Source organism: Mus musculus, chromosome 1 (genome assembly GCF_000001635.26).
Source record: "Mus musculus strain C57BL/6J chromosome 1, GRCm38.p6 C57BL/6J".
Lineage (NCBI taxonomy): Eukaryota > Metazoa > Chordata > Mammalia > Rodentia > Muridae > Mus > Mus musculus.
In genome coordinates, this window is record NC_000067.6 from 38,724,406 (window position 1) to 38,861,610 (window position 137,205).

Below are 137,205 nucleotides of genomic sequence, written 5' to 3' on the forward strand. Positions count from 1 at the left end.
CTGCATCAGCTCCTGCTTCCTGACCTGCTTGAGTTCCAGTTCTGACTTCTTTTGGTGATGAACAGCAATGTGGACGTGTAAGCTGAATAAACCCTTTCCTCCCCAACTTGCTTCTTGGTTGTGATGTTTGTACAGGCATAGAAACCCTGACTAAGACAGCCAGGTAGAAGAGCTGAAAAGCATCCCGAAATCAGAAAGGACAGAATTGCTTACTTAAGATGGGAGAGGAGCAGATGAAGACGCTAACCTGACCCAGCCTTTGCAAACCTTGGACTCGTGAAGCAGGGGTACTTAGGTAGAGGGACTCCTGAAACAGGAAGCAAAGAATCATGCATGGGCTTCCTCGAGCCTGCTCTGCAAACCCCAGTGAGAGAAGGCGGTAGGCGCCCTCCCAACAGGCGTTTGTTGTACTTCTTCCAGGCTCAGTGCCAAAAAGGATAAAGTGCTAAGTGAGAAAAGTTACCACATACTGTAAGCTAACAGTCTGGGAAGAGGTGTGATGACAGCCACCATGCTCCGTCACTGGAGAACATCATGGCCCGGGACAAAAGCTCACCCGTGTCTGCGTCGCCAGTAGCTTGCTGTGAATTTACCCACGAGCGCGTGTTCACATCTGCCTCATCAACCTCACTGCCGCTGGCACCAAGATGTCATGGGAGCTTTCGGCAGGCAAGCCAGAGTTGGTCCTAATCTACCAGAAATCATTCTCTCCTATTTGCCCTTAAGTTTACTGATCTCTGTTGTTGGAGAGCCTCATACACGTACAGGACCAGTGTTTCTGAGTTCCCAGTTCCCAGGCCAAGCCACCCTTCAGCATGGCTCCCAGGACCCTCATCACTTGCCTGACACCTAGGTTTACTCTTTCTGTCTACCAGATAATATCTTCTTTGATACAAAATCTGGCAGACACAGGTCCATAGGAAACAGCAGCTTGGGCACAAATAGGCTTCATGGCACTCTTACGACATGCAGTACACACTTACGTGTTGGAAGCTTTTCCCACTGCCCACCTGCCTCTGCCCTCTCAAGTTGGAGGCCAGCATCTGTGCTTACGTGGGTAAAAGCTGTGGGTATTTTCTTGATTGGCCTAAGTGCTTTGAGCAGCTCCATCTAGCTTCTCTCATTAGGGATGAATTTAGGTAGATTCAAGACGGGTGGAGGGGCGGGCGACAAACGGAAGGTAAAAGGTTTCAGCACTTAATAATGCCAATTTTATCATCACTTAGCATAACAACTTCCATTAGGGTAATAAGACATTAAGTATATGTTGATTGCAAATAAGCCGGTTATATTCGCTAATTGTAAGAAGACTGATTTTTTTCTCTTCCTATCTGAGTTGTAATTTCAAACCATCTCTACTTCCTAAAAACAGGGCACATCAAAGGAAGGTGGCATATCTGCTATAGAGACAGAAAATGAGATTTTGGAGGTATTTGGCAAGGGGCTGATTGCATGATGAAAATAAATGGAGAACTCATCTTCAGAAATGAAGGCTATAAACGGCTTGCTCTAGCTGATTCGTTCTCGCCGCCTCTCCCTCGGGGTCAAATTAATATGTTTACTACTGATAAGCTGATCTAGATCTCTGGAGGATGTCAGTGGTACATGCCACCGCGCAGTGCCAGGATCTCCCCTGAACACATGGTCTCCACCGAGATTAAGCATAAGTGGCCAGCCTCCATAGTCTAGGAATCAGCCATGGCGGTGAAGTGCTGGTTTGAGGAAAAGTGAGACTGCTACAAAATCAATGTCATACAGCTAGCCAGCTCTCAGGTGGTTGCCATCTCTCAGTGGGAGGAATGTTGCCTCTGCCACAGTGAGGCATATCTGTATTATCAGTCCATATGGACCACATTCAAATGATTTGTTTCTGATTTGATAAAAATACAACCCTGGCTGTTTTGAGGATCCTAAATTATAAACCTCTGGAGCAACTGAGAAGAAAGCAGACTTTCTGAGGTGGCCCATTTTGATTTTTTTGGAGCTAGATATCATTTCTTTTCAGCCACAGACATTTCCTCATCTTTCTCTCACCAATATATTCAGATGTGTTTGACTTGAAAAGAATAAGAGATAATAATTCAAATTCCAATCTAAAAAGTTTTCTGATAGTTTTCACAATGTAGTGTTTTCAACTACTGCAGTCCCTGCTTGTCCAGAGTTTTGCTTTCAAAGGCTCCAGTCACGCTGTGGTCAAACGAAAAATGGCCGATGGAAAAACTCAGGAAGAAATGATTCGTAAGAAACATATGCTGCTCTGAGTGGGGTGATGAAATCTTGCACCGCATTGCTTTATTCTGCTGGGGTATGAACCTGGGTCTTTTAAAAAAAATTATTCCATTTGTTTACATCTTAAATGATAGCCCCCTTCCAGGATAGCCCTCCATACACACACCTCCCATCCCACATCCAACCTCTCCCCCCTCCCTTTTGCCTCTATGAGGGTGCTTCCCCACCCACCTGCCCCACCACTCCAGCATCCCCCTATGCTGGGACATCAAACCTCTGCAGGATCAAGGACCTCCCCTCCCATTGCTGTCAGACAAGGCCATCCTCTGCTCCATATGCATCTGGAGCCTTGAATCCTTTCCTGTACACTCCTTGGCTGGTGGTCTAGTCTCTGGGAGCATTGTTCTTCCTTTGGGGTTGCAATCCCCCTCTGCTCGTCCAGTCCTTCCTCCAGCTACCCCATCAAGGTCCCCGAGCTCAGTCTGATGGTTGGCTCCAAGCATCCACATCTGCATTGGTCAGTTGCTGCTGGCAGAACCGACCAAGGAACACACACACCAGAACCTGGGTCTTTTTAAGAATGCGGCTAACAGTGTTCTATCTGGCAAGACAGGGGTGAACTGAAGGGGCAGCCTAGCTCACCCACTGTCTCTAGGCTCTGCACAACTCCCATCAGATAAATGTCCAGAAGTGCCCAGACAGCCCCAAAGTATGGGGTACACTTTAATGCCTGCAGGGATACTGCGACACTACTATTGCTGAGGACCCTAAAGCAAGGGCCACCTGCTTACTGAGTGCACTTGACAACATTTCTCCAATTTCTCTCAAGAAATGAAGTGTGAGCCTAAGTTTTGCCTCCCTGTAAGTTTCCAGAGGTCAGGAACAAACTTAGTGTATGCCAAATTCTAGCACTCCCAATGGCCCTAGGTGATACTACCCCTCACCGATGCTGTTGCTGTGTGTAGGGCTTACCTAGAACAAGGTCCAGAAAGTGGAGATCCAGAAGGTCTGAACCCAAGAAAGTCTAGAAACTTCTTCAACCAAGAGGTTTCCTTGATTTCAGTCTTTCTCATTTACATAAAATAATTGAACGTGTGTGTCACTTTTAGAGAATTCCAGAGATCTGGTAGAAGCAAGGTTTCTGCCTTTCTCGGGGAGACTGACCCTGGTTAACGGTGGTTCTTGCTGTTGTCCCCAATTCCGTCAGACTGCTAGTTGTGTTGTAAAAATCTATAATCAGGCTGGAGAGATGGCTCGGTGGTTATGAGTACTGATTGTTCTTCCAGAGGTCTGGATTTGATTCCCAGCAACCACGGGACAGTTCACAACTGTTGTAACCCCAGTTCCAGGGGATCTAACATTCTCTTTTGGCCTCTATAAACACCAGGCATTCATGTGGCACAGAGACATATATATGCAGGCAAAACACTCAGATAAGTTTAAAGAAATGTGTACTGCTCTTGGAAAGGATTAGAATACCCTCATGTGTGGCTCACAACTGCCTATAACAACAGCTGTAGAGAAGCCTGCATTCTCTTTGGTCTCCATGGGCACTGAACTCATGTGCACACTTAATTAAACATTAAAAAGTTTCCTGGATGGCAGGCAGAAGTGGTGCATGCCTTTATTATTACTCAGGAGGTAGAGGCAGGCAGATCTCTGAGTTTGAGGCCAGCCTGGTCTACAGAGTGAATTCCAGGAGAGCCAAAGCTACACGGAAAAACCCTGTCTCGAATAACCAAAAACAAAAATGTTACCTGGCGGTGGTGGTGATCGTGGTGGTGGTAATGGAGGTGGTGGAAGTGGCAGAGGTGGTGGAGGTGGCAGAGGTGATGTATGCAATCTCCCATTCGCCACCTTTTTTGGATGGTGACAGTCTTTGTAAGGTGCCATGTGGAGCAGAGCTCAAAAGCACAACTCGGGGCCCTGCAGTTGCAACACTGACAATCTTTATATTAACAAGAACAGAGTTCTAATTATTCTAAATACTGCCAAAATTAGACCCAACTGTTCAATTTTCCACGTGTTCTTCTTAATTAGAAATGAAATGAAAGAGAAAATGAAACCATCAAAATTACATAAATAAAAGCAGATGGAATCCAGTTTGGGGAGGTCTGCTCTGTAATAACATTCCCTTTAATAAAATTCATTGGCTAATTTGATTGATAAAAGCAGCGTTGAAATTAAATAAGAATTAACATACACTTGGGTAAATATTTGTAGCTTTCTTCACGTGCTGCCATGATAAAGGTAATTTAGCTTAAAAGCAGCCGTCATCTCTCTCCATAACTGAGAAGGCGTTACTAATTGTGTGTGTTAATATGGTACAATATGGGATTGAATAGAGATTTTATCTTAATAACATCTCCATTAAATTAGAGACAGTGTTGTATGACAAGAAAGATAAGTCTGTTTATTCCAAAGGAGCAGAGCAAATGAACAACTGTGGGGAGATGCTGGGATTACCATTTGGGCATTCCGACAAACAACAGCATTCATCACTACTGTTGCAAGCAAGGGTTTTGAGGGATAATCCAGTTTCATTGTCAAAAGTGATACTTTAATTACTATGTAAGAGACACTGATCGTTCCCTCTCTGTGTCTGGCGGATATTTCTGAAAAAGAAGAGAGGGAAAGACCAAGACCTGCTGCCTTGGCAGAAGCGTCCCTCTGGGTGACATTACCAGCCCTTCGGACACCAGGATGTGACTGCCCAGGCTCCTGCACAGGAGACCATAAAACAAGATTAGCTAACTACAGGAATGGCAGTGCAGGGCTTTGGTGCTGTGCCCAGCCACAGAGCATCCTGGCTGTCACTTGCATGTCCAGCTTATCCTCCTGCTCCATGGGTGCTGTCCTTAGCTGTGGTCTCACTAGGACAGAATGCCAGGATTCGCCTCCTGCCCCCCCACACCCCAAAATATTAGTGAGCAGAAGCCCAGCCCAGGAGACAGGGAAGTCAGCTGGGAAGCCCAGCTCTCCTCCCCACTTGAGCCTGATAAGTTTCACTCTGGTTAACCCGGCATGAACTCTACAGCACTTGTCCCAGAGGACCAGGAGGGCATAGTATTGAACAGCAGCTGTTTTGTCTGCTACTTTGTTTATGTGTCCTTTTGTTTTAAATAACAACCTGTCAAATTTTACCTAGCCAGAAACCGAAGCTCTGCCCTGAGCACACGGCCACAGTGAAGTGACAGGACAAGTTCTCTGCTGTCACCTTCCTCCCTTGAGGAATAAACACCCAAGCCCAACATGCATGTACAGGACTCAAACACGTTTCCTAGTTTTGCCTTTAAGCAAGCACACATGCACACATACATGTGCACAAGCACACACTTGTGCACACATACCACACATGTATATGTGCATGCACATGAGCACGCACACACACACACATGCATGCACGATCTGACAAAAGATAGCGTTAGCATCAATAACAACAGCCAATATTCAGGACAAGCTTAGCATGGAAACAGTTTGGGAGTCAGTATAAGCCTCCTCCAGAATACACTGCTGTCAAGAGAGTCAGTGTGCAGCAGTAGGTGCCAATCCTATTTTTATACTAGCCCTACTGAATTCTTGATATCCAGCAAAGAAGGGGGGAAATCACAGCTTAACATAAAACGGCAGATGTAACGAAACCTCACTAACAGCTTAGTCTCATAAGGAGACAGATGGAAAACTTCTCTCCAGAGATGGCTGCTTCTAGAATTCCAGAAGGAGCTTGGGGTGGATTGGCTGGTAGGAGGCTTCGAAGGAGCTCAGGTCTGAATTTCAATGAGGAGGGAACACTTTTTAGTTTAAATGCAAGATTTCAGTTATCTCTCTTTTAGGAAACAGGGAGATTACACCATGCATCGGTTTCATCTAGGACGGAAAAAGCAGCACTCCAAACCTTAGGCTCTCCCTCAGTGTCTGAGTCCAGCAAAGAACGGAAGATGCTGCAGGCTCTTTGTTTCCTATAGAGGCACCACAATGCCATCATCTGTTCAGGAACAGAAAGGAAGAACCTTCCAAGGTGTTATCAGGGAACCCAAGTGTTGGAAAAGAATTATTTCCATGATAAAAACACTGCTGGCTTTTGGCTCACAAATAGGTGGAGAGGCCAATACCTACTTTCCAGGGTCTCAGGGGTCCAGCATCACGAAATGCTATGCAGTCTGCACAGTGCAGAACACACAACAGACTGCTGCCGAGCTCTACGTCACAGAGACGGCCCAGACTCTGCAAGCCTCATTTTCCTCATGGGAAAACAGGCCAGACTCACACAAGGCACAGGCCATCTCATTTGTGCCAAATCTGGACCACTTGGCTGCCTGGACCTTCCCTTCCCAAGATGTCATTCAGGGAAGGACGGTAGGTCCTCTGTAAGAGCCGCAGACCTCGTCCCATCAACAAAGGGCTTCTCCTGTGGACTGTGACACCTCCGTGGTTTATCCAGTACCCATCATCCTGTCAACATGACTTCAATATTAGAATGGCTCCACAGTCCTCAAGGCAAAATTTGCATAATACCCTGGTTAAGGTTTGGGGACTGTCCAAAGCACATCTCTTAGATGACATTCTTTGGGGGATTTATGCTAATAGGTCGTCCAAATCTTCACCATAATTACAGGCCGTTGAATCCAGTGGCCTGGTTCCTCTAAAACCTAATTCACTTTTTATATGAATCATGCATTTCAAAACAATGAGCACACGCTTCTCCTGGAAAACGCTGCAGACAACGGACTGCTCCATCCTCCCCAGCACTGCTCCAGCCTCCCCAGCACGCCCACCTGACTTTTGGACCCACCACACACTAGTACAAATGACTCAGGGGCATGAACAGCCAAGTGCAAATTCCACATTTTAAAAGATAGACTAGGAAAAAGGTGAACTTCCCTCTGAATTCCAAGAAAGCATAGGAAATGGTATGTTGAAAGTACGTTGCTGGCCAGGCAATGGTGGCGTATGCCTTTAATCCCAGCACTTGGGAGGCAGAGGCAGGTGGATTTCTGAATTCGAGGCCAGCCTGGTCTACAGAGTGAGTTCCACGACAGCCAGGGTTACACAGAGAAACCCTGTCTCGAAAAACCAAAAAATAAAATAAAATAAAAGTACATTGCCCTCCCCCTTTAAATGAAGAGAGGCAGCACACATGAGAAATTAAGAACCAAACCCTGTGATCATGTTAGTTATTCTGACATCAGACTTGAGGATCATCCATGGGGAGATGCTGGAAGCGGGAGACGGATTCCTCATCTTTTGGTGTTTCTGTAACTGTGGCACATAGGTATGGGTAGTGATAGTGTTCCAGACAATAGAACATCACGTGATCTGGAAACGGGGCTTTGTTCTCAACATTTCAGAGTAATCGCTCCTACATATTCTTTATCTAGGCTCTAAAAATTTGTCACATAGACTTTCTATCTCTTTAAGTACATTATAAAGTTTTATTTTTGCTGAGTCTATTCAGGACAAAATGTAGGTATAACAATTTCCTATGAACTTCGGAATACATCTCTCACAGATAAGGACATTACCATACAAGATACATTTGAAGACAGCTCCTAGGGCGACTACAAATCCAACAGCTTAAATGATCTATCTAGTCTCCTGGAGCTTGTATGATGTAGGCCATGCCTAGCTGAGCTCTCTACTTAGGGTTGCATAAAGCTGGAGTCAAGTTATCAGCCAGGGTCAAGGTTTCATCTGAGGCTTGACTGGAGAAAAATCTGTCTTTCTGGATAGAGTTTAGTCCTATAGCTGTAAGCTATATACTGGAGTCTGCCTTCATAGCTAGAGGTCACCATAGATCCCTCCCAGTGTAAGCAACCCACACATTTATGGTAACTTGACTTTTCAAAACCAGCAAGAGAGTGAGAGACCACAGCAAGATGGTACTACAAACACATTATCCCAAAGTCGTGCCTGGTGTGTATGTAGCCATTAGTCTTCAGTTAGAGAGGAGAAGCCCTTTGTTGATGGGATGAGGTCTGCGGCTCTTACAGAGGGCCTACCGTCCTTCACTGAACGACATCGTGGGAAGGGAAGGTCCAGGCAGCTAAGTGATCCAGAGTTGGAATAAATGAGATGGCCTGTGCCTTGTGTGAATCTGGCCTTTGTTCCCATGAGGAAAATGAGGCTTGCAGAGTCTGGGCCGTCTCTGTGATATAGAGCTCGGCAGCAGTCTGTTCTGTGTTCTGCACTGTGCCGACCGCATTGCATTTCGGGATGCTGGACCCCTGGGACCCTGGATAGTAGCCTTTCTTTAAAAGGTGTCACACAAGATAAAAAACAAAAAACAAAAAGCCCAAAAACAACCCAGACTGCATCCAGGGATTGAGGCTGGCACTGTCCTCAGGGTACCGGATGACAGCTTGTCTCACGTCGGCAATATGAATTTGATCATTTGGTGAAGGTAAAGGCTGACGTGCTTTGCATACATTAAATTTACCAGTTTTTCCCATTGCTATTATCCAGTCACAGCCAGTTCCTTGAAATGAGTAACTCCTTAGCTGGCCCAATACACACACGCCATGCTGGTTGCTAAATGACGATTTTTCAAAACCCACCGTGTTACTCAGGGTTCTCCAAAGGACAAAACAGGTAAAAAAAAATACTTATATGTTAAAATGGTTTTATTAGACTGTTTTACAGGAAGCCATCTAGGTAGTCCAGTCTGGCTGTTTTACACCAAGAGGCTGAGAATCTACAGTGGTTCAGTCCACAAGGCTGGATGTCCCAGTAGCCTGTCACCTACTGGAGTCCAGGAGGCTTCCTGAGTGGCTGCCAAACTTCCATCTACATGAGAATCCTGAAGCAGCTGGCTTTGACTCCAGTAGAGGAAGACCTCAGCAACAGCATAGATGGACTTGTCAGCCAGCTTAAGGGCAAGCAGGCAAAAAGAAAAAAAAGGAAGAAAGAAAGAAAGAAAGAAAGAAAGAAAGAAAGGAAGGAAGGAAGGAAGGAAGGAAGGAAGGAAGGAAGGAAGGAAGAAAGAAAGAAAGAAAGAAAGAAAGAAAGAAAGAAAGAAAGAAAGAAAGAAAGAAAGAAAGAAAAAGCAAAGCTCCCTTCTTCCATGTCTTTTTATGCAGGCTGCCACCAGAAAGGGTATCCCAGATTAAGGGTGGGTCTTCTTGCTCCAGATAATCTGATTAGGAACATCCCTCACAGGAGTGCCTGAGGGACGCCTAGATTCACTTCACTGAGGAGAGGAGAGGTATGTCTATGTGTAGTGTACCTCGTTCTATGGTGGAAGGACATGGGCACCTTCTCCTTCTGTGATCTGAAATACAGAAAGCTGTGGAGAGGGACATGTCAGGGGGCTACTGACACATGTGTGTGAATACAGGCTGAGTCTACAGTTTAATGCTCTTCTCTCCTCAGTGACAAATCCCCCTGAGGCCGAGCAGATTTTTTTTTCTAGCAAGAAACTGGTGTCCGGGGGCTGGAGAGATGGCTCAGCGGTTAAAAGCACCAACTGCTCTTCCAGAGGTCCTGAGTTCAATTCCCAGCAACCACATGGTGGCTCACAACCATCTGTAATGAGATCTGACGCCCTTTTCTGGTGTGCATGAAGATAGAGACCGTGTACTCATATACATTAAATAAGTAAATTAAAAAAAAAGAAAGAAAGAAACTGGTGTCCATGCCATGCCTGTTCAGTCTCATGCTGGACAAGAAGCAGCAGACCACACGACTGCCTGTCTGATAGTGTCTGAATATACACAGATGTGGGTGCAGAATTCACACTAGTTTAATGTATTAAAATATGTTAATGTCGTGGTTTATTTTGGTGCTCAAATTGTTCCAGATTTGGTCAGTGGCAATCTTTACAGATGGCTTCTGTCCTCTGAGTCCGTTGACCATTCCCTGACAATTCTTCCAGTGCTTCCTTTTTGGCATTGCAAGCTGATCTGGTTCCATCTTGTCTGTCCCTGCCATTTTCTTCCAGGTGTCTCTGGTTCCTAGTTCTGGGAAGCAGTAGTCACAGACCAAGACTAGTGTGTGTCAGAAGGCTTCATGTGGCGGTATGGGTGGGATCACTGCAGTGTGTGGGACTCTGGATAACTGTTGCAAGGTTCTTGAGAGACTAAGAAGGAACCCAGGGACACAGTTTTCTCATGCAAATCGAATAATTCCTCAAACTTCACTGGGTCTACTGCAAACATCTAGCTGATCTCATTCTTTCTACGCACTAACTCTACTTATAGATTGGTAATAAAACTATAGTTAGTTTTTAAAAGATAGCCTTTATTGGTTATTATACTTGTCATAATATAGAGCATACGTGACCTTGACACCATGCAGGCCATTGTCCATTCAGCCAACGAGGCCCCTCGGACCCAGGTAAATGGAGAAGCAGTTCTGTTCACACTCGCAGGCAACCACAGAACCTGGTCTAGAAGCCGGCTTTCTGGGCTTCCTCCAGAGTTTCTGGTCAATACCACTTGAGATACACAAGACAACCCTTCTATTTTGATAGAAGGTCTCCACAATCTCTCTGTGTCTTGCCTTGCCGAGTGTAGCTAGGCACAGGAACTGAACATCCTGATCAAGCCCATGTGGGTATCCATTCCTTATTAACAGTTATCAGGGTGGAGTTTGGTGGGTGGTCTCCGTATCCTCATGGGTTTCCAATCTGTCCAACACACTTTTAAAATCACTGACCACCAGTATGAAGCTTTCTAGTGTAGCGGGGGGTGGGGGTGGGTATGTAGGTAATCAATTTTGCCCTGAGGTTTTCTGGGTCTGTCCCTGTTAGAGTCTGCAGTATCATTCATGAAAATTTTGGTTCAAAGGAGACAGGCAGCTTTGTCTGAAGACACACTATGGATGTGGCCCTCAGAGACCTGGGTGATGAGCCCTAATCTGTGACAAAGCGAAACCTTCTCTCCTGGGGAATGCTGAAAGGCCGAAGCTCGAGGGCCATCCTAGGGAACACAGAGGATGTTGGCATGCCGGAAAGGCTGAGGCGAGGGAGCTGGGAACACACTGGGTTCCTCAGCCCCTGGGATGACGTGAGTTCCCAGAACTAGAATGTTCTGTGGTGCTTCTCCTGGTCTGCTCTCCAGTCTCTTCCCAGCCTGTCTCTCTCTTCATCCATTAACCCCCAAGAGAGCTCCTCACTGGCGTCAGACCCCTCTGCTTATAGGAGTAACTTCTCCGACTCCCTGCCTCTCTAACAGGACTTATTTCTACTTTCCTGCTTCTAATTTTCAGCACATTTTTCTGGTGGAGCCAGACCTCAGTTTGGCTGGAGGCAGACAGTAAGGCACCCTGGAGGTTTCCCCTTGCATATTTTGGAAGTATGCCCAGGGACTGCTAAGGGCAGCCTTACCCTCTGGTGTGAGCGTTGTGCTCCGTAGACTTCGACTCCCATCCCAGCATCTGTCCTGGGAAATACTTAGGGGCAGTACTTAGGACTGGAAACAGACGACCACTCAGGGTTCAGCCAAGTTTAATCTGCACTGTGCGACAGACTTTCAAGTAAAAACATTTTAATGACTCATAATCGGGTTTACAGCGGGGGTTTCTAGAAAGTGATTAAGAAATGACAAAGTTAGAACCGGGTTCTAACACCAGACCTGGTCTTAATGGCCGTGGGACTCAGGTGCCTCGCCTAACTTGGGGACAAGTTAATCATTTGTGACACCTCCTCACAGGGGCCAGTTCACTCGGAAGCTAATGAATGTATTTTGTATTTCTAATTCAATTGTATTTCTAATACAATTTGTTTGAAAAGGCACCTCGAGCTACACATACATGAAAGACACAGACCCCCATTGGCCCTGTGTACCTGTTTTGTGAGGAATCAGCTTGATGGTGGATATAATAGCATCAGTGGCCACGGATCCCACACCTCGGATCCAGGATTCTTCGGAAGAAAACCATTGCTGCCGCACTTCTCCAGGCCAAAGCACAAAGTTATCATTTCACACCTGTCTGGTCCCCTGAAGCCGTGCAGGTGACAGCGCTTGGGAATGGGCAAGCGTTGTTCGTATGCTGGAGGGAACGAGCCTTGCTTTGGGGACTTGCTCCTCCAGCATGGTAGATCAAGGAAGAGAGTTCCGAAGGCAAAGCTGCCTCAACTCCAAGCCCTCTGAGTACCTGGGCGTTGGATCCAGACCTTGGCACTGAGTTTATCTCTCAGGTGATGCTCCTATGCAGGCCAGGTTAAAAATCCATGTTTTAGCAACCACCCTGCACCTCCCACACCTTGGGCTTCTGTAGCTTTAAGCCTAAGATAATTTTCTTTGCCATTCATTTTGTGCTTAATATTTGCTTCCTGGTCATTTGTGTGATTGTTCCTCCCTTCCAAATAGAGGATAAGGGCCTCAACAACGGCTTCCCTCCCGTCTCCCCAACACCAGGTACTGAAGCATCTCCAAGACTGAGATCAGGAGAAGGCAGCTGTCTGCTCCTATGAGGAGACTCTCCTGGACAGACATAACACACAAAGACACTGGCTGCGGAAAGGGAGCCCAAGACCAGAGTCAGGACACCACCAAAATCCAACTATGTGAAGCAGTAAGTTTTATTGGGGTTACTAACAGGAAAGATAGATAAGGGGTTACTTACAGGAGCAGAAGTGACTCAAAGACAGCTATATCAACCAGATCCACTCTGGCACAGGAGACAGTTCGAATAGCTTGGAATCTGGAGCACACTGCACAACCTATGGTCAGCTCATCAGTTGGCAAGAGTCCTTTCCAAGTGAGTCAGTTGGTGTGAACCTCCTCTAGGCAGCTCTGCTGGGTTCTGCTTCTTTCAGGCAGGTGGTCTGGTCTCTTGAGAGACTTCTCTGCAGCTTTGCTTGTCTGAGAATAACTCTAAGCGACCTATTGTTTATTCTTTGGAGGGAGGGATCTAATGAATTTGGTCAGCTTCAGGGACTTCCTGAAGCTATTTTGAGTTGTCTTCTGGCATAAAGAGACAGTCTTGGAGGAAACTATATAACCATGTGCCAATATCTAACTTTGTGGGGCCACTGGTGGTTCAAAGTTTATTTGTGTATTAGGAACGCCCCCTCCACCATCTTGTCTAAGACCCATAAGACGTTGGCAAAGGAAGAGGATCATTTGGCCTCTATTCCACAGGGTGAAGAGAAGAAGCTTAAAGAGGTGAAGTTTCTTGTCCAAGGAGATGGGGCTATCCAACACAAGAGCTGGGTTGTTCACCCCAAGTCGTATCTCCTAAAGTCATATGTTTGTCTCTGAAGTATGATGCTCTATGTCTTTGTCAAAGAAAGGAATTGTGTTGGGTACAAGGTTGAAGTTACAGCTCCCGTGGTGAGTACAAGGGTCAAAGTTGCCTACTGCCTCAACTGCTAAGCCTGCCTGCATTTCAAAGGTCTAGTTCGAAAGGAATCACTTTTCTTTCTCTTTTCTTTTCTTTGAATACCCGCCAAAGTCTCACAGTGCTTGCACTGACTGTCTCTCTTTCTCCAAAGACCTACTCACTTCCAAATACATTGGTTTAACATTGCTAACCTACCTGTTTTCTTAAATCTCTGACTCAAAAAGTCGGGCCCTCTCTTCTTCTGATCCATCTCTCTCTTCCTAGCAACTGCTGGGATTTATACCTTGTTTGCCTTGTGACTCGTCTCTCAAACTCAAATAAAATGCTTTTTAAGTTTCCAAACAGAAAGAAAGAAAGAAAGAAAGAAAGAAAGGAAGGAAGGAAGAAAGAGGAAGGAAAAGAGAAAGAAAGAAAGAACGAAAGAGAGAGAGAGAGAGGAAGGAAGGAAGGAAGGAAGGAAGGAAGAAAGAAAGAAAGAAAGAAAGAAAGAAAGAAAGAAAGAAAGAAAGAAATCTATAACTTCATTGCTCAGTTTCCTGACGTAATTCCTGCTCTTGTGTGACCAGACTTAGCTATGCCTTGAAGTGTGGGTGTTTTCCTGAGTTCCCACTGAAATAAACTAATATTAAAATTGTCATTGCTTTCTTAGAAGCTGATTGGATGTTGTCCTTTTTAATCATCATCATCCTTATATAATATCATTTGAAAGTTCCAGATACTCTCTCCAACCTCCACATTTTTTCCAGTACAACCTCTGTAAATTACTACTTAAAAACCATCTACCTGAAATAACAAGGCTGGACAATAAAACCATCTACAACTGGGAGGGGGGATCCTCTTCATTTTGCTGGGACAAGGACTGCAAACTTTCCCAAGAAGAAGCAGGCAGTGGTGCAAACCACCCCTTCAATGATGCTTGTATCTGTGGAAGATGTACTTCTCTATTGTTCCATGTTTTAACCTTATAGAACACAGAAATTAAAACCTGCCTCGTGCCTGTGACTAGAATCAACAATGCAAAGTTTATCTTCTAAGATGCTGTTTTTTAGTGTTTTGGGGTAATGGCATGAGGCATGTTTCATAAAAGCATGTCCTTCAGTGGATCAATGTTGAGGCCAGAGCAGGGCTCAGAAATCTGACACATTGTGCATCATGAAATATAGATTTAGTATCATAGACCAAGCTACCTCAGCACTGCCCAATCCTGCCTGCTTCCTTGAGTCTCCAGTCTTATCTCCATCTGTGGAGGATTTCTGAACTCTTTTTGGTCTCCTAGGATCAGTGTCCAGATGGGAAACAGGAAAGAGAGTAGGTAAGGCTTGAGTGGGTGGCATCTCAGCTGTGATATAATCTTGTTGAAGGCCTCAGCCCACCCCCACACTCTGGAGTGAAATGGGTTCCTGTGTTTGCACTAATCATTTACCTGTGTGCCTTGAAAGCCCAGAGCCATCTTCTGTAAGTATCCAGTGCTAAGATTTGACATGGTTTGTCCATCAGAGATTCAAGTTATATATGGTAAACTTTTGTCTCCGGTATGGCAGACTGGAGTGGTAGAACTCTTGAGAGGTAAGACATCACAGATGGCAATTAGCTCATAGCGTCTTCACCCTCAGAAGGGATTGGTCAAGACCCAAAGACTAGGCAACCTTTCAAAAGAGTATGCTCTTATAAGCAAGCCTGGCATGTCCCTTAAAGTCTTCCTCCCCATTTTCTGCTCTTCATTTTTATCTCCATTCCCTAAGACCGTGTTTACCACTCCTCCAGACATTCTCATCAGAGCCAAGGAGACTCTGGTGTAGTGCTCTTGAACTTGAGAACTAAATGAACCAATTTTCTCCTTAAAGTACTCAACTTCTTCATAGCAACATAAAATGTGGATTCAGACACTCAACATTTGAAAGGGTCAACCTGTCAATCATGAAGATGACCTGGGGGTGGTCTCTCACAGACTAGTGTGGTTCTCACTACTGCTCAGCTTTCTTGCTTCAGGATTTAATGTAACTATGCATGTTATGACAGGAAATCTAGAGCCTTTCTTTGTGATGTTTTGTTACCTCCCCCCAAGTCATACAAATGGGTTCTGCTGGTTTTCCGCACAATAGGTATGCAAATATTTGAAAGAATGATCTTCATGTAGGACCAAAGCAAAGATGTGCCAGACACATTCCTGCAGGCTCTTCTGAGATGGTTGTATAAATTAAAATTTATTGAAGAAATTTCTATATCCTATACCTTATCCTTAGAAGGTTTCCAGTTAACTTTTATAACCAGCCACTGTAGAACCTACCAAGCTATCATTCCATTTTCCAGACAAAGAGAATTAAAGGCACTCAGAAAGTCAAATAAGTTGCTAGAGGTTTTGCCTAGCCAGTGGCTGAGCCAGGACACAAACTGAGGAACCTCTGATCTCAAAGTAGCTCACGACTTCTGGAATACTCAGCCTGAAAGCAGAGGCTGGGTTACACCTGAGAGGTGTAAACTGGCTGGTATGGCCAGTGAGAAACCGCTTCCTGGGAGCCAAGGCCCTGGGCAGCTCTGCTTGGAGGCAGAGGCTTTACACATCGACTCAGCAGGAGGGGTTGGCCATTCCTATCCTGGCATCCAAACACTCCAGGGAATACTCTCCATGTTATATTAGCCAGCCTAAATCTCGTTTTACTCATGAAGAAATGGAGGCCCGGAGAAATGCAGTCATATGGCCAAGGCCACTCCATGCAATTGTTCTTATAAAGCTTGGGAAATATGGTTCCTTTATGGTGTATGTTTAAGAACCTCTCCAGCTGTCTCCATAAAAGCACAACGACACACTTCTCTTCGTTTCCCACAAAGGCTTTTCTCTAACATGGATGTTTTTACAAACACAGGCAGGAGATCCCAAGAACACAGAAAAGCTAATTAGCAGATATAGAAATGTCTTCAACCACATCTGGTATCCTCATTGCCAGAGTCCTAACTATGGTTGGAGGATCATACCCCACCTCCCCGGGGATTCTGATATATAGATGATGCGGAGACTGACTCATGTTGCTAGAACAGCTGATGGGGTGGAACATGCAGTTTACATTTCAGTGAGACCCCTGGCTCCAATCTCAGTTCACTGCTCTTGGCACCCAAAGGCTATCTTGCCAGCCAGAGAAAATGACACCTGCCACCAGGACATCTTTTCTTCTTGTCTTCCTCTCCCTGCCCCCTGCCCCCTGCTTCTAATGCAGCAGCCATTTTTTTCAGGCACTAAAACCCAGGGTACACCTGAAAGACACAATTCTGATTATTTTAGCTTTAGTATGAACCAAGCCCTTAGGTAGGCAATGACCTACATAGTGTTCAATATGGAAATGTAAGACTATTTATCTTTAAAAGCTCACTGACCTACTTCCATGGCCACTGTCACAGGTGCTCCCGGGTAAGGTAGGTTCTGCATGACTCTGAACAGGAACACATGCTAAAATCATTAGCGTTTCTCTTATGCAGTAATCCAGTCCAAGCATGCAGTGCCAGCCTCCAGCGATGCACTCCTATGACATGCCTTAATTCATTTGTCAGAAGGTGGCCTACATTAAAACAGAAAATTCTCAAGCATGGCTTCATGGCATACCAATCTCGTGTATTTTCCATCAGATGTGGCCTCTGGGGGCCAGTGACTATGCTAAGCAGCCTCATGTTGAATTTACAAAAGCAATGCTTGGTGTCCTCTTCATGTCTCAGTTGGTTGAGGAAATGCCTTAAAATAATTTTTAGATAATTATGCCATATTGGAAAGTACTAGCTATGATTTGAGGTAAGCAGATGAATTCTGCCCATACAGGTAGAGGAGTTGAGGAACACAAGGTGAAGTTCATTGATTGCGCATGGCCTTGGATAATTACGCCCTGTACTTTCCCCTCAGAATTGGGACCAGAATTCTGTTGGTTTCATTGTCCTATTTTGCTTCCTATTGTTGTGACAAAACACCATGACCAAAGGCAACTTGGGAGGGAAAGGTTTACATATCCCAATCCCAGTCCATCCTGCGGGGAAGTCAGGGGAAGAACTTGAGGCAGGAACCTGGAGGTAGGAACTGAAGTAGAGGCCATGGAGGAATGTTGCTTATTGGCTTGTTCCTCATTGTTTGCCAAGCCTACTTTTATATCCCAGGACCACTTACCAAGGGATGACATAGCCCACAGTGGGCACCAGTCAAGAAAATGCCCCAGAGACTTGCCTCCTACAGTCAGTCTGATGGAGGCATTGTTTTCAATTAAGGTTCCCTCTTTCCAGATATCCTGAACTTCTTCTGTTAGGCTGACAAACCAGCATATTCACCATCCAGAAGGACCAAATAAATCCATATTCACTCTCTATTAACTACAAATTCAATCCAAGGGTGAGGGAGTCTCCTTACAGTTTCCACTCACTATTTCAGGGATTGAAGTCAACATTGAGATCCAAGGAAACCTCCCACTCACCCATTGCCCTTTGCTTCCCAGTTTACAGGGAAGTTTTAAAAAGATACCCAATTTCTTTCTGCTTTTGTTTGTGCAGTCATATGTTGAATATGAACTGTCCCCCCACAGGCTCTTGTTTTAAACCTTCAGCCCAGCCGAGGCACTATTTTGAAGGCTGTGAAGCTTTTGGGATGTGACTACAGATGACAGAAATAGGTCACTAGGGATGGAACTCTGAAGGTTAGTGCCATGCATGGTCCCTGCCTGATTTCTATGGCTTTTCGTGGTTACACGTGAGTAGCCCCCTCTTACCCTGAACTCCAAGAGAGAAATTGATCTCTCAATCATGCCTTCTTAACCACAATGAGTGGAAATCTTTTCTGAAACCCTGGACGAAAATAAATGTTCCTCCCTTGTTTCTGTCAGAAAGTTCATCACAGGGATGGAAAAACTGCCAGAAGTAAGCGTGGAGTAAACTTGATGTCAACCATACCAATGGGTATATGTCTCTCAAATGGACATTTTCTTGTTATGGGCACAGAAAAGTGTATTTGAATTGCCAAGGTCCTTCAGGTAGGGAACTAGGGGATAGGAAGTATGCTAGATTCTGAATTCCACCAATGGGTAGTTCTTTACTTCTGGGAATCTGAGTGGTAGGTGTATGATCTGAATTGGACGTTTCCCAGTAAGAACCACGAAATAGTGACCATCAGGGGAATAGTCACCAATTTCTGGGTCTTCTGAGTGTTGGGGGTCGTTCTCTCATGACCTTGATGGGAACGCTCACACTATCACCCCGACAAAGACTCTGTACCTTAATGTTACATCAAACCAGGAGACTGAAGTGGGGTACCCTTCCAGCAGCCATTCTAAATGACATAAATAGTTTCCTCAGCTTTATTTTTAGGTTGTTAATCATAGGCAAATAGAAACAATTGTTTTTTCTATGTTGCTTTTTATCCTGTAACATTGCCGAACTTATAAACTCTAATAATTTTAGTGAATTCTATAGGATATCACACCATTAAAAATAAAGATGTTTTACTTTTGTTTCCTTCTAACCTAGATGTCTTTTTTTTCTGTTTGTTGCTTGATTGTCTTGCCCAGAGCCTTTAGCACAACGGTAAACAGCCATGGTGGAAGCAGACATCCATGTCATGTCCCAGATAGCATGGGGAGCATTTCACCTCAAAGTATGAAGTTGACCCTGAGTTTTTACGGGTGCACTTTATGAATCTGAGGGCCCTCTTTTCTGTTCTCATTTTTCTTGCATGGTTTTATAATATTAGGGTATTGAATACTGCCCAAAGCACTTCTTGCTTCTATGACCATGTGGGGTTTTAGCAATATTCTGTATGGTACAGATCTGATTTTGAATGGTAAAACAACCATGCATTCCTAGAGTAAGCCCCAACTTCTAGTGTGGTCAGGTTTATATATCAATGTGACAGGGCCATTATGTGATCAGATACTTGGCGAAACATTAGTTATGCTTCTGTCTGTGAGGGTTCCTCTGGACGAAGTTAAGGTTTGAATGTGTACACTAGCCAAAGCAGATTTCCCACTCCACTGTGGGTGGGCCTCATCCCACTCATCCAAGCCTTGAATGGGATAAAAGGTTTAGCAAGAAAGACTTTCCTTTCTCAACCTCATGAGTGGAGACATCTGCCTTTAGTTGCTGTTGGACTTGGAATTGACTCAGACTGGAACCATTCCATTGACTCTCCCCAGTTTGGCCTCCTTAAGTCTTCATGGGTGCATGAGGCAGCTGAGCTTAGACCTTCTTGGACTTCAATTACCAACGTCCTACATGGAAGATTCTTTCCCCATTCTCTCTTCTCCTAGTTTATTCCTAAGGGGACAGTTTGTCAAACTGTCTCCAGATAATTGGACTTTCCTTGTCTTGAAGTCATATAAATCTCTTCCCCAATGATCACTCTGTAGAGGAAGGGATAGCTTTCTGGCTTCCTCCCCTGATTAATCCATCACCAGCTCTTAGCTAGATGTCTGTAGTCTCTAAACTTCTTTTTGTTCTTACCCTTGCCTGCCTCATGTTCTTCCTCATTGCACGGACCAGAGGGAAGCCACACCTCTCTGCTGCTGACAGCTTCAGTCCTTTCCTTAAGCATCCTGGGGATGCTCGAGCCATTACCTTTGAAATCCCCTCCATCTGGACCATTCACTTCCCCTAGAAAGAGCGCACAGATTCACCCCTTTACTTCAAATACTTACATAAGTGTTGCATTGAAAGTGAGGACAGCCCAAAGACTCTATGGACTCCTAAAATACTGGATGTCCACCATGGCTTTTCATGGTTCAATCACTGTTGATCTCCCTAGTAGACTGCAGGCTACATGAAGGTAAGTGTCTTGCTGTTTGGCCCTCACAGGGGTTGTGCTCAAGTGTGTCCTCACAAAGCTCTGCGTGCTGCAGGCTTGTGCAAAGTTAACTGAGGTTAACAGGACACTAACTATTAATGATAGTGAATTTTCAAAGTTTCACCATCTCAAAGCATTGCTGTTATTACTACCAGAAGGCTGGGATGTGGAAGAAGCTACGTGAGGGTGGACGGTCATCAGCATTATCCTGTGTATCTCTGCCTCCTCTTTACTGGGCTTAGATTCCAGTGGGAACTGTCATCCCATGCTTATGCCCTGGCCTTTGGGTCCCACCTGGTAAAACTCTTATGATGAAATCTATCTCCTGCACACCTGCAAGTTAGCTAGGAGTGGGACCCAAGAGAAGCACACATCCTGCCAATGAGTGTGACTTCTTAGTCACCTGATCACTTCTTAGTCCAGGTGACACCTTGACAAGTTTCCACCTCCTTCACCCACCTCCACCCCTCTCGCCTGCCTGCACCCTGCTCGATCAACCATCTATAGTCCACTCACCTGCTTACATCCCACTTGATTGCTTGCCTGCATCCTGGCCATTGGTCTGCACCTGGCTCGTTCACCCGTCTATACCCTGCTCACCCATCTGTTTGTTAATAACTATTCATATTTTCTCCCCCAGAATCCTCTCTGATGATGAACTTTCTTCCTATTCCACTGAAACAAGAGCGGCAACCAAAGACGCACTTTAAATTCTCACCGGTGAGCCTCTGAACTCAGTCCAGTCTGGTCCTGGATACTCGCCTGCCACTGCTGCTCAGACAGACTTGACAGGGTTCCTGCCCTGGTCCCACACTTCTGTTTTGTGTCCAGTCACATGCCCTCTCCTCTCTCCTGAGGTCTGTACTCCAGGAATTTTCACTATCATAATTACCTCTCTCTATACACGAATGCAGTCATACTGAAATATCTCCCAATTAAATTTTAAGAAAGTTTCTCTTGTGGTACGCACTTTCCCCCTGGGAAACACGACATTCCTCTGTTGTCCCTTGTGGCCAAGCCCCTAAAGACTGGATCTCCATCTGTGCTCTCTAGCTCTTGACTGTGACCTTCACTTCTGTCATAAGCTCCGCCCTCATCTCCATACTTCCTTCTACGCCTCCAACTTATTTCACTATTTCTTTCTCACAGCTTTGTCTTGAGCTGGTTCCCAGGACACCAGCACCTCTCTGTGCTCCGTCTTTTTAAGGTTCCTTCTGTAGTGTCCCTCTTCCTCACTCTCACCTGGGATGCCCAGGGCTTGGTTCCCAACCTTGGGTTCTCTCTTCATATTCACTCCCTGGGAGGGACCACTACCGATTTCTTTCACGATGCCCAGGGCAAGCCTTTGGTGGAGGTAACAGTGTGGATTTAGGTGTTGCTGTGGACACATGTATGCTGGCCCTGTATCTATCACTGAGCTACACCCCTAGTCCTTCCTCAAAGCCTTCAAATTCAGATCAAGTTCAGGTCTCTGGCCCAGGGCACTTTGAGGGCTGACAGAGTCATAGCCAGCTGTCTGTTTTCACATGCATGCGTGTGGTGCAAACATCATCTCCAGCTTCCGAAATCCAGTACAGGATTCATTTCTATGTCTGAACGAATACCGCAGTACTTTAAACAAAGCAAAGACAAGCAAAACAAAGAAAAACAAGCAAACTATGTTTAGCTGTTCTTGACGGTTCTTCCTTTCCAATATTGAGATTAGTCAATTCCTTAAACTACATTTTAAAAAAGAAATCACTTATCCTTGCCTTAGGAGGATCATTTCTATGCCCTAACTGGCCTCCCAGCTTCCCTTACATCCCTCTGCAATCTACTAAACAGGAGGCAGAGAGCAGGGGCATTTACAAAATAAAGTTACCAAAGGCTATCTCTCTGTTGTAGTGTGGAGAGCCGTGCCGCGAGCAATCGCCATTATAAGATGGCGCTGGCTTCCACTGCGCCTAACTAGTAAACAAGCCTTATGCGCAAGTACAAGAGTGAATTCACGCCTAGTCACTGCCCATCTCGAGGCGTAGTAATGGGGTGATGGGAGAGCAACAAAATCAGGAGCTGTCACACCACATCAGGTGCTGAAACGTCACGCTGCGGGCTATATCAGCAGCGCCATTTTCCCGGTTCGGGGTCTTCCCTCCTGATAAGTAAGTAATAAAAGCTTTGCCGCAGAAGATTCCGGTTGTCCTGAGTGTGTTCTTGCCGGCGGGTACAAAAGCTCGGGATATCGTAGGTCCTACAATGGCTTCACATCTCCTTGTCTGGTCCTTGGCCAGATGTGTGATCTCCTTCTCTACTTCATCTCCCCTATGACATGTCAGACACAATGGCCTCCATGACGCCTCTCTCACGCTTATGTGAAGGCCTTTGCATCTTTTATACCCCATGCTTGGGTTCCAACCCCACCAACATCTTACTCTGGTTGTTCCCGGATTCTTTCTAGAGTCTTACCAACCAGACTGGCTCAGAACATCCTCTGTAAAATGGAGTGGACTCTGCCATCCTGACCATCTTCATTTCCTTACACCGGTTTTCTCCACAGCACACTAGTCCTATTGATTTGTTTACACTCTGCTGACGTCTTTGACGTCTCCTTCTTACAGCAGAATGTGCACACTTCAAAGGCAGTCCTTCCGTCTGACTGAATTACTACTATAGCCATGGTGACTGACATAGAACCTACCCTCCTATCATGTGCTGTGCTGACATGAAGATTCATCTACAAACTGCTGTTCGTCAAAAATCTATTGAGGGAGATGGGCAGACATCAAGGTAGGAGGAAATGCTCTCAGGTGCTACTCAAAGCATAAAGCAGTTTTTTTGGGAGGGGGGTGTTAAGAATTCTGACTGGGGAGGACTTTTACCCACCTAGCAACCCAGGAAAACTTAAATTATTTCTGGGATACTACTTTTCCGATACAAAATTAGCACATATTTTTCTCTAAACAGCACTGGGGTCTGCAGAGGCATCCATTAGTGACCCTTCCTCCATGGGATGTAATTTTATGCAGCACCTTTGGGAAGAAACAGATGGATGGATGTTGTTCACATCCGAATGTTCATTCTTTTTGCACCGGGAACTTTCCTGGGAACAGCATTTGCAGGATATCTCTACAGCGGGGGAGTAGAGGATGAGAAAGACAACCGCACACATGGCAAAGGCCTGGAAATCAGGCCTGTTAAGAAGTGGCCACGCAGCATGCAGAAGGTGCCACACACTTCCTGAAGGAGCCCCTAGGGTTTCAGCTTCTGCACAGAACCTGGGTCTTGATCTTCTCCGTCCACCTTTTCACAGGTTTAGTTAAGCTGCTCTTCTGAAAGTACTTGATTTGAGTTCTTTCCATCCCAAAGCACACACATTTCTCCATGTTTTCCTGATGGCTGTCCTCAGCACCAGTGGGACACACAGCTATCATTTAAACGTTTTAAATGTGTTTAGCTGTACACGGGAATGGGCTTATTGTGCCAATCTTGTTTTCCAATCTTATCTGTCTTGTCCCTCTCTTCTCCTTTCTCCATCCCCTCCACTGAGACTCCTCTTCCTCCTCCTCGTGTCTTTACCCAAGTGGATTTCATAAATGAAATAAAATGAACACAATATGTGTCTTTGTGAGTCTGATTTATTTTATTTAACACCATGATCTCTAGTTCAATCCATTTTCTTGTAAATGTCCCAGCTTTGTTCTTCTTTATGGCTGCCTAATACTCCATCTGTATATCTTTTCTTTACACATCCATCTGGGAATGGGCACTGAGGATGACTCCATATTGGCATATGTGACTTTATAGAATGGTAAATATCTATCCATACAATTATTTAAGTGCATCCTGTTAGAGGTCTTATGCTTAGTTTTTGATATTAATAATAAAATCTATTCAAGGGCATTAAAACCTATGGAACACTTAATTTTTACTATAATGCATCCATTTTTCACATCAGAAATAACCCATTATGGAAAAGTATGGTCAATAGGAGAAGCCTCAGGATAGACAAACTCTCTACTCTCAGGATCGGTTGGGGCTGACAGCTGGGGAGCTGTTGGATTCTGGGAGTCCAGAAGGGGACAGGACAGTGAGTCTGTCTCTTTATCTATGACCCACCATGTATCCTTTTTATCTATAACTCATAAGCACGTGAACTGACATCCACAGCCAAGTTGTCAGTAGCCACATGGTACTGTCAGGTTATAAGAACTAATGGACTGAACAGTACCTATGCGCACCTGCATTCCTAGAGCCCAGCTTCAGGTTACCAGCAGTGAGTGGCCCACAGACTTTCACTCAGGAAATTTAAAATATCTGAGATGGTCTTAGATCTAAAGTGACACAGAGCAGCGCTGTACCACAGCCCCCCCTGTAGCCACATGCTGCAATCCAACAAACAGTACAGAACCACAGCCCTGGATCAGACCCAACGATCTTGATCAGATTTGCTTAAACTCGTGCATATGTGCATATGTGCGTGCTTGTGTGCATGTGTCTATGTGTTTGCCTGTGTGTGCCTATGTGTGTGAGGATACTCACCTGTGTGTATGCCCCTGTGCATGGTTGTGTGTGAGAGCATGCACACTTGTGTATGTGCCTATATATGGGAGCCTCTATAGGAACATGAGGGTTTGTGTGTGCCTGTGTACATGGTACATGCATGCTTGTGTGTGTGTGTGTGTGTGTGTGTGTGTGTGTGTATCTATATGTTGTTTCTTTGCAGTTTTGCCACAATTGTAGATTAGTGTGTGCATCACAACAGCAATTCACAAAACAGCCCCCCCCACACCACAGTGACCCTTTTATAGGCATGCCCACCCTTTTCCTGTGGCCTTTTTCTGTCTCTAAACTCTAGCAAGCACTAATTTGTTTACCATTTCTGTAATTAGTTCAACCAAACTGTGTGAATGAAATGACATAAAATAGACTTGTTTGGAATGCACTTTCCCCTCTCAGTCTGGTTACCCTACATCCATGGAGGGATTCCCCCAGTGGTCACAGGCATCCCTGCTGTGTTCCGTTTGTTACAGAGTAGTGCTATGCAGCACGGCTACTTTGGTTTGTTTAAACCACTCGCCCGCCCACTGGAGGGCATTTGTTATTTGTTCTCAACTATTACCAAAAATAGCTCCACGAGCATTAGAACAAAGGCTTTCATATCAACTCAAACATTCATTCCTCTGGTATAACTGTCACACGATCCAGTCACGTGATCACTGTAATCTAGCTGTTTTGTTTAGATGTTTGTTGGTTTGTTTCAAGAGATTAATTTATTGTTTTAGGTTATTTGAGACAAGATTACCAGGCTGGCCTTGAACTCACTACAAAACTGAAGCTGGCCTTGACCTCTGGGTTCTCCTGCCTTCACCGCCCCAGGGCAGGGGTTACTGGTGCCCAGGTTTGGTTTTACTAAAACCTGGTAAACTGTTTGAAGAGCGCTTGTACCATTTTGTGCTCCCTCCAGTGACATATGGTATGAGTGATTCTATTTCCTCGTGTCCTTGCCAGTATTTGGTATTGGCACTATTTTTTATTTTGGCTATTTGGAGATGTTTGTAGAGACTTTAATTTGCATTTCCCCAAAAGTCAATGATGTCAAAGATCTTTAATGGCTTATCCATCTTCTGTACCCTTCTGGTGAGATGTCTCTTTATATCCTTTACCCGTTTCCAGTCAAATTGTGTGCACACATGTGCTACTTTAGCAAGTTTGTTTTTAACTTGACTATTATTTTAGAGATGTTTGGGGCTTACAGAAACAATGAATGGAAAAAACAAAACAAAACAGAGTGACCTAACATCCTCTTCTCATACAAGCATGTCCAGCCTCTCTGTTTCCAGTATCTCCCACGAGGCTGGGACTCTCGTTCCTATGGATGAATGTACACAGATGCAGTACTGTCACCTAAGCCCACAGTTTATGTGAGCTTTGATCTCAGTGCTGTACTTTGTATGGTTTTGGAAAAAGGAACAAGGACAAACACCTGCCCACTGCCATTTCAAAGAGTAGTCTCACCATTGAGAAAATCCCTTATGCTCTACCTACTTACTCTTCCCTTCTCCATAACTGCTAGCAAGCACTCATCCAGTGCATGAACACAAACATACGTGTGCGTGTACACATCTGTGTGTATGCGTGTACACTAGAGGACCAACATTCTTCCGGTACCATTCATCTTGGTTTTCTTGAGTCAGGGTCTCTCATTTGTCTGAAGCCTGCTAGTTAACCTAGGGTGGCTGCCCAGGGATTTGCCTGTCTCTGCTTCCCTGTTGCAGTCAAGCATCAGCGCATCCACATGTTCTTATAGGGCTCTGGGTGACTGTGCCCAGGCTGTTATGTTTGTAAGGCAAGCACTTTACCCATTGAATCTTTTTCTATCTTTATCACTGTATTGGCTTTTTTCCCCCCCCAGAATACAATAGAACTGGAAAGAACTGGATTTGTAGAGTCTTCAGCCTTTTTCAGTTCGGCTTCTTCCAACTGGTAATATGACTTTCTATTTCCTCTGTCTCTTCATTTTCGCACTGAGTAACAATCCAATACCTGCATAGGTCGCTGTTTACCCCTTCAACTTCTGAAGACCATCTTGATCCCTTCCAGGGTTTTGGCAATTATAGATGAAGCCACTTTACCCAATCATGTTTAGTTTTGTACAGATATTCATTTTTAGTACAACTGGGTAAAAAAAAAAAAAAGACATGTAATTAGTCTTTCTGCTGAGACAGTGTCTCTTTAGCAATGCAGTTGCCTTTGCCACTTTTGGGTCCCCAGCAACAATGAATGAGCAGCCCATTGCTCGGTGCTCGGAGCGGCTGCTGTCTGGAACTATCCTTAACTGTTGCTTTAACTTGCGATTCCTCTAACTTACAGTATTTGCTCTTGAATATCTTTACCTCTGCCTCCCGTTTCCCGTGTCTAGATATGTCTTTGCATAGTTTAAAATTGAAATCTTGTTCGTTTGTTTTGTTTTTGAAGATGGGGCGTCTCTGTATAGCTCTGGCTGTCCCAGGATTCTCTTTGTAGAGTAAACTGGCCTCAGACTCAGAGATCCACCTGGCTCTGCCTCCCGAGCAATGGAATTCAAGGTGTGCGCCACCATGTCTGGCTTGAATTATGTGCTTAGTGTTGAGTTGTGGGAGATCTTCCTGTCGGGGTGGGGGGGTTTTTTTGGTCAGGCTTGTCGTTTGCATGTGTTCTCCTGGTCTGCAGCTTGCCCCCTCAGCTCCTGATGCTATTTGGTTTAGTGGTACTATCCCTTCACAGGCTGAGAGGCTGGCTTGGCGCTACTTTCTCCGAGTTTGCAGTTAATCATTTTTATTTTTATTTTTTTCCCCTCCAGATCTTTTATAAAGAAAAAATTGTTAGTTCTTCTCATCTGAAGATATCTCTGTCTCCAGAGGTGTGAAACTCCTCTCTAGTTCTGAGGTATGGGTGGCAGGATGACCATGGGTGACCAGGGAAGGATGGCTTCCCCAGAGAGTCCTCTGTATTTCCATCGGCCACAGAGTCCTGACCCCCACATGCCTAGGGCAACTCCTCCCAGGTATCTCTCGGGATCCTGGAGCCTCATCAGTACGAGATAAACCCAGTAGAGCCTCACACCCAGAAAGGCTGAGAAAATGAAGTGGACGCTGTGAGCATGGACCCTGTACCCCGAAACCCTAAAACAAAAGTCTCCTAACTTAACAGTCAAACTGTCCAGGATATAGCAACAACACGATCACCAGTCACCCACAGAGCCAGGAGACACAACTTGAAAGAAAGGAAAAGAAACTAAGTCTTATCAGCAGTGAGATAAATCAGACATCAGGGCCATGGCTGTGATGAGGATTTTAAAGCTGTCATTACAACTGGGCTTCCACTGTCAATGACAGATTCTGTTGACTGAAATGGAAAAGTTTAAAAACCTCAGCAAGGAAACACACACACACACACACACACACACACACATACATTATAAATATATAGTTAGACACTATAAAATTGAAAATGTTCTTGTTACTGGTTTATAATTTAAAAAACAGTGTTAAATGAGTTCAGTAGGAGACTGGGATGAGCAAGCTAGAACAGAATTCATCAGGAAGAAGTGCTCATAGTTGGAGGGAGGGGAGAAGGGGGAGAGGGGAGGGGGGAGAAGGGAGGGGGGAGAGGGGAGAGTGGACCTATGCCTCAAGGACCTGAAACAGCCAAAGATCCCACTTTTGTTAGGCTAGCCCTAGAGGACCCCAGAGCTAAAGGGATTTTAAACAATAACGAATGGCTGAAAGCTCCCCAAATTTGGCAAAAGACACCAAGCTCTAAAAGCCATAAAATGGAGAAGCCAAGTAAGCCCCAAATACAGTGCGCCCAGAGATGTCCATTCCAGAACAAAACTGTAACTAAGCTTCCAGAAAATAAAGATGAACTGGAAATCCTCGAAAGCAGCCAGAGGAAAATGCAGCATCCTCCCAAGGCAGACTCTAACCTGAAGACAGAGAATCTCTCAGCCCAGGGACTCCAGGGAGGCTGGAGGCAAATGGCCCATATTTCAAATTCTGAAAGAAAAGGACTGCCAACCACAGATTCCCTATCTGGTAAAACCATCCTTCAGGAATAAATGGGAGACAGGCTGCTTGTCAGATGACAAAATGCCCAAAGAATCTACAGTTTGAATGGCCAAGCAAGCTCTCCAAATGGAAGCCTAACAATAAAAGAATCTTGGAGCATTGAGTAGGAGGAGGGGACCGGAAGAGGAGGGGGAAGGAGGAGGAGGAGGGAGGAGGGGGAAGAGAAGGGGGAGGATGTGCGGGTAGGAGGAGGAGGTGGAGGAAGGGGGAGAATGGGGTAAGGAAAAGGAGGTGGATGAGGGAAAAGAGGAGGAGCAAGATAAGAGGGAGGAGGAGGGAGAGGAGGGGGGAGGAGGAGAAGGAAACAGTAGAAATAGAATTTCTGGGAGATATTTATGAACCTGATAAATTGTGTTTGACTGTAAAAAAAAATTTGGAGCTGGACGTGGTGGCGCACACCTTTAATCCCAGCACTTGGGAGGCAGAGGCAGGTGGATTTCTGAGTTCGAGGCCAGCCTAGTCTACAAAGTGAGTTCCAGGACAGCCAGGGCTATACAGAGAAACCTATCTGGAAAAACAAACAAACAAACAAACAAACAAACATGTCATTTCATACCTAAGTCAATGTAGGAAGTGGAAGAAGTTGGCAGTAAGGTTTGCATATTCTACTTGAAGTGGTAGAATACAGACCCCAATAAACTCTAAGTCACGTGTACATGCTCCACATGACAATTAGCTGCAGCTGGAGTCTGGCATGTAGCATCTCCTTGGAAGAGGTAAGTTTAACTAAGGAATGGCTTCCACCAGGTTGGTATGTCTGTGGAGTACCCCACAGTGGGCGGTGCCATCCCTAAACAGGTAGGCCTAGACTGTATAAAAAGGTATCGGAACTTTATGAGCCTGGAAACATGATACTAAGCATGGACTCTATTTCAGTTACTGCTTCCTGGATCCTGCCTTTTAGTTCCTAACCTGGCTTTTCGTGATCATGGACTATAACTTGTAAACCAAATAATTCTTTTTTTTTTTCCTTCAAGTTGATTTGGGGCTATTACAATGTCCACAGCAACACAGAAAACACTCAGGAACACTAGAAACCAGTTAAGACAGAGCCTGGTGCAGACAATCTACAGGAAGTCAACCAATGAGAAACAGAGGAGAGTAACAGGAAACAAAAACATGGCAGATTTGAGGTCTCATGTATCATGACTACCTTAAATTAAATAGTATAGCTGCACCAATTAAAAGGCAGGGATTGGCTTCATAGATTAGAAATCACTATATACCATGTACAAGAAAATCCCTTCAGAACCAATGACATATGGAGGAGGAAATCCAATGTGCTGTCCAAGATAAAGCACACATGCCCTAATAATACAACCAGTAGTAACTATGTTTAGCTATGATAAAGTAGGCTTTGGAGCAAAGGGAGTCACTATAGACAAAAAAAAAAAAATTACCTAAATAAAAGTATCACTGGGAATGTGTAATGACCTCACCTGTACAAATACAAAATATCAGAACCTCAAAATTTGATATAAATGAATATCTAGGGACTGGGATGGAGCTTAGATGGTAGAGTCTACCATGCAGAGAGCCCTGGGTTCAGTCCCCTAAATTCCATAAATCATGTGTGGTAGGACACACCTATAGTACCAGCATTTGAGATCCTGAGATGGGAGGATCAGGTCATCCCAGGCTGTCTGAGGAGTTCAGGGCTATCAAAACTAATAAACCAAGAAAGGCAGACAGAAAATATAAACACACCCAATCTTACAGTTGGGGACTTAACTAATTCCCTCTTAGCAAGTGAATTTCTAGAAAGCAAATTAGTCAAAAAAAAAAAAAAAAAAAAAAAAAAAAGGAAGGAAGGAAGAAAGAAAAAAGAAAAATATATACACAATACACTTGACCAATAAATAGGATCTAATATTCAAAGAGGCTACTCCTCTCTTCCCAGTTTCAGGACATACACTTTTTTCCCCCAAATATTCATTGAACATCCCCTAAACACACCATCTTCTGGTCTATTCAATAAACCCCCAAATTTAAAGGAGTTGACTTTATGCAGACAATTTTATTTGAGCATCATGAAATCAAACTAAAACTCAATGAGACCAAAGAAGAAAGAAAGAAAATCAAACCAAACCAGCACCACCAGCAACAAAAATCAGCACATCTCTAAACTCTCGGAAATCAAACAACATGTGTGCACATAGCCCACTGGTGGGAAGGACCGTTCCAAAGAAGCTCATTCAACAAGAGCACATTCAATGGCGTGCAAATGTTGACCAGCTTTCAGCTACTCTTGGAAATGTGACTCCCTTCTTGTGTAGGGTTAAACTAAATTTAAATGCTTTTTATTATATTATTTAAATGCTGAACGGTGGATACCCAGCCTGTCAGCTTTCAAATCAAAATTGTCCAATATGGCTTTAATCTGCACAATTTTAAGGGGCTCAAGAACACCCCTTCACAAAATGACATAATTTGTTGATGGACGGTCGGTGCCCTCTTTCACACATGCCTCAAGCTGTCTGTTGGGAGACAGGGAGCCTGTGGTTGGGGTAGAATGTATGGGCTTCCTTTTCTCATCATTTTAAAAGGCAGAGAGTTCTCTCAAAGAGCCCTTCTCCGTTCCCACAGCCTTCTCCCGAGTCACCCTGTCCACTTCCCGTGGCTTTAAGTGCTTTCTAAGTGTTAATAACTCTCATCTAGACAAGTTGGCTCCGGATGCCATAATCTCTTTCAATTGCAAATCTGCTCTTACCTACATGCGCGTCTGATGGTCATCGTTCCACTCCTGCTCATCTACAACAGAACTCCATCTCCCCTCCAATCTGCTGCTCCCCTGGGCCCCTCACCTCTGTCTTGACACCTGCTTTCACCCAATCACAGGAGCCAGAAGCTTGACAGTCACACCACATCCCACCTCTTCCTTCAGTATCCGCAAGCTCTGAGGACCTAACCAATGAACCACCGTTGCCTTTTCCCCAGGATGATCCAAGCCGCCATCTTGCTCGACGAGTGTTGCGCTGAGCCCCATTCTCTTCCCTCACAAAAAAGTCCCTCCGGAGCTATTCTCCATATGGAAGACCATTGTTCTAAAGGCTGTGGCGGTCTTACAATATCTTGCTTACAATTACACTGGCTTTTTATCACAGTTGGTTACACATTTACCTTGCTTTCTTTACCTAGAATACAGACTGCAAGGCATAATACCTTTCCTTCACTCCAGTCAGTCAGTCCTGGCTGTTAACAGGGGATTCCATGGACCTCCACTGGACAAACTGATAGAGTCTGTGATGGTAACTGTCTCAGGGCTAAGTGTCAGAGTGGGATGAGATGCTGTTCTAGATAGGTTTCTGTTGCTGTGATAAAACAAAGATCAAAAACAATTTGTGGGAGGGAGTATATGATTCATCATGGAGAGAAACCAGGACAGAAACTGAAGCAGGAACTTGGAGGCAGGAACAGAAGCAGAGGCCGTGGAAGATCGCCACATAATGGCTTGCTCTTCAAGATATTCTCAGCCTGCTTTCTTACAGCTGCCAATACCACCTGCACATGGGTGGCTCCGCCCACAGAGGGCTGGACCTTCCTACACTAATCATGAATTCGGAAAATACCTCCAAGGTCTTTCCCACAGGTCAATCTGATGGAGGCAATTTCTAAATAGCGGCTCCCCCTTCCCAGATATGTCTAGGATTATGTCAAATTGATGAAAACTAACTGACACAGACAGCTACTATGTAATCCGATCATCTGATTACAACCACATGGATACACTGTATGCGTACAAAGGCTGAATAGAAATAAAGAAATAAATAAAAGTGCTAATAGCATTGTCTTTGGGTAGTAGGATTACGATGGCTTTTTCTCTTCTTTCCCATGAAAAAAATATTCTCTAAAATTAGTAAGAATAATTTCACAATGAAGAAGACATAGATGCATCTCATTGGAAAGCTAACCCTCAAGGTCTCACCCAGATGGGATGACTCTACTATCTTCCTTTTTATAGTAGAGCCCTTTGAACTCATGACCTTGTGCTTGCTTGAAAAGCAATCCAACATTGAACTACACTCTCATCCTGACACCCCATCTTTGAACATTATGTTTCTTTATTTCTCAGTTATCTTTCAGTCTCTTTGTACTATAATCGTTCTGGTTCATCCTATCCCTCAGCAAATTCTCATCACATTTTTTTTTTGTGGATAATATTTTACAGGTTTTACACTGAAGGGGCAGAATGTTTCCTTGTATATAAATGGTATCCCAGAGCAAATGTGTTCCATCGTGGTAATAAAGTCCTGGTTTGTGGAATGGCTCCTTGAGAGACCTGGAAAAGTTCTGGTGGGATATAAAAACTGGCAATTAATTTCTGAATGAATGTTGGAGAACTCTAATGAGCTTCACGTGTTTCCTCTTTTTGAGAAAGAGGCTGAGTGAGTTATGTTATTCACACATTTCAAGTGTGAATCTTAGTGAAAGTGGGCTCACTTATGTTTAGGCCAAGTGCTATGAAAGCCAGACACAACGAATCTACAGAAATGAAAAGAAATGCACAGAGCTTCACCAACGTGGGCATTTTCCTTTGGTTAACAACGGACAGTAAACAGATACAGTTGCTGGGTGCGTGAGTATACACACATTTACCTTCCATCAGGCAGGGACCCCAGAGGAGGTGGTGACATATTAATTCCAGGAATATGTGTCTGAGAGGAGAAACACAGAGCCTGCTTTGTGAGCGATTCCTCTCAGGGGCAGAGGTCCAAGTCTGCTCCAGGGGTGGTCTTGAGGCCACCTGGATAAATTGGATTCCTTGCCAGTTTTGGAACTGGCTCATTTCCAAGCTTCATTAGGGGAGGTTAAAATTGAGATGGGGAGGGAGAGGGAGGGAGAGAGGGAGGTCAGGCTGTCTGGAGAATCTGGACAGAGTGGATGGACACCCATGAACTTCCGAGCCCTTCAGATGCAGGGTAGAGTTAGAATCCATCCACACACACTGGTCATGTCAAAAGTCTGCTGGGATCTGCCAGCATGAGTCCTGTGCTGGCTAAGAGGTAACTAAATGGGGCAGAAGTAGGAAAAGATTGGAAGATATAGAAGGAGCAGCAGAGGGGAGACTGTGAGCCAGGGCTTTAGCAGTGTGACTTGCTGCGATGTCCCGCTGTGGGATAGACCATTGTGAGATAGCCCATGGGCATGACTCCTGGAGAAACACTCTTGATCTTCAGTCTTCTTAGTTTCTCTGCTTTCTGTTTGAACCGTCTCAAGGAACCAGAGATCAGCTTGGGTGTGAGTTTTTAATATGATTTTCATAACTGGACATAACACATAACTGGAATAATCGTGTATGTTAGTGCCTGTATCCTGAAAGACCTTCAGCTCCGCAGGCTGTAGGTGCATCTGGCTAACTGTTTGCCTTTCTGCCTTTTTGTGGGCATTTGTCGTCCATACACTAAGGGACAAGAGGAAAGAAGCAGAGGCTGCGAGGAGGAGGAAGGGGGGGTGGTATGATATGCAAACTGAGCTGCAATGACCTATGTTTCATTTCTCAGGCTGAGGGACGACTAGGAACCTGAGTGTTCTGGGCATACTCTGCTATACACAGGTACTGTGGCAGTAAATCAGACAGCCTGTTTTGGATTACAATTTAGTAACACCCGCTGAGTGCAGATCCTTGCGTGACTTGCCCCAGGGGTTTAGTCTTTGAGGTGTGAGCCTCTACAACCTCCTATAAATGCCTAGACTCTAGAATGCTCTATGTCTTCATTTAAAAAGTTGGACATGGAACATGGAGGACTGGGCCAAGCAAACCCCAGAGACAAATGTTACATGGTGTGTCTATATGACAGAATATTATACACACTGTCCTGAGAACATACCGGGATCTGTGTATTGGCATGCACAGTAAAATGTGATGTCCCAGCAGCCTTGACAGGAGAAGCTCATGTCTAGAACAATCAACAGCCACAGAAACAGAGACCTGCATTCTTTACATTATTCTCTTTGCAAGTCACATTGCATACAATTCCTGTAAGTGACCCAATTTTATAAAACTTTGTACTGTGTAATCAGAGACACATCAGGGTTATATTCATCTACTCTGAAACATGTTTTCAACCAACAGACACAAAACAACTGGGGCTGTTTTACTGCATTTGAAACCATGTGGGCCTACGAGGAGACACTTTACAGAAACTGGAAGAAACACATTTCTTTCATGAGTAAACAAGGGGCAGGTATGTGGGCCAAGCTTACTTAGGAGATGTGTGCCCTAGCCAGGCTTGGCGGTGCACACCTTTAATCCCAGCGCTCTAGAGGCAGAGGTAGATGGAGCTCTTGAGTTCAAGGCTACTCTGGTCAAAAAAGAGTTCCAGGATAGCCAGGGCTACACAAACAAACTCTGTTTTGAGAGAGAGAGAGAGAGAGAGAAGAAGAAGAAGAAGAAGAAGAAGAAGAAGAAGAAGAAGAAGAAGAAGAAGAAGAAGAAGAAGAAGAAGAAGAAGAAGAAGAAGAAGAAGAAGAAGAAGGAGAAGAAGAAGGAGAAGAAGAAGAAGGAGGAGGAGGAGGAGGAGGAGGAGGAGGAGGGAAGGGAGGGAGGGAGGAAGGAAGGAAGGAAGGAAGGAAGGAAGGAAGGAAGGAAGGGAGGAAGGGAGGAAGGAAAGGAGAGAGAAAGAAAGAAAGGAAAAGAAAACAAAGACTAGTTAGCCTCTGGCAGTTAAGCCTTCCCCATCTGCAGCAAGCATTTGTGCAGGGTATCTTCTTTGAACCCCTCTCTAGTTGAAATGGATGAAGCACATGGTCAAACAGCAGTGGAGCTGGCATGATTATGGCTCCTAGCAAGGTCAGGTGTCAGGCGCATGCTGCTAACATTCAAAAGAGGCAGGACCCCCGACTGGACAGGCCTCCTCAAAGACTTTTCTAGAACAATCTATTTGTCCTCCCCCACCCCATCCCCCAACTCTAGGACTTCCTCTCCCTCATCCCAGCCTTCTGCTTCTCCATTGCTACTTGATTTAAACAAATTTCAGGGGAAAGGTAAAGAGACACACAGGCAGGCAAACAGACAAGCAGACAGACAGACAGACAGACAGACAGACAGACAGACAGACATGTTGCTGGGAAGAAAAGATGTGTAGTGAAGGAGCTTGGTCAGTTAGAAAGGAGGGCAGTCAGAGATGGGTTCTTTTGGATGCGAGTTGTGCTAACAGAAAGTATGAAAAACAGACCCTGGCCCAATGACGTGATGACTGAAAAACAGCTACAAGCCAGCCGCCCCAGAGGGCCGCTCCACTCGACAAGGTGGCCATTGATGCAGGCCAGGTGTGCTCACTCTCCACTCCTCTCATTTTCCCGCCTGCTGGGCCTCCCTGCTGCTCAGGAAGCTGTGCAGTCAGGCCTGGCGGTGCCTGCAGAACTCCACCGCAGGTCAGAAGCAGGGGGAGCTGGGTGGGGGTGGGGGGGCTGGACTGGGTCACACTGTAAATGCAGTGACTGTAGCCAAGGCAAGTTCACGGCCTCAGAGTGCTTTGGGGACAGGGTTTGCAGAGCTCATGGCTTTCCTGACTGCTGGAGCCTGTGAGGGAAGATGAAGTCGCCTGTGCTGCTAGAGCCAGGGCTGTATGCTTGCTGGACACTCTGTGACAACCTCTCTACCTAATAATCCATAGACAGGACTCAGAGTGAGCACACTGCTCGTGTGGGAAGGTCAGGTAACTTGTCTAATGCCACCCATCCAGAGAGAACCGGAGTCTGGATTAAAACCCAAGCTGTCTGCTACACTATTGCCGCCTTTGAGGTTTGCCTTTGGCTCTCACCAGACATAAATCCACCTCCATTCACCTGCCCCTGGCCGAGCCTATGACACATCAGGCCGGAAAGTTAGATATGCCCAAAGCAGGATTTCTACATCTCTCTCTCTCTGCCATGCTCCTTGGAATACATTAAGAGGTTAATCTTAATAGATATTCAAAAGTCAATGTGAAACCTTAGTGGTAATGGGGGAGCCATCAGGACTACAATGTCCCATCACCTCTCAGTGCCTGAGGGAGCAGCTGTGGTTGCTAGACCCTCAGCTAGGAGTCACTGAGTGTGAGTGGGACCATCACTCAGAGGGCTCAGCCTGCCAATCTGGCCTCATCTTCCTGCCTCTCCCTTCTTGCTCCTTGTGGTCTGCTCAGTCCTTTTGCAGGGTTGGTGTGGGGGCAGGGTGTTGAGGAGCCCCACCTCCCTTCTGATAGTTGGTAAAGTAACAGGATCTATACGCAACTGCAACTATGGATACAAGAGCATCACAGATGGGTGGGAAGTCTGACGCCTGTGAGGGAGTTAATGTCTGCCTAGCCTGGAAAGTGAAACTACTTTAAGATGAAAAAGGTGGGGCTGGAGAGATGGCTCAGGGGTTAAGAGTGCCGACTGCTCTTCTGAAGGTCCTGAGTTCAAATCCCAGCAACCACATGGTGGCTCACAACCATCCGTAATGAGATCTGATGCTTCTTCTGGGGTGTCTGAAGATAGCACCAGTGTACTTACATATAATAAATTTTAAAAAAAGATGAAAAAGGTTACATCTCTAAGGTGTCAGGAACCTGTGGAGGAAGGTGGTGTCTTGAGAGGAGACAGAGGGCAGGAGCTGGGTTCAGGTGCTTCCTCCTTCGCTAAGGCCATGCAGTCCAAGCGTCACTGTGTTATGGCTTGAAGGTCAGCCCCTCAGCCCCATGCTGTATGCTGGTCTACTCGATCCCTGCACCCAGAATCCTTTGCATCTGGAATATCCCCGGGATTCTCATGTAGTTTAAGGCCTGATCCCTGGCCAGTGGCATTATTGCAAGGTGTGTTGGCTAGTTTTATGTCAACTTGGCACAAGCTAGAGTCATTTGGGAAGAGAGACCCTCAAGCAAGGAAATGACTCCATAGGGTTTTTGGAGGCAAGTCTGTGGGGGCATCTTCTTCTTTTTTTTTTTATTTTTTTTTTTGTAACCATTTTTTTTATTATGTATTTTCCTCAATTACATTTCCAATGCTATCCCAAAAGTCCCCCATACCCTCCCCCCCACTTCCCTACCCACTCATTCCCATTTTTTTGGCCCTGGCGTTCCCCTGTACTGGGGCATATAAAGTTTGTGTGTCCAATGGGCCTCTCTTTCCAGTGATGGCCGACTAGGCCATCTTTTGATACATATGTAGCTAGAGTCAAGAGTTCCGGGGTACTGGTTAGTTCATAATGTTGTTGCACCTACAGGGTTGCAGATCGCTTTCGCTCCTTGGATACTTTCTCTAGCTCCTCCGTTGGGGGCCCTGTGATCCATCCAATAGCTGACTGTGAGCATCCACTTATGTGTTTGCTAGGCCCCTGCCTAGTCTCACAAGAGACAGCTATATCTGGGTCCTTTCAGCAAAATCTTGCTAGTGTATGCAATGGTGTCAGCGTTTGGAAGCTAATTATGGAGTGGATCCCTAGATAAGGCAGTCTCTAGATGATCCATCCTTTCTTCTCAGCTCCAAACTTTATCTCTGTAACTCCTTCCATGGGTGTTTTGTTCCCAATTCTAAGAAGGGGCACAGTGTCCACAATTTGGTCTTCATTCTTCTAGAGTTTCATGCATTTGGCAAATTGTATCTTATAACTTGGGTATCCTAAGTTTTGGGCTAATATCCACTTATCAGTGAGTACATATTGTGTGAGTTCCTTTGTGATTGGGTTACCTCGCTCAGGATGATGCCCTCCAGGTCCATCCATTTGCCTAGGAATTTCTTAATTATTGATGTTTGAGGGCCCAGTATAGGTAGTACCACTGCTGGGCAGGTGGTCCTGGGCTGCATACTCCACAGGCACAAGCCAGCGAAGCCAGTTTCAAAGTGGCCTCTGCATCAGCTCTAACCTTCAGGCTCCTGCCCTAAGTTCCTTCCCTGCCTTCCTTCAGTGATGGATTGAAACCTGAGTGCAACAAGCTGAAATAAACTGTCTCCTTCCCAAGGTGCTTTTGGTCATCCTGTTTTATCACAGCAATAGAAGCCCTAGCTAAGACAGAAGGCAATGAAAATCTTTACAGAATGGGGCCTGGTGGCAAGTTTTAAGTGCAGGAGGAAGTTTCCTTTGAGCAGACTGTGGGACTTCAGTAGCCTTCTTGCTCTCCTTGCCTGAGGCGAGCATCTCTGCTCCACCATGCACTCTCCACCACAGTCCAAAACAATTAGATCAACTTAGCAGGAGTTGAAACACTTCAAAACTGTGAAACTAATGCCCTTTTCTTTTTTTCTAGGTTGATTGGCTGGAGAATTTGGCTACAGTAACAGTAGCAATAGGAAAAAGCCAACCAACTTTCCATATAACATTATAATGTGAGCACATTTAGAATAGGCTGAGTGTAGGTACAGTCAGCAATGCTGAGCTCTGTCCATGAAATAGGGGGCACTCGGGACTTGGAGGGCAGCTCGCATGTTACAAGCACATCCACATGAATTTGATTCAGAAACCAGATTTTAAAAAGCCAGGTGTGGTGGCATACAGTTATTATCCCAGTGCTGATGAGGTAGAGACAGGAGCCTCCCCATGGCTCGATAGCCAGCTGGCATAGCTTATTGATAAGCTCTGGGCCAATGAGAGAGCCTATCTCAGACGAGCTAGACTGTATTCCGAAGGACAGTGGCATAGCCTAGGTTATCCCTGCCTCCCACATGCAAGTACATCCATGTACATCCATACCTGCACATTCACACACACATACACCTACATGCATGCATGCATGCATACATACATACATACATACATACATACATACATACATACAAGGGGGGCATCTGAACGCTCACAGAGGTTAACACCATGTGATCATAAAGACACCAGTCTTCAAGGCACAGAGAACAGCATGGAACAGAGCCTTGATGTTCAGCCGAGTGTGAGGGAATGAACCCCCATTGCTGAGACAGTCTGTGATAATTCAACATGGCCATCCTCAGAAACCAATGTAACTGCCCATTTTCAAGTTCTGCCTGGGGAGTCCTGGACGGTTTGCCTCTGATCTCAGGGGTAAAGCTACATGAATAGACCAAGAGGTGACTTACGTGCTTCCAGCCTGAAACAGCCCTGGGTCTTTGTGCATTTATCCTCCTTTTCGAGAATCAGGCAGTTCCAGGCTTCCTGGAAGATACTTGTGTCTTAATTGACAGGCTCTAAATAAGCACAAAGCCCCAGGGATCTGATACTCTAAGCACAAAATCCCAAATACTAGATCGTAACCAGATTAAATGCGTATCGGTTACATTGAGCCGTGCCTTATTCAGCTCTGTAATTGCCAGCTGGAAAATCAACGTATCTGACAAAATGACCTAACTTTCACTTACCACTCCTGTGTTCTAAATCATATTGGAAAAACATGCATTAGTAGAATACAGGCCTCTGAACAAATAGAATCAAAGCATGATGTCCTTTGTTTAAGGAACGCGTTCAGAATTAGGGCCATGAGAACATTCCCCATTTCGTGGCAATTTACTCTGATGACTTGATTAAACTCTGCACTCTAATTTTATCTGCAGACATTCTGATTTCTCTGTAATTTGATATGTACTGTGCTGGGTGGAAGCAGAAACATGAATTCCATATCTGAAGTTTTTCTCTCGCGTCACCCCAATAGCCTAAGGCCCGTGAGGACAAAGCTCCTGAAGAAAAGAGCGGCCGTGGACTCCATTTGGTGCGGCTTGTAGGGCCTTTGCCCTTGTGTGCGAATGTCTCCTTGTGGTAAAATAGCACAAAGCTATCTTCCCAATCTGGTTTTGGTGGGCCTTTCCTGTGGGTCTATGCCCCGGGACACAGTGAAAGGCTGTAATGCAGCCCGTCTTTTCTAGTTTACTGCTTTTGACTAAAGTCATAGCATTCCCTCTGACGTAATGGACATCAATTAGACTTTGGCAAAGGAAACACTCTGATAGAATAGATTTAGTTGTGGGAATGGAAACCTCTCCAGGAGACCCTGAAGCAATGATCTGTGGCCTCTCAGAAGGTCAGGGGACAGATGTGGGGCAGACAGGAAGTCCACAGGGATTCCTGAGCTCCAGCAAGCCAAAGCCCGCTTCTCTTGCCACAGTCTTCCTATGCTGTGTCCCAGCCTGCAGGGCCCAAAGAAACCCTAGGCTGAAGCCATTGAGAATCTTAACCTGAGAAAATACCCCTGGGGGCGCAGCCTTGGCTTTTGGGGTTTCTTTGTTGTTGTTGGTGGTGGTGGTGGTGGTGTTGGTGGTTTGGTTTTGGAGACAGGAGACAGGAGACAGGAGACAGGAGACAGGAGACAGGAGACAGGAGACAGGAGACAGGAGACAGGAGACAGGAGACAGGAGACAGGAGACAGGAGACAGGAGACAGGATTTTTCTGTTTAGCCCTGGCTGTCCTGGATCTTATTTCATAGATCAGGTTGGCCTGGTACTCACAAAAATCAGCCCGACTCTGCCTCCCAAGTGCTGGGATTAAATGTGTGTGACGCCACAGCAGCAGGATAGGGACTGTTATATCTAGCTGTACAAATGCCCAGTCAGCGAAAGGATGTTCCGTCCCATTTTATGAGTATCCAAACCTCCTTTTGAATATCCCAAGACTTGGGATATCTGTGTGGGAAATGGCTTCTCTCAACGCAAGCAAGGCCGTCACACACAGACTTGGAGTGGCTACTGGGCTATTGTTACAGTTTCTTGAGGTGCTGAGTTACATGTCAGTAGACTTCAGTCATTTTTCTAGAATGAGTTTGAAAGCAAACAAAATAAAATGGAGAGTCTATCAAAAGTGATTTTGAGTAATTGTATAAGACATAAATGTTATACCACTAGCACCAACAGAATCAAGCGCTTCTTTTTTCTTTCTTCCTTCCTTCCTTTCTTTCTTCCTTTCTTTCTTTCTTTCTTTCTTTCTTTCTTTCTTTCTTTCTTTCTTTCTTCCTTCCTTCCTTCCTTCCTTCCTTCCTTCCTTCCTTCCTTCCTTTTTCTCTTCCTTCCTTCCTTTCCTTTTTTCTTTTAATGAAGCTGCCAACTAAGTTGAAAATCCTTTTCATCCTAGCTGCTGCACAGGAGGATGAATGAGGTGAGCTGAGAGCCCCAGCCGCAGACACCACAGACCCAGCAGACACTTCCCAGTAGCAGCACTCCCTGGGGATGCTATTAGTGTCCTGGGTTCTTGTACAGCGAGGGAGACAGGAGAGACTGATTACTATTCAGATCAGCCTCCAGGCCAAGACTGTCTGGAGCTGGCATCTCAGGTAAGTAAAAGGCAGACACTGTGGGCTCAGCACACCCTACACATACACACACACACACACACACACACACACACACACACACACACACTCCGGAGTTGAAAAGGCACAGCTGCTTCTCCAGTGTGTGTGGCTGATTTCTGGGAAACGCCTCTGGCCAATCCCCTCACCAACAAAATAAAAACAACAAACAAACAAACAAACAAAGCCCCGAAGGATGCATATTTGCTGTTTTGCTCTCTCAGCATCCTTTCCACAGCTACCATTCATGACCCCACCTCTATCAAGAGGTCTTCAAGACCTTTCGCTTGTCTTCTGGGAGAGGGCCTCTTACACTGTGACACTGTCCACCCAACTCATCAGGAAAGAATGGACAGCGGCAGCAAGGTCGCTGGCTCTCAAGGGTCAACACAATCCATCAAGTCATTTAAAGTGAGTCCTTGTCTCATACAAAATCCCATTTCCTTGAGTATCAACCCAGCTTTATCTAAACCTCCATCTTCAAGCTGGCTTGTAGGGAGCAGAAGGGCCGTGGTCCATGGGAGTTCAGCCCCCCTCCCCTCGGGAATGTCGGTCTGTGTAAGACTAAACCGTGCTGTATAAATCTTGTCCAGGAAAAGAAAGGAACGGTTGTGGGAGTAGAGTTACCCCAGCTGCTGGGGCCCCATGCGCATGCGCACAGCCCTGGGAGATCAGAGGGGAGCCAGACCGATTGATTCCTGGCCCACAGCGCCCTGTGTGAAGCAAACCCTCCTCAGATTTCTAAGGTTTCCAGGAGGGCAGGTTGGATGGGAGCCTTGCAGTGCTGAGGAGACTGAAGGATGCATTCTACCATGTGGCTCCAAAGATAAGTTGGGGGCGGCAGACTGGATAACAAGCTAGACTCCCTTCTACTTCTGATAAGATAGAGGGCCTCTGTCTTTGAACGTGTTATTAATACTCTGCTCAGTTCTGTGGCCAGTGGGAGAGCGGTGAGCCCGTTCCTTTCATCAGGGTAGCTAGGGCCTCCCCAGGGCTATGGGAGGGAGGTTATAGACAGAGCCCTGGGCCCACGATACCATTCAACATCTGGCTTCTTTCTTGGGCTCTTGGGAGTTTGTGCCCCCCCCCCTCCAAGCCCCAGCTTAGCCTTGAGGCTTCTGCCACAAATGTCTCCCTTGCTATGTAACCAGGTTTAATAAAACATGGATATTGTATAATAAATACTGCATTTTCATGAATCTGCCCGTGAGATCAAGTGCTGTGCTAGAAAATATTATGAAATATGTATCACAATCTCTTACAGCCTCCTCCGAGCATTTTATATAAATCGCTACCTGTCAGAAGGGTTTGTGGAGAGAATCGGGGACTCCATGGAAGGCCCACAGCTTTTCTCTGTTGCTATGAGATATTAATATATTAGCATAACGTTTTTAAAAATGCAAATCCGCCCCTGGTATTCATACACTCTGAGTGGCACCCTAAGAAACACGCCTTCCATCCACTTGAGCAATCACCGCTCCTGGCCCCAGCCCCGCTCCCTGCAAGACCCCTTGCCAAGCAGCAGCCAAAATCTGCTCGACAGTGCCCTCTACTGGCGGGGAATAAGAACTTGCTTCCTCCGCTGCGAGGCTCCTCTTTTTTAAAAGGGTCAGGATCACTTTCTCTGCATCTTCTCTCTCCTTACCTCGCCTTGTCTTCAAGTGAAAGAACTTGTTCTTTAGACCTAGTTAAGGGTGTCACGGACCCTCCTCCTCACACACGCCCGTATGCATCCCCTCTACATGCCCCCTTTTTGCTTTCTTGTGACTCGCTTGAGTTTTTCTGGGAAAACTCTTACCCATTTTCCAGCCTTTTCCCTTCCATTTAGAAGCCAAATACCAACAACAAACCCCAGGATTTTTTTTTTAATGCAAATTTTGTGTTGGTGATGTGAGAGTGCGCAGAGCATGTGCCTGTCTTTTGCCGCGGAGGGAAAAGCAGCATTGCTTCGGTGCCCTCCATATCTGAAGCTCTGGAAAGTTCCTAAAGAAGGTTTTTTTTCCTCCTCATTCTGCTTCTGAAGTGAAACCAACCCACAGCATTGGATGGAGATGCACTTTTGAATATACTGCTGTACTCAACCCGATTATTTTTCTGCTGACCTCCATAACAAAACCTGCTTTGCTGACGCTCTGGCCTAACTCACTGAGAACAGGGCATCCAGCTGTTTGCTAACTGTTCTAAAATGTTGCAAGTTACAATGTATTCCTGGTGTTCTGTCCACATGTGGCAAATTGTGATCTGAGTACTACCCAGTTCTCTGCTGAGGCCCACAGGTTTAGGGCCTCTCTGTGAACCCCCTGAGTTCTTCCTGGCTTTACTCCTAAGCCAGGACCTGACACAGAAGCCTGGTCTTTGCTCGGTGAAACCAGCATTGTGTTGAGTGTGAACCAACTGTGTTGCCCACATCACGGCTCCCTCAAACCTTTCTGTCTGGATGTTGAGTATGGATAGTCCATGAGAGCTGTCTCACAGATTTTCATCTTCATGTGCATGACAATCACACCCTGAGACTAGCAGGGGACTCAGTGAGCCGTCTCCCATTCTCAGGTGAAGGGTTCCAAAGTTCCATTCCAGACAATTCTACTAGAATCCAAGGAGTACTTCAGATTACCTGGTGATGAAGCCACTATCCCTGTCCTGTTCTTCGTCCCTCCCCCAGTTCTACAGGACACCGAATCGCTGAGGAAGTTACACCCTCCTCAGCCTTTGCCCTGCAATGGACGCGGAATGCTGCTAAACTAGGAGGGTGTCTCCTCAGAGCAGAACCTGCCAGCATGACTGTGGTGTGGGTTCATTCTGCTTTGATGGGCACCCAAACTAGACATTTGTGGGGGGGGCAAGCCTCTAGGTCTTCCATTCATACATATTTCCATGAAAACAGTGGATGAATCTTGATGGCTATTCAAGAATGAGAGTAGTTTATCATCTGGGTAACTTAAATGCAACTATACAGAAATGCGTATATATACTATATATATGGTTATATGTAAGGGTATGTATATATATATATATATATATATATACATATATATATATATGTGTATATATATATATATATATAAAACCAATAAGATATGTATACCATCTATATGGCCAGTAAGATATATATGTGTGTGTGTGTGTGTATGTGTGTGTGTGTGTGTGTGTGTGTGTGTGTGTATGGCATCTTATATATATGATGTGTGTGTGTATCTGTGATGTGATTTTTTTGGCAACTGTATTACATGATATTACATAGATAACATCCTGTCATCATGTCAGAAAGTTGGGCCCACTTGGTAGGCAATACAGAGACATTCTAACAGTAATGTTTAATTACTCACATTATCAAGCACGGGATCATCTTTAACTGCATGGGGAGAAGAAAACCCACCATCCCCTAGACCATTTTTTTCTCTCTAGATTTTCCTATCCTAAAATTTTGCATAGAGAAATCATTTCTAGAATCAAAGTTGAGCTTCAGAAATTTGTTGACCCGACGATGGAGAAAGCTTAGCTCCTTTCAAAGCTCTGGAAACTACCTTTCTCTGTTTGGAATGTGGCGCCCCCTACAGGCTGCCCAGCTCTGATCATCCCTGAGACCTGGCTCTGATTCTGAGCTTGGGGCTGACCTGCTATGGAAACTAGCTAGGAGGTTCAGTTCCAGCCTTTTGTAGAGAAAAGTATTCTGAAGAGGTCAGAGCTGAAAAGGAGACCCCCACAGGGCCGAACAGGCTGCTTGGCTCTCTCCAGGCAGTGCCCTGCGGGAAATTCACTGCCTAGCTATTTCCTGTTTCAAATGATGAGCCACAAAGGAACCACGCAGCCTTTTGGATGGCGTGGTTATGCGCTCAGCTCCCCAGGAACCAGAGCACGGTGACCCTTTGTAAAGAACAAGGTGGCAAGAGAAAGGAAGGGGAGTCCTTTGGGCATCCACTCTTGTGTCCTCTATTCTGCAGAGAGCTTTTTGGGGTGTGGGGCACACAAGTAAGCAAATGCCTTGCAAGCCTGAGTCTTTTTACAAATGTGTCCCGGTTCTTTAGGCTTGGGATAGTATAAGGCATGAGTTACTTCACCTTAAGCAGAAAACTCACTTTCCAGGCTCCATCCAGGTTCACCTGAGGGAAGCTGGGGACCTCCCTGCTTCCTCTCTCCCTTCTGGAAAAGTCCATATTGACATCCTTCATCATCACAGGGCACAATTAGCCCAGAGATGTAGGAGACCATGACCATAGAGAGCATGAAAAAAAGATGATTGGCTTTCTGGAGACAGAGGTAGCTTAGGTGTGGAGAGGCAAGCAGGCCTTTATGCTTTGGAGACAAAGCGTGCCTTTTAGCAAGGCTCGGTCTACTTGCTATAAGTAGGCCAGGGAAGGCCCGACCTCACATCTGGCAAAGCCATCTGGGCAGAAGAGACTGGTGAATGAGTGTTCTGGCAGCTCCCTCTGGAATGTAGGTTTTATTTTCTTCCCATTTAATCTTACCAGAGGTTTGTCAATCCTACCCTGAGCACTGAAGAGGGAAATGCTACCTTTATGAGCCAACATAGGATAAGTAGAAAAATCTACACTTCTTTTCTTAAATTCTATCACTTCCCCTGATTCTTTGGAAGAATCAACTCTGCCCTAAGCCAGGAGTGTGTCTTACAACCGCCTAGTGTAATTATGAGTGGCTTTGCAAACATTCTTTGAAACCACAGGTTCTTAAAGACTCCTAACACTGGGGGCCTCTTCTCAGAAGTAATACAAGGAGCCCACGCATGAGGTGATGAATCTGATCCCAAACAGTGTGTCAACCACCCTGCCCCCAGGTAATATTTGTGGGTGCATTAAAAAAATCTCTATGTCCCCCACGATGGATACATGTACAAATGCATGCATCGGAGGCTCAGAGACTGTTGAGGAAGAGGGAAGGGAGAAGAAAGTTTGTAAGAGCCAGGGGACCAGAAGATGGCTGTGAGGTTTTTGTCTCCTAAAAACATCAGGGAAGCTGATCACCCAAAATATGTCAACAGTACCACGGCTTAATTAAGACCCGAACAAGCAATGAGACCAATAGAAACTTCATGGGAGCCCACCCACCCCTGGACAAAAACAAAACAAAACAAAGCAAACAAACAAAAACCCTAAAGAGAAGCAAGGAATAACGGGGGGGGGGGGGGGGGGGGAGACGACTTCCAATTGATTATCCAATACCATGTGATCAGCTCTGAAACCATGTCCATGCAAACAAGCCTGAATGGACTCAGAAGGATATATTTATATATTTAAACAGACACACAGACACACACATATGTATGTATACACACAGATACATAAGACATACACATATGTGTGTATACACACATGTATGTACACATACATGTGTGTATGTACACATACATACATAAACATACTTATGTACATGTACACACATGTATGTATACATATGTGTGTATACTCACACATCACAATAACAACATTTAAAAAGATTTTGAGAGGGAACAAGAAGGTCAGAGGTAGCACATGGGACAGAAACTGGAGGAAGAAGGGAGAAGGAAAAATGAAGTTATATTTTAATAAAAAAATGTTAGGAATAATGAAAAAAAGAATCTCACCTCTGTCCATGCCTGAGCCAAGCTGAGTCTAAGACTGCTTTAAAAGCCATCACATGTGCACCTCCTTCTTCAGTGTCCTCTGGCTATACAAACAACCTTCCTACTCTGGTTTGGAGCAGTAGCCAGTGGTTATCCTTTCATAATCCCATGGGTCGGCCAGCCTCCCATGGGCAGCTCCTCCTCTGCAGTTACAGTAGACGGTGGTGGGGCTGGAGCATTCTAAAGCCTTCTTCACTCCCTTGCGAGGAGGATTAGCAGAAAATGGATGGTATGTCCCTGCTATGCTGTTTTCTGCCAGCTGCCTTGGCCTCCTAAGGAGCAGTGAGACTTCTCACAGGGCATCTGCTTCACGGTGTGTAAGAGTTCTGAAAATCCCAGTGAGTGTTTAGAGCCCCGCCTCTCTCTGTCTCTGTCTCTCTCTGTCTCTCTGTCTCTGTCTCTGTCTCTGTCTCTCTCTCTCTCTGTGTGTGTGTGTGTGTGCAGGTGCCCATGAAGTCTAGAAGAGGACATCAGATCCCAGGAGCTGGAGTCACGGGTGGTCATGAGCTGGGCAATCAGGATGCTTAGACTTGAACTCAGATCCTCTAAAAGAACAGCAAGCAATGTTCTGAGCTTCTCCAGACCCAGGCCATGGTGTTTGACTCAACAACACTTCCCAGACATTTATCCAGCGTCTGGTCTTCGTTCAACTTCTGCATTGAGCTGAGTCAATATTGGGGTTCAGTTCCTGGGGAAAGGAGGATCAGAACTAATTTAAGTTGTGTCTTCCTCGGATCTCTCTCGGCCTTGTTACTTGTCTTCCTCTTGACGATAACACTGCACTTTAAAACACAGATCCTTAAGAGAAAAGCTTTAACATTTTAGGAGCCTGATAGCCATGTGGGTAAACTGGGGCATCTTGGAGGACTTGGTGTTTAGTGATGGGACAGATCCTGTCCAAGGCCGCTCTGCAGTGGCTAGAAGGAACTCCTGTCTCCCAGGTATAAGACAGCAGTTGCTGTGATAGATTCAACTCACCTGTAAGGTCAGGAGACTCCTCAGTAGTCACTGACAGCCTGGAGGTTGGACGTGGAGCCCAGGCACAGGGAATACAGAGCAGACCTTCAAGAAAATGCATCCCGGGGAATGTGGTCAGAATCTGCTACTGGGAAAGGGGCATGGGAGTGTAGTAAGAATTTGTTAAAAACACAAAAATAGGAATGGGCTTTCATTTTAGTCCCAGGTGTGAGGATGTGAGGCTGCTTCTGTCTGTCTGCAGCAGCTGACTATGATTTGCCTCATGCTCTAGCAGGGGCATGACTTTGCCAGCTGCAGATAGTGATTGTGTGACATTTGGAATTCTGGAGAATGTTCAGAGCATAAATAGAGGCATACCTGAGAGGCATGGTAGGCTATTTGTGGTTTGTTGTTGGTTGTTGTTGGTTATGGTTTGTTAAGTAGTTATGATCCAAAAAAAGAAACAACGATAAGAAGAAATTAGATATTCTGACAGCAAACATCAAACTTGCCCTGAGGAACCTGGTGACCCTAATCAGCAGGAAGTAGTCTAACTATAACGTTACCCCTTCCCCCTCTATTCTTTTTTACTCTCCTGTCTAGTGTTACAGGTTTGAAAGGGTGGAAGAAAATGGGAGAGGGAACAGTGGGAGAAAGAAGACCCTACAAAGTAGCAAAAGAGCAGCTACATGGGAGGGATTCTGAGAATGGAGTTCTGATCTGGCCACTGGGACGGCCGTTTTCCATCATGAAGCTGTGGGGACAGGGCTGGAGCTCAGCTGGCACCACTCGTCTTTGTTTCTATCCTTGCTGCTGATTCCTGGCCACTGACTTCTGGGAGCTGTTAGAGCTATTGGAGGAGACTTTGTCCTTCACACTTCCTGCAGGCGGGATTAAATCTGGCCAATGAGGTATGAGAACAGAAAGAGTTCTCTCTCTGTCAGAGCCTGTCATCAGAGCCCTCCAAGATCTCCTTGCTATTCATCCTATGTCTAATGTGACCACGTGGAACACAGCAGCTGCCTCCTAGCCTGGGCCTCAGAGTCCTTTCGTGGTAATGAGAAAGGATCCTCTTGTCTGGAACAGCCAAGTAGCTGGAGAGGCCCAAGAATCTGTGCTGCCTCAGCCACGATTGTATAAGATGGTTTATGGGCTCTCTAATTTACCCTTCTCAGAAATATCTGGATCCAATTCTGTCCCCCATTCTGAGTCTTTAAAAGGTGGTCATTTGTTTTAGAATACCCATAGACTCCTGGGGAGGCTGAGAAGGTAGTGATGAGTCCCCACACCCTCCCTACTCTCTCTATCACTAATACATCACAGACCGCAGCTGCTTTGTCATAACTGATGAGCCAGCACTAATGTGTTATTATGAACGAAGGCTCATTCTTTTCTCTCATTTCCTTCATTCCTAGCAAATCATTTCTCTCTCAAACTGGGACAACTCTCAGACTTTTCAGGGGTTTGATGGTCTTTGTAATTTTTTTTTCTTTTGTCCTTGACAGTTTTGAGAGATACTGGTCAGGAGTTTTGTAGACTGTTCTCCAAAACTGGGATTTACTGGGTGTTTCCCTCATGGTTACACTGGGGTTATGAACTGGTGAAAGGGAGACGCAGAGAGGACTACCAATGACGGAGTCAGACTACCCAGATGGCATCACTGTCTATAATTTGGCCTTGTCCAATTCCTTGAGGTTAGCTTCCCCAAATTTCCACATTGGAGAGTTGTTACGTCTTCCTCTCTCTTACTTAGTCTTTGAAAGAACACTAGCTACTTTTCTGTCGCTGTGATAAGAAAGCACTTATTTAGCTTAAGTTTCCAGAGGGATACGGCTCCATCATGGTCAGGAGCTACAGCACAGCAGCAAGTAGCAGACATGATGGCAAGTGTAGAAGCAGAGACCCTCACATCTTAAACTAAAGCAGGAAGCAGAAGGAGCAAACTAGGAGTGGAAAGTGAGTTTGAAACCTCAGGGCCCACCTCAAATGACATGCTTCTTCCAGCAAGGCCCCGCCTCTTAAATCTTCCCAAACAGTGCCACCAGCTGGGGACTAAGCCCTCAAACATCTCAGTCTATGGGAGTCATCTTTATCCAAAGAACCACAGGAATTTGCTAACCACAGCCCACACATAGTGAAGCAGGAACAGCTACATGCATTATCTAGAATTCATTATCTAGGATTTTTTCCTCTTCTTACCCGTTTATTCTATTCAACCATTTGGTTGTATCAGCATGGACTCATGGATATTTATACACTGGGTTATAAAGTGTATAAACCCTATAGTAGGTTGCTACAATGTTCAACGTATCCTAGCTCTCACCACTGGGAACTCATGCAGTTGTCAACTTTGTTGCTTTGGTACATCCTTGTCTTTATGTTCTTTGGATGCATCCTTCTTCTTCACCACACAACACTCCAAGTTCATCTTGCTTACCCCTTGTCCCAACTCTAGACTCAACCATTGCTATAAGAAGCCCTGGATTCCCTTTTTTTAATTTATTTATTATTATATCTAGTACACTGTAGCTGTCTTCAGAAGCACCAGAAGAGGGTGTAAGATCCCATTACAGATGGTTGTGAGCTACCATGTGGTTGCTGGGATTTGAACTCAGGACCTTCGGAAGAGCAGTCGGTGCTCTTAACCTCTAAGCCATCTCTCCAGTCCTGGATTCCTCTTTTTAAAAGACACAAGGGATTAGAACTCAGATTTTGGTGCTTAGTTAGACACCATGACATCGCATTCTAATACACGACAAAGATTAGGAACCAGTGAGTTAAGTCACAGTCTTCCTTGGCCTTGGTGCCCATGAGAGCTAACTTGATTGACAGCTAGCTTTTTGTGGTTTGCCATGCTCAGCACAGCACAGGACTCCACCAGCTGCAGCTGCCATGAACTACTTACAGATAGGACACACACGTACATTTTCACACACATTCAATAAAAATTGACTTTTATGAAGGAATATCTATTTATTGTTCCTTACAATGCTTAGTGTAGTTTAAATATTGGCAGAAAGGATGCCGTAATGCCAACTTCTCCCAGAGCTCAGTCCTCTTAGCACCCAGAGAACATAGAAAGTAGAGAGTTCACTCTCTCAAAGTACCAAGACCAGCTGAGGATCTAACCCAATACATACATCAAAGCACTGAAGTGACCACTTCATTCTGGGACCAATGTGAGAGGCCTTACTTGTTTTGAACCGTGTATGTGTTTGTGCATATATGTGAGAAGTAGGGTGGGTGAATAAATGTGACTGTGTGTGCATGTGCATACACACATGAGTGTGCACCTCAGTTCTGAGGTATGAACAACTGTTCATGAGGATGTTGGTAGTACGTATGTGTATGAAAATCAGCATATGAACATCTGGATGTGAGTTAGTGTGTGTGGATAAGATGTATAAGTGTGTGTGTGTGAGTTACTATGTTTAGATGTGTGAGTTAGTGTGTGGGGGTATGAGTGTGTGTGGATAGGATGTGTGAGTGTGTGGTTGTGAGTTACTGTGTGTGGATAGGATGTGTGAGTGTGTGGATTTGATTTCGTGTGTGTGGATAAGATGTGGGAGTTGTGTGTGTGGATAGGATGTGTGAGTGGGTGGATGAGTGTGAGGGAGAGTGAGTTTAGAATGGAACCGACAACCACTTAAACACACACTTCCTTCCCCATTCCACACAGAACCTTGGCAAGTACCTCAACAGCCACTGTACCCCCAAAATGAGATTGCCATCTCCTGAAAAGGGGCTCCTGCTGTCACGCATTGTCAAGTCCCATTTTCCCCCATTTCCTGAAACCCTGGGTGTAGCACAAAGCAGCAAATATTTTTCCTGTCACCATCAATGATGGCCCCACAAATTCCCAGACTGCGGTTACCTCATCACAATAATTAAAATTTTCCTGATATCATACCAACCCCGGCTAATTATCCCTTGGAGACAAAGCAGATTCACAGAGTGTCACTGTCAACAGGCTTCTCCCTGCTCAGAAGCTCAGACACACACTGTGTGACAGTCACATTGCCATGGGTTCCAGACGGGCATGGTGACCTGGGATGTGGCTGGGAGACAGAGGTGAGTGTCAGTTACCACTGTGGTAGCTCCAACTGCTCTCTGTTGGGCTTGCTTCTCCTCTAGCTGAAAAACAGCAGAGCTTTGAGGACATGCTAACCATCCTGCTAGCCTTTTGCCGACACCATGACAAGCCCAAAGCAGTTCCAGCCTGGTTTGGGGTCCCAGGGGGAAGAAACAAAGTCCTTATCTCCAGGTCTTCCAGCTGCCCAGACACTGTAGCAGCACCCACTAGCTCTACTTGCACACTCTTTGAGTGGCACACTGAGCAGCTCAGGGTCACAGACACATGGTCACTATCCCACCCACGCAGGCAGGACTTCACACGGGAGGCCTTAATACAGTAGCCATAAGAGAAGGGCCTAGGCCCAGATGTGGCTCTCAAGCACCTGGGACAGACAGCCACCCCTCTTTCTTGGGGCACCTCAGCTATCTAGTGAAAACAAGAAGCCAGAAGTGAGAGCTCTGCTCACACTCTGACGTGGGAAAAGCCACAAACCCACAAAGACTCATTTGACGAGAGGAAAGAAACTGGTCCCGAGGCTATTTTTGCTGAGTGGAAGTAATGGCTGAAGTGGACTCTGGGTTTTCTTACCACCGTTACTCAAACGGCAACTCCCTGTTATGTTCTCCTTTCACAAGCGAGAAAGTCCCTTCTCAGGGGAAAGTTAAGTCAGCTCTCTACCCGATGGCTCTCTGCCATTCACACACTCTTTTTAGTAGCTGCTGCTTCTTAGAAAGGTCTCAGTTCCTGTAAAACAGAGAGGACGGTACAGAGATTCGCTGGATGCCCCACAAAGGGACAGCCTTACTACAAAAACATCCCCCACCAGAGTGACACATTCCTTACAACTGATGGACCCCAGAACAACCTTTACCACCCACCCACAGTCTGCTGTGTCTTCAGCGTTTGCTTTTGGAGTTGGACGGTCTATGTGCTTGGTCCAACATATAAGGACACAGACCTGTCCCATTATATGCATGGTGGCTTCCTGCCCTAACCCCTCTTGCTGTGCTGCTTCCTCCTGCCTTCTCTGAGCCTGACTTGGCCGCCACTCATCTTGCGACTGTCTTCATAGTTTTGAATTTCCAGAATTCAGAGCAAATGGCACCTGACCATCTCAAGACTGGATTTTTTAAAAATATATTTTATTTTTTTAATTTAAAAAATTTTTGAGGTAGAAAATTACCTAAAGTGGAGCATCTTGGCACAAATGGATTAGCACGGAAGAGTACTTTGCTCTTCCAGAACACTAGAGTTTGGTCCCCAGCACCCATGTCAGTTGGCTCACAACTGCCTTTAACTCCAGCTCCATGAAAACTGACACCCTCTTCTGGTCCCTGAGGGTACTGCACACTCAGACATATGCAGTAATAAAGTGAGCCATCCTAGCAACATGCCCAAAGTGACTCCATGTCTCCAGGCCTTAGTAATTCCTCCTTCTCCTCCTCCTCCTCCTCCTGCTCCTCCTCCTCCTCCTCCTCTTACTCCTCTTCTTGGCAATGAAGAACATTCCACTATCAGCTATAACACCATTATTTAGCCATTCACGACTACAAGACACTGTGCCTACATCTAAGGGTTGGCAACTGCAGATAAAGCCATGTGTAGTGTTGTGTGTGAACGAGACCATTCAGTTCCTTTGGAATAAGTATAATGAGCACAGTTTTGGGGTGGTGAGGTAGCGGTGTGCACGTCGCTTTCACTTGTTCTTGGAGGAGCAGACAAACAGTGCAACGGATATAGTCAAGATTAGGGACAACGGTGTTGAGATAATGGCTCAGTGAGTAAAGCACTTGCTGTTTCTGATGGTCTGAGTTTGAGCCCCCAGAGCCCACACAGCAGCAGGTCAGATGGTGAGCTTCTCTGTAACCAGTGTTCCTACTGTGAGATGGGCCATAGAGAGGATTCCCACACGCTCATGGCTTAGCTACCACAGCTTAGGTAGCATCCCAGTGGCAACGAGACACGGCAAAAGAAACCCTGCATCACAAGAGGTGGAGATGGAGGACCAACAATATCTGAGCTTATCTCCTGACCTCCATATGCACGCCTAACCCAATAAACACATGCATCACACACACACACACACACACTCATGAACACACTCATGCAACATACAAACATATGCACTCACACTATATACAATTAAGAGTGAGAATGAGCAACTAAGACTTCTTCCATTTTCAGACTCCTCAGAAGCCCATGGTCAGCAGCTTCTTGGGTCTGCCTGGAATCGGATGTCTATGCTGCAGGACACAGGAGCTGAGTGAGGCTCATCCCATTGTGCACACACATGTGCACACACATGTGAACACACACAGACAAAAGATACATCAGTCTCAGCACCTGAAAGGAATAAGCTTTTCTATTTCTCTATCACGTGTAATTTTTTATTTCATAAAAATGAATATGAAGCTAATGAGGAACATTAAGATTCGATAGCATCGGCAGAGGGGCCAATGGTATATGCTATACCCTCTGTGTTTACACAGCATTTCATCCCAAAATTTGTCCCTAGATCCTGTCACCATTCCCCTGTCATAATAAGCAGGTGACTCTGGAACCTTTGCAAACCGACTTCAAGAGTTCATTCTGGACCTTGCTTCTCTTGACCGGATTATCATGGGAGCTCCAAGACAGAGCAGTTCTTTGGATGCTTTTCTGGAGGAAGGGACGGAGACTGGCAGTCAGCATCACTCTCTGTAGCCAGACTTAGAAATGGGGAGGCACAGCAAGAGAGGGACTCTGGAGCCTCCAAGGAAAGAAGCAAGACAAGACAGACAGAGGCAGGTGGGCAGGCAGGCAGGCAGACAGACAGACAGACAGACAGACTTCTGAGTCCCAGACCATTCTGTCTCATTTGCAAACAGGTAGCCAGCCAGAAAACAAGCCACAAAGGACAGGACACATGTCCTTAGACATAGAGTAGTGATCAAAACCAGCTGTCATCCCGCTGCCCTGCCTCCCTTCACAGATATTCTTCCTTGGCCCCTTTAGGGCCACACTGCAGAAAGGTGGGGAGCTGCCAGGCCGGGATAGGCAGGTAACATGGAAATGGTGGCTGAGAACATCCTACAGAAGAGCAACCACAAGGAGGCTGTAGCTCAGAGGCCAGGCCCGTGCCTAGCCTGTGCAGAACCTCAGGGTGGGGTGGGGGGAGAGTCTGGAGGTCTGGGGGTGGGGTAGGGGTTGGGGTTGGGGCTCCTACTCCAAGCACCTACCACTTTATAAATGAAGTATGTGACTACGTCCCATCCCCCCACCACGTGATTTGCACATGTGGTTGCCTTTGTATATCAATTTTTAAAAAACCTATATATACTAGGGAATACAGGCTCCAAAAACTTTAAACTTAAAAAAAAGTGTGTGTGTGTGTTGGGGTTGGGATGGGGGGGGGAGTTAAGTTAGGGAGATGCCAGTGATCAAACCAGTTTGCCTTGATGAGGAGTATCCCAGCGGTGTGGATCCCAGTTGTGTGGCACAGCGGGAGCAGCTGGACCTCTGAGCAGGAAGAGATACATTGTATAGAGAGAACTAAGAAACAACAATAAGGCTAGCTCAAGCTTATCGGCCCGTCACCACCTCACAGGTGAACAGTGTAGGGGAAAAATGCTTCCCACAGGTGTCCACTGACACCGGGCATCTTTGCTAGGAGACCCCAGCCAGGCCTTGTGCAGGGTTGTGCCTGTGTGTGGATCGCCCTCTGTCCCTTTGTGGGTGGGGGTGGGGGAGCAAGCTTCCAAGGGACCTTGACTTTACTGAGCACTGTTTCCCGTTGGCAGCTCTTTAATGTGAAGTTTCCCACCTTTGCTTTGAGTCAATGTGCAGCCATCCTGTTGCTCGTGAATCTAAACTCTGCGGACTTGATGTCTGAGTTCAAAGGCTGGAAGATGCTGGAGGATCAGAAGAGTCAAGTTCTAGTTCAGATGAAGGCTGAAAGCTTCCCGCAGAAAGCTTTCACATCCTGGGGTGAAAGCTGCTTCCCACTACCCGGGCTCCTCTCTTTACTCTCATTGACTGGCACCCATGATAGGATAGACCTGCTTTATGTGGTCCGCTGGTCTAAATGGTAATCTCATCTCAACATACTCTCACAGAGACAGCCAGACCTGTGAGCAAGTGATACAAAGTTTCCCATCTCTGCTCCTCACAGGCAAGAAAGGAAGCCTTGGTTAAGCCTTTCCTAACCACCATCACTGGTGGCAACGCCTGTGTGTATATATATATGTGTGGGGGGGGGGAGGGCCGGAGGGGGAGCACGCGGGGGTCTGAAAAGGGGAAACAATAAAAGGAGGACAGGTTTATCCAAGGCTTGGGAAGGAGCTCCTGAGAGAAGGAAGATAGATCGCTGACACTTGGGCAGGCCATTTGTGTTCTCTCTGAGCCTGTGTTCACATCTTACATGGGGCTCTGCCAACATCTTCCCCTCAGCCAGCATATGCAAAGGGCTGTTTCCCTAACCGCCATCACTGGTGGCAGGGGTGTTACTGGGGGGAACGTTCTGATTAAGGGAAACAATCTTTGCTTTTTAAGCTTTATCACGTGGAACCTCTTAAGGGTAAATCTCTTCAGAACACACATCTTTTCCTGAACTAACTGTGCACTTGTGGGCCAGAGTCCCAGGAGGCTAGAAATTCTCCCCTATGAGACCTAGCCATCCCCTAACCTATACCTCCTGGGCCCCAGGGCTAGCCCAGTCCTTGATGTGAACCAGGATGCTGAGTTCTACTCTCATGCTCTTACTGACGCTTTCTAGCTAGGCATTCTGGCTAATGGGTTGCAGCACATGTAAATCCAAGCTACACTCAGGCATCTATTGGCACAGGGACAAACAACCCTTCGAGAACAGACTACAGGGGCCTGGAAAGATGGCTCAGTAGTTATGAGCACTGGCTTGTCTTCTAGAGGAGCCATGTTCTATCTTCAGCACCCACATGGCCTCCATAACCTCAGCTCTACGGGATCCATATTGTCTTTAGATTTTTCAGCCTGTACAGGCACCAGGCATACACACATGTGGTGCACAGACATACATGCAGACAAAATATGCCCCCATATAATAATAATGATAATAATAATAATAATAATAATAAGTGGGCTATGGGATCCATAGCCCAACAACTTTGAGTTGATGAGCAGCTTTAGTTCAATATGGATTTATTAGGCACCTACTGCATACAGGACTGGAGGTGGAGACTACAGTGTTCCTTTAGGGAGTCAGAGGGCGAGAATCTCCCAGAACTGCTCCTCCTCTAAGCGGTTAGAACTTGATATTCTCAGTAGGATACACCTGCTCCCCTCTCCTTGGGTGGGAACAATGTGGTCTCTAGACCAGGTGTCACTGTACAAGAGCCGGTGATTCCTTTTTCCAGTTGCTAGGAAACGGCTGGCACCTGTAGACAGTAGGTATGCCCTGCCTGCCACCTGTGCTGGTTGATCTCTGGCCTGAGGTGCACCTGGTTCTTGCTTCCTATGTGTTGGGGTGAGATGGCTCTCTAGGGTTTGGGGTCAAAACAGGCAGAGGCTCAGAGGGGTCTGTAAGAGCTCAGGCTTCTACTCCTGTGGGAGTATGGAGGGCTAAAATCAGTGGTGGCTCGGGGCATCGGGTATGGCTACCTATCCGAAGCGCTGGAGCCCAGAGGCTCAGGAGGCAGTGGGTGCCCATCAAGGCTCTGTTATAAGTCCTCAGGGAACACTCTCTGGATAGAGAGGCCAACCCTAGAAACTACTGGGCTTGACCTAGTGCATCGTGGGACATTTCACAGTCACCATCTTATCTAGTGAGAAGTTATGGAGGGCCACAGTTTGCCCTGCTCCTTACACTGAGCTACTGCTGGAGGGCAGGCAGCCCAGCCCAGCCCAGAGGTTCAGGGCTTTGGTCCTGTTCTCCAGCTGGGTCTGCCTGCTCAAGAGGGTGTGTCCCTGGAGTGGCTCTCAGTGCCTGCTGTGACACCAGGTGTGGGAGCTCTCAGGAAGGGAAGGTGGATGGTGGAGAGGGAGAAACAGACCTCTAGGCCTTGGTGGTACCCACAATGGTGGTCACCTACATCCTAAGTCTCAGAAAATAGAGAGGCATTATGGGTTGCCGACTATTCTCAGTTCTTGCCTCACTACTGGGAAGTGCTTGGTTTATCCCACAGATGTTAAAACAGAAACCTACTGCCGCCACCCAGAGAGGAACAATATGTTCAACCCCAAAATTGAGTGAAGATTTCCAAAGAAAAAGAAGAAGGAAGAGGGGGAGGGGGAGGGGAGAGGGAGGGGGAGGGGGAGGAGGAGGAGGAGGAGGAGGAGGAGGAGGAGGAGGAGGAGAAGAAGAAGAAGAAGAAGAAGAAGAAGAAGAAGAAGAAGAAGAAGAAGAAGAAGAAGAAGAAGGAGAAGAAGAAGAAGAAGAAGAAGAAGAAGAAGAAGAAGAAGAAGAAGAAGAAGAAGAAGAAGAAGAAGAAAAGATGAAGAGGAAGAGGAAGAAGTGGAAGCAGCAGCAGTGGAAGAGAAGGAGAAACTGTTGCCTTAGAAAAGTGTATGTGTGTATAAGTTATTTAACATATCAGGCAATATATTATATAATACATTATGAGTATAATGCATGTTGAATGTATTTTATATAAGAAGTAGTATACAATATACACTGTGGGCTCTATGTCTTCAATGTCATTTGTCTTATTCGTTTGTTCTGTGATGATCACCTGCTGGCATTTGGAGATGCTGTAAGAGCTCCTGGCAGTGCAGGGCCCATCCCCATTTCCTGTACAGCACTGGTTCTCAACCTTCCTAACACTGCAACTCTTTTATACGGTTCTTCATGCTGTGGTGACCACCCCCAACCCTACAAGTATTTTTGTTACAACTACATAACTGTAATTTGCTACTGTTACGAATCATAATGTAATATTTTTGTACATAGAGGTTTACCAAAAGGGTTGCGGCCCATAGGTTGAGAACAGGTACAAAGCCCTGGTATATCCTTGAAGAAGTGTTTTCGAATGTTCCACTTGTAAATGCTGGCCAACAAGGCTCCGCCAAACATGTGTGAAATGGGCACAGGCTTGGTTACCCACCTGTACCTGGGTACCCACAGTCGTGTGGGTACACCTGGCTGGACTCCTTCAATGCAGGGAAGGCTCCACCATGGTTCAATCTTGGTTCAGAGGCTTCTCCATGACGTGCTGTTGTAATGGCAGTTGGTTTCCTCAGAATTGAACCATTTCCTTCAGGAGGGAGCAGGGAGGCTCTAGATGCAAAGGGCAACAGGTCTGGGCAAATAAAACATGGACGTCTCAGGAGGCCCCACCAGGGCTGTATAAAAAGACATAAACAACTGCTGGGAGCGAGGTTCTGACCATGAGCTAAAGGGCAGAGCCTTCTCTGACTGTCTAGCTGCCCGAGTGGTGCAGAGCTCCAGGGGCCTAGTTCTCATGAATGGCCACCATGTTGGGGTGGTTTCTCCGTGAGGCTGCTGCTTCTCAGTTAGCTCTGCTACTTGTAGTAGCTCTGCTACTTGTTGGTAGTCACCCCCCCTCCCCAGCCCCACTCCTGGCAATGACCACTGGCGCACCAAGTTGGACGTTGGTACTATCATTCCTTTGGTCTCTTGTGGGCTCTCTTTCTGGTTTGAGTAGATGGGTGTGTGCCCTGGGAAGAGACCGTCATGCTGCAGGTGTCCCAATGAAATGACAAAGTGACCACCTGTCCAAGGCAGAGTGTGGTACAAACTCTAGCGCTGTGCTCATCACTGTTGAGGGTGTAAGAATAAGGAGGTGGCCAAAAGTCCAGAGCAGATGACCTCGAAGGGACGTGGCTTGCTCTAGTAGAGCTGGCAACCTCATTAGCCCTGCCTAAGACCAGCTGGGTACCCCATGCCGTGTCATCAAGGGTGACCATGTAGGGAGCTTCCACAGCAGAGGCTTGGAACTCAGATCTCGGAAATTTGCAAACACCACAGATTCCCACCAACTCTTTCTCAGTGAACTGAGGGAAAATGAAATGTCCTCATGGGTGGAAGGTGCCTGGGACAACTGTTCAAGGTCAGAGTCTGTCCTTCCTAGGGTGCGTGCACCAGACAGGTTTGCTGCTCCTCCGATCTGAGCCAGTGCACCACTCCCTTCAATCTGCCCTAGGCTCTGCTGCCACAGGCTCCATGACAGAAGGCTCCGATGGTGGCTGTGGCCTGGCAGAGCCCACAGGAGGTGGCAGTCAATACCCATAACCAAACTCCCTAACTTTGGGCAAGACCAGCCGTGCTGTGGGGTAGGGGTTGCTCTCAGAGGTCTGCTCCAAGCAGCCCCAGGACTAGAACTGCCCATTTTCTCCAGGAAGATAGTCTCAGACCAAGACCTCAAAGTATCAGAGGGCTGGAGGCTGGGGTGGGCCGAGGGCTGCCCAACCGCAGGCCTCTGGAGTATAGAGCCATAGAAAGACGGATGCTGTGGCTTCCTGTGATCAAAGAGGCACCCATATCATACCCAAATTCACAGCAACCCCAGAAGGAATGGGACATTTCTCCCAAGTCACAGAGAGGCAAAGATGCTCCAATGTGGCTCCCAAGTGTGGCCACTAAGCCTGTCTTTCAACTCACCTTCACAGACTGTATAAACCTCAGACTTAAGGGAGAATGCTCGCTCAGTAGACATGATAATCCAGATATCTTAAGAGGTATATATCTGCTCAGCCTTAAAGAACTAAAGGATCCTCTTCCTTTGGAGCACTGTAAAACCCTAGGAGCTGGGGTGATGTTAGCCCAGGGCAAGGTTGCCTGGGGTGGGTAAAAGGCTGGCCCCCTCTATCCCCAATGTACGAATGTAGGCAAGGCTGCCTAACTCTCCCAGACTCCATGCCACCCTTCCTCTGTGAAGTGCAACAATAATTGGAAATCCCACAGGCTTCTGAACAGGCCACACATGCCAGCTGCTGTGGCTTGTCCTGGCTGTCCCCATTATTGCTGCCCCTTTGATAATGGCTTAATCAATGGCAGCCATTATCATCAGCTATACACTCCCATCTTCATTATCTGGAGCTGTCTTGGCCTATGGTGCGCATTCTTCTGTTTTTAGCAGTTCCTAAGAAAGCTTGCACTTTAAGGGAGAAGGCTGAGAAGAGCCACATTCATTTTCTGTGGACCAGCGGGAATTATGCCTGGTTAACCTGTGGCTATCCCACAGCTAGATGATGTGATGGGAGAGCAGAGAGGATGGGAGAGGGGGGTGGGGAAGGTAGCCTCGGGGATGCTAAGGATCAAAGGGCCACTGTAAGAAGGGTGACCCTGGTAGGACCCTGGTGGACCCCTTCCTTTACGGCAGTGCGTCTCAGCCTCTGAAACACATTGTGTCAGCACTAGCTGGCTGGTCTCCATCCCTGACCTTGTGATGAAGTTGTGAAAGGGGCCCATGTGAATCCCTGGATGATGCCAGGCTGCTGGTGTGGGGCCCAGGCTTTGAGAGACTGCTTTAGTGCCAAGCCCAGTAATTCATCAAACGAAATCACTGGCGGGCAAAAATGAAGCCAATGAACGTGAGCTGTTCATGAGCTGAACAGGAAGCAATGACATCAGAGTTGGGGTAGGGGCGGCTCTGCTGGACACCCCCAAGGCACAGTTCCAAACCAAATGGAAATTCTCCTTTGGCTTTAGACCAAGCACCAAAGAACAGTAATTCCAGACCTCATGGGATGTATCCTCAAAGACTAGGTTAGCACCACCCAGCATTCAAGGCCGTGCTTCAGTGAGCTCCTGGGGTCCCCACACTGTGGAGGTGTGGGCCTCTCTGACTCTCACTGGGTTTAGTTTCTCAGAAGCTCCACTCCTATGCCCACATCTCACCTGAGAAGGAGGCTGAGATCTCCCAAGGACTTGGTGGTCCTTCTGCCCCTGCCTTCCCTAGGCTACTCTGAGCCTCTCTTCCCTGTCTTCTTCCCATAGTCTCAAAAGCAGATTGCTCACCCCATGTTTTACCTGATAGGTATCGTATGCATTGACTCCAAACCAAGGTGTATGTTATAATCTCTAGTGTGTAAATTAGGCAAGCAAGGATCTGGATTCCAGGCAGCTCATTCAAGGTTGCTCAGCTAAAAGGATGGTTCATTGACACCATCTCCAGCTGATCGAGCCAGAAACTGATTTACCACCCAGGTTTCCCTATTCCTTGGCTTTTACCTTGATTTATTGGATAATCATTTCCTTCCAGAGAGAGGCTCAGTAGCTTTCCCGGAGCTGTGAGCCAATGTGGAAGGTATGGGAATTTTAGTCATTAGACTAGATGACATTCGTCATTAGAATAGAGTAACGCTTCAGAGGGTTGCCTCCTGGTTCAAAGTCCACCATGTTGAGGCCCTCCTCTTCTAACAGCAGAGGTGGACTTGACCATAGACGCTCATCTTTGCAGGAAAGAGAAGGTCTCATCTCTTCCATAGCCAGTTAGCTGGTTCCCAGTCTGAACCAGTCCAGACAGACATCGCAGCTGACGTTCCTTCTTTCCTGAGAGTACAGTGACCCCATGTGGCTATTGCCAGGCACAGCAACTTACAGAGTGTGACAGCTATTTCTTCCCTACAAAGCTGTGTTGAGCCTGTAGGACAGTGTCTCCCTGGCATGCAACTGTGAGGCCCAGTGTGGTCTGAGCACATCCCTCCAGGCCCTGCTGAGGGGATGTAAACGTCGTGCTTGGGGATGGCTGACCTTCAATTCTTTTTTTCTGCCCTGTAGGCTCTCACTCCCAGCCCTTCACACACCCTCCCTGCATCTTAGAGACAGGTGAGATGGAGGGAACTGTTGTGTGACCTGTAGATGCAGGAGGTGGAGATGGGGGACAGAATTGGGGGGGTCTACATGTATTGTTTGAAGCTATACCCCCATTTACACATACAAGTGTAAGCACTAAGGAAGCCTCTGCTAACACCACCCAGACGAAGTGCATGGGAACAGGGAAGGATTGCATGTGGCTGCTGCGGACACTTGCTGAGCTTGGCACAGCTTAGAAAGGGTCTTTTTTCCCCCTTCCCCCACATAACGTTAAGTCCCCTGAACATAGGTAGGTGGTTTAGTGGGATCCGTTCACACCTTCTGTTTTCTGTCCCTCACTTCCCTTTCTCTGGCTATAAATAAAACCTGCCTGAGACAAGGTGTAGTGAACTCTGAACCACTTCTCCTTGGGTCTGTAGGACTCAGTTCTGAAATGGCAAATGCAATCGGTCAAGATCCCACCAGACTAGACGGCTGCGGTGTGTCCTGTAAGAGTCATATGTGTGGGTTCTTAACAGATGCTAAGACTGGCCTGTAACGTTTCTGAAACCTTCCTTGTGAGGAGGACAAGGGCTACCCCCGCCCCCCCCAAAAAAAAACCCTTTCTTTCCTTTGCTCAACTGCTGCTCTTCTCATCTCAAGGAGAAGCCCTCCTGTGGCAGATTTGTGACTGAATCTAGACAGTGTTGATTAATAATGAGCAGTCTGCCATCTTGTCTGTTTGTACAGTTGTGTCCAATATTTTAAAAATATCACTTGAGGTGGTTGAATATATATGAATCGATAGAAGATACACACACACACATGAATTGATAGAAGATATGATTTAAGGTACGTATATCATTGGCTTCCCAAGAGGACTCACCCAAGAAATCTTAAAATTTGAGATCTCCTGTAGCCCTTGTGTTAGCTGACTGACAAAGAGATTGTAGGACAGAGAACTCACAGCTAGACTCTGACATACTGTTAATTGGAGACTAAGCAGAAATAATGGCACGTTAACAATGTAGCCCACTGGGAAAATGGAGTTGTCGTTATGACCAGATCTTTCAAACTAACCTCTTCCATCAGAAGTGCAAGTCTGCCCATGTCTTCCAAGGAAGGGAATTGTCTTGGGAAGGTCTGGGCGAGCACTGTGAAGCCTTTTGTTGTGGAATCTTAGCTCAAACTTGTCATCCAAATCTTACTTGATCCAAATCTTACCTGTAGCTAGTACCCTGGTTTCTGCCCTTGCAGTGCCTCAGAATTTCCAGTAGGTGGCACAAGCTACACCTCTCTACTCATCTGTCTTCCCACTAGAACTTAATTGAAAAGATGCTCACTTCTTCCTTTTCCCCTCCTTTCTCGTCACCTGTCTCCCATCTTTCTCTTTGACCAAAAAGAAAATAACATACAAACCAACCAAACAAACAAACTCCAAAAACAAACAAACACTCAGACTTTCTGTTGATTTGGCTGTGAGGATTAATTCAAAGGGGGCCACATGCAAAAGGGAAATGCTACCTTTAAAGATCATGGGGCAGGCAAGAAATGCCACAATGAACTCTTCTGAGTGGCCACTGGCTCTTGTCAGCCATACCTGTAACTGCTTTCACTTTTCAAAATTCACCTTGTACCAGGGACACCTGGATGCTGAGCCTCCTTTGCTTTTGACTACACCAGACAACATCCAATCCCAAATCCTACCTGGTAAACAGCAGTCAAAACAGACTGGTCAGTTCCCCCTAGACACCCCTCAGACAGTCTAGAAAGGCTGACTGGCTTTTTTCTCTTGAGGACCCTGCATGAATCTCCAGCATCGATGAGCATATGTAAAGACTGGGAACCCATGTGGACTCCAGATGTTGACAAACAGTAGAGGGAGGATATATCGGTTTGCTTTTCTGTTGCTGTATTTAAATACTGACCAAAACTAACTTGAAGAGGAAAGGGTTTATTTTAGCTTACAAGTCCATACTCAAGGAAACCCTAGGCAGGAGCTCAAAGGCAGGAATCGAGAGACAGGAACAGCAGAGACAATCCGGGAGCACTGTTTACTGCTTTGCTTCCCCTCCATTTCTGATGCGGCCAGTAGGCATTGCTCAGATAGATACTAGCTTTTGTTTTCACCACAGGCTGCAGCCTGCACATTCCGCAGCTGGGAAAGATGTTACAGCTGGAGCGCACCAGATGGACTCTGGTGCGCAGAATGGTTATTAAAGCGAGCCCCTGGAACTGACACTGATGGAAGGGAAGGGGAGGCGGTGTGGGTCAAGGGAGCAGTCAAGTCACAATGCCAGGCCATCAATAAGCTCAGTCACCAGAATGATCCCTCGGTGATGGCCCGTGGCAGGCAGAGCCCAGCCTTGATAGACCCATATTGATTAGGCTCAGATGTGAGCTGTTCAGAATGCAGAATGACCACAGGCAAGGCAGCTCTCTGTGGCTCAGCCAGCTCTGCTAAAAGGAGCAGAGAGCAGGGGCTTGTATACAGGCAGCATGGGCAGCAGCCATCAAGCAGGGCTTAATCATAAGAGCCAGGAAGGTGCATTATGTGTGCTAGCTACAGTCCACCCTAAGCCCCTCTGGTTTCTCTTGCAAGATCCCTGTTGACTTATCTTCTCAGGGGAAACTTGAGGAGGATGGGGAGAGGGTACATGACTCAGCAGCAGAACAGCTTCTCAGTCACACAGGAATTCCTGTATCTGTTTTCTGGGGCCTTAGAAAAAGAAAATAGTAGAAAGGAAGTTGAATGCCAACATCTTTGGCTGTGTTGTTGTAGAGACCCAGGGCTATCATTTGTGTCTCACAGTTTGCATCTATAGGGTCTGGTCTAGCCTCGTCCTCAGCTATGCCTCAGATATCCCCAATGGCTTTCCTGAGAGGTGTGAGCCCCTCATCCTTCAGCTACACTTAGCTACAACCATCCACACTGAACAAGCGCTATCTCAGGAGTCACTTCTGTTCTGCAAGTCTTCTCTTCCTCATTGTGCTGTGTAAGGGCTGCTGGCACCCCCTTCCCCTTCCTGGCTAGACAACCACCTTTCCCATCAGGAGGACAACTGTTCCTGGTCTTCCTTAAGTGCCCATATTGAAATGGCAATGTGTGGTTCAACTGGTCTCTTGCCATGTTTTCTGACAGAAGTCTCCCTTGAGAGCCAGGCACTTTCATCTTGAAAGCATGCACCCAGGGTGACAGGAAGCAGAAATGTTCCAAGAAATTCCTGGGAGTTTGAGGCACCGCTCCTCGGTTCTCCTGAATGGGAGCAGAGTACTGTATAAAGCTGATCGACTCTAAGAGCCTCCTGCATCTCGGCGGAGAGTGGCATTCTGTCCTTGCATCTCTGAGTTGGCCCTGTGCCCTTAACAGACCTCATTGACTGTGAGCCAGGATGGTTCATGAGATGTTGTCCCCTGGTTCCAGCTGGTTCTCACACCTTTATTCTGTAAGGAAGATCTCCAGGCCTTTGACAGTGACACAGATAGCCAATGCTAGCTAGACAAGCATGCTAGGAGCACCCTGGTGGCACTTCTGAAGGGCTCTGTGGTCAGAACAGGCAAGGGAATCTATTTCTATTAGAATGAGTTACTGATCTTTATAGGGTGAAAGGGATCCAGTGCTGTCAGTTTGTTCCACACGCAGACCTGTCTCTGTTATGACAGACTGGAGATTTGTAGAGCAGGACATGTCAATTCTGGCAAATGAATGTCTGCACCGTCAGACCCACTCACAGTCCCCACCTCTCCCACTGTTGGGCTGGCCCTAGGGCAATGGCACAGGCTGGCTGAGTCATCCTATTAGGTCACGAGGCACATCTTCTGTGGCGGATGGCCTCTAGGAAACCTAACATGAAATGTGACTGCCATTATTCTCTGTCTATTGCCTTCAGATGTCCCCACATGCCTCTGCATCAGATCAAACCTTCAAAGACTTGATCTTCCAAGATCCTAACCCCAGACAAGCTGTTTGGTGTTGTCTGTGGATACATCTGTATTCTGACTTGGCTTGCTTTCCTTCCTCTACAAAGTAGACAAGCAGGTGCACTGCTCTCAACAATGTCCACTGTGAGGCTTATCTTGCACAATTCTTTCAAGATGCCCCTTGATGGAGGCTGTATGGGACTGCCATAATTTAGACACACCAAAACCTACTGAACGGACACTAAGCTTGGCCATTTTCCTCTTGTTGTCTGGTGTTACACAATCCCTAATGTAGCATGGATGTGAAGTGGTACTGGCCCAAGAAGGCCTGTGTTACTTGTTCCTGTGGTGGCTGGGTCAGCTGGTCCTATCTGTGTACAACTGTGGATGGCACTCCTCCATCTTCGGACAGATTCTCGCTGTCCTGTGCTATGTATGACTTGGTGGGTCTGTCAGGACCTGTCTCATCCTGGAGGCTGGGGCTCCATGGATACTTCAGGCAGTGATTCTGTGATGTTTGGTGTGAATCCCATCCAGCATCTTAGCCCATGGTACCAGCTTTCTAGGTACCAGCTTTGCCTTAAGAAGGCATCCTGTTATGGCTGTCTCCTGAGAGTCTCTGCCAGAGTCTGACAAATACAGAGGAGGAAGCTCACAGCCAAGCATTGGTCTAAGCTCGGGGGGGGGGGGGCAATACAGGAGTTGGAGAAGGGACTGAAAGAGCTGAGGGGGTTTGCAGCCCCATGGAGGGAGCAACAGTGTCAACAGGCCAGACCCCTCCCCCAGAGCTCCTGGGGACTGGACCACCAACCAAAGAGTACACATGGAGCGACCCATGGCTCTGGCCACATATGTGACAAAGGATGGCCTTGTTGGACATCAGTGGGAGGAGAGGCACTTAGGCCTGAGGGTGTTCAATACCATAGTGTAGGGAAATGCCAGGGTGGGAGGATAGGAGTGGGTGGGTCGGAGAGCACCCTCATAGAGGCATGGGGAGGGGGGATGGGATAGGGGGTTTCCGAAGAGGAGACCTGGAAAAGTGAAAACATTTGAAATGTAAATAAAGAAAATATCCAAGAGAAAAAAAAGAAGGCATGTGTAATGGAGGGTCCATACTAAAACAGATGGGAAACTATTTGTCCTGGCTACTGGGAGTTCTCATTTGCAAATGGCTTTTAGCTGTCATGAACCCTTTTAGGGCTACCTCACCTCAACCACTGCGTTTCTTAGAATGCTCAAATTTGGTGACTGATCTCAGTGACAGCATAAAGATCTAGCCACTTCAGACCCATCTAGGATGCTGTAGGATCCATCTAGAATCCCAGTTAGTGCTGAGCCCCGTGAGCTCAGCTAAGGCTGTAGCTGCATCTGAGAGAAACTGGACTCCCACTTGCCTAACTCCCTGATGCAAGCAGAATCATCAATTTGCTTACCCAAAGGGCATTGTGATGTAGGTGTTTTCTTAAATGAGGGTTCATCTTCTCAGATGGTTCTATCTTGTGTCAAGTTTACAATACACACACACACAAACACACACACACCACCATGGTCTTATGTGAAAATACTGTTTTTAGGTAAATCGAGTAAAAGATATATTCAGAGAAGACCATTGAGCACAAAGAGAGCAGAAGGCCATATACAAATGAACAAGAGATTTGAGACCTTCATCTAAGAGCCAACGCTAGTGAGGGTCAGCTAGAAGATGCAAGAGAAAGTCTCCCTGAAGTCACAGGAAGCAGCGCTGTGCCACCACCTGGCCTTCAGCTTCCAACTTCTAGGATTGTGGAGTGATATTGTTCTAGGTTTTCCAGCCAGAAGTCTATGGCAGTTCATTAGAACCACACCAAAAAAGCCAATTTAATATATCTTACAACTCGTCATTCACCTTGTTATCTGGGAGTGATTATTTATTTGAAAACATTTACAACACTTTACGTTTTATCTAGTCCAAATATCACATATTAGATACACAATTTCAATGAGTTGAAATGGACAGGGAAAAGAATACAATGAAGTAAACATTTGCAACATTTAAAAACCAGTCTTGTGTAAGAAACAACAAATGCCAAATGTTGCTACTCGCATCTTTGTCCCAATGAGAGCGCGAAGCTGGGTGAATATTCCACATCACTACTGACCTCTAAAGAGGCAAGACACATAATGTTAATTGATAGAGACTTAACTTGTTCAAACCTGTTCTAAATAAAGAAAAATTATTCACAATGCTCAAGTGGTACCAATCATTTCACGGGTACTAAGTCAGCTGTAAGGTAAGTCAGGTGGTAAATATCACAAGTGAACGAGGCAGGACTTAGTAAATCAGCTGTAAGGTAAGTCAGGTGGTAAGTATCACAAGTGAACGAGGCAGGACTAGGCAGCTTTGCAACCTACCGATTAGCCACTTTTTCCAAAGCTCAGTGGACAAAAGTGTGTTGCGGTATAAGCTGTATGGAAGGAATGCTGGTCAAGGAAATAGCTTTACAGGGTGGAAAGTCTACTTCGAAAACAGTGCTGTCTGCAGTGGGGACCCCAGCGGAAGCAGACAAAGCAAAGACTTACCAAGGGTTTCAACATGGTTCACAGTACTCAAGCTTTGTCCAGCTTTCCGTCATATTCCAGTTGTGAAGGTGCACTGCGTACTCTCCTGTTGGCTCTGATAAACACCATGGCTGAGAGAGAGAGAGAGAGAGAGAGAGAGAGAGAGAGAGAGAGAGAGAGAGAGAGAGAGAGAGAGAGAGAGAGAGAGAAGAGAGAGAGAGGAGAGAGAGACAGAGAGAGAGAGAAGAGAGAGTGCATGCGCCAGCCCATATGGTACGGGAGTCATGGCAACAAGGAGCCAGAGCAGGAAGCCGAGAGGTCACATCTTCAACAGCCAACGTGAAGCACAGAGAGCAACTCCAAGTGGGGCAAATCGATAAACTCTCAAAAGTCCACCCCCAGGGACATGCATACTCCAGCAAGGCTGCACCTGCTAAAGCCTCCATAATGTCAGCCAAATAGTGGCACGAAGTGCAGATCAAGTGTTCAGATACTAGAGTCTGCATGTGTGTGCATTTCTCATTTAAACATCCACACAGAGAAAGTCTTTTCTTGGAAAAGCCACCAGCACACCTGGACCATGGCACAGAGGTCTACTACAGCTCCATCTTGTCTTTTCAGGCACTGCGATGGGGCCTGGCTGCTCTGTGATTCCAGTGTGCAGCTGGTCTGTTGCTATGCTCTCCCCGTGAAGAGGAGTCTGAAAATGACTCAGACCACCACATAGTGTGATTTACAGAATGCCAATAGGTACCAAGGGGAAAAAGAAAAAAAAAAAAACACACCAATGAGGGGCTGTGTGAAGGCTGATGGAATTCCTGTCTCACCCAAGAGAATCAGAAACTATTTGAGTTTTCTCTGGCCTGTAACAAAAGGTAAGCATCCTTTTGGATTCTGCGGGATACGACAGGTTCAAGTCTGTTAACAGCCCCACTCTTGTAGGAACTCACTATGAACCTTGGCCTTGAAAGTAAGGGTGAGGAGCTTTGGGCCAGATGAAGCTGACTATGTAATCAACCCCAGCTATTCAACTTCCAAATTACACTAGGCATAACCATCAGGAAACAGAAGCTGTTAGGCAGTATGGGAGTGGAGAGCAGAGGACCACTGTGTACTGTGCACTTGGCCTTAAGGGATGTCCTCATTAGAAGCAGGAGCAGCCACTGGGGTTACTGTCAACTGATAGGGAGGGGCCTCTTCTACCTCAGCTTTAGGGAATGGGTTTTTCTTCTATGCTTTGCAGTCTGTGGAAACCCTGCCTGCTGCGTTCCAGTCAAACATAGCATCTTTGGAAATCCTTTGTCTCCTTCTAATCTCCATACAAACTACGGAAATGTACTAAACCCTGCTACTCCTAACCGTGGTTGGGGAAGGTGGGGGAGTTACTGCTTAAGCCCAGCATGGGCTCCGCTGACCTGGTCTGCTGACTTACAGAGTTTCTTTCTTCCTAGAGTGCATACTTGCTCAGAACGAGCTGCTGCAACCCAGTTAGAGCCATGAAGAAAGAAACTCTAAATTCTTAGTTGGCTCAGACCAAAGAGCTTGCTCCAGTTTGTTCTAGGAATAACAATGGATTGGGAGGCATTTTACACAGCCACACAGCTAGCACAGGCGCTCTGGAGTTGTCTGTAATTCTGGAAAACAGGGTTTTGCACATCTAGTATGATGCCATCAAGAAAGGGCTTGGTGGGTAGTCAGGGTCTCTTCTGCTGCCTGCTGCTGTTACAATCCATCACTGTTAAAACTGAAACCCATACAATGGAGCCTGAGAATCACCTGCACTCCTAGCCGCCTGACATAACTGCTTCTCACAGAATCTAGGCCATGAGCCTCTCTTTGTCTGGAACAGTAAACTTCTCTCTCAATGGTATTCATTGTTAGCTGCCATTTATAAATCGACACCCAGTACAGTTCAGAGAGAACGTGGTACTTTTAACTGTTGTGCTACTGAAATTGTCCAATAACCAAGAATCCCCTAAAAGTACCCAGTGACTACTGGTCTGCTCCCAACAGTGCAATGTGTAACAGAGAACGTGACAATCATGCCACGTTCTCTTCGGCACTGAATCCCAAAAACTTGTGTTGTTCTCCTTAGCATCACTGCCATGGGGGCTTTTACGTAAGAACACTGAGGGGAAAAAAGAGGTGGACAGAACCAGGAAGAGCAGCATAATGGTTCTGAACTCGGTAAGTTATAAAAGCTAACACGTCAGCAGGTAGGAGAAAACCTCCCCAACACTAACTCAGCACAGACAAAACTTCCAGTAGAGTCGTGGAGAAGCTATGTTCACACTGGATAGACACTTCCGTACAGAAACAGTAACAATACCAATTCCTACTTTTTCCCCCCCAAAAAGAAAAAGAATAATTCAAAACCCATTAACTGCCATGAGCAAACTCTAGTCAAGGATTTCTGTCACAAGAGTTACAGTTTTAAGTGGTCAGATGATGTCATAAATGCTAAATAGAGTTGAACTCTTAATGCGTGGAATGTCTTGCTCAAAAGGGCTTTTATCCCCTCTCAAGGGTGAAGTCAAAGGTTCATAGTAAATGAGATGCGTGTTTTTATTCAAAGTCCCATGGTGAAGCTGAGTTTCAGTTACTGAAAAGAACAATAAAATCAACATTGCTCTGATCTTACGGCTTTCTAATAAAATGCCTGATGGGTTGATAAGCCATCAACATTTTGTATCATAAAATATACATTTAAATTAAACCCACACACCTTGAATGAAGAAAGCAGAAGGTGCCGCTGAGATCAGCTCAGCAGGGTATTGTCAGTCAGATGCACATCTTACAGACTAAGTAGCAGGCTGTCCGCACCAGCTGCTCAGGCGGCGGCAAGAATGTCTGGGTTATTCCAAATGACATTCCCAACATGCACTGGAGGTTGGGAGTTGCACTTATCATTATCTGATGGAAATTCCCCAGTTGAATAAAGATAAAACTTTGTTTACAATGCGTTTGGCTGTAAGTTTGACATCCCAATGGACACACATCTCTTAACTCATTTTTGACTACCCTTCTGGAGTGTTTATGAATATATATTCTCAAAATACTGGCAATCCTCAGACTTTTCTATATGTAAGATACATCTTCTTGTAGTTTTACATTCATTTAATTACAACATGCAATTTACAACACCCGGGGTTACAGCAGGACACGAAACACAAACACGGCTCTGCCCGGTAATAACTTAATTCTTCGGTAAGGGCTGGATAGTGATTCAGTTCATTAATTTTGCAAACAAGTTCACGGCGACACACAGAACCCAAGTCCAGTTTTGGCTTGCTTATATCTTAATATGTCTGTTCCCACTCACTGTCTAAACACTGGCACTCGCATTGTCCACCTATCACATCGAGATACTAGCTAGGATTGTATCACCTTTGATACCGAAGTCACATGTCACCCATGTGAACGTCCCATACTGTAGCAAGCTGTAGTCCTGAAGCATCTGCTCGGAAGAGATTCTCAAGGATTTCTCACCTGTACCGTCTACTTGAACTTCAGTCGAATCTTGCACAGTGTCCAAGTCTAGCAGATAGACTTCTACTGCATGAGAAATTCAGTATTTGGCAAATGTCCCACTTACCACCACATTGACAAGATTTTACAAAGTGCGCCGAAGAGGACGGGTATTTGTCAGTTTCTGGAACTCAAAAACACTGGGGCTTCCGGCAACCTTAATCTAGAGGAAAATCAATTATCTCTCTGTGTGTTGTTAGCCATTTCTTGGCGACTATTCAGCTTACGTGTAATGATGACTAATATTCGTCGAATGGCCAGAAGACGCTCTTTCAGGGAGGCCATGCCGAGAATGGCCAGTTGAGCCTTGCGTTCCAAGGGCAACACGGCCAGAATCCACCAGGACCAGGCAGGGCCACTAGAATTGCTCTGTGAAAGACACAAGGGGAGAAATTAATTAATGCCTACAACACAGGCCATTTCCAAACTCAGCCTTTTGTTTAACCAACAAATATGGGCAAGAACCCCACCTTCTGTTGTAGGGCTAGGTCACCATTCATCAGACCCTCAAAATGCAGAGTTCCTGTTGAATACTAGTCACATGTTTTAAGGTGCCAGGTAAGGACACAAAGGAAGAACTTGTTCAGGGAAACTCCAATGAATTAGCTGCCTCTGCTCTCCCAAGTCTCCAGATAATGATGTACACCACCAGAAAGAAAGCTGATACATTTTACTTCAAGGTAACAATGTATGCTATTGCCTTTTAAGTTCTACGTGGGTTAGCTAAAGGGTAATGTTATCAAGGTCAAATGTATCTGGATGAGTTTGAGTGCCAGGAGAAAGAAGATCCTAAAGCCAATGTATATAATTGTATTATACAATGTGTATAATACACATATGCACACATTACTGTATGTGGTAACTATCATAAATGTATACACATACAGATGGTGTGCGTAAGCTTTGTTTGGGTGTAATGTGAATACTCATGTTTGCCTTTATTTCACATAATCAAAAAAGCATTCTGGATTGAGCTGTAAGCAAACAGCGATTCTCAACCTGTTTCTCCTCTTCCTCATTCCGAAACGAAGACAGCCAAGCCTGTCTGCTTACAAGGTCTGGATTCTCCTCTAGTCCTTTTAAAGAGGTACCAACCAGGAGCTAGGAAGAATGGACTGGGTGGAAAAGTGGCTGTTAACGAGTTGGATAATTTCACTGGAGGTCAGAAATCACCCATCAGCCAAAGCTCAAAGGGGCATCTCAAGTCACTGCCAAGAAGGTTCTGGGCTGCCCCTCAGATGTTACCTGTAACCCAGATACTGAAGAAACATGAGAGAAGTCAAACTCTCCTCTTCCCTTATCCTACAGGATAGGGAGAATAGCATGCTTAGTTGCACCTCACTAATTAAAATCCTTCTAATTGGCAGAATAACAGTCTCCAAGGAGCTCAGTGTCTATTTCCTTAGTCCTGTGACTATGCCACTGTAGGTAGTAATGGGGAACTTTGAAGATGTGAACATGTTTTTACAACAGGCAGATCATCCTAATGGACCAATGTAGCCACATAGTCCTTCTGGGGCTGTGGCCGGGGGTGGGGGTGGGGGTGGGGGTGGGGGTATGTGACACAGATGAAAGGCTAGAACTGGAGCATTTCATTGTACAGGGAATGAACAACACCAAGGAAGGCAAGCCTCCTCAGAGGTGGACAATGCCAGGAGCTGAGTCTTTCCTACAACCAGCAGAGGGCGATATCATTGCTAGGCCAAGGGAGACACCTGCTGGGCTTCTGACAGCACCATTGTAAGATAATATCCCAGTATTGACAAAGCCACTATGTTAGTGGCAATGTATTGCAGCCGTGATAGAAACAGTGCTCCTACCAATTACAGATTAATTTAATTGATTGGTCTTATAACCATCCTTTTGAAACTGAGGCACAGCACAGTGGCAGAAGGGAGTGGTAGGGAGGGGGAGGACATGGACGTGATTTTGGAGTCTAAAGCAGGACTCCTAAACGTCTTACGTTCATGACATTTTTACACTAAGAACGTTTTACAAGTCTAGGAACAGAGGTACCTTGCATCATCAATACAGATCAAACATTTACTAATAATAAGTCATGAGTACATGGATTCTTAAACAAGTCTTTTATACATGTATAATTGTATCTGTTACTAAAGAATAAAGTAAATACAACGTTAATTAGATAGATGTGATTGTTTATTTTTACATAAGAGAATAAATCTTGGCTGAGTGTGTGATGCTGCAGGACACAGCACATCTTCAGTGTTTTTCAGAACCAAATGATATTCTGAATTTATGTAACAATCAATGTTGAGAATGCCACTTGCATATAAATACAGGGCATTTAGGACCATTTCAGAAAATACTGGAAATCCCGCCCTAATCCAAGGCCAACATTTATTTACTGATTGTTTTAAAAATGAAATGCAAGGTAGCAACTGCCCTGGTTGGCTCCAGCTGTCAGAAAGACATGGCCTATACTCATCTGTAGGAGTCTCAATTGAGGGATTACCTCATTCAAATTGGCCATGTCTACACAGGACTACTGATTGTTAATTGATGAAGTTGGACCCTGCTCACTGCAGGTGGCACCATCCCTGTTCTGATCTGTTCTGAGTTCTGTCCTGATCTTCGGGCATGGCTAGAAAACATCTATTTATTGTGCTGCACAAGGCACAGGCGCCATGCTAGGTCTTCTCTGAGCAGCGGCTACACAAGCCAGCTCATCCTCATGGCTGAGTACAGCACTGCTGAACTCTCTGTCAGGACGATGGCCATCATCACGTGACTGAGGGGAGGAGCTGCACCAGGAAAGAAGGAAGGAAAGCCTACCTGTGGCTCTGGCTCCCTGTCTGGCATCGACCCAAAATGGCTAAGAATTTGTTTCTTCATGTGATCCTGGAGTGAAGCAAACCAGGACACAGACTGCTGGTAAACAGACTCATGGAGGGCGGTAAGTTCTTCAAACTCTGGACCTTCCACCTGGCCGGGAAAGAGAGATAGGCATTTTAGAAAATCACCCAGACACAGTCTCCACAGGGTGGTGACCTCTGACAGCTAAGTGGACATGTGACATTTATTCCTTCACTAATCCACTACTGTTACACAAAATTCATATAAAAACTTTGTGCTTTTTGACATGCCCGAGGTCTACTGATGGCATCCTGATTTTTCTTTTAAGACTAACATAAGCACATATCCAATGTTATAATTAATTTTCAATGGGTGAAAATTGCATACTTGATATATCACAAATGATTTAGTCATATACATAAGATGTATTTTAATATCCTGACAATTTATTTTTAAAATGTCAGTAATATAAATATGTATGCAAAGGAACCAGAAACATAACTCCGTAAAATATGGGAAACAGTAAATCCGACAACCTCAGAACCCGCATGGTAAAAGGAAAGCCCAGACTCCTGTAAGCTGTGCTCTGACTTCCACATGCACACACGAAATAGCAAATAAATAAGTATAGACAAGAGAGTGTTTTGTCAAGTATTGTATTCTCTGGATAGTTTCCCAGGAGCAGAAAAAGAAGTCTGAATCTGGCATTTTACAAACTCTTTTCCTATCACCAAATCACAGTCCAGAAGACGCGCTAGGAACAAAACTGCAGCTCCCACATCAGCTACCACCCAGCCATGCTGCTGTGTGCATGCCTGGCTTCTGGTTCTCCTCACCGTCCACCCAATCATTTAGCTCTTCCTCAGTCCTGCTTAGGAGAGCAGGGCAGAGCAGGAGGAACACGGGACTGGCAGTTGGTCTTGTCTTGTCTTCTTCATTGCTGGCTCTCATGTGTGCACGTCAGCCAGGACCACAGCCTTGTAAAGGGGAATCAACCACCTGGGTCTATTCTGGATAGAACATTCTAGCAGCTACAAAACCCGAAGGAATGGTAACAAACAGAACTATCATCGGTGTGCCTTACGTAGAACAACATTCATGGGCAACAGGGGTTTCCTTTAAAAATTACTTCACAAGCAGCTTTTAAAGCCAATTTTACAGTAGATCCATACACCATTAAAAACAAGGTGTCATCTACAGCAATCTGAATAATGCTTTGTCGGATCTGTCTGCAGAACTAGCACAGGGACTTGCACATGTCTGCAGCCAGCCCCACGGTCCGGAGGCCCTGGAGTTGGGCTCCCTGAGGGCCCTTGATATGTGAGGCTTTCAGGGCCACAGGCACCAGAAGCAGCAGCTGGAGTGACAGAGCCTGCATTCTGGGTGTGATTCCACTTCAATGAACATGTGTCCATGTCTCCTGTGTGGCTTCTAGCATGATGTAAGGGGGCACATACTTTTACATCCATATTTCAGATTTCCACCAAAAATTTAAAAGAGGGATGCAATAACTCAATGTATTTCCTCCTACTAATTATTTTTAACTACATAAGTTATATATAAAAAGTACCCCCCCACACACACAGATCTTGTCAGGCTCAAGGAATTTCATCTACTGTACAAGGCAGGGTAACCATTAGGCTACCACATTGAACCAGATCGAGAAAGACTCCCTAAACACTGTGGTGGTTTGAATATGCTTAACCCAGGGGAGTGGCACTATTAGGAGGTGTGGCCTTGTTGGAATATTTGTGGCCTATTTGGAGGAAATGTATCATTGTCAGGGTGGGCTTTAAGATCCTCATCCTAGCCCCCAGGAAGCCAGTCTTCTCCTGTCTGCCTTTGGATGTAGATGTAGAACTCTCAGCTTTGCACCATGCCTGCCTGGATGCTGCCATGCTCCCACTTCAATGATAATGGACTGAACCTCTGAACCTGTAAGCCAGCCCCAATTAAATGTTGCCCTTATAAGAGTTGCTTTGGTCATGGTGTGTGTTCACAGCAGTAAAACCCTAAGATACCCTCCAGTCAGATACAAAGTCCACCCTACATATTCTGTCCCCAGCCCATGCTTTTCCTATTCCTGGAAGTGTACAAGAGACTACACTTGGCCTGCTGTCTGTGTATAGTAAATATGCAGTCTGCATGCTCACATGCTTGGCTCTCTCATCATGTCTGTGAGATTCATGATATTAGAGCACCAGTTTATTATGTGTTGGTGGTGTCAAATCTCCACACTATGTGGACTGGACTAGCTTATCCATCTGTCTGAGGGGTGTCTAGACCATTTCCACTCTTAGGTACGAATGAGACTGTGTGCGCATCTCTGCACATCTTTATGAGGATCTGTTCAAAATACCTTATTTGTCAAAGGATACATGCTGTTGACTCTATTAGGTAAAAATAATTCTCAAGAGGCGGGAGACTTTTATACTAGCTTTGGAAGGCACTGTAAAGCACTACTATTTTATGACATGCCTCACTCTGAGCCACACAAAGAATCACTGCTTGGGACGCAAATGCTGGCCATGTTTTTAAGTATTTTTTTCCCAATTCTTTATTTTATGTAGGTGTTTTGCCTACATGCATGTCTGTCCACCACAAGTATGTAGTACATCTCTGGGGAGTCCTAAGATTTCTAGGAGCCTGAGAGACAAGACACTATGAGTAACAATGTGGACAGAATTTGAGTCCTCTAGAAGAGAAGCCAGTGCTCTTAACCACAGATCCATCTCTCTAGCAACTCCCACAATGTTTTTATAAATAACCTTGTATTGAAAACCAGCCTAGCAGAATCATTTCTGTATGGTCTACTTCGGCCTTTTAATCTTAAGAATAGAGACGAGTAGTTGTAGGAGAGACCACGTGACTTTCAGGGCCTAAAGCACAACCATTCCTTAGTATCTATGGGAGCTGAGCCACGGTATCTCCCGTAGATGCACAACTCCATATGAAATGATGTACTATTTGCATATAGTGAACACATGTCCATGCCTCTTACATCTTGAGTCATCTATAGATTACCTGACCTAATAGAAAGTTTCTATGCTCTACTGTTTGGCATTTGAAATAGTGTCAAGATAAGTTGCCCAGGCTGGCCTCAAACATGGGCTCAACCATTCCTTCCTCAGCAATGTAGAGAATCCAGGGCTACAGATGGATGCTACACATAGCTAAGCCATGTTCTTTAGGGTTAAGTGAAGAGGCAAACATGCCTACACATCTTCTCTAGAGGCATAATTTATTTTGCAACACTTTCAGTGCACCATCAACAGACTCTATGGATGAAGGAACCAGAGACAGAATGCCAGCTGGGAAGTATCTGGCCTTTCTAGGCCAGTCCCCAGGCTAGAATATCAAACATGGACAACAAGCCCATATCCCCTAAAGGCAGTAAAAGGCACTGTATTTTAGGAGACTTCTGTACTGGCCCTAACTCAGGTAAGAATGCAGAGAGTAACAGGTTAAGTGCTGGGTTAAGGAGGATATAACCCTGTAAGCGGAAACCCAGTGATGTTTTTCCACAGTGGACAGGAACACAGGATGAGGGATGCTGATGACCCTCACCTTCTCGTCCTCCAGGTACTCGATGTCCGCCGTGTTGTAGCCATCTCGGTGGCGGTGGCTCAGGACTCTGAAGCGGCTGATCCCAATTGCATCCACAACAGAGCTTCCATCAGGGAAAGTCCTGACATCCTTTATCTCCAACATGCACCCATACTCTGAAATCCTGAAAGAGAGTTTGGGAAGAGACGAAGGTTTTTAAAATTCAGATGCTTCCATTTCCCTCGGAAGTCTGGCTTTTGGAGGAGTGTAAAGTCAGCGTGAACAAACAGGGGTCCCTGCATCAGACCAGCAAGATTATTCTCCCAAGAGATAATGTGTCCTTCTGTTGAGTACTGTGGGCATTGGGGACGGTGGCTATGAGATGAGACCAAATCTTAAACATGGTACTTCAGCAGCTTGGCCAGGCCCTGCTGGCAGAGAGTATCTGAGCGGCACTTGTAAGCTCAGGATTTGGTGCTGCTCAGGTACTCTTTCCTGCCCCCAGAGCATCCCCACGTTCACCTGCATTGTCCCATGCCAAGTCCTGAGGCAGGCAGTCTGTAGTCACTGCCTGGGTCTCTCTGCCTCCCTTTTCTACCCCACCATCCCCCACACCCTACCACTGAACTCACATCTTCTTCTGCTCTTCTGTGATCTCTGACCTCTCTGGTCCTCCACACCGTTCTTCTGCCTGCTTCTCACATGCTGGGCTATGCAGGATATCATTCGTAGCTGCATCTACTCCCACTCTGGAGTGCTTACCCATGCTTGCTACTAAAACTCTTACCAGTGTTTCGTTGATAGTACATACACCATCGTGTTGGTATACACAGCAGTATATAGTGTGTGCTTGCCTAAGCTCACGGAACATGGAGGCTTATGAAGATTACAGTAAGATTTAGAGTCAAGATTTGAATCCTAAGATGCCTGATTCCTATCTTCTTATCGTGACCAACTGCACTATATATCTCCAAACTAAAGATGTTATCTGGATTCTCAAGTCACAAACCAATTTTATATCTAATAAAACCTTTCTCTTCCTGGTTACCCCATAGAACTACCTCATTCCTGCCTGCAGTAGATGTGGAGGCACCCTGAAGATGTCTTGTGTTTTCTAGCTATCCTCAAACAACCTCCGAATGTCAGCTCTCCCATGTCTGCCTCAGCTGCAGAGCCCATCCCATCCACGAACATCCTATCCTGTCTGCAGACAAGAACCCAGGAGGGATAAAAATTTCTCTTGCCTGCAGCTCCCAGAAGATGCGGTCTCATGCTGATCCACAAATGGCCATCAATGTGCCTTTAAACACTAGCGGAATTCACATGCACTCTTATCTCCCTGGCTCCCTTCTCCTTTTCTAGAGGAACCCGAGTGCCCTCTGCTCTCTGACATGTTTGAGGTTCATCATGTATCTGGGGCTTCTTCTTGTTCTCCAGTGTTCACTCTCCTGGTGTAGCTGATGGAGCTCTGTCACCCCACTTTCATTGACTTCTGATGAGACAAACTGTAACATACACTGATTTACTAATCCCCTGCATTGTATAAGGTGCACACTCAGTGTCTTACAAAGAAAAAATCTTGGCTTGCTCCTAGTTCTGAAAATAATCTCTTATATTTTCTCTTAACTTTTAAGAACATTTTCAGATGTTTTTGGTTTTCATAGCAATGATCTGTTAAAAACATACAAACTATTAAAGTAAGGAAGAAACCTTTGTTGTCCTATTTAGACTGCCCCTTATTCCATAATAGTCTCTCTCATGCAATTTTACACACATTTGGAGTTCATATTTGAGCAGCTATGTTCTGACCTCCATAGTCTGTTGACTATGGCTTATGATTCTGATATTATAGGAGGGTCCTTCCTTCTGGTCATTTGATTTATTCAAAACTATCTGGTCTCGGTCCTTTGCCTGTCTCATTGATTCTGAAATGGGCAAACAAAATCCTCTTGGGATGTCAATGCAATGAGTTAGTTGGATAGAAATGGCCTTTCTATGGGACCGAGTCTTAGCATCCATTAACATGGTCTTTCAGACACAGCTTCAAGGAAATCAATCTTAGGATTTTCTTCATATATGTATATTCTCTTAAAAATTATTTTTCCCTGGGTATTCATGGTAGAAACCATTGAGTGGCCTTTATAATATATTCTCCTCTTCCTTCTAGGCACATGGACAGGATACACATCCCAGCTTCTCTTGTAGCAGGTGTCAGCATAAAGGAGGTGGCTTTTTTCCTGTCCAGATTCCTCTAGAAGTATATGCACAGCCAGCTGGCACTTGGATGTGTAACCTCACATGGTCATGCCCACATAGCACTGATATGGCCTCTTTTAGGACAGGAAGGGACTCAGGTTTCCAAGGCCGGCCCCAGCTGCCTACCACTTCACAGCATCCTCTCCAGGCAACTGATGTGGAGCAACAAGAGGTGGCCTCTCATGGCACAGTTTGCATAGGATTGAAAATGTTAGAGCTGTGGAGACTGAGCAAAGCTTCACTGATGATGTAAGCAGTCTTTCTTCTAGACCAGAGCTCTGTGCATAGATGAGCAAGGAGAGAACTGCAGGCCGAGGGTGGTGCGGGTGGTGACACAGAGGTGGACTTGGGAATGTGATAAAGGGGTAAACAGAAAGGGCAGAGATGACACTAGAAAAGGCGGGGTGGTATTTTGGCTAGCCTTAAGCTTATACTTTGTGGAAGTAACTGGTGAAAAAAAAAGGTTGCGGGGATGGGGGGTGGGGGGAGGGGTTCCAGGCATAGTTGTTCTTCAAGAAAAGCAGGAAGCAAAGACTTCTTTAGGAGCCTTGAGATGCAGTTCCTTACCCTGCGTTCTCCGCGGATAAACACATGCCAAACCGCTTGGTGCCAGTTTCCATGCATCTCCTTATCATGAGCCGGTAGCGGGGCTCGAACACATGGAGAGGGCAAGGAACCGTAGGGAAGGCCATGGCACACACAAAGATGGGCACATCTCTGGTCAGACTGCAGAGCAAGAGGAAATGTTGACTTAGAAGTGTAAGCTGTTCAGAGCAGAAGCAAGAAGTTGCTAAAACACTCAAAACCTGCCAACCAAATAAAATCTGAGCCTGACTCAGGGCTGAGTGGGCAGGGACTGCCAAGGATCCTGGCATAAGAAAGGTCTCTGCTCAGCCAGGTTTTAAGCCAAGTCTGCCATATTTAATTTGATGGGAGACAGCATCCTGAGTTATGTTACTGCACTTGTAAAGGTTACAGCTGAATCACCCTTAAAAATACTTCACAAAGCAAAAACCACGTAACAGACATACGTAGGAATGAATGATCGGCCAGGTCTGTTTGGAAACACCAAACTTTAACCAGCCACAGAGAAGAAATCATATGTCACAATCCTGCTTGCTATTCAGACTTTTGTCTTTCCATTCAGAAAGTTATTTAAATACAGAAAACAAATATATAACTCTCCAAAAATATATTGTGAAATGTTTCTTATTATTACTTACAATTAAATTTCCACTTTTTTTCCATTCAAAGGCTAAACAATTCTATTATAAAACAAAATCTAAGGCTTGGCTCTTATTAACAAAGACTTTCCTTATTATTCTGCACCAAGGACAAAGCTCGCATGACGTAAGCACTTACTTGGACAGCTCTGACATCTCTTCATCATAGACCCTCTTCCTGTCAGATAACTCATCTGGTAAGTATCGGAATATCAGCTCTTCAGTCAGAACAGTTACATTAAAATTTCTGGTTGCCAACAGCTATAACAGAAAAGGTATGCAAAATGATGCTGAATGTTAATTCATCCTGAGGGACAAAGCTTAGCCCTGTGTGTGGCCTGCAGGATTTGTGCTGTACATGAGAGAAAGGGTTGTCTGGCATTTGCTGTTTGAGTCACTAGCACTCTCTGGCAATCCAATAAAAACTGATGTCTGGACGTCTTTGTTCTGAAGGGGCTTATAGTTATCAAACCTACAGAATGGTTCTTTTTTTTTTCTCTTTGAAAAACTTTACTGTGCCTAATAGTAATGGTGCACACCTATAATCCCAGAACCTGGGAGGCAGAGGCCGGTGGATTTCTGAGTGTGAGGTCATCCTGGTCTACAGAGTGAGTCCTAGGACAGTCAGGGCTATACAGAGGAACCTGTTTCAACAACAACAATGACAACCAACAAAAAAGAAAAGAGAAGAAAGAAAGTCTTGATAGATATTCTGGTTAGCACACAGAGCCATGGGTATTTCTGTGATGTTTTCATCCACATTCACCATATATGTGCCAGGCTTCCCTTCTTTGCACACCCCCTCATGAGACAGTGGAAAAAGTCATACAATGCCTGTGTTATGAATGGTTTTGGGACAAGCTTTTTGTTTTCATAGGCATAAGGGAGTCATCTTCAGGACCCTGGGAATAGACATGCATAAAGCTGCAGGGCACATGTGCTTGTCAGCAAAGAATGATAATAGCTTGGGGAAGACCACAGAGATACTCCCTAATGAACCACCACGCATGCTCAGAACTTGTCTAAAGTCATCACACATGTGCATAGCCCAACACTAATAACCATCCTGTGACCTCTGCAAAGTTCAGAAAGGGGCAATGTGTATGTGATTTAATAATATGTCATGCAACTTAGTAACACAAGCATGCACACTGCCATGTAACTTGGTAACACAAGCATGTACACTGCCATGTAACTTAGTACCACAAGCATGCACACTGCCATGCAACTTAGTAACACAAGCATGAACACTGCCATGCAACTTAGTAACACAAGCATGTACACTGCCATGCAACTTAGTAACACAAGCATGCACACTGCCATGCAACTTAGTAACACAAGCATGAACACTGCCATGCAACTTAGTACCACAAGCATGCACACTGCCATGCAACTTAGTACCACAAGCATGCACACTGCCATGCAACTTAGTAACACAAGCATGTACACTGCCATGCAACTTAGTAACACAAGCATGCACACTGCCATGCAACTTAGTAACACAAGCATGCACACTGTCATGCAACTTAGTAACACAAGCATGTACACTGCCATGCAACTTAGTACCACAAGCATGTACACTGCCATGCAACTTAGTACCACAAGCATGCACACTGCCATGCAACTTAGTACCACAAGCATGCACACTGCCATGTAACTTAGTAACACAAGCATGCACACTGCCATGCAACTTAGTAACACAAGCATGTACACTGCCATGTAACTTAGTAACACAAGCATGTACACTGCCATGCAACTTAGTACCACAAGTATGTACACTGCCATGCAACTTAGTAACACAAGCATGCACACTGCCATGTAACTTAGTAACACAAGCATGCACACTGCCATGCAACTTAGTACCACAAGCATGAACACTGCCATGCAACTTAGTAACACAAGCATGTACACTGCCATGCAACTTAGTAACACAAGCATGCACACTGCCATGCAACTTAGTAACACAAGCATGAACACTGCCATGCAACTTAGTACCACAAGCATGCACACTGCCATGCAACTTAGTACCACAAGCATGCACACTGCCATGCAACTTAGTAACACAAGCATGTACACTGCCATGCAACTTAGTAACACAAGCATGCACACTGCCATGCAACTTAGTAACACAAGCATGTACACTGCCATGCAACTTAATAACACAAGCATGCACACTGCCATGTAACTTAGTAACACAAGCATGCACACTGCCATGCAACTTAGTACCACAAGCATGAACACTGCCATGCAACTTAGTAACACAAGCATGTACACTGCCATGCAACTTAGTAACACAAGCATGCACACTGCCATGCAACTTAGTAACACAAGCATGAACACTGCCATGCAACTTAGTACCACAAGCATGCACACTGCCATGCAACTTAGTACCACAAGCATGCACACTGCCATGCAACTTAGTAACACAAGCATGTACACTGCCATGCAACTTAGTAACACAAGCATGCACACTGCCATGCAACTTAGTAACACAAGCATGCACACTGTCATGCAACTTAGTAACACAAGCATGTACACTGCCATGCAACTTAGTACCACAAGCATGTACACTGCCATGCAACTTAGTACCACAAGCATGCACACTGCCATGCAACTTAGTACCACAAGCATGCACACTGCCATGCAACTTAGTAACACAAGCATGTACACTGCCATGTAACTTAGTAACACAAGCATGTACACTGCCATGCAACTTGGTACCACAAGTATGTACACTGCCATGCAACTTAGTAACACAAGCATGCACACTGTCATGCAACTTAGTAACACAAGCGTGTACACTGCCATGCAACTTAGTACCACAAGCATGTACACTGCCATGCAACTTAGTACCACAAGCATGCACACTGCCATGCAACTTAGTAACACAAGCATGTACACTGCCATGTAACTTAGTAACACAAGCATGTACACTGCCATGCAACTTGGTACCACAAGTATGTACTCATTTAGACAGCTCTTCATGGTGCTGACTTATTTGAACATGTTTTGGCAATGAATTAAAGTTACAGTCAGGGCTGGTTAGATGGATCAGTGATTAAGAGCACTGACTACTCTTCGGAAGATCCTGAGTTCAAATCCCAGCAACCACATATTGGCTCACAACCATCTGTAATGAGATCTGTCTCCCTCTTCTGGAGTGTCTGAAGACAGCTACAGTGTACTTAAATATAATAAATAAATAAATCTTTAAAAAAATAGAAATAAAGTTACAATCACTCTAAGTTTTCTTTCATTTTAACACCCTCTCTTGCCATGTCAGATATTTTTAAAAAGCTAATTAAGGCATAGGAGTGTGTCTCAGTGTGTGTGTTTAGTGTGTGCTAGAGGGAGAGAAAGGAAGGGAAAAACACACATTACTCTAGCAATTGCAGGTTGCATATTTCTGAAATATAATTAAAACAAAGATTGCCAGTCTCAACTTGAGGGTGTGAAGGAAGTCCTTACCCCTCCAAAAGGCTAAAGAATTTGCATCATGGAAAGTGAATGAGAACAACAAAGCCAGCACACAGCACACAGCTCTGCAATGCCCTCTATCTTATCTGCATGCTCAATACACTTGGACTCAAGAGTTTACATTTTGGATAAATAGCAACAAATAGCTTCCCTATACACCCTACATTTTACCGAATTTGGTTTCAGACCAAACACAGTAACAACTAAGTGGAAAGGGCATAAAAGAGACTTGGCAGCAGTAAGAAACAGCCCAGACACACACTAAATGCACTGTAAGTATCAAACCATTTGGAGTGGACGTATACTCCACATATTCTTCTAGCTGTTTTCAATCTAACTCAATGATTTATACCTGGAAATTGCTCTAATACTTAGCTACTTCTGCATCTAATGCTTCTTTATGGTTTTGATTTATGAAAGACACGGAAATGGCCCATCTTCAATCAAATAAACCTGATTTTTAACAGTAGGTGGTGGAAGGAAAGCCTGAGGCACCCGCCAAAGCACAAGAAGAGGCTTCCTCTCGGGAGCCACTCACCTCAGAAAGCTTGTCCTTGCACAGTGGACAGTGAGGGGCGTGGTCCAGGCAACGCTCAAGGCATTTGAGGCAAAACGTATGTCCACAGGGTGTAGTGACAGGTTCAAAGAGCAGCCTGGAAAGAAGAGCATGAGTTTTTGGGAAAGCTATGACTTTCCAGAGCAGGCTTTCAGGTGAGCTGCCTGTTTTAAAAGGATGCCTTACACGGCTTCTATGCAAGCCCAGAGTCATTCACGTCCACTTCTCCTTTACATCTTCACTGGAGTTTTAGAAAACAAATCAATAACTGGTGATACATACTGTGCTAATTTTATGTTAAATTTGACACAACTAGAGTCATCTGTGCAAAGGAGACCCCTATTGAGAAGATGCTTCCATTAAGATTGTAGGCAAGGCTGGAGAGCATTTTCTTGATGTGGCAGGGGCCAGGGCATTGTGGGCAGTACCACCCTTGGGTTCTATAAAAAGCAGGCTGAGCAAGCATGGAGAGCAAGCCAGTAAGCAGCATCCCTCCATGGCCTGTGCATCAGCTCCTGCCTCCAGGCTCCTGCCCTGTTTGGGTTCCTATCCTGACTTCCTCCAGTGATGGACTATGATCTGGAAGTGTAAGCCAAATAAACCCTGTCCTCCCCAACTTGATTATTGGCATTGTGTTTTACCACCGCAATAGTAACTCAAATTGAGAAACACACACACACACACACACACACACACACACACATATGCGCGAGTATGCGTGTGTTGTGTTCACTAGTAGTACCGTACACGCAGTCATAGAATTCAGCAAGGCTTACTATTTCTAAAGAACTGCACATGTTCTGCACCAGCCTACCTCATGCACAGCGCACACTCAAAGTCAGTCGCATCGATTGTGAACTCTGGCTCTTCCTCTAACGAGCTCGCATTCCTCTGAGGTGGGGAGTCTGCATCTGAAAAAGTTTCAGACATTATAACTAACATCTGGACTTCTGAAAGACACCATACAATGAATTTATTTCTTCAGGATAAAAAGTGTCAACAACAGTGCTAGCAAATGATACTGATTAAATATATATATATATAAATATAAAAATATGGATAGTATCATATACATTCATATTCCAGTAAATATAAAAGAAGAATTGATCAAGTTGGTACACATTCAGGACAATTAAAATTTCATCTAAGTGTTCTCTCTTTTCTTTTCTTTTTGTTTTTTCGAGACAGGGTTCCTCTGTGTAGCTCTGGCTGTCCTGGAACTCACTCTGTAGACCAGGCTGGCCTCGAACTCAGAAATCCGCCTGCCTCTGCCTCCTGAGTGCTGGGGTTAAAGGTGTGCCCACCATGCCGGCTCTCTTTTTCAATATGAAGTCCCTGCAAAGTTAGCTCTAGAAAAGAAGCCGGTCTCCTCATTTCCTTATGGATTTCACTTGTGTGGAGATCCTTTTACGATCGACCGGTTGAGTACTAATACTCTACCCCTTTGATTTCAGAACATAACGGCAAGAAGCGGCCGGCTGACCTTTCTTGGGAATCTTCTCAGGGGTATTCGCTTTGAGCTCCTCATCGTCCTGGGCATCACTGGGAAGCTGCCTCTTCAAGGTGCTGCTGGGTGCCGCTGGGACGATGCCTTCCAGAGCCTTTTTATCCTCTTCACAGTGGAGGCCCAGAATAAAATATAAAACCGAAGAGTTGATATCCGCGGGTGCATCTGACTTCTCAGATGGAGTCTGTTTAAGTAGAGAAAGAGAGCCCTGAATAATCAAGGACCATGGGACACAAGGAAACCAAACCAAAGCAAACTAAACCATGCGTTAGCCTTCTCTGAAATCTATGGGAAGGGACTGTGGAGATGGCTCAGCAGCGGGTAAAGTACCTGCTGAACATTTGTGAGGCCTTGGGTTTGGATCTGGCATCTGGTTTTGTAACCTTAGTACCAGGGAGACAGCCAGGCCAGTGAACACTACCCATAATCTAGGATCAGTACTGGTACAGTGACAGGCAGGTAGGTCAATAGAATAGAATTGAGAACCCAGAAATGAATCCACACACCTATGGTCACTTGATCTTTGACAAGGGACTAAAACCATCCATGGGAAAAAAGACAGCATTTTCAACAAATGGTGCTGGCACAACTGGCAGTTATCATGTAGAAGAATGTGAATTGATCCATTCTTATCTCCTTGTACAAAGCTCAAATCTAAATGGATCAAAGGCCTCCACATAAAACCAGAGACACTGAAATTGATAGGGGAGAAAGTGGGGAAAAGCCTCGAAGATATGGGCACAGGGGAAAAATTCCTAAACAGAACAGCAATGGCTTGTGCTGTAAGACCAAGAATTGACAAATGGGACCTCATAAAATTGCAAAGCTTCTGTAAGGCAAAAGACACTGTCAATAAGACAAAAGGGTCACCAACAGATTGGGAAAGGATTTTTACCAATCCTAAATCTGATAGGGGACTAATATCTAATATATACAAAGAGCTCAAGAAGCTGGACTCCAGAAATTCAAATAACCCCACTAAAAATGGGGTACAGAGCTAAACAAAGAATTCTCAACTGAGGAATACCGAATGGCTGAGAAGCACCTGAAAAAATGTTCAACATCCTTAATCATCAGGGAAATGCAAATCAAAACAACCTTGAGATTTCACCTCACACCAGTCAGAATGGCTAAGATCAAAAATTCAGGTGACAGCAGATGCTGGCGAGGATGTGGAGTAAGAGGAACACTCCTCCAATGCTGGTGGGATTGCAAGCTTGTACAACTACTCTGGAAGTCAGTCTGAAGGTTGCTCAGAAAATTGGACATAATATTCCAGAAGATCCAATACCTCTCCTGGGCATATGCCCAGAAGTTCCAACTGGTAATAAGAACACTTGCTCCACTATGCTCATAGCAGCCTTATTTATAATAGCCAGAAGCTGGAAAGAACCCAGATGCCCCTCAACAGAGGAATGGATACAGAAAATGTGGTACATTTACATAATGGAGTACTACTCAGCTATTAAAAACAATGAATTTATGAAATTCTTGGACAAATGGATTTATCTGAAGGACATCATCCTTAGTGAGGTAACCCAATCACAAAAGAAGTCATTAGATATACACTCACTGATATGTGGATATTAGCCCAGAAACACCCAAGATACAATTTGCAAACCCCAAGAAAATCAAGAAGAGGGAAGACCAATGGGTGGATACTTCATTCCTCCTTAGAATAGGGAACAAAATACCCATGAAAGGAGTTGAAAGGAGTTACAGAGACAAAATTTGGAGCTAAGACGAAAGGATGGGCTATCCAGAGACTACCCCACCTGAGGATCCATCCCATAATCAGCCACCAAACCCAGACACTATTGCATATGCCAGCAAGATTTTGCTAAAGGAACCCTGGTATAGCTGTCTCGTATGAGGCTATGCCAGTGCCTGGCAAATACAGAAGTGGATGCTCACAGCCATCTATAAGATGGAACATAGGGTCCCCAATAGAGAAGCTAGAGAAAGCACCCAAGGAGCTGAAGGGGTCTGCAACCCTATAGGTGGAACAACAATATGAACTAATCAGTACCCCCAGAGCTTTTGTCTCTAGCTGCATATGTAGCAGAAGATGGCCTAGTTGGCCATCACTGGGAAGAGAGGCCCTTGGTATTGCAAACTTTATATGCCCCAGTACAGGGAATGCCAGGGCCAAGAAGTGGGTGGGTAGGGGAGCAGGGCGGGGGGAGGGTATAAGGAACTTTTGGGATAGCATTTGAAATGTATATAAAGAAAATATCTAATAATAAAAAAAAAGAAATCCTATCTCAAAAATGAAGTGTAAACAACAGAAGACGACACCCAGTGTTTACCCCTAGTCTCTGCATGCACAAAACAGATCTCTGAGGAAGAAAACAGGGGCTGTGCTCTTCACAAGATTGGCTTTTTCTACTGGCTAATCAGAAATGCTTTACACCTTTCATGGTAAACCACAAGATAACTTATTGCTGGGAAGAGCAATCTTCACATCGGTAGCATATGCATCAGTGTATAAGTTATATATCATACATTTAGACCAATCTCTGCTTTCTTTTCTCTAAGATGAAATAATATCAGGTCTCCTGATGTTCTGTAGATGTTCTGAAATGTATGGAGATGTTTGGAGGGGCTCCAGAATTTCCATCACTGTCCCATTAGTTCCAATGACTTCACTTACAAGTTTTAACTAGTCACATGTAGCCCATGGGAGGCCATGACATGCAACCCAGTGGCAGACACATGCACTCCACACCTTAGGATTGTCTGCATTAGCGTGACCGCCTGCTTCTTCCAGAGGATACTGGGGATTCGTCTGGCCTTCACACAGGGCCTCTGGTCCAGTTTCAGTGGAAGATGTTGAGGTTTGGTGCTCACTTTCTGAAGTTGAAAAGAACACCTCACATATTACCTATAAAAATTTCAAAAACAGAAAACACATGGTCAAATACCCTGGAGGAAAAGGTCTCTAACACATTTTAATGGTTCAGTCAACAGAAGCCAATGCAAATTGTAAACATTTTGAAACCACAGACAGTATATTACTAACACTGCATTCCAATCCCTTTCCATCTGTCCTACCGAATATGAGCATCACGTCTGTCTTCTATCTGGTTCCTATGAGCTGCATCAAACCCCAAAGTGTCAAGGTTGAAGGCTGCAGAGTCTGCAGGGATCTCAGATTAAATCCAAGATGTCATTACCCACAGGACTGGGAATTTCTAGAGTGCTGCTCTGTTTATGGGCCAGGGAGCATCTGGTAACAGGCCAGAACTCAGGCTTAAGATTTATACACCATAATCAACCGGGGAAGGGAGGCCAGCTAGGTATTCTGGCTGCCAAGCCTTGCAGGCTCAGCTGAACCCAAGGGATTGATGCAAATGAAGAGTAGTGAACAGCACAGGAAAAAACGTAGACAAGCTCTGTTTTTAAAATCTCTTTCTTTGCTCTTCATGCTGCACTGTGAACATGGAGCACGGTGGTAAACAGCCTCTGTAATTTCAAGCAGTGAAGACTGGTCGGGATGTCAGTCACGGCATGGCTCTGCTACGGCTTCAGCAGAGCTGTGGGGGACAGGATTGCATTTCAGGCATATCAGTGGACTAATGTTAATTCCGTGATAAGGCATGTCCATCAGCCAGAGAATGCCGGAGGGGAGAAACATCACATGGTAAGCAGTACCAGGCAGACAAGAATCTACAAAATCCTGGGACCTGAGCATCCGTGCTCCATTTGAGTTTGCTCTGACTCTCACAGCAGCGGGGCGAGGGTCAGCTGGGAGAGACACACTTTCAGAGGAAGAGCTCTGTAGGTATGGTGAACATGATGGAGGAGCTCAGCCATGTGACATTACTGGCACAAGCTGCCACAGAGGCCAGAAACCTGACTGCAGCGCAGAGCAGCAGACACCAGCACAAGAAGAAATGGTATCTTCCCAGGAAGTTCTGCTTTAGACAAATCATGCCTATTTATTTCAGCTGACTACATTTCTAACAAGATCAGAGGGTATGGTCTTATGGGTAAGATGCAAGCGAATTTCCCAACGTGAACACAGGGGTGGAAAACTTCAACGTGTGGCAGCCAGATGTAGATGATGAAGCCAGAGGGTAAACGAGAAAGCTCACAGGGAGGAGACCGCAGAAACCCTCTTCTGCAAGGAAAACGTTCCAGAAATAAAGTCGTTCTTAAGGATCTAAGGCGGTTTCTCTCTCACAAGTGTGGAGGGGAAAACCGACTTGTGTTTTAAAGCGCCACAAAAGAAAATGTACTAGTCAGCAGAAATTATAGTGTAGACGTATTGGTAGCTGCTTCAGTGAAACCATGCTAACACAGGAGACACTGAAGGTAAACAAAAGCCCCCAGTCACTGGAAATGCTACATAAAGGCCATGAGTACTGTCTAGGCATTTGGCAAGGATGGATGGATGGAGTCCTACACTAAGTAGGATGCAATGGTGTATGTGTGCACCACACTGATAAAGCTCTGCTGCACGTCACAGGGGAAGTCTGTGGAGTGAACTGTACACATGTCTCAATGCCTCTTACTGGGTCCTTCACAAGCCCTAGCTAGGATCAATGCTCCATCTCCACAGCCTTGTATTGCATCGTGATTCTCCTGCCAATCTCTCATCACATCTGGGCTGTGTGTGCACTGCCTCATCAGATGCACTGCTGCATACTCAATTAGGAGTTATCAAATGGGGAGCCTATTATTATTACTGTGCTGTTCATTACACCGTCACAGGCATTTGAAATCATGTTTGCTGCTCTTACAGCAAGGGATCCCCCCCATGACACAAAGCCACATGTCAAATGTGATACCCAAGGGGGAGGTTGCTTATGACAATGAATACCTTCTGTGTTTCTTTCTTCGCCGAGTTGCACTCAGGGTTTAAAGCAAGGCAGTAGATAAATTCCTTTAACACTTCTCTATGTCTTCCCAATCCAGAAAGAATCTGGGCTTTTATATGGTGCCCCTGGATTTACCCAAAGACAAAGAGTGCATTTTAAAACACAGCAAGATTATATACATCTGGCTACAACAGCCCTAGAAAATGTGTTAGAACAATTTGATTAGGTAGATGTGTCTATCCTGTATCTTCCCGTCTTGATAACTGGCAAGCTTCACTGTTTAATAAATACATCTACAACCAGAATGCAGGGATGCCTGTAACTTATATATGTGCCCAAAGAAGTTCTAAAGGACATGCTAAGAAAGAAAAAGGAATCTGTCAACTTAATTTTATTATGATATTTATGAATTCATTTAATTTATAAAAACTCTTGAATAGCTAAAGCAATCTTGAACGAAATATCCGTTTATATTTACGTCAAATATAAACTATAACAAGTAAAACAGTTATGATTTATATATCCTAACATTTACCAAGTCTTAGATGTGTACACGTGTACAGGTCACAGGTGTAGGTGCTCAGAGGCCAGTGGGGTGGGACTGAGAGTGATACATCTTTCTGACATTTATTTGACATTCTCGCATCTTTTTCAGTAAAATGCCTGCTCAAATTCCTTAACCATTTAACCAGGTGTGTGCATTATTACTGAATTGGTAGGGTCACCTCTTATGCCCCTAATGTGCCTTTACCTTTTCTTCTCTGCACCAATATCTTCTGAAGATCAAGAGTTTCAAAAGTTTGAAGATCGACTCACCAAATTCTTGTCTTTATAATGTGCGTTTTCTGGTTCCACTTATTGACTGTCAATTTTACATTTTTTTCCTTTCTTTTGTTCACCTTGGTTTAATAAGACTTATTTTTATTTATGTATCTACATGTGACTGTCTATGTTTATATGCCATGTGTGTGCAGGTTTCTGAAGACATTGGAGAGGGTTGTAGGATGCTCTGTTGTGAACCACCCACTGTGGCCAAACTCAAGGTTCCTGGAAGAGCAGCATGCATCCTTACCCATCAAGTCATCTCCAGTCCCTCACCTTGGTTTTATTTTGCTCATTTAGATCTAGTTTCATAAGTTAAGAGACTAGATTTGGACCCTTCTCCTTTAATAGGCGATGATAGTAATATAAAATTTCCTCTAAGAATGTCTCTAATTACATGTAAAAAGCTAAATGTATAATGTATTTTATCATTAATTTAAACGTTGGATAATTCCCTTTTGATTTCTTCTCTGTCCAAGGATGGTTTAAGAAACAAGTTGCAGATACATAAAGATTTCCTAGCTTTTATTCCTTGTTACCTTCTAATTTTAGTTGTTTTGAGAGAACCTTCATGTGATGATGTCAATATTTTTAATCTTAATACTGTTTTGTGCACACTGAATCCACTAGGCATTAAATGATATGTATGCTATATAGTTAAAGGTGTTGTTTTACAAGTGCCAATTAAGTTGAGATGACGTCTCCCAGTGTGTCTCAAATATTCCTTTAGTGTCTTCTGATATGCTTTGAGATCATATGGCCATTTAACTTTTGCATACTTTGTGTTTTCAAACTACATTTCTAAGCCATTTAAATCTTCCCATGTCTTCACACTTAGCATGAATTTCTAGTAGATTCCATTTTGTGGGTGCTGCTTTGCAGGCACACTGATGTTTTTCCTTCCCACTTTAAATAGGCTGTTCCAATGTTGACTGGCCTCCATGATTCCTCATGAGATGCCAACCATCCATCTGGCTGTTTCCATGTTGACTGGCCTCCATGATTCCTCATGAAGTGTCAATCATCCATCTTGCTGTTCCCATGGTGACTGGTCTCCATGATTCCTCTTGAGACATCAACCATCCATCTTGCTGTTCCCATGTGGCCTTCATGATTCCTCATGAGATGTCAACCATCTGTCTTGCTGTTTCCCCATAAGCCTTGTTTTCTTGATACACTCAAGACTCTTAACAATTCTGGCTTAAACAGCAGACTGATTGTGATTTGAGTTTATTTTGAGTGGTTTCTTGTTCATCTTGTGAAACTGAAATTAATGTTTCCTGCTAAATTTGAAAGCCATTTGCTTTCCAATTTTTCTTCTCCTCCTGTGGTTCCAACTGAACATTCATTATACTACTTTATAATCCCACAGAACTAATTTATTTTTCTTTCTGTTCTGTTACTTAGATTAGGTTTTCATTTTCTCTGTGTCTATCCTGTATATCGTCTTCTGAGTACAATGTGTTGTTCACTTATTTACCAACTCGTAACTCCCAACTGTCATTTTGAGGTCAGTTTCCCTGTTGTGTTTCTAGTTACTCAAAAGTATCATATCGTTCTCCAGTCCTTTGGATTTAATTTCTTGTAACTTTTGAACTTATCTATACAGGATAGACATTTCTAACCCCAAACTGTAAAACTAGAAATTTTCTAGAATGCAAAGCATCTTCAGCAGCGGCTTGATGTCAACATAAAGCTTTGTTTCATGCACAAAACTTTAAAAATACTGTATGAAATCATATGAAAGTTTTAATTATTTTGTAAGCTGTATATAAAGCATCAAGTAATGCCTTGTCTATGCCTTGAGTTATATCATTATATATGGGACTATCCTCAAAATATGAAAGTTTTCAAAATCCCCAAATTCATCTGCTCCCAGGCATTCTGAACAACGATTCTGAGACTGTGCTGATGGCTCACTATTGAGCTAAACAGTATACAGAGTAAAGCACATTAGCAAATAAATAGCAAGAGAAAAGCACATTTCTGTTTAAGCATTATCTGAATCCAGGAATAAACTTGGTCTGGTAAATTAGATTTAGTATGAAATAATTGCTAAATTCAGACTACTATAAGACAGAGAAGATATGCACTATCTTTACAATCATGCTAACTTATGAATAAAATACCATGACCTAGGGCTGGGATGATGTCTTAGCTGTACGAGTGTGAGGACTTGAGTTCTGATCCCAACCATCCATGTGGAAACAGCTGGAAGGATGGCATCCTATGAGGGGAACAGGTCAATTGACAAGCATAAATCACCTTGGTCAGGAGAGGTTCCCTCTGACAAACTGCTTCAGCATCCTGCAGGGCTTGATCATAGTTCTTCATGGTTAAATATAACTCAGCTCTCAGCAGCAATAATGAGTTGTCATCCGGGGCTGGTAGACAGGAGAAATATAAATGACTGCATTTTAAAATACATTGTTTCCAGCCATTAAAAATACTGTTGGAAAGTAAGCACAAAGACAAATCTGAAGCAACTCCTCCCGGTGCTCATATGTAGAGTTCACTCGTTAAATGGGTATAAATTACAGAGTTTCTTTTAGGAAAACAGAAACAAATTTAATTAGACTTCGGAATGCATCAAGAAAAACAAACTGATACGTACTGTTCCTTTAAGCACACTAGTGCAATGTCCAATAATAAATCAAGGAATTTCTTAGCACAATAATCCAAATCTAAAATGCTTTCGAATCTGAGCTTCAGGTTTGAGGGTATTTCAGACTTTGGATTTTCAAATTAGAGGTGGAAGACTTAAAGAGAGAAAGAGAGCCTTTAAAGTGTGAAACACTTCTAGACTCAACGATTTTGTACCAGAGAAAGCCGTGCTGCTTAATTAGGTATTTTTAAAGGGACACCTTAAATACATTTCATGGGAAGCATGCTAAGAGATTCACACTTTAAAAAATAACAAAGGCAGCTGTGAGATGGCTCTGTCAGTGAGGCGCTCACCATACAATCATAAAGACCTCAGCTTGGATCCCAGCACCGAAATAGAAAAAGAACAGGGCAGGTGCACTGAAACACGCCTGCAGTCATGGCACTGAGGAGGTAAAGCAGAGCTTGGTCCCCAGTCGTGGACACCTGGATTCATGTGAGAGAAACAGCTGACACCAATGTTTATCTCCACATTCATATGCACCTACACTGTACACACACATGAACACATACCTAAGGAAGGGCTCCACTAGACCTGAGCATGGTGAGCACGGCTCTTCCCCCACTCCCTCTGCCTTGCTAAAAATTGTTAGATTACATTTCTAAAGCTAGACACCCCCCAAGATCCATTCCCTTATTTAGCCATTTCCTCTTCCTGAGACTTACTACCAAGGTCCAGCTGTCAAATTATTGAATACTAGCAGTCAGAAGTCCCCTTAGGCTCGCCTAATTAACATGCCCAATTAAAATTAAATACCTGGGGTTTCTCCTTGTACCTTTATAAACTGTCATTTGCCTATGGGCCACGTCTGTCTCATCTCTATCCAGAGGTGGTCCTTTGTCTCCTCCTCCTCTCCCTAGCTGCTTTTCTCTTCTTCCTCTTCTTCTAGCTCCCATCTTTGTCCCTTTGTCCCCACCCTTTGTTCCTCTGAAGCAGATAGATCTCCTTGTGCTGAGAATTTGGTCTTAGGGTGTCTTGTGCAGACACTGGTCCTTTTGCATTCATACATGTCACACACCAAGAAAATTCAACAGAAGAGTAAACTGTCAGGACCTGCCTTTTCGTCCTTTCTGCTCCTGTAAGTAACCCCTCGCCCACATTTCTGTAAGTAACCACAATAAAACTCACTGGTTCAACAATTTGGACTTTGTCAGTGTCTGGTTTTTGGTCTGCCTACCTACCTATTTGGGGTACCTATTTGGGGTGAGTAGGTGTGTGTGTGTGTGTGTGTGTGTGTGTGTGTGTGTGTGTGTGACATCTTCCCAGGAAAAGTATATCATATCATATATCACTCACTTGCTCACTCTTGTTTCTGGTAATACAGGTCTATTATGGAACTCTTTGGCATAGAGAGAATATTTCTCTTAAGGTTCAAAGCTCTTCCAACACCAACATCAAGTGAAAGTGTTTATGTTAGTTCTGATCCACAATGAGACCTTATATGTTCCATCTTTGACCATGTATACATACAGACTTTGAGGTGCTCACTGGCAAAACTCACAAGCAAATGTTGTTTAAAGCTTTTTGTATATGCGTATGGGTGATTTCCCTTCATGTAAATCTGGGTACCACATGCATGTCTGGAGCCCTCTGAGGCCAGAAGAGGGCATCAAATATCCTGAAACTAGAGTTACAGATGGCTGCCATGTGGGCTCTGGAAATCAAACCCAGGACCTCTGTAAGCGTATCCAGTGCTCTTAACCTCTGAGCAATCCCTCCACCCCCAAGTGTATTTTTTTAAACAACATTTTCTCTATTCTTGAGAATCTACATATGAATACAGTAGACTGTGATCATATCCACTGCCATCTCCCTATTCCAGCTTCATTAATGTCCTTCCCAAGTTCATGGCATGTACAGGCTGCAGTGACAGTTTTCCTTCCCACACCCCTCCCTCCCCCTTAGGATACCTTTTAGAAAACCTCCAGCCGCTACGCCTGGCATCCAAAATGAAGGGCTTGAGACATGTTCACCTTTGCATTCAAACAGCCTCAAGACCCCTTAGATAACTGATACAAATGACCACTGAATGGCACCTAGATCCCAGTATTATTTGAGACTTTCACAAATGCTGCAGCTGTAGGGTAAATGGAAAGAGATTCCATAGGTTCAAGCTATCTCTTACCTCCACTCCAAACCATCTTTCTGTCCTTCCTGTTCCCTAACAAAGCTCCATCTAGCTATGAAGTCTGAACATCGTACCCCAGTTGGGAGATGGGAGTCACGGGAAAGCATTTGTCATAGCCATCCATCAAGCATGAGCAAAACACCAAGTATACACCCTGCTCTCTTTACTCCTGGGTGAAGTCAGGATAGAAGATGCGCTCTAACACTCCTCAAAGATCCCTAACACCATCCCTCCTAGATGATACTGATCTGTCCTCTCTGCCCTCACAGTCATTTCATCTCTCATTTCAGACTTTAACCTCCACACATCAGCTACCTAACAGCACACTTCCTGGCTGCTTTAGAATTCTCGTTGTGTGTCCCTCCCAGGTCAGACCATCTGTAGCCCCACCCACTGGACTACTAGACTCTCCATAACCCTGCCATTTACATCTCAATGTTCACAGTACCTTGATCTTTGCAGCACTTGAGTTTATGACTGCCTACCTGCAGGTTGGTCTTATTCCCTGCTGTTCCTTTTGCAAAAACTAGGGGTGGTACCCAGTGAAGAGCCCTTGCCAGTTCCTATCACAGGGCTTATAGCAGTCTGCAAGACAAATGAGGTTTAGGTCCTGTCCTTCCTCAGTCCTGGGTATAACCACCTGAGCAGTGGGTGGGACTAACTGGGTCCCTAGCTATTTACTATAGATTCTCCTCTGAGGGCATCCAGTGAGTAGTTCACACCACCCTTACCCTCCAGAGCCAAACAGACTCAATGGCTGCCCTAGTGCTGCAAAATCAGCACTAAAAGCAGAGAGATCATCTTTGTCTCTTCCTCAGGGAGGAATGTTGCTTCTGTGTTACACAATCTGATATAGTCAAAGACAAGACTGGACAACTCCAGGAAGATCTCCAAAACAAATGCAGGAAACAGCTCGATGCCTGTGGCCAGTGGATCACTGACAGTTAAAGTAAAACTGGATGCTACCTGTCTTAAGATTAAAAAAAAAAAAAAAAAACCAAAAAAAAAAAAAAAACCAAACAAACAAAAGTTACAATGCCCTCCATGTACATATGAGCAACATTATTTGGGCTGAGTGGGTTATCAAAAAGAAAAGAAAAAAAAAAGAAAGAAAAAGAAAAAAGAAAAGAAGAAAGAAAACATTTTTAAATTGAGAATTTTCACTATCTAGAAGGCATACAATTAATTCTTCTCATAGGACCTGCCTTTAAAAAAAAAAGCCCATTGTTATACCAGAAATATAACTGTAGACTAATAATTTCCCACTGAAAGATTAGGTAAAGGTTCCTTAGCTGTACGATCACATGCATTTTGATACCTCTCCTTTGGAGGTTTTTAGAAATCTAATGGAAGATGCTACTGGAACTACAAGCTGAGCTTCAGAGACCAATCCATGGGCCCTACACCCTGTGCCCACCATGCTCATTGCTCTCAGATCCTGGCAGTTTGCCAGCTGGTTCCCTTGGGTTTTTCCCATAGCCACATTGTGTGTAGACAATTTACTTTCTGCTACTGTAATCTTTCCAGCCCTTCCCCTTCAGTCTCTTGTTGTGACATACTGAGATTAACCCTCCCCCTCTCTCAGTGGGGATTAAATCAGAGCCTCATTGCCACCCGACTCTTAAGTTTAAAAGACTATGTATGTCTAGAGCTGGGGAGATGGCTCAGTAGTTAAGAACACTGGAGGTTCTTCCAGAAGATCTGGGTTCAATTCCCAGCACCCACATGGTGGCTCACAGCCATGTGTTCCTCCAGTTCCAGGAGAGGTCATACCCTTTTCTGGCATTTGACAGCACAGCAGGCACATATGTGTCAAACAGCTAAGGTGGTGCCATTTTGTCCTGACTTTATTTGGAGATGTTCCTCAGTCTTCCATCCCAGCAGCCACAGGCACCATGGAAGTGCTTTTGGTGAGACTGTCCATGCCCTGACCATGTCCAGATGTATTAACCAGAACAACTGATGTCTGTGCCGGCTAAAACATAAAACTGAAATAAATAAGTGTAAGTTAGAGATAACTGTCATGTAGGCCTGGAAAAATACCATTAAGCTCTGTAAAAATATAGATGCTGTTCCTACCCTTAAAAAACCTGATGTGATTGTGGGTTCTGACTTTAAAAAAATGCTGAACACTTGAGTTTCTGCACCAAGAGGCTCTGAGAAATGAGTTCTTGGTCACCCACTTAAAAAAACTCATATGCTTCTAGTTGGTTTAATTAGTGTGTTCTTCAGTAACTCCCACACATGGATCATTCCACATGCCTGAAAAACATCCATCCATATAAAATCTTAACATTAAAGATTACATCCAATCACTGATAAAATTAGCCAGGCTACCTTCAGTCCTCGATTCCTAGCACGGGGTGCTGTGTTCCAGGAGGAGGCTGCAGAATCTGAGAGATGGAAGTACTGTGTCTTCCTCAACCTGTTCCAGTGGATTATGCTAAGTGACTTGTCTGATACCGAATTATCCTCATATTCTTAAAGCAGGCTGCTAGACTCCGGTACTAAGGCATTCACTCGGGATTTCTCATCTATGCACATGCATAAGATTGGTTCACACATCTTATCTCATAAAAGGAGATGTAAACGTTCCTGTGGTTTTCTATGGTCTGGGATATAAAGGAATCAAGCTCTGAAAGTCTTTTTGCCTTGCTGGAAGATGACAATCCCTCAGCAACATTGCAGCTTCTTTCAGATTAGTCATTCACATCACCCTTGTGCTTCTTCCTGGGCCAGTTCATGACAAATGACACAGCCCTCAGATGCAACACCTGAATTTGAAATCCACCATCCCTCTGCTTACACAAGCTATAGGCTAGCTTCGTCCTGAGGTCGACTGGGTTAAGGATACCTCTCTGCTCTTTCAGATCACTCTTCTTTCTCAACAAAGCCTTAAGGTTTACTCTTCCCATTCCAAAGGCTGCTTTTCCTGGAGTCCAAAACTAATGAGATTCACTTCTCACACAGACATCAAATGAATCAAACCATCTTCTAATCGGGGAGACTTAAACTGATGAAGCCAAGGGAAACTGTCTATAAACCACTCAAAGATCAATGGGAGAGGAAGAGCAGCATTTAATTCTTTTGTGTGGAGGGAATGTATGTCAGAAATCTTACATGCACACCTGCCAAGTCACTGATGCAAATTTCAGAAGGGTCATCAGTTAACTCCCCTGTAAGAAGGTGTCAGGAGGCCTCCCGAGACACCGCCTGTGAGACAACCAGAAGAATGTGTATTTTGTATTTCGAGTTTAATTGAAGCCCATCCTCCGGCTGCTCAGAGTGAGCCTGCATGGTGACAAGCACAAGCAGAATGGAGTCACTGCTCTGCTGTCAAGGCTGTTGAATGTGTGAGCCAGGCAGTGTAGAGAACCTCAGTATTTAGAAGAAGTTCAATTAACCAACATCTAAAGCCGTAGAATTTGTGTTGGGTCTCCGGAGACAACAATGGTGAGCAGCAACACTCTCAAGAGCTGCCGCCTCAGGGTGATGGAGGACTGACTAAGTCCACATCTTAAATATGTATTTTGAACTTTTACTTGAGTAGCCCTGAGGTCACCACCCAGGCCATTCTCAGGACAAGTTCGTCGTGCGTGCTCTCACTTGGCAGATCCCTGGTAAGAGTGACCACCATTCTGACTCAATCACTAGCAGATGATGCAAACACCTTCCAGTCATTTCAGACTTCTGAGGAATTTTTTTGCAGTTAATTTCTGTTTTCTGTTTGTCATTACTGACATAATCATCACTGATCTTCCTATACTGACCTTCTATATTCAACAATCTTGATAATTCTCTTGGATTTTCTGGTAGTTCTCCTGTGGTATGCTGATAAGGCACCTGCAGGTGAAAGTTTTAACTTTTCCAATCTAACACCTTTTTTCATTTTCCCCTCATGGCACTGGCTAGCACCTTCAGTTTAATGCTAGGTAGCAGACATGACAGTGAGCACCTCTGTCCCTTCTTTAGGAAGACTCAGTTTTTCCTCATGGGGGACTCAGTTGTTACATCAAACCTGTCACAACTCCACAGACATTGTGGGCATTTCTAAACTTTTATTCCCCATTCTCTGTGGTGTTTTAAAGATGTACCACAAAATTCCACCCACCCCCCTTTTAAAAAGGTGTGTATGCCGGTTGGTCTACAAAACTTAACCTCTCCCTGAGATGTGCTGACCTCCAGGGTTACCATCAGTTCAGCGTGGGGATATTTTTTGGCAGCTTTGCTTGTTTAGAAGCACTGAATGATGCATTTTGTTTGTTTGTTTGTTTGTTGGTTGGTTTGGTTTTGCCATTAACTTCTGCTGTTAACTCTTTTCCCCTTCTTTCCACATTCTTTGAATTCAATGTACTTTTCTTTTTCTAGCATCAGAATAGGAGCCAGGAGTTCACAGACTTGCAGCTGACCTTGGTATAACAGTTTTATCCTATTTTCCACATTTATGTCTTTCTAACCAATGAATTAGCGAATGCAGATATGCACACATCACTGTGCACATGTGTATGTTGAAAAACAGCTCTTGGGAACTTGGTCCCTCCTGAAGCCCTGTAAGAACTGAGGGTCTGTGTTAGATTGCCAGGCCTCTGCACAAATGATTGATCCACTGACTCCTCTCACCAGCTCAATATAATGCCTTCACTTCCATCCAGGTCACAGGTTTCCTTATTTTAATCATGATTTCTTATCTGACTCACTTGGACCAGTATGATTGGAAGTCCCTACGCTTACATTGATATTCTGCTGTATTGTTAAGGGGTGTTAAGAGGTAGGGTCTAATGAAGAGATCAGGCCAGGAGGGCTTTGCTTTGATAAACAGGCTAATGAGGTCATCACAGGGCAAGTTAGTTCCCACCATCTAAGCAAGTTCTGTGCTCCGCACTGCTTCCCCCATGCAATGCCTCTGCTACAACGGAGCAAGTGCCTCAGCAGATGCTAGCTAGCACTTCAATACTGTGCATTTCTTAGCCTTCACAAGGCTAAGATGTGAAATCAATGTCTTTCTTTTATAAATTGTCCAGTTTGTGGTATTTTGTCATGGCATCCGAAAACAACAGTAAGAGAAGTGATGTTAAAAACACACTGCCTCGTTTCCAAACGTTTGAAGACAGTGCGCTCACCTGTCGCTTAATTTTCCTTTAAGTTTAGGGTTCAGATAATTCAATCTGCTTAATTTCAATGTTTAATATCTTTTGAGTTTATCTTACAGGAGTTAGCCTACGGAGCCACAGGCTCATGGCCCTGAACAGGTGCCATGTTCTGCAGATACTCTATTTAAGGACTCCTATGAAATAGAAACACCATGGTGTCTTACTCCAACACATACTCTTATCTTCTTTACTTTCCCTGTCTCACCAATTATCTCCCTTTGCTTTTGTTGCCTGGTGTGTGTGTGTCACACACGTGTCACATGCACACTCGGGAACACTGCCCTTTCCCTGTTTAATGAGATCGTAGATCCTAAACACCTCCAGCCCTCTTAACACACTTCACCTTTAATTTACCTGATGCTGACTTTGTCACGTCACAGCTCTTTCTGTCTGTCTTTATTTGCATTCATTTTCATTCTGAACCTTTCTGTCTTTTTATCAAAAGGTGTCTGATAGATAGATAAGCACTATATAGCCAGGCTTCATCTAGTCTAGTCCAACAACCTTTTACACTTACAGTGTAAAGTAAATCCTCACTTTTCCAAATGTATCATTTACTCCCTACCACTGTGTTCTTTTAAAAAAAAGTATTGTGTATACATGTCTGGGGAGGGCATTGTCTTGCTGTGCATCTCACTAAGTGCAGCCCATTCCCTTTAGTCATGTGGTCTCTGAGGGCAGAACTCAGACTCCCCAGGCTGGTGTCTTCACCTGCTCACTAAGCCATCTCAATGGCCTCTTTATTTCCCTACCGTTTGGATGGATCAGATATTTGTTGTTTCAACTAGAGCTTTTAAATTTCAACATTTTATCCTTTTGCCAGTTGCTCAATTGAATACAATATACAAAGTGACCAGGAGAAGTCTCCCGTGGTTACCACACAGAGGCAGCACATTTCTTGCACAGTATGCATCACTCATCCTGGCTCTACACTCCCTCCATGTTTTGCCAGAAGTGAGTTGTAAATGCCACTGAACATCATCTTTTCATGCATGCAGTTACATTTCTCATCTCCATGCCATCCTTAGTCCTTTCACTTGGGACGCTTTTCTTCAGTGAAGCCTTTCCCTCAGGCTCCTACAGAGCTCAATTCTGACACCAATCGTGTCCTTCAGTGTTGCCTGTAACTTTGGCCTACAGCATCCCTACCTCCTTTCCATTTCTGAAGGGCATTTCTGGTTGGAAGACAACTTTTGGAAAAGCTTTTTAATTCTTTATTTGCTTATTCTTTCAGTAATCTAAAGATGCCATCCCTCCATCTTCCAGCTTCGTTAGTTTTGTGTGGAAGTCGGCTGCCGGTCTTCTCTAACTGCTTTCAAACTTTTCCTCGTGTCAGGAATCTCGATTCAGTGAGTCACAGTTTTTCATCAACTACAGGAAAATCTTGGCTTTTCTTTTTCCTTAAGTGTTCTCCCGGCCTTTCTCTTCACTCTTCATCATAGACCTCAGAACCTTTGCTGCGTCCAGCACACTTTTGCTGTATTCAGCCTTGGTCTCACTGTGCTCCAGTAAGGACCCATTCTGTTAATTTGTATCTTGGTTTCCTTTGTATTGCTATGATAAAGACCATGACCTAAAGCAATGTGGGGAAGAAAGCATTTATTTGGCTTATGTCCCAGGTCACAGTCCATCGAGGGAAGTCAGGGTAGGAACCAAGGCAGAAGCTGAGCTATGGAGTGAGACTGGTTACTGGCTTGCTCTTCTCTGGCTCACATGCCTTCCCAGGGCTAGCACTGCCCACAGTGAGCTTGCCCCTTCTGACACAATCATCCGTTAAGAATATGTTCCATGGGCTTGTCTACTGACAAATTAGACGGGGTCATTTTCTTAATAGATATTCCCTCTTCTCAGACAACTCTAGCTTACGTTAAGTTGACAAAAACCCAACCAACACAACTCATTTCTGGGATTTTTCATCCAAACTTCTGATGTGTGCAGTCTGGTTTGTTTATTTTTTAACCCATCCAATTAACTTCTAACGTCAGGCACAACCCTAGATTATCTAGTCTTTGTGTGTGTGAGTGTGGGTATGTGTAAGTGTGAGCATGTGTATATATTTGCGTGTATGTGTGTATGTACATGTATGTGAGTATATGTGTATATATTTGTATGTGTGTGTGCATGTGTCTATGTATGTAAGTATGTATGTGTGTGAATATGTATGTATATATGTGTATGTATGCATGTGTATATGTGTGTATGTATATGTGTGAGTGTGTATATGTATGTATGTGTGTATGTTGTATATGTATGTGTGTGTGTGTGTATGTGTGTGTGTATGTGTGGGTGTGTATGTATGTATGTATATGTATGTGTATTTGTGTGTGTATGTGTATATGTATGTTTGAATTATGTGTGTATGTATGTATATGTATGTGTGTATGTGAGTGCATATGTATGTGCATGTATGTGTGAAGGTGTGTAAGTATGTGTGTGTGTATGTATGTGCATATATGTGTGTGTAGCCAATTATCTGCTGAACTCATTATCTTTTCATACATATCTTTAACATATGTATTTATTTATTTACATTCACAATTTATTGGTAAAGATTACTCACAAAGCCTTTATGTAACTTGGGTGAATGTTATCTTGTCTGTGAAAGAAATCAAGAAAGAAGTATTTGGGACAGAGTGATAATGATTGCTACAAACACAAACTCTCAACACAAATTCCACACATTTGTGGTCTTTCTTATTGTACCAAAACCTCTAAGTTGAGCTAATTCATCACAAAATTTAATAGTGTGTGTGTGTTTCTTTGTGCAGTGCTAGGAATCGAACTCATGGCCTCATAAATAATAAGCATTCACACTACTACTGAGCTACTGCCTCAGTCTCCTTTTTTACTTATGACTTCTGAAAATAGAAGTCCTGATTTTCTCTTCTACTCTCTGAATAAACATTAACATGGGCCATATTCAATATAAGTTGTGATACAAATTGATTGAATTTGTCACAGTTTTAAACTTGTAAACTGAGTTCTAAAATATATACATACATATATACATTCACACAAAAAAACTTAAGACAAAATTATATAGTTTATGAACGTATCAGAGAGGTAATACACATGTAATTGCCATCCCCAACTATATTACTGCCCACAGGTTCCCCCCATGCTTCCTCATACCCAATAGTATCCTTACCCAAAATAACCACTCTTACCTCTTACACCCTGTAGTGACTTGCATGCTTACCCTCAAACAATTAGAATCACAGTAAAAATGCTTTTGTGTCTGGTGGTTGTTTCTTCTCTTCTTTTTCAGTTGTTTTTTTTGGGGGTGTGTGAAGTGTAGTATAGAATATCAAATCTGACACTCCATAAGCAGCCATCCTAGCCACTGAGTTACAGCCCATGTTACGGTTTGTATATGCTTGGCCCAGAGAGTGGCACTATTAGAAGGTGTAGCCCTGTTGGAGTAGGTGTGGCCTTGTTGGAGCAGGTGTGGCACTGTGGGTGTGGCCTTTAAGACCCTCATCCTAGCTGCTTGGAAGTCAGTCTTCTGCTAGCAGCTTTCAGATGAAGATGTAGAACTCTCAGCTCCTCCTGTACCATGGCTGCCTGGATGATGCCATGTTTCTGCCTTGAGGATAATGAACTGAACCTCTGAACCTGTATGCCAGCCCCAATTAACTGTTGTTCTTATAAGAGTTGCCTTGGTCATGGTGCCTGTTCACAGAAGTAAAACCCTAACTAAAGTTGACAGAACTTGATACCAGAGACTGGGGTATTGCTGTGATAGGTCTGACCATGTTCTTGTTTGGAAAAATGTGGATTTGGGGACTTTGGATTTGGAAAGCTGTGGAATGCTTTAAATGGGGCTTAGTAGGCTATCCTAGCAAGAATATGAGAGTGATTTGAATTGTGCAGACCTGTCCCAAGAGGCTTCAGTGGAGAATTTCAGATTGTGGCCTAGAGATAGTTTTTTTTGTAGTATTTTGGTGAAGAATGTGGCTATTTTTTGCTCTTGTCTGAAGAGGCTGCCTGAGGCTAAGATGAAGAGACTCAGATTAATTGCATTGACAAAGGATGTCTCAGAAATGACCATCATAGACTTTGTTCTCTGGTTAAGTCTCATGAAGAACAGTTAAATGAGTGTAGCAAGCTTAAAAAGGAAAAATATAAAATATATGGTTCAAGTATTAAAGGGGCATCAGGAAGTGAAATGGAGCAGAATCCTGTGTTCTAGGGGATGGCAGATTAAGGGAGTGGGACTTTGGGGCAAGATCCTACTCAGCTAAATTTAGATCCAAGCATGGTGGTATACACCTTTAATCCCAGAAAATAATGCTAAGTGGATCTCTGAGTTTAAGACCAGCCTGGGACAGAGCAGGCTCTAAGTGAAGAAGAATTTAAATCCAGGCTTGGTGGACCACACCTTTAATCCCAGTGTTTAGGAGACAGGCCTGTAAATCTCTAAATTCAAGGTCAATCTACAGAGCAAGTTCCAGGAAAGCCAAGCTTAGGCAGAGCAGGAGTCTGAAAACAAAAAGCTGTAATAGAATAAGGGGGCCAAGTACAACCCCAGAAAGCAGCGGAACATGGCAGCTTCAGCCATTTGGCTCTGGCTTTAGAGTGAAAAATAGAAGAGTCTACTGGGACAATTGAGGCTGGCTAGTTTGAGCTAAGAAATTAGTGATGATTAAGAAGAGACCACCATTACTGAGGTGAAATCTTCTGGGAAGTGTTTTTCTGAGAGTACAAATAAGCTGTGTTCCAGAGGTAATCTCAGGCTGCAGCTGTTCTTGGGAATGTGAAAGAATCACCCAGGTGGTACTGGTTTTGAAGGCATGAAGGGGCCATGGAGAACACCTGAAACTTGGCACTGTGAGAGGCCATGGAGGGCCATTGGTGAAGGTGCAGCCTCATTTGTAGTTGACTGCCCAGGACTGGAGGGGTCATGCAAAGGAGTTGAGGCTTAGCACCATGAAGAAAGCCTATGATAGGCTATTGGTGAAGCCTAGTTCAATCAGAAGAATCCAGTGTATTGGAGACACCAGTACCATGGGATGATCACCAAGAACAGCAGCAGCAGTGGAGTGGATCAACCTGAACCTAGAGTGCTACAGAGGGCAGAGCTGGAGAAGTGACACCAGCCCTTTGGAGGCGCCCAGAAGATCATGTGTAGATCCCAGACATTGAAAGAAGCTTAACACGGAAGTTGCTTTGGGGACTCCAAGATGTTCAAGATGCCAGAGCCATGGGTTACCTCCTAAGGAAAGCTGCTAACCAGGATTGGAACCAGTGCAGCCAGCAGTTTGTTGCAGTCGACAAAGATGAAAAAGGAGTTGGAGATCTGAAGACTGCTTTGACATCAGACATGGAGATGCTGGATTTGGACTTTGTCCAGCTGGTTTCCTGCCTTGCTTTGTGGATTACAGTTAAGTGATTGGATGAATCTCAGAAGAGACCTTGAAGTTTCAACTTTTAATACTGTTGAGACTGGTATAGACTTTGGGGGCTTTGGATGTTGAACTATATGTATATTTTTATTATGCTTTGTTTAGGTTTGCCACCCCCCCAGACTCATATGTTTGAACAAGCCTATGGGGGCCAGGGAGTGGAATGTGATGGTTTGTATATGCTTGGCGCAGGGAGTGGCACTATTAGAAGGTGTGGCCCTGTTGGAGTAAGTGTAGCCTTGTCGGAGCAGATGTGGCACTGTGGGTGTGGCCTTTAAGACCCTTATCCTAGCTGCATGGAATTGAGTCTTCTACTATCAGCCTTCAGATGAAGATGTAGAACTCTCAGCTCCTCCTGTACCATGGCTGCCTGGATGGTGCCATGTTCCTGCCTTGAGGATAATGAACTGAACCTCTGAACCTGTAAGCCAGCCCCAATTAACTGTTGTTCTTATAAGAGTTGCCTTGGTCATGGTGCCTGTTCACAGAAGTAAAACCCTAACTAAGACAACCCCCACCTATTTTTTCATTGTTAAGAACCACTCAACAGCCCGGGCAGGTAAACTTGCCACTCTTCTACCTCCAGCTCCAAGTAGCTGGCACTGCAGCTGTTCTAACAGGCCTGGCAGCCTAGTTGCTCTCTCCCTGCAATGTGTCTGTGGGGTTCGCTCCATGCTGTGTACTGCAGCTGCTCTGTTTCCTTTCTCCTCACTAAGGCATTAGAATATAATATACTCTCCCATTCTGCTCTTACTGGATACTTGCTTTCCACTTTAGCTTTTCATTTATGTGTGTGAATGCTTTGCTACAGTGTATCTTTTTGCACTTTGAGCCTGACTAGTTTCCGAGGTGGTCAGAAGAGGGCGCCAGGTCCCCTAGAATTTTGTAACTCCCACAAGTGAATGCTGAGAACCAACTCTGGGGGTTGAGAGCAAAAAGTGGTCTTAACCAGTGAGCCATCATCTCTCCAGCCCTGGAAGTAACTTTAATGATTGTACGTATACACTCTATACAGTCATTTGGTACACATGTATATGTACCTCTTTGAAATGGACACTACCAAACAATTTTCCAGGAAGACATTTTGCATGAGACCGCTCCCATCTTCTTCAACATCTAAACACAGGTGAAGGTCTTCAAATGAAAATGTCCTGCCTGACCTTGACCTCTGGAGTGCAGTGAATGGGGGGAAAAAACCACAACAGACCATAAAAAATAAATAAAATAAAAATAAAGTAAAAGATTGATCTTTTAAATACATAAGACACATAAGGATACAGAGTGAAACCACTGTTAAAATAAAATATCATTGGCTTCTGGTCACTCTGCTCAACATATCTACCATAAGACTCATTACACTACGCGGCTTACGCTACACTGCTTTACAGAATGCACTGCAGCCCTGGGAAAGCCACAGCGCGGTGCACCTGTTGTATGACACTGGCCACCCTGCAGGGTGAGGCTGTACACCTTACTACCGCTGAAATTAAAAGGCCACCGGCCACCGCCCAGCCCCGTGGTCACCCTCGAGGCTGACTCACCCATGTCCAGGGCCTGCTGGCACCTGAGCAGCGCGGCCTCGGGCTGCTGCTGGCGATGCAGCCCCCGCGCCTGGCACGCCAGCCTGCGCAGGCGACACTCGGCAGGGAAGCACCTCTCCAGCAGCCCGCTCAGCATCACGTTCACGCGCCGGGCCTGCGCCCGCACCGGCACCTGCTCCACGCAGCGCTTGCACACCGTGAGCCCGCTGGACAACGTCACCGGCTTGTAGAGCAGCCGCCCGCAGCGCGGACAGCCCAGCAGGTCGCGCGGCGCCACGGGCCCCGGGGCCCCGGACGCGCAGCCGCTGGGCCTCGCCGCCACAGGCGGCCGTTTCTCGCGCAGGCCCAGGGCGCGCGCCAGGCCGCTCGCCAGCTCCGAGAGCTCTCCCGGCTGCAGCGGGCCGAGCAGCGCAGCGCCGCGGAACGCGCCGATGGCCTCGGGCAGGCGGCCTGCGCGGGCCAGCGCTTCCCCCAGCTGCAAGCACAGGCCGCGCTCCGGCTGCGCCAGGCCGGCCAGCAGCGAGCGGAAGAGCTCGGCCGCCACTTCGTAGTCGCCAGCGAGGAAGGCCGCGGAGCCCTGTCCCTGGGGCTCCTCCGGGGGCTCCTCGAGGCTGCGGCGCACGCCCTGCGGCTCCGGAGGCGCGGGCTCGGGACTCATGGTGCAGAGACGGGGATTCTTGGCAGCCGGAGCGCGGCTTCTGCCCTCTTCACCGTCAGCCACGCGCGTCGGCGGACCGGGTGCTGCCAGCCGTGGGGACCACGCGAGACGGGCCCGGAGGAAGCGCAGCGCAGCGCACGCGGCCCAGCCCCGGCTCGTGCGAGGCGCCGTGCGCGTCCCAGTGCGCGCCCCAGTGGCTCACGTCAGCCAAGTGACCGTGGGAGCGTGGCGACCACCTCACAGCGCCGGCGTCCTGATTGAACCTTTTTTTTTTTTTTTTCTGCTCCCCGCAGGCGGCCCCGCGCGTGTGCGTGCGCATGCTCTTCCCGCCGCTGCGGAGTCGTTGCGCAGGCTGGAGCTGAGCATCCCAGTGTCCTCGTGACCCTCCACCCAGCTCTCCTGCATTTAGGTACCTGCTGCTTCCGCAAGGCCATGCTGCATAGATGACCCTAGGCTTCTAGAAGGCAAAGAAGGCAAAGTTTCCAAGCCCTTAGATCATCCCTAAGATAATAAGGTCGTGCAAAAGACATCCAGTGCTCCCCAGAGACACAAGAATCCAGACAATGAAGATTATTTACATACATACATATAAATTATCCAGTTTACATTAGACGTTTTGGAATACAAATGAAACCACAATAATAAACAGATTGGAAGTCATATGGAGCTGGAAGAAAGGACATGCATACAATGTTACGTGAGGAAATCCTTAGGGGTGATACATCTTCATTCTGGTGATGGTCTTGATACCAGGCAGGTGAGCAGTCAGACAAAGGTAACCAAGGAAACTGACTCCTGATGGTTGGGAAGCCCCTCTGTAGTTAAATACTCTGGAAACTGCAAATAGTTTATTGTCACTTAACAAAAACCGAAGCACGCGGATATTTCCCATGCACAAGCAGATAATATGAAAGCGCTTAAGTTCAAACTTCAAAAAATGAAAGCAATGTTGTCTTGATGAGGTCCACTGGGGTAGCAAGAGCTGATTCACTGTCTCTGTGGATTAAAAAATAAAAAATAAAAAAGGCAGGGAAAGCCAGAGATCTCAGGCCCAGCCAGGTTCCCTTGAAGGCAAAAGCAGGTGCATACCTCGAAGCCCAGAAAGAAACAGACTCCTAGTGGGTGGGATCCGGACTCTAGAATCTGAGTTTGTCTGGCAAACCTTCAGGTCTGTGGGTAGGACTAGGTCTTCTACCTCAGAAGCGTCTGGTTTGTGTTATTGCAGGGGATTCGATAATCCCAACAAAGAAAGGGAAGTGGGTATTAAAAAATGGAGCTAAGCTGAGTTTCACTCTTCCCACCCCCTGATCATCTTCCTTGCCTGCTGTAAAGCCTGCAGGGACCCCTCCACAAGACTAGAGCAGAGAGTACATGGATAGTGAAGTCTCATTGGTCCATCTGCAGCTTCAGTAACTCATGGCTTCTCCTACTTCTCTGCCTCCCTGGACAACAGGCAGACTGTCTTATTGATCTGGTAATAACTTGGGGCATGATTCCAAAAGGGTGAGGGATTCCTTTTAAAAATGCCATGCTTCTATTAATCAACCAGAGTCTTTGACTTATCAAGCACCTAGTTAGTTCATAAGTCTATGGTTGTCATTTTACTGAGAACGACCATGAAACCAGTCATTCAAGTAAAGCCTATAAAGTAATACTTGGAAAAATATTATATATACAAACACACAGACACACACAACATAGACACAACATGTGCACACACACATAGACACATACAGACACACCCACAAAGGCACATATTGACACACCCACAGACACACACATAACACACACGCAGACAGACATACACACAGGCACACAGAGACACACGAGACATACACAGAGACACATAGGCACACACACACATAGACAGACCACAGATTCATGCACACAGACACATACACAGATACAGACACACATAGACACACACAGACATACACATAGACACAAACAGACACATCCACAAAGACACACATAGACACACACAGACATACACATAGACACACATGCAGAACACAGAGATATATACAGAGACACAGAAAGACACATAGGCACACACACATAGACATACAGACAGACGGACCACAGATTCATGCACACAGACACATACACAGACACAGAGAGATACACACAGGTAGATACACACAGACAGACCACATATTCATACACACAGACACACATATAAACACAGAGAGATGCACATATGTAGACACACCACAGATTCATACAGAGACTCACAGAGATACACATACAGACACATACATACTCACACACAGACACTCATTCATACACTCTCATACAAATACAGATGCGCACACACAGAAACACACACATACATAGACACACATAAACATAGACACACAGAGATACACACACACTGTAGGTAGGGGAAGAAAACAGTATGAAGAAAACATCAAAGATGTTTGTTGATGGGATGAGTGAATCTAGACAAGGAAAGTTACGTTTCCTTCAGGCGCCGCTGCTTCCAGAGACAGGGAGCACAAAATATCAGGATCTGGCCAGTATTTGGTGTCTTAGCTACTTTTTCCTCTTGCTGTGATAAAATATCCCAACAGAAGTCATAGAAGAAAAGTTTCTTCTGGCTCACAGGTCCAGGGCACAGTGTGACCTGGTCCTGCTGGTCGTTCTTTACTGACAGGATCTTGAGAGAGAGTGGACCAGGGGATGAGAGAGATAGAAAAGATAAAGGCTGGGGTAGGGAGGTCTTACACAAACTTTGTCTTATGCCAAGTACACTTAAGAAGTGCAGCACATTATACACTATTTCTAGGGAAGAAATGGGACACAGTCAGCAGAAGCTATCCTACAATGGGACACAGTCAGCAGGAGGCTAAACAAGCAGTGTTGTGCAAAGGAAGCATGGGGCATCGCCACAGCATTACAGACATTGTGCACGGTGGCCCTGGGACTGATAACCGTAGCCTTGTGTCATAGCAAGAGTTAGGTAACTAGAATCCAAAGCAACACCTCCTTCCAGGCCCCACCTCCAGGCCACTACTGGCTCTGCCAAGCCTATTTGTAGTTTTAAAAAGGAGCTATGTGTTTTCTTCATATGTCAGGGACTGGGGGAAAAGCAAGGGCCAACCCATCCCTCAACAGCACTCCATTGTGAGTGTGAGGGACATGGCACATGAACATGAAAGCATGAGGGGCAGCTAGTCATATTGTCTCCTTTGTCCAGAAGCAGAGAGTGATGGATGCCAGTGCTTAGCTCACCCACTTTTCCTAGTCAGTCCAGAATCCCAGCCCTGAGAATGGGACAGCCCATAATGACAACTCTCACCTCAGTGAACCTAATCTCAGTCATTCCTTACAGAAAAATGCCCAGGTTTTTCTCTCCTAATGATACAAGTTCCTGTTAGTGTTAGACATCAAAGAGGAAGTAATGTCTGCAGAGCCTTGTGTATTGCATCCCCACGAAATTTCAGATGGTGTTATCATGTCGGCTCTCAGTCTAATTCAAACGTGAAGGCGATTTGAGAACATCTTATAACATATATCCACAAATGTACAGCTCTTAAAAGCACATGGCTAGTGTTCTGCCTAGGAAAGGTTACAATGGGATGAGTCTGTGTACTTGTGGAAACTCACAGTGGAGGTGTGAGGGCAGAGAATGACCTGGAGTTGTTAACCAGCTGGAGCCAGAATGTTAAATAAGGAACCCAGGATCTCGTGAGGAAAGACTGGATGCTGAGTCAGCTAATCCAAAGGGTTCCCTTTGAGATCTGTCTCTTTATTATATGAAACTATGAGAGTAGACCACAGAAAACCAGGCTGGCTGGCTGTTGATAAACCAAGGTGAGCATTCTTGGGAATGTTGGCCCCTGGGGCATGGATATTTGGGGTTCTGCAGAGTAGTACACAAGCTGACTTCAGTTATTAAATATGCAGACTGGACTACCATCCTTGCCTACTTGTCTGGCATCTTGGTAGATTTTGTGATCTTGATGAGGGAAGAAACACAAAAGGTTTTCAGTTTCAGGTAAGGAGTGAAGCAGGGGCCTCTGTAGAAGATGAAATGTTCTGAATGTTAACTGCAGTTATTCAGGGATGGTCTTGATTTCAAACACTTATGAAAAGTCATCATTGTGGTGTGTGCATGTGCATGCGTGTGCATATGTGTATGTGTGTGCATGCATGTTTGTGTTCACCCGTGTGTATTGCATGTATATACACATGTGTGTGCTTGTGTGCATGTGTGTACATCCATGTGTGTGCACGTGTTCATGTGTGTGTTTATGCACACATGCACACTTATGTATATGTGCACATATGTGTACATGTGTGTGCACATGTATGCATGTGGTTGTATATTTGTGTGCATGTGTGTGTGCCTGTGTGTGTATATGTGTATGTGTGTGTGTGTGTGTATGTATGACTATGAATATATAGGTAATCATGCCAGTGTGTGCCACAGGGAGGTCAGAGGATGTCAGATGTCTTCATCTATCACTCTTTGCTTTGTTGTCTTGAAACGGAGTCTCTTGCTGAACTGAAAGGTTACCATTTCTCAGCCAGCAAGCTCTGAAGGCACCTATATCTACCACCCATTTCTGGGCTTACAGTCACACCCACCTTACCCAGCTCCTTATATGGGTGCTGGGAATTGGAGCTTAGGTCCTCTTGATTACAGAATAAGCATTCTTACATGCTAGCCATCTTTCCAGGCCTTTTGTTTTCCTTTGTAGGCCTGGGGATGGAACCTAGGACTTCACACATTCTAGGCAAGTGCTTCACACTCTCAGCCCTGAATTTAAGTTCTTAGCAGAAGAACGTCTCATTAGAAATGTACAGATCTGCCGGGCAGTGGATGCACAGGCCTTTAATCCCAGCACTTGGGAGGCAGAGGCAGGCAGATTTCTGAGTTCGAGACCAGCCTGGTGTATAGAGTGAGTTCCAGGACAGCCAGGGCGACACAGAGAAACCTTGTCTCGGGGAAAAAAAATCACAGATCAGAAATTTTTTTCATGAAAAGATAATGTACACATAATTATAACTTTGCGAGCAAATTATTAAAACTGGCTGTAGATATAGACCAATGTTTTTGTCTACTTTCTAATGCTGTGATAGATGTCATGACTGAAAGAGACTTGGGGAGGGAAGGGCTTATTTCAGCTTAGAGCTTACAGTCCATTGTCATGAAGGGAGGTCAGGGCAGGAACCAAGGCAGGAGGAACCTGAGGCAGGAGCTGATGCACAGTCCATAGAGGGATGCTGCTTATTGGCCTGCTCTCCATGCTCTCAGTTTGCTTTCTTATAACATTCAGAAGACATTTTCTTAACTGAGGTTTCCTCTTCCCAGATGACCGCAGCTTGTATTGAGTGACAAAATAATAATAATAATAACAATAATAATAATAATAATAATCCAACCAGGCAGCTGAAGATTGATTTTGAAAATACAATAATTACACTAAATACTGCTTGCTTTATTTGGGAAAACAGTTCCAAACAAATGCCCCCAAGCTCGCTGAAACCCTTTTGAAATTTCCTTCTAGACTGTGCTCAGGCACTGTATGAGTCTGTTCCCTGTCCATTTGGGTCTATCCTTAAATTCTGAGCTTCCGTTATCAGATCTAAGAACCTCAAGAATAGAGCCCGACTTCCTGGGTATCATAGTGACTTGATTGGGACTCCCGGGGATTTCCAATAACACTTCTTTCCTGTCTCTTACTTCTTTAACATAAAAATCAAACCCGTTTTCCTTCAGTGTTAGTCAACAGCAGAAGTGTTGGGTCCAGTCACGATTGTGCCTGTTCCTGTGTGAGTAGATATGCTGACAGAAGGGCAATAGCAATATTCCACCCAGTCTCCAGGGTCAATAGAAACAGGAAACCATGAGATGCTCTATAAAGCATAAAGGTTGAGATAGAAGAGGCGTCATTCTTTTGGTTTTTTTGAGACAGGGTTTCTCTGTATAGCCCTGGCTGTCCTGGAATTCACTTTTGTAGACCAGGCTGGTGTCCAACTTAGAAATCCACCTGCCTCTGCCTCTCAAGTGCTGGGATTAAAGATGTGTGCCACCACCGCCCGGCTAAGGGGCATCATTCTTAGGATGACCAAGATGATGCCATGTTTATGATACCATCAGACTGGGGGTGAAGGGTAGGTAGCATGCCATATTGTACTTCATGAACATGACAGGCAACTCCATATATATCATTGGGGTAGAGATGTAGGGGGAGGTGCTATTACTAAAGACTGGCTCCCTAATTGGGTCTTAATTTTGTCAATAAAGAAGGCGGGAGCCAATTTCTGGGCAAAGGGTAAAGGTGGGATTTCCAAGTCCCAGGAGGAAAAAGAGACTCAAGGAAAGAGAAGGGCCCTTTTTGGCCAGGCTTTGCAATGAGAAGAAAGCAGCTGTCATGTAAGATTTTGGGGTAGCTACAATGGGTGGCTTCTGCTACTGGTGGAGGCTGGCTGATTAGGTTAGGGCAGAAGATTCTACACCCAGCAGTTGTATTATCTGGTAAGTTCTAAAATAATAAAGCTGTCTAAATGTTTTTCATCCTTGGAACAAAGAGAGAGAGAGAGAGAGAGAGAGAGAGAGAGAGACCAAGTTGGTAATTGGCAGTTTGATGAAGTTAGTCAAGAGGAACAAGAGGAAGCCAGGCCAGAGCTCAGACAGCAGCAACAGGGTCCCAGCTACTGGACAATTCAGGAGTGGGGCCAGCTGCAGCCAATTTCAGAGCTAAGCCAGGAGTGAGGGCCAAGGTCCTGGGCAAAGGAGGTATCGTGTTTTTAAACTTACACACAACAGGGTAGAGTTGTGGGTCAGTACCTGGAAGTGAGTTTGCACAAGCCCTCATCTTGTCACAATGGACCCCTAAAGCCACTTCAATGTATTCTACTAACTGTCATCCTGGGCGGTGTTGAAGGTTGCATGTGGTAGGTTAACAACTTCGAGTGTCCGCAGGACTGGGAGGTGTGGTACATAGACTCAGGGCCAGCTCCAGTCCCTCTTGAAGCAGCCTAGGCTGGCCTGGTTTCAGATCCTCCCCTTTGTCTTCCCCTCTCTGCTCTTTGAGAAGACTCATTCATTGACTGCCCACCCAGGCAGCTGGCTTTCTTTTACTGTACTGTCGCACTTAGGAATCCATTGTAATTAACTTCTGCCTAATTATCAACCCAATTAGGAACCTCTTTCCAGGCTCCTTTTGTACCTGTCATGGTTAATTTATGCCTTAATTCATTCTCTACTGCTATAATTAAATGCCTAAAAATGGGTAAATATATATTTATGTATATATATGTAAACATATATTATAAACTACAAAACAGAAGTTTATTTCACTTATGACAGAGAGCAAAGGAAGGAAGGTCACTCACTGCCATGATATGAATCTTGATCTGTCCCTGAGGGTGGAGCCCTAATAGCCTGGTTGCCTTTAAAGTCCCCAGTTTTTAATACTGTTACAACAATATTAAACCAAGCACCAGCATAAATTCAGAAGGGAACATCCCAGACACAGCAGCTGATGCCTGGGGCATCAGAACTGTGGTTTTCAGCTTAGTTTCTGTTTGTGTTTGGTTGTTGTTGTTTTTAGCATTTTATTTTAGTTACATGTATATGTGGGTGTAAACACATATGCGTGTACATATTCTCAGAGGTCTTATGTTGGATCTCATTGAACTGGAGTTACAGGCTGTTGAGAGCCACCTGGCGTGGGTACTGGGATTCAAACTCAGGTCCTCCAAAAGAAGAAGACAGTCTCCACGGAGCCATCTCTCTAGCCCAGGGCTGTATTATTGTCTTAATCATATTGGTTATCTTTAAGGCAGGTCCTTCTTGGTCACCTGGGTTCATCCATCAGGGCCTGTGCAGCAGATCCAGCAGGTACAGGCAGGAGAGCGCCTTATATCTCGCTGCTCAAAGCAGATATAAGCACCTAGTAGCACAGGAATTAGCTAGTACTGCTTAGAGAGGCATCACCTTGTGTCTCGGGTCCTGCTTTTGAACTGTTGAGTGGGAAGATGCATTTGAACAGGAGCCACAGGCAGTTTGCGTTTTCAAATTTCAAATGGGGTGCTACTCCGTCTCCACACATCCACCGAGCCTTATTAGTAACACTAAAGATACACTCAGCGGTACAGTTTCTGTGTCCTGGATAATTATAATTTCAAATAACAACATTCATCTAAACATACTGAAGCCAGGCCAAAGTGGACAAGTCAGAAGGAACCCTAAGGATTTATATCAAAATCCAAAGCAAGAAACAGCTGATACTCTGGGGCCAAAGTAAGTTAAAGAAAATGGTGCTCTAGATGGTCCATCCTTTCATCTCAGCTCCAAACTGTGTCTCTGTAACTCCTTCCATGGGTGTTTTGTTCCCAATTCTAAGAAGGGGCCAAGTGTCCACACTTTGGTCTTCGTTCTTCTTGAGTTTCATGAGTTTAGAAAATTGTATCTTGTATCTTGGGTATTCTAAGTTTCTGGGCTAATATCCACTTATCAGTGAGTACATATCGTTTGAGTTCTTTTGTGATTGGGTTACCTCACTCAGGATGATGCCCTCCAGGTCCATCCATTTGCCTAGGAATTTCATAAATTCATTCTTTTTAATAGCTGAGTAGTACTCCATTGTGTATGTACCACATTTTCTGTATCCATTCCTCTGTTGAGGGGTGTCTGGGTTCTTTCCAGCTTCTGGCTATTATAAATAAGGCTGCTATGAACATAGTGGAGCATGTGTCCTTCTTACTGGTTGGGACATCTTCTGGATATATGCCCAGGAGAGGTATTGCAGGATCCTCTGGTAGTACTATGTCCAATTTTCTGAGGAACTGCCAGACTGATTTCCAGAGTTGTACAAGCTTGCAATTCCACCAGCAATGGAGGAGTGTTCCTCTTTCTCCACATCCTTGCCAGCATCTGCTGTCACCTGAATTTTTGATCTTAGCCATTCTGACTGGTGTGAGGTGGAATCTCAGGGTTGTTTTGATTTGCATTTCCCTGATGATTAAGGATGTTGAACATTTTTTCAGGTGCTTCTGAGCCATTTGGTATTCCTCAGGTGAGAATTCTTTGTTTAGCTCTGAGTGGGGATCCATCCCATAATCAGCCTCCAAACGCTGACACCATTGCATACACTAGCAAGATTTTTCTGAAAGGACCCAGATATAGCTGTCTCTTGTGAGACTATGCCAGGGCCTAGCAAACAAATAAATGGATGCTCACAGTCAGCTATTGGATGGATCACAGGGCCCCCAATGGAGGAGCTAGAGAAAGTACCCAAGGAGCTAAAGGGATCTGCAACCCTATAGGTGGAACAACAATATGAACTTATCAGTACCCCCCGGAGCTCTTGACTCTAGCTGCATATGTATCAGAAGATGGCCTAGTCGGCCATCAGTGGAAAGAGAGGCCCATTGGTCGTGCAATCTTTATCTGCCTCAGTACAGGGGAACGCCAGGGCCAAGAAGTAGGAGTGGGTGGGTGGGGGAGTGGGTGGGGAGCGAGTGGGGGACTTTTGAGATAACATTGGAAATGTAAATGAAAAAAATACCTAATTTTAAAAAAAAGAAAGAAAAAAAAGGAAGAAAATGGTGCTTATGTACTTCATGGTAAAGAGTTTCCAAGACTGCAGAAGACAGATGGGACCAGAAGATGCTGTCCAGAGAGAGCCAGAGATAAAGAGTTAGAAGTCTCAGGTTTAAATCCTGGTTTTACCTTACTTAACACATGACAGTTTCAAAGCTTTAAACTCGGTACAATCTTAGATAAAGCAAAGCTCATAAAATGTATCTCAGGGGAGCCTTCTGAGAATTAGCCAGGATACTTGCATAGTCTCCAATGTGGCTGATCCCTGAGTCAGTGCATGGAGTCCCAGTCACTTCTTCATTTCTTAACCCAAGCTGATGTACAGGCTCTGGCAGGGTGTAGCTTCAGCCACTCAGCCACACGTGGGGATGAAGGATGCATTAGCTGCTGGGACTGGGAAGGCTAGAGGACAAAACTGCTCCTCTATTGCAATACAACTTCCTCTTCCAGACAGAAGCCCTCATGGGGCCTTTGAGTGGCGCCCTGATGCATGGGTCCAAGCCTGAGAACCCATCTCAACTCTTGCATTGGCCAAAAAGTGATATAAGGTAAAAGTGAAAATCACCTTATTATCAATACTGAAAGGCATGGGACTGCCTAGATCTCTCCACTGTGTTTATATGGTTTGTGCACATTTGTTCCATCTATAGACCCTTCCTTTCATTCGACCCAGCAAGGCCTAGATATCTCCCTTACGGTTTATACAGCGTATCTGCCTATTTAAAAGGTACAAGGGATGGGGCTGTGGTTCAGCAAGAGTGCCTGCCTAGCATGTGCAAAGTCCTGGGCTCAACCCTTACCACTGTGCACACACACAGAAGTCAGGGAGTCCTGATACCCTGATGCACACAGCACATGGCAGGTTGTACCAGAAACACAAAGAAGAAAAAGGAACCCGAATCAGGCATATGAAATCAAAAGCCAGTTTCTATTTCCAGTGTAAGGAGCAAACTGGCAGGGAGGAAGGACCAGAAGAGAAAAATCGAGCCCAGTTTGTATTGAAGGAAAAAGAAAAAAAAAAAAAAAGCCTTTCAAGTATCGGATTTTATACCCCCTACTACCTACTGGTTGAGGCAAATGGCTATTCAGCCCAGCAGCCCATAACCCAGCAGTGTGATTCAGGGAGGACCAGGACTTGTGTGAATGAGGCTGTGAAAAACAAGACAAGCTTCTCATGCTGGGTTGTAAAATGCACAGGATGATGAAGATCTGCAAAGAGACAATGGCTAAGCAAGTGGGTGGGAAAAGCCATCGCAGCCATCCAGCCATGTGGAAGACTGAGAAAAGGTTTCACGACAAGCCTTGGACACATTTTGCTCATCTATGCACACATGCTGGCTGGCATGTTTGTTCTCCTTTATAATGTTATTTTAAACTATTTTTAAAAGTATTTGTTCTTATTTCTATTTATGCATATGTGTGTGTGTCTACATGTATATGCTACAGGTAACTGAGTGTCTGTGGAAGCCAGAAGATGGTATCAGATTCCCCGGAACTGGAGTTATAGGTGACGCTGCCTGATCTGGGTGCTGAGAACTGAATTCAGGTGCTCTGGAAGCAACACAGCAACTGCTCTTAACCACAGAGCCTCTCTTTGCCTATATTTTGAAGTTAGTTTTCTTTTCTAAATTCATCACTTTAGAAAATGGCAAGGGAAAAGTTTTCAGGACAAAACGTAAAAAGTATTGAGAAACCAAGTAAAGGATAGCTCATGGAGAAAGGAGGAGGAGGATGAAGAGGGAGAAAAGGAAAAGGGGGGGGGGGGGAAGAAGAGAGGAGGAGGGGGAAGAGAATGGAATCTAAAGCAGACAAGCAGCATTTTCTCCGATTTCAGATAAAAGGAAAAGTTATGGTGGTCATCATGAACCAGAGTCACAATGAGAAGGAGCATTGTGATGTATTCAGGGAAAGGGTGAGTGAGTTACTGCCATGACTAATAGCAGGAATAGACTGCGTTTTGGGACGAGTACAAGCTCAGAGTCTATAGAAGCTTCTAGAAGCGACTGCCATGTCTCTTGTGTTCACGGGGAGTCTGTTGGGCTCAGTGTGAAATGATGCCGAGAGGCCACTGCAGTATCTCAGCTCGCCCACGAGCTAAGTCACATGACGCTGCTGTGAAATGATGCTGAGAGGCCACTGCGGTATCTCAGCTCAATGAGAGCTAAATCACTGAGCTGTAAAATGTTCGTTCTTCCGCTGGTTTCTTTGAAAACAATGTTCCTCAAATAAAAGACAATGAGGTCTGAAGGCTGAGTCCTCTTTCACATGACTGGAGCAGTCCCTGTGCAGGAACGGGTTACCATGGTAACCCCTGGGTTCCATGGCAAGGCGTGCACAGAGAATGAGGAACAGCTAAACCTCTCTTTTCCAAAACAATCATGTTTATGCACTGGAGAAGTCAGCTGAAATAGAAGCAGCACCTATGAAGACTGGAACGAGCACTAGAGAGCACATGTATGTATATATGCATACATATATTGTATGTATATGTGCATATATAATGTATATATACATATATAATAATATAAATATATGATACCTAATATCATGTTAATTTATATTTAATATTTATACACATATATCCTGCTCATTCATATATATATATACATACATACATACACACATATACATCTCCTCATTCATATAATATATATATATGTATATATATATACATCTTACATATATACACATATACACATATACATACACACACATACATGATAGGAAGATGCAAAGGCTTCTGGAAAGACTGATGTCATGGGCAACAGAGTAAAATTGAAGCTGATGATGCAAGTTTTGGCAAAAGTTATCTGGGGGAGGCAGACACATTTACTGCATATTTAGGTCAGCTGTGGATCAGCTCTTTTCACAGAGGCACAGAACAGAATGAGACAGAACTAATTTCAAAAATTAGTTTGAAAGAAAATGAGGCTGAAAGAAATGTGTTTCCAAAGGATCCTAAAATTGATTGGAACAGTCCATGAAGCAATCTGTGCACTAGGCATTGATGAATCCAATAGAGAAACCAACTGGCAATTAGTGAGGCGTAACAGCTGGTCGTAGTAAAGAAAAGGAAGAGAGCTCTGCCCAAAGTCACCATTATCCTAAAGAGACCATGAACAAGCCAAGCCTGGCCTCTGTAGAATAGACCTCACAAAAATAATTCAGCCAGCCACTAAATGAATTACAATAAAAAACCCCACAGGATAGGGAGGGATAGCAGCAGTCACTATAGCATGCAATAAGCATAGCATGCAATGAGCAGTTTCTAACACCACACACACACACACACACACACACACACACACACACACACAAAACAACAGCAGTAGATGACAGATTTGAGGAAACCGGAAAGTAGACAGAAAAATCAGCCGCGATCATGATTTTACGTCAGGTTTTCCAAGAAAAGATTTCCAAATAGTCATTTAAAATGTGTTCAAGTCCTAATGAGAACTGTGGCTATAGATCTGAAAGAAGAAACAACATTGCATTTCAAGGTCTCTGGGTTTTGAGAAGCACACTAAGGCAAGTCTTTTGGTAGGGATTTATTGGGAAAGTTAATGCCATGCATGGAAAGACAGCCACTGAGTCTAAGCAGGGGCTCCCTATTATGGCCTTCAGAGAGGAGGGCTGGCCCCAGCCCTGTAGTTGATGAGTATCCCATAGTGCTCTCTCTGTGTCCATTGTAAGGAGTGTCCATCATACAGATGTGCCACCTGTAGGCACTGAGAGCTTAAAGTGCTTGACAAACATCTGTCCTGGTTACTTTTTGTAGCTGTGATAAAATAACCAGGACAAAAAATACATTAAGGGAGAAAAGGTTTATTCTGGACTACAATTCCAAGGGGAGACAGTCTAGCATAGCAGTGAGGTGTGGTGACAGGAGCACGAGGCTGGACAGTCACATTGCATAGTCGTACTAGGAACAGATAGAGGACAGCAAGTGGTGCCAGGCTATAAACCTTCAGCCCATCCCCAGTGACATATCCTCTATCCAGGTTCAACTTCATAATGGTTCCATAACACCCCCAAATAGTATAAGGGTTCAAACACAGGAGTCCATGGGGGAACCTTTTGCATTCTAACTGCAAGAACTTCCTCTTAAGAGGTGAGAATTACAGAGTCTCAGAAGACCGAGGGAGAGGGCTCTCACCGTTTCCTTTACAACAGCTATGAGAAAAGAGAGTAGCTTCTATAGGTGAGTCGCTGGCCCAAACTCAACATATATGAAGTATAGAGTTCAGTAAGGAGATGGGACACACACACACACACACACACATACACACACTTATGGCCAGTGGAAAGCAGAATAAAGGAATCCCTTGTATGAAGTCTCAACCATAGATTTGAATTGACAAAAAAGAGAATTTGAAGAATGGAGGAAAAGCCAGTGAAGAAAAGGAACCTCAGAACGTAGGCCTCTGTGAATCGTTCTAATGTGCATGTGACAGGAGAAGCAGAAGGGCAGAGAACAGACAGGACAGCGTGTGACTATGAAGAGAGAGAGAATGAAACCCGTCCACACTGAAGAAAATCTTCAGGGTAGAAATCCAGGCTGCTCGCAGGGCTGTAGGTAGGCTATGCATAATGATACCTACAAGTACACACATCAGAGTCAACCTGTTGAAAGGCCAGGCAGGAAGAAGGTCCTGAAGGCAGCCAGAGAGGAAGGACTTATCTCTTGAAAGGAAGTCGCAGCAAAATCACCAGCTAGCATCTCAACAAACAACAGAAGCCAAAGAATATAGGATAATGTACTTAAAGGTCTCAAAGGAAAACAAGATGAGCTGCCAACCCCAAATCCTTTATCCAACAAAACTGCAAGGGAGGCAAAGACATAGATAAACAATGCCCAAGGATATCTACTGTGGTCAGAATGCCTTTATCAAAGCTGCAAAGGAGTTCTACAGACTCCAGACAGGATGAAACAGGGACCCACTGCCAGGAAAGGTAATCATATCAATATAAACTGCGGAGTAAATACATGTTTCTCTTCCCTTACTCTCTTAGCTATTTAAGAGGTAGCTGTAGAAGACAGTGTATGTGGGGTGTGTTGTTGAGTTCTCTACAAACAACACAGAGTCACTAAGCTGACGACAAGCAAATAGCAACAGGGTCGGGGTTGGGAGCCTATGGATAGCACAGCTACTGCTACAGAAAATACGGTTGGGTTTGGAGGAAAAAAAAAATAATGCCAGGTAGTAAATCCAATGCAGAGAGACATTTGAGGGGAAGCATAAATAGAGAATAAAGATATCAATACACTAGGAGCGTACCCCTTTCTCTTCTTTCTTTCCTTAACATCTATGTCAGTTTCTCAAGGTAGTATAAGGAAGTATCACAAACGAGGTGACGTAAGTCAGAACTCTCCCCATTCTGGGAGCCTAAGTCTGGAAACCAGGAGGGCTGTCTCCGAAGGACAGGGTGCCCCATGCTTCTCTCTTAGCTTTTGGGACTTTGCAATCATTGACATGACTTCTTTATTACAAATTAATTTCAATGATTTCCATTTGAAAACTTAGATAATTCATAGGATTATAAAAGTGTCCCCAGGTTTGTTTAAAGCAATGTAGAAAGCTTGTCCAGGCTGAAAACCAGAGGAAAAGTAAAGAAACATCTCAAAAGCTTAGTCTTTGCCAAAGTTCTCAGGCCTGTTTGATAGCTATAGGGATTGTTTCCCAAAGTTTCTGGAGAATGAATGACTCCATGAACTTTCAGGACCTGGAAAAGGAGAGAGGTAATGATGGTGGACCTTGCCAACTGCAACATGTAGCCTTCCTCACATTCACCCGCTGCTTAAGCACACTACCAGGATACTGCACAGGTTTGTCGTTTTCTGTTTGTGCTACCTAAGTTCCTCACTCTGGGGAGCATGGTACGTCCATCTCATTGTGCCTTTGCCACAGTGCCTGTTGCTTCTAGATCCTGTGCGGATTCATCACTGTTTGGGAGTCCCTCTTCCTATGGCTTAGCTATTGTTCCCCATCTGTGGGGCCCTTCCCTCCAGGGTGGGACAGAAAGAAGGACTTCCTCTGAAGTCAGGGGTGAAGTGGCTCATCTCCTTGGACTGATTCTCCTTGTTCCTGCTTAAGGTCATTGTGACATCTGTACACTGTGGGCACCCCAGGTGCCACTCCAAACTAAGAGCAAAGTTATTTGCTTTGTATGCTTGGCAAGAGCTGGAAAAAGGGCCAACCAGACAGGGTACGCTTTAGTTTTCCAGATGTATTGCTCACATTCCTGTCGCTCCTTCTGTCTGAAGCCCTTGAGCCTGGAGTATCCCCACAAGAGTGAGCACCCTGTGCCGTACTTCTTGGTGTGCTTGGAGGACTACAGTCTCCTTTCTCAGGCTCATTTTGTCTGTTTTCAGTGGATGCTCAGAATCTATGTCCATCTGATAATCATCTTCCTCTAACAGCCTTGTTACTGGGCTGCTCTGTAAAGATAATTTTCTGTTATTTATTGCTAGGGAATTATCTTTCTGTCCCATTGTGTCTGTTGCTTTTATATCATCACAAGGTTTGATGTGCCCTTTTACACAACAGTAGCTGATGTTCTTGCTCATTGTGTTGATGGGATAATGAGAGGAATTACTGCATCAGAGGGCAAGAAGGAAAGAGATGGACGTGAAAGAAGTAATGAGAATAGAGGGAGATGGCGGGGGAGGGGGGGTCTGTGCTCAGCTTTTTCTCTTTATCTGATATTTATGTCATCTAATTTCAGCTCCTTTCACTGCACCACAGACCCTCCCGGTGCTCCTGGTCATGTGTTACATGTCCCACTTCGAAAATTGTGAACTGACTTTATGGATTAGTAACAAAGTTTCTGTGATTAATAAGGAAGTTCCTGTGCTAATACTTAAACAGCATCAAGACATGTAACATTGTTACTGTTTGATATCCCGGCCTTCTCTTCCCTCTTCCTGGTCTGTGGAGCACCCAGTGACTTGACTTCTTCAGTGAGATAGGTCCTATGCTAATATTTAAACAATAACAATACATGTATCATTGTTGCGGTTTGAAACCACAGCCCTCTTTTTCCTCTTCTTGTTCTGTGGAGCACCTAGTGCTCCTGACTGCTTCAATGAGAGGCCAGTTGTTGCTGAACATCTGTTCATCAAGATCCTCAATTGAATTAAGCTGCTCAAAAAAACTACTTCTTAGCCTGTCTTACTATCTATGTAACTGTGGATGATTCTGAACTCTTAGTATTCTTGTCTCTACCTCCCAAGTGTGGGGGCTACTGGTGTGTGCCACCATACCCAGCTTAGAAGAATGCATTAAGTGGTGGAAATACCAAGAATACTGTTCTTTATTCATTGCATCCTGTTTTCCTAGCAGGTGTGTTTAAGAACACAGTTGTACCTACTTGTCATCCACAAAGTAGAGAAGAAAACCAAGGTCTTTTCCTGTCATTGTTGAATTTACTATGTTATTTACTAAAGCACCCAAGGTCTTGAGAGTGTTTTTAGCTTGTGACATTTCCTCAACATTGAAGTTTAAGGAAATGTTGTTAGTTCTTATGGGATAGCATCTCAAGTTAGCAGGTGGTATTGTTATACTGGCAGAAAAGCCAATGTGGCACATCAGGGCCAAGTGACTCCTCACAAGTCAAGTCGGTGAAAGAACAGAGGAATCACTGACCCAGTGTGCGAGGAGGCTCCTGTTGCTGTGAGAGGAGAGCTTACAGGGGTGACAGGTTGTGTTTGAAGCTTAAGGGAGGTTCAGTCCATAGCTGATTGGCCTTGTAGTTTGGGGTCATCATGGCAGTGAGGCAACCCATCATGACAGAAATATGTGGCAAGGAAAAGTTGTTCCCATCGTCATGCTGTGACATCAGGAAAGAGGAGAAGAAGAGGAGGTGGGGGTGGGGGAAGAGAGGCAGAAGTGAGATAGATATTCACAGAGACGAATGAGATAACAAGAGACAGAATGACAGAGAGACAGAGTCAGGCTGAGAGAGAGAAGAAATATGGAGTGAGGGTAGACATAGAGGCGACACACACATAGAGGTAGCTTTCCCCTTAAATCATTAGTATTTAAATGGATTGATCCATTGGTATGACCTGAGCCGCTGTGATCCAATTACATCTCAAAGACCCCATCTCTGAACACTGTTGTAGTGGTCCCTGATGTCTACCCATCATGAGTTTTGGGGACCATTTATGATCTAAGCATAATGCTCATTGGACTCTGATGTAATCCCTTGGTGGCGCTTCTTAGTTTCACAGTTGTTCCTATACTAAAACTTTGTGGGAAAACGCATTGATGGTCAAAAGTGAGGTGGAAGATTTTGTAAGCTTCAAAGGTGAACAGTGGATGGACAATGGGCCGATGCGGGGGGATGCTGGGAACATCATTGCAGTTGCTCCCATTTCCTTTGACAAAGTGATCTTTGTCAGACAATTTTTAAAAATCAGGTGTGGAATATACAGGCTTAGAAAATATAAAAACCATCTCTGGGGAGCCTCCAACCACCGAACCCATGCACAGTACACAGGACAGAGCTTTCCGTGTGAAGCAGCCACTCGTTGTGCTACATGCTCAGAGCTGGTTGCAGCAGCTGATTGCAGCCCTTATTAGTAGTGATTAGTATTGGCTAAGCAGTAACGAGGCTATGGATCAGATGAAGCCCAATGGCCTTCTTTTACCTTTACAGACCAAATGTGAGCCTGTACAGCATCAGAGAAGGAATTTTCCCCATAAAGTCGTGAGACACCGGATGCATGAACGCAATACACTTAAGGTCCTAACACAATTTCATTGCAAAGTAGTTTGTGCCTCAGTTTCAGAGACCTTGTAGAATTTGGTTACATTTTTCAGATCCATTTAATCATCAAGCAAGCCAGCAAGTACGCTAAAAAGGAAACAAGGTAGACACAAAGGAGTCCTACTCACACCTACTCTGCACAGCCAGCCCTTGCTGGACCCGGGACTGGTTCTCAGTTTTTTCCATTTTTCATTTTCTTGTCAGTACTGCTGCACCCACCTGGGTGCCTCAAGGTTATCACAGGCCCATGCAATTCCCACAGGGGCTTTAAAGTCACCTGTCATTAAGATTGCAAAAGCAGAATCAGATGGCTGGTGCCAGGGAGGGGCACTATTAGTAGGTATGGCCTTGTTGGAGTGGGTGTGGCCTTGTTGGAGTAGGTGTGTCACTGTGGACATTGGCTTTAAGATCCTCATCCTAGCTGCTTGAAAGTCAGTATTCTGCTAACAGCCTTCAGATGAAGATGTAGAACTCTCAGCTTCTTATCCACCATGCCGGCCTGGATGCTCTCATGCTCCTGCCTTGGTGATAATGGACTGAGTCTCTGAACCAGTAAGCCAGACTCGATTAAATGTTGTCCTTTATAAGATTTGCCTTGGTCATGGTGTCTGTTCACAGTAGTAAAACCCTAACTAAGACAGCTGGGGTTATTAGTGAGTGCCAATCCAATAATAGGAGAAACAATAAAATCACCTGTATGGACTGCACAGTATTTAAGAGGAGAAACACCATTGCGTAACACATGCATTTTATATGTCTTTGCTATGAATGGAAGCTGTTGGCTTGCTGATCTCATATGGACATACATAGACAGACATACATGAAGCTTTGTAAAGGCAGCTTGATTTTTCTGCTTACTATGCATCCCCCCGTAGAATAACTATCTATAACTTGAATAGAAAAACTGCGCACTAGTACAAAATACTTGATTATTACTTAGTCCTGTTTGGGTGGCTTTTCTGGATGAATCCCCAACCCCCTATGGGTACAGAGAGATCATTTTCCTGACTCTCATCCAAAACCCTCGGAAGATCCCTGCAGGCTGAGACAGACTGACCACACCATGTCAGAGAGCTATTTCCCCCACTGCAGGTGGAGACCTTCCTTCCCTAACAGAAGAGCTGCTCTGAGCCCACAACTGGGCTCTCTTCCTCTCAGAGCAAGATTTGGAGTGATTGCGACTCGCCGCAGCTATTTCTGGGGCTGCTCCAGCAGGGAGCAAAAACACAATAAAGTCCTACGAAGGACCAATGACATGCCACCATCATCCCAGACAAAATCCCGCAGATGCCGGCAGCCTTTTGTTAGGGATTGCCTTCTGAGAAGCAGAGTTTTCTGTTATTTGCTTTATGAACTTATGATCGATAAAGCAGACAAAACGGCTTTCTCGGCTTTCTCACGGCTCGTAGGCATCTAGCAATCGCTATGTAAACTTGGCTCTCTTTCTGTTTCTTCCTTCCCTTAAACAAACAAATTCTGACTCCACAGATCCTGGGCCTAATCCCAAACAGCAGTATTTTCTAACTTTTATCCTTAGAGCTTCCAATACAATCTTAAAATGCCTTCACCCAAAGTGAGTTTATTGAGGGATGCAGGATTTAACAGGAGCCAGACAAGGAGGAGCAGCGCCCCCTGGAGGATGATGTGGACATGAACTGGCTGGGAAACTCCTACACAGGTTGTAAGGCTCGAGGACCCCTTAACATACCTTGGACAGAGTCTAAAATAATAATACAGATTTGAGGTCCTCAACTACTTTTATGTAAAGCTGCATCAGTGTCCATATTTGGCTTGGTTCTTTATATAACGGGTAAGAACCAGTGGGGATATTGGAATTATGAAACACTACGTAATTAAAATTAATCTCAGCGGTTTATGCATACTTCATGGAGAGAGGAAGAGGGTATCATCTAGAGCAGTTGTCCCTGGATCTGTGCAGGAGCAGCGCCTTCTTCTAACCTTCCTGTAGGGTGGTCTCTCCTAGTTACCTACAACCTTGGGTTTTAAGTAGCTAATGCTACTGGATAACTGACAATTAGGAAATATATTGCTGAAAAATTTTAATTATATTCATATTTTAAGTTTTAAGGTATGGTAATCACTTATTCTATTTTCATTAGGTTTTTTTCCTTTAATTTTTTTTCTTTTTCTTTTTCTTTTCTTTTCTTTTTTTTTTTTTTTATGTGCATGGGTATTTTGCCTGCATGTGTGTATGTGCATGCAGTACCCATGGGAGCCAAAAAAGGGTGTCAAACCCCCTTGGTCTGGATTACAGATGAGAGCTGTCATGTGGATACTAGGAATCAAACTTGAGTCCTTTGCAAGAGCAGTCAGTGCTGAGCCATCTCTCCAGTCCTTATTTTTATTAGGTTTTAGGAAACACACAAAGCAATGGCGTACACACGATAGCGTGAAATCACTTTTTTTTTTTTTTTTTTTTTGGTTTGTTTGTTTTTGGAGACAGTATAGCCCTGGCTGTCCTGGAACTCACTCTGTAGACCAAGCTGGCCTTGACCTCAGAAATCTGCCTGCCTCTGCCTCCCAAATGCTGGGATTAAAAGCGTGTGCCATCACTGCCTGGCATGAATCCTGGTTCCTCATGAGTCGATTTGTGTAATCTACCTATCTCTCTCTCTCTTTTGTTTTATCCTCCATGTAATATTGACATTGTTTCTAGTTTTGTACATTAGCAACTTCCTCAAAGTCATACCATTGATTTTTTTTTTCTTTCCATATAAAAATATGGAGGGCTGGGGTGTTGCCCAGTGGCAAAATACCTGGCTAGCATGTGTTAGCTCTGGGGTCAATCCCCGGCACCACATATATAGAATGAACATTTGTGACCCAGCAGCTATCCTACTGTACAAGACAACCTACTATCCATACAAAGACTTATGCATGTACTCATAGCCATCTCAACCACTGGAATAGGGGGTAACACCAGAAGCACCCAAATTTTTAATCAAGGACTGAATGGACAAGGGAAATGCTGTGTTCCCTTTGCACACACTATCCACCTGTGTTATGATGTAACCAACAGGCTGCACAACAGGGGTGACCCTAGGATACTCTGGATACCAAGGGAAAGAACCCATTCTCAGAATTTGTAACCCTAGGAACACAAAACTTCAGGAAAAGACGAAAGATATGTACACAGATAGATATGTAATTTCTTTGCAGGGGCTGGTGGGTGCTGACAGGAATCAGACAGGATTCTGTCTGAAGTGGAGGAGAGAGTAATAGGGAATGTCGGGTGCTACAAGTCTCTGGAGAAAGCATTCAGATCTATGGTGGCAGAAAGCGCTAGAGCCAGGAAAGACAGATAATGCTGGAAACCCACTCACTGTCCATAGCCCAGGTCTGGAGTCCAAGGATGAAACTTCGAGACTTACTGGGGCTCTGAGAAAGGAAGGATCCAGATAACACATGACTGGAGGTTTATGGAGACCCTGTGTTATTGTCCTAGTGCTGTGAAGACATGCCATGACCAAGGCAACTCTTATAAAGGAAAGCATTTAACTGGGGCCACACCTCCTAGTGCCTCTCAAATAGACTACTCCCTAGCAACCAAGCGTTCAAACATGTGAGCCTCAGGGAGCCATCTTTATTCAAACCACCACAAACACCATGTTCAAATGTCAACAAAATACAGCCTGTTATCGTCTGTGAGTATACACACCCGTGTGGCCTCTTGAGAAGTATGACTTGATTCCTGTACTGGCATGAAGCTTTTCAGTTTGAGTTAGGCACTACACGTTCGTTTATCATGTGCAAACCAAGGAGGAAGGCAGACGGAATGCTCCCCGCCAGCACTTGGATATCCAGCGTGTTCTCTGCAAGGACTTTGAAGTGATGCTTATGGGTTCTCACTCAGGCACTAAGAACTTTTTCTGACTTATGCATACTTAAATATATCATTACCAGGACAGTGCTGGAATGGGTAGCCATATTTCCTTCCTTCTTCTGTGCTCATTCAGATTCCACATGGAGACATATACTTCTCCCTTCTTTTAATCAGCTGGAGGAATTCATCCAGGGCTCTGGGTCTTAATTCTAGGCAGAGCCAGCTGGAAAGGAGATTCCTATGCCCCAATTTCCAAAGCAGTGTGATGTGATAGTAAGCTGCCCCATGCTCACATATCAGTCTTTTTAACATGTACAAAGACCCCCCCCCCCACCAAAGTATATATTAAACTTGTTAGTTTAAGGAACGGCAGAAAGTGTAGACTCTAGTACTTTTCTAAGGAAAGAGTAATAAGCAAACAGAAGAGAATACACAGTTAGAAAGTAGCAACTGTTGGGTCAGTAAAAGGGCTTAACCAGCGACGGGGCTTGTCGCCAAGCCTGATCACCTGCGTTCCATCCCTGGCTTCGCGTTCAGATGTTTAGTCTGTTATCATCATGACAGGAAGCATGATGACATGCAGGCAGACATGGTGCTGGACCGGTAGCTGAGAGTTCTACATGTGAATCCACAGGCAGCAGGAAGAGAGAGTGAGCCATTAGGCCTGGCTTAAGTGAAACCTCAAAGCCTCAACCCCAAACCCCCCAGTGACACACTTCCTCCAAAAAGCCACACCTCCTGTGAGTCTATGGGGCCATTTTTATTCAAACCACCATACACACCAATATAAAAGAAGTACCAAGGGAGTCAATGAAGTTCCCTAATGGAAACACTGGATAGTATATAGACATGCTCAGACATCTCCGTGCTTCTGGAGCCCAGTTCTGAGGCTTGGAAGCTACAGTGCTAAGCACAGACTCTCAGTCCTAGGAAATCATTGTTAAGACTTAAACCCTTTAAAAGCCCCATGTTGATCCCCTGATCCCAATAGGATGGGAACCCCTGCCTGCGAGATAGATTCAAAAGAAGTTATGATTGTGGGGCTCTGAAGATTTCTTTTAAGGGATGGGGAGACCAGAGCATACCCCTCCTTCTGCCTTTGAGGATGGCAAGACAGCCACCTGCAAGTCACCAAGGTTAGAGCCTGTCTGCACTTCATCTGGAACTTTCTAGCCTCTGGTCCAGTGAACACAGAATACTCCTGTTAAGCTTCCCACTGTATAGTGATCGATTCCAGTACCCCAGGTAGTGAGCTGGGAAGTTCTGGTTCCTTTGGAAAGTCAGTATGTCAAAGGGATGCTTTTCTGAAGCGGACACAGGTGAGAGGATGTTTTACTAAAACAAACATGTAAAAGGATGCGTGATGAAGGATGGATTCTTTGCTAACAACATGCATGCCTTGGTCTGCCTTACGCTGCATTGCAGAGCCCTGCTTGTCAAGACTTCATAGAAAGAAACACACCAAAAACCTTAGGTGGCATTCTGGGGCTTCTTGCCGCATCTGCAGACCCAGATTGATTGGCAGAGTGATGTCAGATGATCCAGACTCACCTGGAGTTTTGCTAAGACAGACTCACGTGGTGAGGCAAGACCTGTGAGAGGACACATGATGTTTGGAGGGAGTATAAATAGGAACCAATGGACAGTGGCAGGGGCTTGCGTAGCGAGCTTTGCAATGCTTCTTGGTCTCAAGTCTTTGCTGCTCTTCACTTTGTTGAGAGAGGCACAAAGAACTTCTCCTGGAGTCCTTGCTGGTCCTAACCATTCCTGCTGACTCAGCAGAGGCCTAGCTGTCTTTCTGCTAGGTTGTGCCATATCTGCTGACTCATGTTTGCTATCCCAGCAGTACTGAACTGGACTGCTGGTATATTCGTGAAGTGTTTATGAGTAGATCGAGCTGCCACTGCTGACTCCTGTGAACTAAACTGCTGATTTCCTGATGCTGCAGATTGGATTTGCTCCAAAGAATGATTTCTAAACAGGTCCACTTCCCCCGTATCCTGGTAACCTTTCTTTTCCACGACCTCTGGTGGGTGGTGGGCTACAAGGGAGGTTAAAACACTTTCGAATCCATATTAAATGTAGGTTTTGAAAAATCTAAGCTACAAGGCAGAGTAGGAGAGGCATCAACATTGAGAAACAGGCGCTGCTGTATTGCACATTTAACAATGTGGGAGCAGCTGCACAAATCAGGGATGGAGGAATTCTGAAGTGTATGCAACAGGTATGGCTGTTATAGGAGATTCTTGGGGTGTGTTCTGAGAACAGGGGACATAGAGAGAGCTTCCATCTTCTTAGAGAATATACCACAAAAATTGAGGCCTGGAGAGATGGCTCAGTGACTAACAGATTCTGCTATTCTTGCAGAGGACCTGAGTTCAGTCCCCAGCTGTTAGCATCAGAAGCTGTTTATAGTTAGCCTCAGAATCCAGCAATGATGTCATCCCCTAGGCAACAAGGACCCTTCTGCATCTGTTGCCATGGCAACAGCAGCACATGCCTCACCTGCATCACCTGGGTCACCTACATCACAGCCCAGATAAAAGACAAGAGGCCTCATCTCTCTCTTTCTCTTTCTCACTTCTTACCCGACTCCCCCCTTCAATAAAGGACTTCTCTTCATGGGAACTGTGCTGGCTTGGTGTGATCTGTCCAGGAACAAGCTGCTTTTCAACAAACACCAGCAGCCCCCATGATGGCTCATAACCCTCTCTGTAACTCTACTTCCACAGGATCTGATAACCTCTTCTGGTCTTCAAGTGCTCCTATACATGGTACACAGATATACTCAGACACACATCACAGGCACACGCTCGCACGCGCGTGCGACACACACACACACACACACACACACACACACACACACGGAGGAAATGTGGTGTCAAGGCCATTCTGGGGTGGTCTCAGAGAGACGTCAGAAACACATTGTTGAATGGAGTGGTAAAGAGCCTGGATGGAGTGTGTCTGTCTTGGGAATTTTGGGTGACAAGTAGAACTTGAAAGTGAA

General features: G+C 45.0%; 1 protein-coding gene across 1 annotated transcript; it reads right to left on the bottom strand.

Moving 5' to 3' along the window:
• Positions 1–69,263: 69,263 nt before the first annotated feature.
• On the bottom strand, positions 69,264–112,282 carry Lonrf2 (LON peptidase N-terminal domain and ring finger 2). Its single transcript, NM_001029878.2, has 12 exons — positions 111,366–112,282; positions 96,742–96,860; positions 93,657–93,779; positions 91,560–91,715; positions 88,808–89,015; positions 88,139–88,235; positions 87,307–87,421; positions 83,431–83,552; positions 82,636–82,794; positions 79,834–79,996; positions 76,246–76,395; positions 69,264–73,818 (listed from the first exon to the last, which is right to left on the bottom strand). Exons 1-12 carry the CDS (start codon positions 112,021–112,023, stop codon positions 73,624–73,626), a joined length of 2,265 nt encoding a protein of 754 aa, NP_001025049.2. The 5' UTR covers positions 112,024–112,282; the 3' UTR covers positions 69,264–73,623.
• Positions 112,283–137,205: the final 24,923 nt, after the last annotated feature.

Bases quoted from the DNA above. Each gene is read 5' to 3' on its own strand.
- Lonrf2 (NM_001029878.2), bottom strand. From the start codon at position 112,023: ATGAGTCCCGAGCCCGCGCCTCCGGAGCCGCAGGGCGTGCGCCGCAGC. The intron at 93,780-96,741 runs GTGATTTATGCT...GGGTAAATCCAG, and splicing joins GGGAACCTCTCCTGACCAAG to GGGCACCATATAAAAGCCCA. The intron at 73,819-76,245 runs GTAGGCTTTCCT...TGTCTTTCACAG, and splicing joins ACAGGGAGCCAGAGCCACAG to AGCAATTCTAGTGGCCCTGC.